A 144,179-nucleotide genomic window follows, 5' to 3' on the forward strand; every position below is an offset into this window, starting at 1 on the left:
CCCACATAGAGCACATTGCAGTAGTCCAAGCGGGAGATAACTAGAGCATGCACCACTCTGGTGAGACAGTCTGTGGGCAGGTAGAGTCTCAGCCTGCGTACCAGATGGAGCTGATAGATAGCCACCCTGGACACAGAATTAACCTGCAGCTCCATGGACAGCTGTGAGTCCACAATGACTCCCAGGCTGTGCACCTGGTCCTTCAGGGGCACAGTTACCCCATTCAGGACCAGGGAGTCCCCCACACCCACCCACACCCTGTCCCCCTAAAAGAGTACTTCTCTCTTATCAGGATTCAACCTCAATCCATTAGCTGCTCAATCCATCCTTCAGCCGCCTCCAGGCAGTCACACAGGACATTTACCGCCTTCATTGGTTCTGAATTAAAAGAGAGGTAGAGCTGGGTGTCATCTGCATACTGATGAACACCCAGCCCAAACCCCCTGATGATTTCTCACAGCGGCTTCATATAGATATTAAAAAGCATGGGGGAGAGGACGGAACCCTGAGGCACCCCACCAGGGGTCTGAACACCACCTTCTGGGCACGGCCCAGGAGAAAGGAGCGGAACCACTGTATAACAGTGCCTCCAGCTCCCAGCCCCTCTAGACAGTCCAGAAGGATGTTATGGTCAATGGTGTCAAAGGCCACTGAGAGATCCAGCAGAACTAGGAAACAGCTCTCACCTTTGTCCCTAGCTTGCCAGAGATCATCAACCAGCATGACTAAGGCAGTTTTAGTCCTATGGTGAGGCCTGAATCGCAACTAGAAGGGATCCAAATGGTCCGCATCCTCCAGGCATGCTTGGAGTTGTTCAGCAACCACCCACTCGATCACCTTGCCCAAGAATGGTAGGTTTGAGACTGGGCAATAGTTGGTCATATTGGCTGGGTCTAAAGATGTTTTTTTAAGAAGCGGTTTAATGACCGCCTCTTTGAGCGGGTCTGGGAAGGCTCCCTCACAGAGGGAAGCATTCACCACCCTGCAGAACCCATTGTCCAGCCCTTCCCGGCTCACTTTTATTAGCCAGGATGGGCAAGGATCAAGGAGACAGGTGGTCGGTTACACTCATCCAAGCAGCCTGTCCACATCCTCGGAGGTAACAGATTGGAACTGAATCCATGTAACATGAGTAGACAGGACTCTAGCACTCTCCCGCCCCGGCCCTGCTCCCGCAGTAGAGTCTACCTCCTTCTGAATTTGAGCGACTTTATCTGGAAAATTTTTTTGCAAAAGCATTACAGGAGATCTTGGGGTCCCTACCAGGCCCCAGTGACGAAGGTGGTTCTGAAAGATTGCAAACTACATGAAAGAGTCTCCTGCTGCTGTTTTCTGCAGATGCAATAGAGGTGGTGAAGAAGGTCGTCTTCGCCGTCGCCATTGCCACTTGGTAGGCTCGACGTTGAGCTCTAGCCCGTGTCCGGTCTGATTCAGAATGAATTTTCCACCACCTGCTCTCTAGCTGTCTCAACAATTGTTTCATTGCTCTCAGCTCCGGGGAAAACCATGGGGCTGTCCGGGCTCCATGCAGTTGGAAAGGGCGCTTCGGAGCCAGTCAATAGCCCTGGTTAACTCCGCATTCCAGCGGGCCACCATGGAATCAGCTGAAAGGCCATCAACATGGGATAAAACATCCCATACCAATCTCTGGAAGCCAATTGGATCCATTAAGTGGTGGGGGCGGACCATCTGAATCGGTCCCACCTCCCTGCACAGGTGAAAGGTCATGGAGAAGTCCAGTTGCATCAGGAGGTGATCTGACCATGGCACTTCTTTTGTTTTGCTTTTACTTAATGTCAGATCACCAACATCTTTAGAGGAAAACACCAGGTCTAAGGCAAGTCCACAGCTATGAGTTGGCCCAAAATTATTCAGGGACAGCCCATGAAGGCCATGCTTTCCACGAAGTCCCGAGCAGCTCCTAGTAAGTTCATGTCGGCATGGATGTTAAAATCCCCTAGGACAACCAAACTAGGTGTCTCCAGGAGAACATCCGCCATGACCTGAAGCAGCTCGGTCAGGGAATCCTTGGTGCAGTGGGGAGGTCGATACACCAAAAGGAATCCTGTACTGCCCCTATTGCCCAACTTCCAGAACTACTGGAAGACTGTGTTTAATATTTGTGCATCTACCTGTGTACACTTCTAGTCACTTCACCACCAAAAGGATATTGTAGAGTTGGGGAAAGTTCAGAAAAGGGCTAAAATTAAAATGATCAAGGAGATGGAGCAACTCCCCATGTGAGGAAATTTTGCAGCATTTCGGACTTTGTGAGCAAATTCTGCTGGTGAATTTCCCACAGGCACCTGGTCAGCTACTCTGAGAACAGGATGCTGGACCAGATTTGTCCATTGGCCTGATCCAGTAGGCTCTTCTTATGCTCCTATGCTCCGTACTGAATTACCATAGCAAACATCTAGGCACAGTTTTAAAATGAGTGTCTTGGAGAAACATGATGGGCAATGTGTGTTAATGGTTAAACACACATTGCCCATCATGTTTCTCCAAGACTCTCATTTTAAAACTGTAGCCTTGTAGAAATCCATTAATATCTCAACAATGAAAAATGCTCCTATGTGTATATTGGGAATCAATGGGGGAAGATGTGGATTTACAATTAACGTTATTGGTTTTTCAATAACACTGAAAATTACATCAAAAAGAACCTTGAAGATGAACCCCTGACTTTGTTATTGTTTCTGATTAACATCTTCCAGTGTTAATTCAAATTTATTTATCTGCTGTATTCCAGAGACAGGGGACAGGCAGAGCTGAGAGCCTTTAGCTGTAGCTAGGCCAACTGGGAACAGTCTGGGAAGCTGTAAGAGAGACCATAGTATCATTGTTTGGGATTCTAATGCAGGATAAGCCCTTTGGCTGTTTTTAGGCTATGCTTGCTTCCAATAGGTTCTACTTTTGTCCTTGTAAATAAAACATTTAACAAAGACATCACAAGTCTCTGGCTGGCTCTCTTGTTCTCACCCAAAGGAAGGTCCATTCTTTCGTGCTTCTCCTGACTTAGCATGCTATCCTTGGGTGTCTCAATGCTTGGGGAAGTGTGGAGTACTTAACAGTACATTTTGACGAGTGAGAATTTAAAATGTTGCACTTGATAGTACAGTAGTACATTTTTCAAAGATACTGCCACAGCTCACAATGAACTCCTAGTCCAGTAGCTCTGGCAATCTATGGTTGGGGAGAGAAATTCAGTTCAGTTCACACGTAATGTGAATGTACCTAATCTGCATTTTCTGAAACAATGCATGAACCAAAATCCTCTACACCAAATGTTGTAATGAAGTTCTCTAGCCAAATAATGTAAACAAAACAAAAAACATGTAAAGTTTCCATAAAATTGCATATCTTCATGATAATAACGTTAATAAATGCATTACACTGGGGAAAGGCTCTGCAGAAATGTGTATATAGGACAAAATTGCATACAACCATGTGTTTCTTATGTAAATATTTGCTGATGAAATACAGAGAACTGAATTTAGGATTGGAAAAATGAGAAACCAAGAGAACCCAATGTGCAGATGGTGCTCCAGAGCAGTCATTCATTCTCTTCAGTGTTATGCAATATTCTGCAGACATGGTAGAGATTCACATACCGTATATTCCTTCCACATATAATTTTTGTCTTGCCTTTGTCAGAGCTTTCAATCATGGCAAAAATATTTTCTGCCATTTGTCCATATGATTAAAGCCCCTTCTAACAGACATGGCAGCAACATAAGGACAAATTGTGAATTGGGTTTGAGGAAACAATTACGTCAATTGACCAACATGGGAGTCCCGGTAACATATTCATATAAAGCATGCATTAACTAAGGATCATTTGCATGCACCTTGCATTGTCTGTCACATCTTGAATACATGGTTCAGACTTCACATAGGTACTGGCAGAAAACAGGTTCCCTTAACAGGGTTATATGCAGCTCCTTTGTATGGTTCTAAGCACAAGCCTGCAACCGGGTTTTTGGTGAGCTAAGGGAAGACAAAAAGAAGGGATGAAGAAGGACAATGCACAGTTAACTGCACCTTAATGTAACATAGGCACACATTGAAAGCATGTTTGTCTGAATGTTTTCAGCTGCACACTAATTTCCACATTTCCCCTTCTGTTTTGACCAATTCATGCATGCCAACAGACACATGTGATGATGACAACCCCCATTTGAAGCAAAGTGGGAAGGCCATTGATATTATTTACTAGCTAAGGGCCTCTTAAGAGAAAGAAAGAAAGAAAGAAAGAAAGAAAGAAAGAAAGAAAGAAAGAAAGAAAGAAAGAAAGAAAGATTAAATTGTTTGGGAGCATTTCATATTATTGGGTTTTTTAAAGTATTTATTTATTATGCTGTTACCATTCATTCATTCATTCATTTGCAACACGTGTGAGATTCACAACATGATTTCAAATATAATTTTTTTAAGAAATGATTTGTCAGCTGGGAGGAGAGCCAAGCACACTGAACTGCGCAGGCTAGTGTCTCATATTCTCCTTAGACATTGCACTGACAAAGACTGCACATTTCCCAGAAGGTAGGGGGAAAGAGATATCTGTCTCAGGCAGCCAGCTAAGCAGAACCTGCCAAGCTTTCTCCCCCCCCCCAATAAAATCAGCTGACTGTGGTAGCAGCTGATGCTATCACTACAGAAGCAGGTACAGAATGACTCACAAATGTATCCTGTTAGAGCATATTAAAATGAGCAATAATGCACATAGGCAACTTGGTGGTGTTGAGAATCCATATCCTGTCCCAGCACCCTCCCCATAACATGTTCTTGCAGTGCCTCATTTTGTCCACCACCAGCAGTAAATGGTAGCAGAACTGAACGCCACTGCACTGCAAGGACTTTTGGCGGCCAACTTGCCACCCTCTGCTCTGGCAGACCAGGACTTCCACTGATTCCTAAGGCTCCTCAGCCTCCTTAAAGAATTGCTCCATAATTGCTTTTGCTCCTATACTACAATTTAATGTGATTATTGTGATTTTATTGTAGGGATTTTTAAAGCCTCCAGGAGCCACCAAGAAATATGTCCACGTCAAAATTAATGAATTAAAGGCAAAGACATTGCTTGCAGAGTGAATGAAACAATGACTGCTCGTGTCTGCCATCAATGCTGACAACTCTTCTTTTGCACTGTGTGTTCTAAAACCCGCTAATGCCTAGAAGGCTAGAATGAGAAATTAACCGATTTGTATTTATATTAATGTTAGAGACTAGCTGAATATTTGCAATGATTTCATCTCCAGGATGTGGAACATACTACCCAGAGCTGCCGGCTTTCTCTGTCTCTCTCTCTTTCCTCCTCCAATCTTACTCAATATAATTGGAAATGTAAATGAATACTTAATAAGTTACATAGCCTTCCGCATATCTTCATAATCAGGATGGGTATGCCTTGCCCTTGTTATTAGAATCATGCTGTGCAGGTGAATTTTACATTAGAGCCATCATATTAACTGGGGGGATGGGGCAAAGGAACATTTCGGTACCATATCCATCACAAAGTCATTACATCAGTGAAATAGAAGTTCAAATGTTAGTCTATAAATCAATAGGAACAACAGTCAAAATAATATATAATTTTAAATGACAAAAATGTTCATTTTCATTGCTATACTATACCAAAACCACCCAGTTCCAAGTAATCATAGTAGTGATCACAATAAAAATAATGTTTTATATACACATGCATACATGAGTACACATGCATGTCTATGTGTTTGTGTGTAATATATATATGAATGACAAATAATATGACATATATACAAGTAATCTTACGAATGTATTCATCTGTAATAAATTCCTAATAAGTGGTCAGACTACCAGTTAGCTTAGAGACCATTTTCCATCACATGCAGGTTCCCTGACGGTTGTCCCTTAATCACGTTAAAGTCTTCAAAGTTGCTTTCCCTGAGCCACAAGCTGTGATATGAGATTATTAACGGAACTTCACTTGATCCTAGTTTCTGGTCTTTGGGGAGAAGGAAGAAGCAGTGGATCAAAGAGAGATGTTAAGTCTTAATAGATTCTGGCAGAAAGATCTATACCAAAGTGCAAGGGAGCTCTACCAGGTGCATTGGTATTGATACTGCATCCAATTATTTCAATAATATATTTAGGATGGATTCCATTAAAATAATGTATTGCTGTGCCCTGCAAAATTAAATTAGCTTCCCAAATCATAGCTATGCTGTAAAGGTGTGCGTTATATAATGGAAAGAAAACACTGCTTGATTTCAACACCTCAGGATATGTAATACAGTGAGCCCGCAAATTACATGCACCTTCACCTTTGTGCTTGGCAATTTAAATAATAATAATAATAAGGGATCAGAAAGAGGGTGAGTGTCCAGGAAAAATGACTTTGGCAATTCTACCCACCATTGAATCCAATGTGTTTTGACTATATGTGATTTTGGTTTTAGGCGAAATGAATAATAATAATAAATTAAATAACATTGTCCAGTAGCACCTTAGAGACCAATTAAGTTTGTTCTGGGTATAAACTTTTGTGTGCATGCACACTTCTTCAAGTACACTGAAACAGAAGTCACCAGACCCTTATATATAGTGGGAAGGTGGGGTGGGGTTTTTCTCAGAAGAGTAGTAGGAAATGGGTTATTGACTCAATGGGTATGGTAAACCTGTTGACGACTCTTAACGACTGCAATTAGTCCTACAGGGAAAAGCAAGGGATAGTATTGTTGTTATTTGGTCATTTAGTCGTGTCTGACACTTTGTGACCCCATGGACCAGAGCACTCCAGGCACTCCTGTCTTCCACTGCCTCCCACAATTTGGTCAAACTCATGTTTGTAGCTTCAAGAACACTGTCCAACCATCTCGTCCTCTGTTGTCCCCTTCTCCTTGTGCCCTCCATCTTTCCCAGCATCAGGGTCTTTTCCAGGGAGTCTTCTCTTCTCATGAGGTGGCCAAAATATTGGAACCTCAGCTTCAGGATCTGTCCCTCCAGTGAGCACTCAGGGCTGATTTCCTTCAGAATAGATAGGTTTGATCTTCTTGCAGTCCATTCGGTGATCAGCCTTCTTTATGGTCCAGCTCTCACTTCCATACATCACTACTGGGAAAACCATAGCTTTAACAATGCGGACCTTTGTCGGCAAGGTGATATCTCTGCTTTTTAAGATACTGTCTAGGTTTGTCATTGCTTTTCTCCCAAGAAGCAGGCATATTTTAATTTCGTGACTGCTGTCACCATCTGCAGTGATCATGGAACCCAAGAAAGTAAAATCTCTCACTGCAAATCTCATTCATTAAAATATATACAAATGTTTTGAGATCCTGTATTGAATGTCCTGGGACTCTGTTCTGAAACTGTATGCCATCAGTGCATATTATTATTATTATTATTATTATTATTATTATTATTATTATTATTATTATTTATTAAGAAGGCCTCAGGTTAGCTGCCCCTTCAATTTGATCCTTGGCTTTATATCTACACAACAAAATGGGGCAACACTACAATGACAGGTGCATAATTGCAGCAGCCCAAAGATTAGCTATTTTTATTTATTTCAACTGCATCAGACCAACAGTTACCTCCGTGAATTTTGCACAAGTTTTTCTGACTATCTGAATAAGAACAATAAAGATGAAATAGAATTTTGAATGCATTTAACAGTAGGACAGTAATTTTGTTCCAACTGCCTTCTCAGGGAAGATGTAGGCACTTGGTTTCATTACAGCCACTCAGAGAGAAAGTGCCTTAACACAGTCCTATTCATTCTTGTATGCACTGAGATTTTCTAACATGCTCAAAGCAAGACCTACTTAAAAGCCTGCGTCTTTTTGATTAAGGTTGCAAAGATTAGAAAATATGCATCCCAGCTAGTTACAGGTTATGAACAGGCAGTCCTGCCTAGAGCCTTATTAGGTTTAGCCTCAGTTTGTGCACAATCTATATATTACTCACTGTGCGCTACAGCCAGGACTAATGAACTGGTGACACTTTTCCGAGACTCTGGGGAGATCACTTTGCATGATCATTTGCAGCAGAAGTCAAAGTGGCATCATTTCCCCTTTTCAATTGAAGAAGAAGGAAAAGCAGCAACTGGATGAAGCAGATGAGCCCATGTGCATTTGCTGGGTTTGATTCCCTCACCACAAACAATAGTGTGCTTTGTTTCACCTTTATCCAGTCTCCATTCTTTATTGTTGGTATCTATTTTCTCCACTGGACACAGAGCTGCCCCCAAAGCCAAGGAACTGATGTCTGACTTATCTATGAACATAAGATAATGACAGCCTTATATTGAGTCAAACATCTGGTCCAGCTATCTCAGTATTGTCTACACTGATAGCAGCTGCTCTCTAGTGTCTCAGATAGGGTTCTCAGCCCTGCCCAGCTGTCCTTGGTGATTCCCCAGTGACTGTCTTTCCCCCTTTGCTCCTGATTTGAGGAAGCAGCAAGGCAGCTTCTGCAGCAGGACACTCCCCACAATCGAAGGGGTCAGTCCAACCTCTGTCACTAAGGTGGCAACTTACGCATCACCAAGAAAAACAGGACAAAGGGGGACACATCTGTGTAAAATCTCACATGCATATTTATGGGGGATATTCAACTAAGTTTGACTCAGAGCACACTCACTGAAATTGACGGAACTAATGTAGTCAATGTTCATTAATTTCTATAGGTTAGGTCTGAGTCAAACTTCATTAATTACTGCCCTATATGTACAGATGCAAATTTAGAAATCATTACTATAAGGTCAGTAGCAATGAACTCTTCTCACCCTAGCAGGAAAGATTATGACCAATTGACTTGTGTGCCTGCTCACTCTGCTATCCAGATGGGCAACAGCACAGCTCCTGCTCTTCCTTCTTTTGGTCCTTTTCTTTAAACCAGACTAGGATCAGACAGCCCTACCAATGGAGGACAACCATTCAGCTTCTGTAAAATAGGATACACGTCCAATCTGTCTACCATTGGCACATACACTAAGTAGTATTAAGAAATTGGCTCTTATGTTCACTTGATCTCAGCATGGTAGACAAGCATGTGGAATGCCAAGCTGACTTAGACACAATATCTTCCAAAGGTTGTTGAGCAGCAATCAGTAGACCCCATGAAATGGAATCGGATGGGTTCACAGTTACTATGTTTCATGTATCTCCTTGGTGATCTGTTAAAAATAACTATCTTTCTCATTATAATTACTACTATTACTTTGCTTTTTATTCCTATTACCAGTATGTACTTTATTTTTAATATGAATAAAATATTATTATAATAAAGAAAAAAATTGCTTGAATCTCAAGCCTCTGAGTTTGATTAGGAATCCATATTTTGTTATTGTTCCTTATTTTTTGTGCTTCAGTAAGGGCTCTCAACCAATTAAAGAAGACTTTTAATCAATTAACTGTCTGGTTTTTAAGTGGTTTTAAACCATTTAAAAGGTTAATTGCTCAACTTAATCAGGTTCAAACAAATGTACACACCACAATGCCTTAAAGGAAATGTGCTGTTTTCTTTTAAGATATTCTGCAGAAAAACTAAAGGAAAAGGACAGCTTTCCTTTAGTATAAAATTATTTACAATTTGAAAAATTATGATTGCTTTCTTACATGAACTAGAATGAAGCAATAAATATAAGTTTATTTTTTAAAATATGCACTATACACATGTTGCATAGTTTGAGGCTGCAATTTTATTCATACTTACATAGAGTAAGTCCCAGTAAAATGAATGGGACTCACAGATGAATAAACATGCATAGGATGGCATTGTATGTATGTTCTTTAAAGTGACATAAAATGATTTCCACATGCCTAGCAATGGAATTCCACTTGGGCAACAAGATCTCCTGCTTCTCCTTTTCTCCCTTCAGCTACCCCAAAATCACATTTTTGGGGCAGCAAGGCTCCAGGAGGAATCCCATTGTGGCTGCACACACTGCTCATGCTATGTTGCATCTCACCCTACAAATTTTAAATTATACACATAATGTAAATTACCAAAATAATATAGATGGGTTTCACTGTGGGTCTTTCTCGGATTAAGACTCACTGTTTTTACTCTCTAAAATTTACACTCAATAATTTGTTTCTGTGAAATGCATAAGATTGCCTTCCTTGTGGTTTCTGCCCTTTCCCCCCATAAAATATCGCATAGTGGGGGGAAGATCTGACAAAAAATGTTGGCTTCCATAATAACAAGCTATCTATAAATGTCCAAGTCCTACAGGTTAACGGTGGGAAATAAATTTTAACTAAAACTTTCATTGATTAAATACACATCGAAAAACTTGCAGACCTAGCCAGTTTTTGAAAGAAAATCTGCCAAACTTCCAGAAAGTGATCTGAAATAATGTTGTGTCATCAGATTTAACAGAATCTAGGAAATTCTGCTGCCTGTGGGGTGATTCAAAGACACCTCAGGTCACAGGTAGCAATGTGGTGTTGGCTGTAGATACTGTTGGACTACAGCACACATCAGCCCAAGCTAGCATGGCCACCTTTTGCATACGGCACTGGTTTTATGCAATGTGGAGGTCATGCAATGTTTTCAAGCCTTTTCTTCTATAAGTGCACATAAATTGACACAATCAATTCAGCGAAGTGTTTCAGAATTAAAAGCTCCACCGCCAGGATACACATTAAATATGCAATCAAGATTTGGATTCTGGACAAATTGTAATGTAAAGAACACTTTTCCTTTCCACCATGAAAAAATGTCTTATATGGAAATTCAACATACGAGTAACATTATGCATCGGGGGGGGTGGAGCTAACTTTATTTAAAGTACAACAAGAAATTATTGTGCATGCCACAAACGTTTGGTGAGACCCAAAGGTATAGTGTAAATCAGTTTGGCTTGGTCAAAGGTCCTAGAACAGGGTGATCCACCAATATTTTTTTGATGCTGCTTTCCCCTCTTCTCTTTTTCTTCCTGGGCCAAGAGGAAGATAAGCCCAGCATTTTAGAATTACTTCACTTGGAACTGAGAAAAGAGCTATCTCATGTTTAGTACTTTTTCCATTCCTTTAATCTTCTTTTTAAAATGATGACTAGAACCTCAATGTACTTTCTGCCTAGTACCAAATGGATATCGTAAAAGCTACCGTTAGGCAATCATACTATTTTAGTTTCATGTGGTAAATATGTGGCACACATGAGATCCTCACATGGCAAGAGGTAAGCTCTTAGAATTTAGAGCTTGGATTAAATCTGTGCTTGATGTCTATGAAGAATCCTATTTTTAGGATGAGTTACCAAAATCCTTGAATAGTTTAATATGAATAAGCTCCTGTCTTACAAAGACAAATGAGTGGCCTTGTGTGGTTTTCCCCCCCTGCCCCAAATTACATTGTATTGAACCACATTTGTCATCCGGTCCCTTGCCAAACAGTGCTCCATTAGCTTAAACTAATCAGTCTGAGGCAGATGGCAATTTGACAGAAAGAGAGATGGCGAGCTGACAGCTTTCCCTCAAAACATGGGGCACACACTGTGTTTCAAGTGCCAAGCTACCTTGACATTTAATTTTAAAAGTAACTTAGCATAGCTCTTGCACACACACACACAAATAAATAAAATAAAAAACCCAGATGTCTCTGCAAAATCAATTTAGCTTTATTTAAACCAGAAATCTTGATGCCTGGAAGGCAAATCTCTTTGCTTTTTTTTTAAGAATCTGTTTTGTTGCCATAGGGAATATTGATGGTATTAAAAATGCATAGTGAATGGTCTAGGCCATTGGATTTGTCTCTAGAGAGGTACAGAAAATAATAGTGTTTAATAAGCAACATGAAGTGCTATGAATGCACAAGTATATTGCTGCTATAATTAGCAAGCAATAGGGCTAGCATTTTTTCCAGCAAGTTTACATGCAATAACTGTATGAGCACAGAGTATTATACATAGCTGTGTCACCAATGATTATCCCCAAGGCAGCAAAATCCCCAATGAGGACACATTGTTAGCCTTCATGGGATTGATTCCTTTCTTTGCAGCTCATAATGTGGCAGAGATTCAGCTCCCAAGATCAGCTATTCTATAAACATTGCAATAATCTTGGACAGAAATTAGAGTTCATATTCACTTGGCATTGCATTATAGCTGAACTCTTATCCTTTGTGGCTTATTAAATCTATGAGCAGATATCCAGCTGGGTCCAAGAGGCTGTAAATGTCTTGAAAGAGGGAGCAATTCCAGCTTCTGAAACCACAATCTAGCTTCTTGAGAAGAAACCTAGTCTGATCCCAGAAGATGCCAACTATTGCAGGCCAGCGGAAGTCATTCTCTTTCTGGGCAAGGTGCTTGAGAGAGTTGTGATTGACCAACTTCACTCTTGAATGAAACTGATTTACTAGAACCATTTCAGCTGGGCTTCTGGCATTGTTTGGTGACAGAAACCTCCTTGATGCCTTTGGGACATTGTGCTGCCTTTGGGGTGACCTCTGCCAAGAGAAACAGGGGGTGTACAACCCTGCTGGTTTACTTGGAGCTCTCAGTAGTTTTCAGCACCATCAGCCAAGGTATACCTGTGCAAGTTGGGTGTGGGAGAGACCACTTGGTGATTGTCTTTTTGCTACCTAGATGGCCAGAAGGTGAGGCAGTGGCACCAATGCTTGACACCTTGGGGTCAAATAATACCTACAGCACTGAATGCCTGGAAATCCAGCCCTCCTCTCATTTACTGTAGCAGATGATCTATCATGATGTCCTGAGTATATAGGCAAGGAACAGCTGGACACTTAACACAAGTTTGGGTTATACATGTCACACAGTGTTGGGCCACTGATATGTGTCTTAGTCTACTGCTGCTGCTATGTTTTTTCTGATCATGCATGCACTGCTAGCTCCTTGTTTTTGTTTCTAGGTTTTCGTTATTTTGATTTTATTTATTTCTCAAAAGCTTTGCTAGCCTGCTCTTCATCCCCTGCGGATGCCAACAGGTGTGTATAAATAGAATCATGCCACAAAAATCTCCCAAAGTATGATGAACAGAACAAGCCTTCTTTATAAAAAACAGAGTCAACTAGAAACAATCAAAGCCAAGGAAAATGGATCAGGACTGGAATACTTCAAGGACTGTCTGTCTTCTCATATGAACTGGCCTGGAACCTGCAGTCATCATCTGAGGCCTTTCTTCGTGAGCCTTCTACGCAGGAGATCCGGAGGGCTCCAACACTAGAAAAAACATGTTCTGCAGTGGCTCCCCATGTTGGGAAAGCTTTCCCCAGCACCATCATTATATATCTTTAGGCACCAGGCAAAAACTTTCCTGTATAACCAGGACTTTGACCTTTAACTATCTGTTTGGCTGCTTGAGAACAGCATACTGGACTCGATGGACCACTGGCTTCAATTTATATTTGGAATAAATAAATTGTTTTTGAGAAACCTGCCTGCAAGATTGGTACAATGGCATGACTTCCTTTAGGATACCTCACAGAGACAAAACTGTGGTCAGCCAAGCAAAACAGCATGTCCTTTCTGCCTCAAAGAAGGTATAATCACAGCTTTTTTTTCAACTGGAACTCAGTTCCAGCACCTCTCAGTTGGGTGCCATTGCCATTCTAAGAGAACAAGGGAGACATTCGTGGTGAGTTCCTGCAACTCTTTTTCAAGAAAAATAGCACTCTATAGAGACTGAATTGCTGGGGGGGGAGGGGTTGGAATCCGGATGCCGAATTTAAAATTATTTTAAATTACTGTTAGGTACTGCAGTCCCAGCTCTCTCCAAGACAGCAGGGAAACTCCTGCTATTTCATTTACTGTTATATATTGCCACTGTGGTGGGTCTTAGTTGGATTTTCTCCCTTGGGCACCAACATATTTTGCACTTCCTTTGCTTGCAGCAGCAGAAGCACCACACACACAAACAATCAAGTAATGCAGTGGCCTAGCTGCACCAAAAGCAAAAGAGATATCAACACACACACACACACACACTTCCAGAGAAAACAGGGGGCAGCACAAGGACATGTTTCAGCTCTTCCCACAGGCGATAGTCATGATGTCTGATTTATGCACTTTCATTTCCCACTCATTCTTGACTGTGTACAGCAAACAGAAGCTTCGCTTTTCATCGAGCTATGAAAAATGTCCCAGGCAGTAGTAACACTGCGCCACCACCAGTTCTCATATGTTCTCATTTGCAGACAAGTACAGACGTTCTCAGATAAGCACTAACAGAGGAGGAACACATTCTATGGGCAAAAGGGGGAAAAGGAAGAGTTGTGTGCAAATAGCCTCTCAAAATTATCTACCCTTTTTGAGACCAGATCATTTACGGAAGGTCATTTTCTCCTCCAGGGAGAGAGAAGTTCTCAACAGGTTCTTGAGGTGGTAGCAGTGTCAGTAGCATAGTGCCTGTCACTCGCCCTCATTTAAAAATAAAATAAAAAATGCACCAGGGTGCCATATGTGCACTTGTTGAATGACCTAGCTATACCTAAGACATAGGTAGAACAAGTTTACTCAGAAGTAAATCCCATCATGTTCAATGGAACTAGGTGTGCTTTGGATTACAACAATAGATACTGTTGTGGATCTGCAATCCACAATCCTGTGTGCACTTATCTCAAAGTAAGCCCCATTGAACGCAATGGGACTTACTTCTGAGTAGGCATGTATATGCGCAGTCAGTGGATTTTATATGTGCCAGAAGCAATGTGGCTATATCTGTAACAGGAGAATTACAATTACTGAAAGATTACTATCCTTGCTTATTTTGATGTTGTCAAAGCTGCAATGTATGGAATTATACAGAATCAAATGATATTTGATGTGCTTGAAAAATTCATCCTTAACCTACCAGAATAAGGTGAAAGCAGAGAGATTAGTTTTAGTTAGTGCTCTATTAGTTCTTCATGACCCAATAAGCATCTCATGAGCATGCTTTATACTTAGCCTTCTTCATTAGCTGTAATAATCCATTGCATATATTTGTGATGCACAATGTAAAGTGTGAGCGCTCATTCTATGAAAAACTGAGCAGGGGATGGGGCAAACCTATGTTCCCCTTGATACAGGGGTGGATTTCGGTTTTCTTTTCCTTCCTCCAGAGAGGTCTGACAGATTGCACAATATTGTGTTCTGGGTGATCTCAATCAATATGCAAAGAGGTTAATTGTCTTCGTTTGCTCACCAACGTCCACCCTTTCTTTGGTTTCATCTGACGTTGTGCTCCATCTTCTTTTTGGAGTCACAGAAGCTAACAGCAAAGCAGTGCAAAGGAAGTCCCTATGAGCTTATGAGTAATACCAAAGCAACTGTATTGCCTGTAACTGCCACAAAAAGACTTGCTTTTGTTTTGGTTCTTTATGAGTACTGTGTTTCACTAGATGGCAGCACCGAGTAGCAGCTTCATCGGTGCTGAAACTGAAGAAAGAGGCACAGAAGAGGGCAAATGATCTTTTGGTGCTTAAAATGTTGCATTGTTTCAAAACTTGCATGTTCTTAATTGTATGTAGGATTTCACAGTAAACACAGAAGTGGAGCAGACATAAGTGAACCAACTCTCTTAGCTGTCATATGGTTCATAAGAGGAATAAAAACGATCCTTCAAATGCCCCCCTTGCTAAATTACTCCATGAAGTCCTGTCACAAGTAATGCCCATTGCATCAAGTACCCATAATGAGTCCATTCTGGCAGGCAGCACCCCACCAGGGTGCTGGGTACCAGCTCTAACCATCCTTGTAGCTGGAAATTCCAGAGATCAAACCTGGAATATTGCACATGGTCAGCCACTTAGCAACAGGCACTTCCTATGACATAGAGAGGGATGCAGGTGGCGCTGTGGGTTAAACCACAGAGCCTAGGACTTGCCGATCAGAAGATCAATGGTTCAAATCCCCACGATGGGGTGAGCTCCCGTTGCACGGTCCCAGTTCCTGCCAACCTAGATGTTCGAAAGCACATCAAAGTGCAAGTAGATGAATAGGTACCGCTCCGGTGGGAAGGTAAATGGTGTTTCCGTGCACTGCTCTGGTTCGCCAGAAGCGGATTAGTCATGCTGGCCACATGACCCAGAAGCTGTACGCCGGCTCCCTTGGCCAATAAAGCGAGATGAGCATCGCAACCCCAGAGTCGGTCACGACTGGACCTAATGGTCAGGGGTCCCTTTACCTTTACCTATGACATGGAGAAACTTGACAAAAGCAGCTTTCCACACCACGAAAAGTCAGTGAAGGGAAAAGCTACGCCAAGTTCAATTTTTTTTACCTTCCATTTAGCTCTTAAAAGTGGGGTCCTGCCAGGAAAGAAAAGATGGATTTGATTATACTAAGTCGAAATTCGAAATGGAAATATTAAATACCAAATTTAAAACATTGTCAAAAATGTATAAATTGCTGTTGGAATGGCATTTAAAAGATTAAGAGGTTAAGTCAGTTATGATACATTGGGCCAAAGACTTTGGTTATAATATACAACTAAAAGACTGGGAGAAATTATGGAAAGAAGGAACAAAATTTACTGCATGTAATGCTTTGAAAGAAAATGTAATGAAAATGATGTATAGGTGGTATATTACATCAGTGAAATTAGCTAAAATGTATAAAATAAGTTATAAATGTTGGAAATGTAAGGAAAAGGAAGGCATTTTTTATCATCTGTGGTGGGAATGTAAGAAAGTGAAATGTTTCTGGGAAATGGTTTATAATGAGATGAAAACGATGTTGAAATATACATTTATTAAAAAACCAGAAGCATTTTTACTTGGTATTGTAGGCACTGACATTAAAAGACAAGATAAAAAAACTGTTTTTATATGCAACAACTGCAGCAAGAGTATTATTGGCACAGAAATGGAAGCAGGAATAACTACTGATGAAAGAGGAATGGCAGATGAAATTGATGAACTACGCAGAATAGAATAAGATGACAGGGAGAATTTGAAACCAGCAGGGCCAGAAATTCTTGAAAGATTGGAGAAAATATACGAGTTATCTGAAAGACAATTGTAACCAACTGACTACGCTTGTAGGACTACAAGAAGTTTTGTTAGGAGAACTATTCGCAGAAAAGATTTATGGGGATGGATTTTAAGTTATGGATTATTAAAAGTAATTGTTAGGATAACAAATGTAAGAATAAGAGATGAGGTCTGAAAATCATTAGACGAGGTTGATGGAAGTCTCAGGCTAAAATAGCCAAAATGTTGTATAAGATGTTTGGAAAATATATCTAAAAACTAATGAAAATGTATATTTAAAAGGGGAAAAAAGAAAAAAAAGATGGTGGCTCTGTGTTATATGTTATCTGCCTTGTATGGTAAAAATACTAAAAGATCAGATCAAACATCAAAAAGTTGGCACTTGGTGAAGGAAAATGTTTTATTTACACCAGGGTTCAAACAATTAAAGGACTCAAAGGGCTGCATATTCTAACCCCCTGCAATATAGATGCTGTAGCAAAGGAAAATATGCAGCAATGTTCCAATGATTTTTCAAGGTGGTTTTATTAGTGAGGTGGCTGCCTCAGACATCAGAAGCTGGAAGGGGAGTGCGCAGTGGCACTGAAGTGCTGGAGGGGGACAAGATTGTGCATGCACCAGAACCTGCCCTGCATCCCATAAGCTAGTTTGCTGCCCTCAGGTGCAGTGGATAATTCTACCCTGACACAAATGCTGAAATGAGATTTAATACTCGGCCCAGTCAACTTGTGGAAGGTGAAGAGTACCATCTTGTCCTTTGCTTCAGACATGTCTTGGGATAACCCTGTTTGAGCTTAATCATTGCGTTTTATTGGTTCAATAGCAAATAATAATAATTGGGTGGATCCTAAAAATACATATCTGAAATCTCAAAAGTTAGGGTAAAGAAGTGCATATCAAATCTGTGCTGGGATGTTGTCCCTTCTGCTTGTGGCTAAGGCACTTTCCATTATTAGCTGGGGGCCTTTTCAAAATATTGAACATACTATAGGAGTTTTAAGAAAACTTACAAATTTAATCCAAAATTACTACTCATTGCTAAAAAGAAAGGCAAACTACATATGCACACACCTTCCCAATTCCTGTTAGAGTAACACAGCAGCACCAAAATAGGCTAAAAATATATAAATGTGTGCCTCACTGATTAAAATTGCCCACCACCTATTGTTGAACCAAATAAATCAACCAATTATTTACTCAGTTCTAAGATTTTCCAGTCCAGAAAAAAACCCCTCCTATTTTCAAAATGCAATTTGGCTGCAAGGCTTGAATTTAGTTTGTGGTGTATTTTTCCTTTAAGAGACACGTAGGAAATGCTTGCTACCACAGGTGGCAGTTTTTAATTAGCCATGCCTGGCGGTCCTGCTATAGGAGTATATGGTTTGCTCTTCTGTGTCTGGATTCAAATAAAGAAATCTCAAGGCTTACAGAAGACTTGGTTGTCTTGATGTCTATCTAACTGCATGTCTAGGCAGCAGATATTATAGGTTTTCTACCAACAGGACAGCAAAGATAAAACTAATAAACTGTAAGGTCAAGATTGTCACCTCTACCAGTTGGCATATTGCTCTGATGTACATGATGGACCTTTTTGCACATAAACTAAAAAGACACAATGATTCTTTAAAACAAAAGAAAAAGACTCACAAGGTTTGCTGCAAGAAGATGGAATAGTCTCCCTTGCTGTTTTGTGACATGATCGTGTCACCTTGTTTGTTTCATTTTAAGGGGGGGAAATGCCTATCATATCCCGCTTGCAGACTGCTTGAAAATTAGATATCCCCTGTCAAGTCCCATCTTTCCATTCACTAGATCCCAGTGGCCTTCATAATCATATTATTACTACAATGAACATGTCATAGAATTCAAAGTCCTGCTTTGTGCAGATGGAGTTTTGCACATGAGCAGATCAGAGAGAAAAAAATGTCCCTTGTAATGTACTACTGCAATTTTACAATTTAAAAAAATGAAAAGTTAAATGTAAAACCAGGCAGGCAACAGAAATTAGTTAAGCAAAAAAGAAACAAGTAACTCATTTTATTCAAGAAATACGGTGTTTAGCTCAACTGGAATATAATTATACCGCACAAAGTTTCTCATCCATAACATTTTTCAAAACATGTTAACAGCAGGGTTTTTTTATTCAATTTAAGAATGAAAAAGCAATGTGTCCTGTTAATGTGGCAGAAAATAAGTACTTCTGCAGTGTTCCTATGGTTTAAATGCAACATGCCCTGAGGGTTTCAACGCTTTGCTTTGTTGGGGTGGGGTGGGGGGTGTAGGAAAAGGCCATTCTAGTACACATTTCATATTCATGGATGTTAAAAAATAGATCAGCTGCTCTAACAATAAAGGAAAAATATGTCTTTTTCAGCTTCGTATCTCTGCGAGAGTTTATTGCAAAATCTCTAAGGCATTTAGCATTGAATGTTGTGCGTCCAAAGAAGGGTTCTTTTCATTTCTAGGTCTGCAAAACTTAAAAAGATATTTCCAATTCGTTGGCTATGGGGATGGTGCAGCACACTGTTTTGTATAAAACGATCTCGAAGACTAACATACGGCTCTCCTGGCAGTTTCTGGCTTGTAATGTTCTCAGATTTTGGCAGTGTGTCATGGTGCATCACTGATGAATATCTATCTTGCCTTGGAAGGTTGCTTACTGGAGCATCCTTGACTCAAAATAGACTTTCATCGCACTAGGGTGTTAGATATGATTTGATCAAACTGTTAATGGAAGGATGCTATAGCAAAGGAAGTGTGGGGATTGTAAACTTGATTAAGCCTTCATCTCCTCCATACATTGAGCAAGCGAGGTGGGCATGGAGAATTTTCTGTGTAATTTAATGTGCAATGATTAAATGTTCATAAAGGCTGCAGGTTGCTGGGCTGTGTGCATTATCACAGAGGAAAATCAAATTGCTTTCCTTTGGACTTGCTTTATGAAGAAATGCACGCCAAGCTGTGGCCATGCATTCCAATTCAGCCCTTTATACGTGTGTGGAGCAACTACCCTGCACACACAAAGTGATATATATTTGGTGGAAACAGCATACTGAGAATCAGCCTATGGCAAGTATAGGTCAGCAATGCTATAGGCAGGAGTACAAGTGAGCCATGCTGATGCAAAGATTTACTGGTAAGATTGTATATATGTGCCCATGGCCCTCTGTATTTGCATGCAAACCTCAAAAATGCAAACCGAGGACAACCCAGGAAGGACAAACAAAGCTTCCTTTTCAACATTATTTTAGAGAGCAATTTAAAAAGCACCTTGTATAATTGCATTTTAAGAGTAAAGAACAGGCTGGAATCCTATACATACAGGTGTAAGCCTCATTCAACTCAATGAGGATTATTAATATTTGTACTGTTGCAGCAAGACGTTAGATGACAAGATGCTGAGCTAGAAATCTGTTGGCCTCACCCACACTGGCAATTCTTCTGTTTGTTGTGTATCAGCTACATGTGACACTAAGCTATTGCACCATAATGCTGATTTATCCTTCTGTATGTTTTCAATTATGGCTGTAAAAAAAATTGTGATTTTTTTTTTATTGTTAGCTTTCTCACAAACCTGCTTTGAGCTTTTTTCTACAATCAAGTGGCATATAAATTTTATGAAATAAGCAAATAAATAATCTTGATCAGCTTCCTGACTGTTTCTCAGAGGCAATTTCCGGACAAGTTTAATATATTAATTTAGTTTGGGATCTTGGTTTCCCTAGAAATTAGTTCACCACCTGTGCCATTTCATAGAATGCGCAGTGCAATCATATACATGTTTACTGAGAAATACATCCCACAGTGTTCAGTGGGGCTTATTCTGTAGTAATTGTGCGTAGGACTGTAGACTTAAGAACATTCTGACTAGTGTCTATTTCTAGGGGAGTATTGCTCACTATTAGTTCAGCATTGGGATAGTACAGTGAATGGGGAGGTTTTGTCATACTGTCAAAGAAAATATGATGGCATCACCAAAAATTAAACTGCTTGAAAGGAAGGGGGAAAGTACCTTTTGGGGTATGTGGAAGAGGCAAGTTTTGTCTTTCAAGTTAGAGATCTGAAAGAGAAAGAACAATGTATTTCACAAAAATGCCCCCATTCTAAACCTATTTTATCTGAAGTCCTATTGATTTTGGCATACAGAGATAACTTTCAAGGAAGGATTACAGCACAGTTTTATTTTATTTTTTTTAATAATTTTTTTATTGCTTTTTTTCCAAGGTCATAATACATCGTCAATAAGACAACAAAAGCGATTTTACAGAAAAAAGAAGAAATTATTAAAAAAGAAAAAGAAAGAAAAATTCACTTTTTCAAGTCTATTTTCATAATCGACTGGACTTCCCCACGTCTTCCATCCCCTGCTTTCTTTACAATGAAAATAAACAGCAAATTGATACCTTATTTTATGTGTTTTTGTACTTTCATTTAGTTATATAGTCTATAATTTATACTTTTCAAAGTCATAACTTAATTTCCATCATTTACAAATCTCAATACCGAAGCATATTTTTCCCGAAGGCTTAGCAAATTCTCAACATTCATATAACTTATAGTGTTTTTGTAGATAGTCCTTAAATTTTTTCCAATCCTCTTCCACTGCCTCTTCTCCCAGATCTCGGATTCTGCCAGTCATTTCGGCTAATTCCATGTAGTCCATCAGCTGCGAATGCCATTCTTCCAGTGTGGGTAACTCCTGTGCCTTCCAGTATTTAGCTATAAGGATTCTTGCTGCTGTACAGCACAGTTTTAAATCTCCAGTTTATGATTCAGTTGTAATTTCCAAGTCCCGGCAGAGGTGTGTGTGTGTGTGTGCTTCTGACTAGTGAATGATAACAGAAAACTTACTTTACTACATACATAAGGTCAGTAAGTGGGGGTGTGCTACTTTTCAGAGGATGCACCTAAACTTCTCACACTCCAGCCCCATCACTGCCTCTGCCTGGACCAATTCAAACAGCAACTGTATCTTCAGGATTTCTTTGGCTCCTGCTTTAGTCACCTAACACTGCACTATTCTGGGTTAGATGCTGGAGATGTGTCATTGTGCGCTTCTTATGTCATGATGGCTATATCACCTCCAGTATCAGAGGCAATAAGCTTCTCAGTACCTGTTGCTTGAGATAATATGTGAGAAAATGCTATTGAGTTCATGTCCTGTTTGCAGGTATAGAGGGGGAAAGAAATTTGTTCAGTTCACATTTTAATGTAAATCTACCTAATCTGCACCTCCTGAACCAATATGCAAACTTCACTTCTCTAAATTTTGCAATGTAATTTTTAGAGAGAAAATCATGTATAAAAATGCATCCTGTTATGGAAAGTTGCATGCAAAGATGCACATATTAGGGGAATTGTGTCCAAAAATGTGTATACATTTTCATGGGGACACAACGTTCAGGTAGATATGGGCAGAACTGAAGGTTCGAAAGATGAGAGATTTGCCGATCACCACTTGCTGGCTTCCCATCTGGCTGGCCAATGTGAGAACAGAAAGATAGACTAGAAAGGTTATTCCACTTGTTGTATTATCTCCGCCTTCCATTCCTATATTTTCTCATCCTGAGCTCCAGCTCCATACCACATACTGTCTTACTGAAACCATCCCCAGCTTCTTAGCAACAATAATTCCTTCTTTCTTAAAAAGACACAACGGACCTTTCAGATTCTTGATTCCACAGCTGGGTATACTTCTGCCACCTTTCAAGGCTTGTGACACATGATTTATATTTTATTTTCAAGACTGTCCTTGTTAAAAGAAACAAATGGTGAGTGTTGTATCAGTTTGTTGTGTTTCTAAGGGCAGAAATGTAGAGGTAGATGGAATGCATGAATGAACTGATCTGAGGGAATCGCATTAACAGCAATTAAAATGTGTTTTCTCCAGCATTTTATCACGATATGAACAATAGCCCTAATTACAAAATTTCGCTTTCATCAGGACTTTGTGGAGTTGATTGTGGAGCACATGTATCTGCGGCATTTACAAGACGAGGAAAGATATAAGCAGAAACCGCCACACAGATTAGTCCACCAGCCATCGGCAGAACTGTTTGTATTTTGTTTTTGTGAGCTCTGGCACTTTCCTCAAGCATAACTCAAACACGTAATTCTGTTTCAGATAAGGTCACTGTTATACATTTCAGCTATGAATACAAAAGTAAAGAAATCCACATTGTGAGGGTGGGGAGAGACTGGTAAACTATATCCAACCTGAAATTATGGCTCTGCAGAACAACTGAGTGCTGATCTACACGCTGCATTTTTCCTGTGCAGAAAACAATTCCATGGGAGGGAGGGAGTTACACAAGTCATTGGTAAACCACTTACAACAAAGCAAACACTTTATTTTTTCCCCAAAAGATATTTATTAAAGTTTTTTAACATATAACAATGAAAAAAAACAAAAACGAAATACGAAATACAACATAAAAACAGTTAAAAAAACAAATAATTTTCCACAATATATCTTCCTTACACTTATTTCCCCAGACCTCCTCATACCTCCTTTCTTTGTATTCCACTTCAATTTGTTAGTTCAGCAAATCCTTACCATTAAGCTTTTACCCATTTATAAACCTTTTTATTTTCGTATCTCCTAAAGCATTACAGCTGGAAACCCCTTAGTTTCTATCCAACAGCCTTCTAACATTCATTAATTTTACAATATTTCTGTAAATAGTCTTTAAATTTCTTCCAGTCTTCTTTCACCAACTCTTCTCCCTGGTCTCGGATTCTGCCAGTCATTTCTGCCAATTCCATGTAGTCGATCACCTTCATCTGCCATTCCAAAGCAAACACTTTAGCTTAGTCTTCACACAAGATGGGCTGTGCATCTATTTCAGGCTGGTATCTGAAGAAGTGTGCATGCACACGAAAGCTCATACCAATAACAAACTTAGCTGGTCTCTAAGGTGCTACTGGAAGGAATTATTATTATTTTGTTTCGACTACAGCAGACCAACACGGCTACCTACCTGTAACTATTTCAGGCTGTTTGCTATGTGGGAAAACATTGAGGCCCTTGTTCCTTAGTTCTGAAAGCATCTGCAGGGTCTCTCTAAGGCTGCGATCCTATACACATGGAATTGGGAGAAAGGCAGCCGCACCAAAATCAATGGGTTTTTCCTAAGTAGACATCCTAGAACTGAACTGCATGGGAGTGCTGGGTTGCTAAGTGATTTGTCTCCCAACATTATTTGTGTTTGTACTTTTAGTGCAGATGATGTAACATTTTGGGTGCAACACACGAGGTTTTCATTGCTCTGGAGGGTTGACCTCAGGATTGTGTGTATTCTGTCTTTCTGAAGAGTGCTATTCCCTGATGATAGTGCAGATACCTTTGTAAGTAAAGAGAGAAAAGTGGAATCAAGTAACATTAAAGGAGGAAGAAGCAGCCAGAAAATTGAAGGCAATTGTAGCAAGCAACACAGACGAATCGGTAATGAAAGAAGAAATGAAACAAGAGAATTCTGAGGAGAAGCGGGTTTATCAGACTGTTGCCATCTTTGTTAGTTCACTGATTCCACTTGTCAAATTTACCAAAATGTGCTAGAACAATAACAGAAGGCATCAGACCATTCTGTGCCTATTCAAAAGGATTTGTTAGGCTCAGCAGACAGTAGCAAGTTTAAAAAAGGGAGAAGTTAACAAGAATTAGACTGTATGCCAGATCACTGCAATAGCACTCTCACTTGTTGCTGTCTATGGGCAAGATCCAGTGCTCAGGAAGGTTGGGACTGGGATTGTTGTTGTTCATTTGATTGATTTCTTACCTACTCACCCTTCACCATAGGTTTCCAGGGCAAATTTAAAAATACAGCATTAAAACCAATATAAAACAAATTACAGTCAAGAAAATAGGATAAGGCCTAACAATATTTGTCTAGGGTGTCAAAGGCCAGCATACCACAGAAACAACATAATGAGGGTATCAGATGCACTTTTATCTGGAGGGAATTCCACAATTTAGGAGCAGTCACAAATAATGCCCTCTCTGGGGCTGCCACTCTCCAAATTTCTGAGGGTGGGGGAAACAACCAAGATGCTGCCCCCCCCCAGCAGCCAATCAGCACCAGAGCAGTCCTGTAGGAAAGGAGGCAGTATTTCAAGTATCTGGGGTATATGTTGTTTAGGACTTTAAACACTGGTCCCTTTGAGATGGGACCAGGAACAAACTTGAAGTAGGATGCTAAAGCCAACTAAAAATCTTTAATAAAAACAAGGGGATCAAACAATGTATTTATTATTTATTTCATAAAAAATATGCACTGCTTTGATTGTTAAAAGAAAGAAAGAAACCTTCAAAGTGGTGTGCCCCCTCTTCAGTGGAGCTATAGTAACTTCATGAGATGCACCAGGAAAATCAAATTGGGAAAGGGTTCAACTCTCTCTGTGTGTGTACACACATAGCAGTAGAATTTATCCAAACAAAATGGTAGCATATCCTACCCTTTTAAAAAGTGCTTAAAAAAAAGAGAGTACTTACCCCCTGAATCCCTCTCTGTCTCTGTCTCACTTTTGCAACTGGTCACACCTATCTAGAAGGCTGACTATGGTGGAATTTGGCCCCCAGGCTGAAAAAAATGTCCTGTTTCTGTTTTAAACAAGGTACAAATAGATAAATAGGGACCCACTGGTCTTGTTTCCTTACATGTTGTCAGTAGTTTTCTTGTGGGTTATTATCTTCTCCCATCTCTATTGCAGATTTATCATCATGTAATTAACCTGTTGATTGACATTTCTGACTGACGCAGGGAAAGAATCTTCTATGCCAAAAGGTCTGAATGAAATATTGTAACATCTCTGCCTCTCGGTGGTGTTTGTAACCTTTGAACAGTTTAATTTGCACAAACAACACCTGCTGATTCCATCAAAAACAGTGCCAAAACAATTTTGAAAGGAAGCTCAGAAAAACACATTTGATTGTGCCATCTTTCAGCATGTTTGGAACAAGGGACTGGCTGGTGAGAGGTCAATCTATTTTCTGGAAACACAGCAGACCTGAGGCCTGTTCTAGCCTCATAACATTGGAACTGACTGTACCTATTTGACCAGTTAACATAAATCTTCTTCACAAGTCCTGAAAATCAATCTGTGTAGATGCTGCAAGTTTGCAATTGCTGACTTCACCCCCTTCACTCCTGAACTTCCTGCATTAGGAAGGAAGGTCTGAAAGGGAGTTCACACCAAAAGTCATGCAAAGCTGTTGCTGACTTCACCATGTAGGGGTACATTCAAAATTGATTGCATCAAAATTTGGGGAAAGTCACAAATCCATGCTTTCCCCCATCCCACTACACACAATGATTTTCAGGTGTTGATGACTTCCAAATTTTCCTCCAGAGATGGAGAATATTTGACCTTCCAATGTTGTTGGACCGAAACATCCATCATCCCTGACCTTTAGCCTTGCTGGTTAAAGCTCATAGGAATTGGAGTCCAACAGAAGAACATAAGAAGAGCCTTCGGGATCAGGCCAGCGAACCTTCTAGTCCAACATCCTGTTCTCGCAGTTGCCAACCAGATGCCTATGAGAAGCCTGCAAGCAGCACTTGAACACAACAACACTCTTCCCTCCTGCAGTTATCAGCCGCTAGTACTCAGAACTCAGTACTCAGTACTCAGAGAGCCAGTGTGGTGTACTGGTTAAGAGTGGTAGACTTGTAATCTGGGGAACCAGGTTCGCGTCTCCGCTCCTCCACATGCAGCTGCTGGGTGACCTTGGGCTAGTCACACTTCTCTGAAGTCTCTCAGCCACACTCACCTCACAGAGTGTTTGTTGTGGGGGAGGAAGGGAAAGGAGAATGTTAGCTGCTTTGAGACTCCTTCGGGTAGTGATAAAGCGGGATATCAAATCCAAACTCTTCTTCTTCTTCTTCCTCTTCTTCAGCATACTGCCTCCAATATATGCATCAGGGTTGATAGCCATTAGCATCCTTCATGAATTTGTCTTATGCTCTTTTAAAGCCATCCAAGTTGGCCATCGTTGCCTCTGTAGGACCGAAGGTTTCCCATCCCTGATGTAAAGGAATGAAATTGACACAACAAGTACAGGCTGGAAAATGCTGTGTTTTGATATCAATGAAATTGAAAAATATCAATCTCATTTCACTTTAAGCCTCCTCAGTTATTTACTCCACACATTAAAAGAACATGTAGAAGGGGAAACACACAATATCACCATTCCCATTGTTACCATTCCTACTGCCCCCTATTGGCCTTGCCCCCATGACCCAAACATGCAGAGGTCCTGATCATGTGGTGGAGTCTCTCCATTCAGATCTTTCACCTTCAGATCTTCCATGGATATCTGTAAGAGTAGAGCCAAAGAAGACAATGGCATTGGGGTCAGAACTAGTTCACATGGACACAATGTTTGAAGGTGGTGTATATTGTTCTTTGTTAGATTTATATTGTCACCCATCAATGAGGATTCCATGTGCAGCTTACAATAGCATATCTAAACACAATATGCAATTGTAATAGAGAAGGCTTCATACAGATGACATCTCCAATGTTCAGAAAGAATGGAGACTAAGAAATCATGCCACAGAGAATTTCCTGTGTCAAAAATATTGTATAAAGCAATATACAGACTTCTTTATAAGTTATAGTGTATGAAGGACAGAGATCCTTTCTTCTCAACTAGGCAAGAGAAGAGATGTCCTATTTCCACACAAACACACCCAAGTATTGAAAACAGTAAAAGGAAATGGTAGACAAGCAAAAAAGTTGTTTCTTCAAAGCTGGTTAAGTGCTGCAAGAATAGCTGATAGTAACACAAAAAGCAAAACCTGACTGCTTGCTTCACAGAGCAGCTTTCTTCACAGAGATCACCAAGCACTTTCAAGAAGAGAAACTGGCCTTGATGGATGAGCCCCTCAATTTATTTCTTTAAAAAAAGCTGCTTGCCTTGCAGCTAGAGCCACATTAATTGCTCAAACATAGATGAAACGATAAATCCCCTACTGAACAGATAATGTGAGTAATTATATTGCTAAGCCCCTCAAATGGTGACAAAATTATTTTAAAAACATTCTTCTCTTTGAAGCTACAGTCATGCTGATTGCAAGGAAAATCTGGAAGGGAAAAAATGGGGATCTGTGAGAAAACAGTTCTTGAAAAAAACAGAAATCCTAATCATATATACCCAGAAGTCCTACTGAATTCAGTAAATACTCCCAGGTAAATGGAGTTAGGATTGCATCTTAACTCTGCAATTCTAGCTATATTTACCTGGGAGTTAGTATCTTTAACTCAATGGGTTTTCCTGCTGAGAGGACATGCATAGACTGCACTGTACAGTACAATCCTCTGAATATTCATTGCTTTCAATGGAGCTTACTCCCAGGTAAATTTTCACTTTAAATTTGTAACATAGTTGCCTATACATACATATAATGGAGATGTATTTATGTCATTTATTTATTTGTTTCAGAATTTGTATTTGTCACCTTTCAGAGTAGATCCTCTCACCATAGCTGACATCAAAATAGAGCATAAAAACTATGCTGCATCATATACCAATAAGCTAGTCCTAGCTTGCAGGCCAATGATTCATGAACCCTGCCATAAAACAATTAAAAACAAGCAGAGCAGACTAAAATAGCCAACTTCAAAATGCTTGGGCAAATAAATAAGTTTTTACCTGGTCCCACTATGTGGTATTCAGCTAACTTTTACTCACTGAAATTAATGGACCTAACATAGTCATGCTAATTAATTTCAATCAGTCTACTTAGCTTTCAATTGCCTTTTGTTGACCTTTCTCTGTAAAAACTCATTTTCTGGATAACCCCTGATTCCATCTCTATTTCTCCACCTAGAATACCTTACAAGGGCACCCTATTATCTAAACTAAAGTGCATAAAGCTACACATCTTGTGCTCATGTATAATTTGGTAAGCATGCTAATTTCTATGCTACCTCTATGAGACTGACAGGCCTGTCCTCTAGCAGAATAGGGCTGCATTAGAGCTAAATTCCTCCAGTCATGCATGTTCTGGAAGAGCCTGTTCCCTGGTCACAAAAAAGTAGTTTTCCAATGTGTAAAGAGATATGTAGCCCAAGCAAGCATGGCAGCAATACTGAAAAGGAAACAATAAGGTTTTGTGGAAATGCTGCTTAGAGTAGAAGAGGCAGTGTTTAGACCAGCTTGAAAAAGAGCGGAACAGTTTTTCATTATAAGATAGATCATGGAGACGTACCAAGAAAGCAACAATATTGTTTTGACTGTCAGAGTTTTGGAACACAGGAGCATTTATTAGTAAGTGTCCTCTCTAGGAAATAGATGAAAAGATTTTGAAGAAGACGACACAAGTGGATTAATCTGGAGAGGTGCTCAAGCTGAGCTGGATCTGAGTATGATTGCAGAATGAAGAGGAAATGCTAATTTTTTTATTTCTGTATTGGATCAAACATATGACTGGGAGCCATGATGGCCATTGAAACAACTGCAAAACTGAGGGCATTCTTTATGGAAGAATTGCATATAATCGCAGGGTATGAGAGGATACGGAGATCATAGCAGTGGTCATGAAAGAGGTACTGAGAATAGGCAGTAAGAGGAAGCAGCAAATTCAGAGCAAAGGTCACTGCAGAGAGTGGGAGATGATTAGAGGAAGAAATAAAGAGCAAAGCTGGAAGCAAAGGTCTAAAAGAGATAGAGAAAAACGTGTCTTTTGAAGGCCAGTTGTGAATATGATGCAGATGAAAGGTGATCAGGACAAAAGAAAACATGATCTGAAAGGTTAGAAGTATTTAGAAGAGGATTAAAGCTAAGCATCTTAGTGATGTCACTTTCCTTGTATGTGTCAGTACTGTGCCTTAGATGAATCGTTTTAATTAACACAGACTTCTGAGGCTTTTTGTTATCATTTCTTCAGAGAGCTAAAAAAAAAGAAAATGAAAAGTCAACTAGGACAGAAGATTATAATACTGTTGTGAAGTTTGTTGCAGTGTACTAAGAGGGCCTAGTCATTCAAGACTCAATCGTGAAGCAGTGCGTGGTCCATCTGCATATCCCAACGTGCTACGCAGACCCAGAAGGGGATGGCGAGGAGAACAGGATATCTTTCCCATATATTTCAAGGAGTGAGAAAGAAGATAAATCAGGCAAGAGATGAAAGCAGGTATGAGCCTGGTCCATTGCATTATTCTTCTGATGAACTCCTTTATAAGGAATGCTGGTATTTAAACACAATAAATGAATAGGTAAATAAATAAAATGACTGAAAGAAATCAGATTTCCTGGTTGCATTATTTCAGAAATACCTGAGGCCATCTTGAGCACCACTGATTTTTAATGGACTAACCCTTTGCATAGCTACCTCTGAGCACGTATCAGAGAACTTAATGGGACTTAATTCTGAGTAGATATATATGTAGTGGTACCTTGGTTTAAGAACAGCCCTGTTTACGAATGATTCGGTTTACGAACTCTGCAAAACTGGAAGTAGTGTCCTGGTTTGCGAACTTTACCTCGGTCTAAGGACGGGGCACTGGTGGCGGGAGGCCTCATTAGGGGAAGCGTGCCTTGGTTTAAGAACGGACGTCCGGAACGGATTAAGTTCATTAACCGAGGTACCGCTGTACGCACATAGGCTTCTGCTGCAACTGAATGAGTTCAATGCTGGTTCTTTCAGCTCCCATTACACATTACTCATGTGACTACTTTAGAGTTTGGTTAATCCAGCAGGACTTTTCCTTATGTTCTTCTAATTCACTTCAAGACTTTGGAGCCATCTGATGAGAAATATTCAACATACTGAAAGGTCCTCATGGCTATGCCTCACTCGCCACTCCGCAAAGGTGTCAGTGAGGAAGCAGTGTTTCTTTCCCCCTAAGAAACCTGACTTTATTTGCACACAGTTCTTCCTTCTAGGCCCAATCCCAGTTTGTATGCATTGAGCCTTCTTTAAAATGTATGAATAAATTTGGTCTATTGTTTAACAGCCTGCCTTAATACATTTTACACAGGCAAAATACAGGAAAAAAAGGAGAGACAAAATTGCATAAGAGAGCACTTTCTGTTACCCAGAGAACACATCAAACTCTGTCTAACGGTCACCATAACAACATAGTGCACTTCATTTAACAAAATCAAATATCATATTTGTTGCAATTGCTCCAAATTGGATAGCTTTATAGGTTACAAACTTGAATGTATCACTTTTAAAAATAATAAATGCACCAATCACCTGTTCAGAAGGAAGGAGAAGGAGGAAGAGATGAAGTGTTGCCCTGGCCAAATAGTTTATTGTACAGTTTATGGTTATTGATCAGGGATTACTGGAGCTGCCGAACAACATGAGGACACCAAGTTGGCTACCCTTGTCTTATAAGTTCAGTTACTCATTTGTTATTACTATTATTATTTATTTAAAGGAGGCCTCGCAAATGCAGACTCAGCAGCTTGACTAAAGAGAGGCATCCTGCTACATCACAGTGGGTTCAGTTCTTCAGCCAGCCAGGAATAGGCATGTGACAACCTGTATCTCTGCATCTACAATCCTTTGGCAGCTAAGGTAAGACTTAGCTGGACTGGAGCTCTGGGTGATCACTGTTCTTTTGAGGGGCCAGGGTTTAGGACCCTGTGGTGGCTCTCCAGATGTTGTTGGACTCAAACTGCTATCAACTCCAACCAGCATGATCACTGGGCAGGGATGGCGAGTGTGCATAACTAGCAATACCTGGAGATTAGTTCTAATGGTAAAAAATCAGAATCCAATTGTATGGAAAAAAGAAACCAGCAGGTTTTCAAAGGAGATAAACCAAGTGAAAAGGGCTAAATACTGATGGACTTGCTCCCTGAGTTTCAATAAAAAAGGAAAGAAAGAAAGAAAGAAAGAAAGAAAGAAAGAAAGAAAGAAAGAAAGAAAGAAAGAAAGAGAAAGAAAGAAAGGAACGAAGAAAGAGGAAGACGCTTCAGGTCTTATTAGAAACTGGAGTCTTAATTCTCTTCAAAATTGACTCCAAGCTTCAGTGAGTAAAGAGAAATCCTTAATTAATCACCTTCAGATTAAAAAGCTCCTGTTAAGGGTTTTATACCTAGTGAGGTATTTAAGGATAATATAGATTGGCTGGCTAATTCTTGCTAAATGATGTACATGTGTTAATGATGCAGTAAAGTTCCCCAACAGCCAGAGTATGGCTATTGCTGTCTGATTCTTTGATAAAGGTGAGATATGGAGGCTTGCTTTGGGACAAATACAGACCCATCAATATATGTGATGCCACTTTAAAAAATTTATATTGGATTTCTTCTAGGGCAATAAGACTGGAAAGAGAGGCTGTTGTTATGAACTGCATTCCACTGTAGATAAATAGCATTCCTTCTTTTGTTTTCTGCTCTGTCAAAATTTAGATCGTGGGCTCCTGTCTTTTTCTATTAAACTCTGTAAAGCACTATGCATGTAGCCTGCACTGTATAAATTAAAAAATAATAACCTCAGCTAACTGAGGGCAAACAAAGGGCTTGTTTGCATTGCAATTTATTTCGTCTCTGTCTCATGCAACTTTGGTTATAAATGTTCACAGTTAATTTGAATCTGCTTCTCTAATATTTTCCAGGTGTTTCCAGTTGCAACTGGCATGGAAGTGGGAAGTGCTGACAAAGAAGGGGGAAAGAGCTTGCACAATTGCAGCCCACTGCCACTAGAGGGAAAACAAGGTGGGTGTGGGTCACATGCTGCAGAAAGCATTTACTGACGACATCATCACTCAGTGCCTTTGGAATCTAACTAATTCTAAGCTATTCATTGATAGGGTTGCCATATTTCTAGAAGTAAAATTCAGGACACAAAAATTGTTGGGCTACATTTTCACCTGTTAAATCCCAGACATGTATGGCAACCCTATTAACAGAAGATTCTGGACAAACATTGAGCATAAATTGTCTTTGCACTGTATAGACTTGACTTGCTCCCTCTCATCAGCTACATAGGTTTATTCAGTGCTATTTTTCTAGAAAAAGAGGTGCCGAAACTCACCACGAACATCTCCCTTGTTCTCTTTTAATGGCAAAGGCAGCCACCTGGGAGGTGCTAGTTTCAACACTGATGCAATGTGTATTTAGCATAAAAATGCTAAATAAACATTTAATTTTCCAGATGGAAAACAGGAAAAGACTTCACTTGCTGGGGGTCAATGATTTCACCTACTGAAGTGGTTTGCTTTTAACAGCGGTAACACAATCATAGACTACCGAATCAATGGAAATGTGTCATTTCACATTTAATTTCTACGTTACTCTACACAAGATGAGGCATCATTGTCAAAGTGTGAAGATGAGCTATTCCTTGTGTTGCATTAGGTTTCTTACATCTGACCGCATATGTCATTGCCTTATCACATAATAGCAGAGAAGCTTGTAGTCTGGAGGGTATCAGGGAGTTTTAAGTGAGGTTTGGGATGATTATTATTTGGGATTGCTTTATCTTTGAAGCTCCAAGATTGTGATACCATTGTTTTAACTTAGTGCCTTCTCACCAAAATATATTTTCCCCTAAGCATGCATTTTCTCACTTTAATGTCATCACAAATATGTACCAAAAGCCTATCTATGCCTCAAAAGTAAATGATGGATGAATCTACTTTTCATGTATTATGTCCCTACATATCCACATTTATAGTGAGCCGCACATTGTAAACATAAGATGAAAAGATATTTATTTTCTGGAAATATTTGTGGGTCTTTTATGTTCTGGGGAAAGTAGCAAGACCTGTTGTTGTTGTTGTTGTTTTTAAAAAAGCAATAACTTCCTCCCTAGCACATTTTCTATTTTACAGTAAATTGTGCTCAGGTCTTCTACTTATGTGGAAATAATTCCAATATGCAAGAGGACTATCACTAATTTTCGGGCTGTTTTGTTTTTGTTTTTTTTACAGGGATCACCTCATAATTACCCTTGATTTTTAAAACATGCTTCTTATGGCAGTTTAAAAAATAACAGACGTATGAGATGGCATGTGACAATCAATCGTGAAAGGAACCCATCCATTCAACATAAAAATGAATGAATTTCAATCCTATATAAAGATCTGAGGACATGTCCAACATAGCACTAAATTCAAGCGTCGTTCTGCTAGTGGGTCATCTTGCACAAGTAGATCTTTTAGGGAAGGGTCATAGCTCAGTGACAGAGCACCTGCTTTTCATACAAAAAATTCCCTGGTTCAATCTTCATCATCTCCATGCCTAAATTCCTGAGGTGTCACTGCTAGTCAATGTAGACCAGGGTTTCCTAAACTAGGGTCTCCAGTTGCTGTTGGACTACAGCTACCTTCATCTCTAGCTAGCAGGGCCATGCGTGCAAATGGGTCAGAGGAATCTGATCCTTAATGAAAAGGGCCTCTGCTAATTCAACAGTACATATGTAGGGCTTTTCCATAATACCACTGGGAAACCTGAAAAAAGCAGGATTTCAAATTGTGTGGAGAGGTTCACACTCAAAGTCTCTCTTCAGATCTTAATATTGAATGCATGGAGGTTGAATGTACGCAATCCATCCATGCTTCATATTTCTCTCAATAACAATGGATACTCTGGAAAAGCATCATTCCTGACTGAGGAGAGGGATACCCAGTTGCATGAACAAACCTTGAAATTAATTGGCATAAGTCAAGGTGAGAACACACTACACATTCTATTGCCCTACCCAATCTGAAGGGGGCTTTGTGATGTTGAATGCATCAAGTGAGGAATTTGAATGTGTGATCTGGTCCTAATTTGGGTCCAATTCACATGTTGCTGCATCATTAATGCGCAAATCAAGCCTGAATATGCTTGCATTTTAGATACAGATTCTTGAGATTAAAAGTGAGACTTGCCAACTTCAAAGTGTGTGGGACCAAGTCTCATCTAATATGTAGGACATTCCCCTACCTTTCAACTGATATGTTAGCATTCAAGCTTTACTTTGTAACATTTAGAATCCCATATCTTTTTGTATCTTTAATGGGAATTTACATATTCAATTAGGCCCAAGGATAGACCATGTAAATCTGCAGCCTGCATGTGGCTATCTGAATACTGATTACATTTGTTTCTAAGGATGAGCCAAACCAGGCCTAATCAGTATGCAAGTGCCACTCAGGAGACAGATTGGAGAGTCAATGGAATCAAAAAGGCTTAATCCTCCAACACCGACCAACATTAGTGAGCACTACTGGGATTATGGGGAGGGTAGAGAAATGCATGCAGGAGAAGCAAAGCAATAGTGTTTAATTGCTTCGAGAAACTCTGCAGGGTATGTTCTTTCAAAGAGCAAAATCTTCTTGACAATCTAGTGACAGCAATTGGGCATTCCTGTGCTTAGTCACTTTCCAAGAAGACCTGGGTACTAACCTCAAGCAGATGTTACCCTTGCAACAGATGAGATCATTCTTCTGCAATAAATAAATAGCTGTCCAATTTCCCTTCCTCATGGCCATATTCAAGTTAAATAAGTTTAGGTTTATTCCCAGCTACTCCAGGGTTCAGGAAAATAGTATGTATGTATGTATGTATGTATGTATGTATGTATGTATGTATTTATATTTATACATACATACATACATACATACATACATACATACATACCCCACCCATCCAACTGGGTTTCCTCAGCCACTCTGGGCAGCTCCCAACAGATTAAAAACAGAATAAAACATCAAACATTAAAAACTTCCCTAAACAGGACTGTCTTCAGATGTCTTCAAAAAGTCAGATAGTTGTTTATTTCCTTGACATCTGATGGGAGGGCATTCCACAGGGTGGGCGCCACCACCAAGAAGGCCCTCTGCCTGCTTCCTCCATAAATGAAAAAAACAGACTGGTTATGGCAGGTGTGGGGATTCAGGTGTTGCTGAACTACAACTCCCACCATGCTTTGCTTGATAGGGCTAATAGGAGTTGCAGTTCAGCAGCATATGGAGACCAAAGGTTCTCCCAGCCTGGGTTCGGATATGTATTTCATAGTGAGAAATTCTGCTCTGCTACCAGCCCAGAAGTACAATTTTGCACATTCAAGAGGAGATCAGTAAGAGCAGTTAATCTTCAAGAATTAGGGTATAAAATTCTCATAAAATAAAATAAATCATCTGGAAATTTCCTACAGGACTGATGTTTTGGACTGGAATCCCATGACCCCAACCAGCACCACCTAACAGTTATGCCTAGAGAGCTGTAGAAAGCCAACAGAGACCACTGCAATAGTTTGTGACCCTCTGTTGGTTTGCAATGATCACTGCTTCTGTTCAGCTACAGTTTGGCTTCCACTGAAACCATCGCACTGTTTGCTATGGCCGAGACTTAACATCATTCATTATGTAATCAGTTATGTATTTAACTTAGATGCATTTCAGTGAAAGGGAAACATCAAAAGCAATGCAGAAAATAACATATTTAGTTATGTAAGATTAGTGGACTAAAAAGTAAATAAAACCATCAATACTGAATATCGTTCCTATTTGCTTGCATGATTTCCATTCCTGGCTTTCAGCAAACATGCAATTTGTGGCAATTCCCGCTCTCATTTCTGTTTCCGACACAATTCTCTGACATTGTTTCCAATGTTTTCTGTTATAGATAGAAACTAGAATTTGTGACTGTGTTGGAACATGGAAGTGTCAAGATGATAAATCAAATTAGTCAGCATTCTTTTAAAAAACAGGTTTATAAAGCTAAGCTCAATACACTTTTAAAATTTATTTTTAAAATTATTTATATGTTGTCCACTCACACAAAATATTAAGGTGGTGCACAATGTAAAACACCATAAAACAGAACAAAAGTATCACCAAAATGATGAGCTCATCAATATAAAAAAAGAAGTACAGGAAAGACAAAGACTTTGATTCCTGGAGGTTACAGATCTATTTAATGATGTATGTTCGCTAAGGAGCCACGCACTGCTTACATGCTGTGTGATCAGCTGCCCATGATAGCAAGCTCAAAACATTCAGTCAGTATGAACTGTAGATACAAAAAGAATAGCCAGAGATAATTTGACACAAGCTTCTGTATACTCAGTGGAAAGCAAATGCACATCTTTGAATAACAAAAGCAGCAACAGAAGCAGCATCTTTGACCATAGTCCAAATTACTTTTTTTTTTAAGAGAAAAGCAAAACAGATCACCAAAGTAATTACTTGGGCAAGAATGTAGGAAATAATCATAGAGCACACAGACAGGCAAGTGAATGTTCTTCCTGCAATTGGAATGCATTAGTTTTCTGTGTCCCAAGACGCACTACATAATAATTTATTATTGTATTTAATTGATTTCCATTGAATACCACCGCAATGTCACTTTTTCAGGCAACAAGAATGCCTGTTTGGAATCAATACCCAAAAAACTCCCAAAGCAATTATTTCAAGGAAATTGAGGCCTGGCTGAAAATGAATGGGAAGTGGGAGGAAAAGAGAAAGGAAGTATTAATTGAACAAGTTGTCTTTCTGCTTTATGTAAAAGTAGTCTATGCATTGTGAGAAAATGACTATGCCTAAAGTATCCATTTGCCTAAGTGAGATGCTTATTTTATTACCAATAAAACTAGCCTAACATTGCTGTGAATAGTTTAATTCTGTGCATAAGAGCATCAGGGCTGCCCTGCCCACTGGCGGAGGAACGGGGGGGGAGCACAACGCCCCCGGCACCATTGGTGAGGGGGGGTACCATTGCGGCCACCCACCAGACATGTGCCATGCATACCCCCCATCGCACTGGGTGCCACGCCCCCACAGGAGGCACGGCACGCCCCTAGGATGCATACCATGCCCCCGCGGGTGGTGCACCATGCCCCAGAACACACACCACGCCCCCGCGGGCAACATGACACACCCCCAGGACACGCACCAGCCACGCCCCTGCCTACTCTCCACCCCCAGTGCCGGAGCATGCACCTTTGCCACTGGCCCTGCCAGATCAGAACAAAATCCCATCTAGTTCCGCCTCCTGTTCCGCAGTGGCCAGCCAAACACTTGTAGGAAACCTCAAGTAGGATCCAAGTAAAATTTATTGAGGAAATGCACAGTGGTAAGTTCCACTCAGTAGTAACTTTCACTGTGTTCAATGGAGCTTTCTCCCTAGTAAGTGTATTTAGAGTTTTAGCCACAGTGTTTACGTTGCTTTTGTGAGCAGATCCTCCTCTGGTGAAACAAGAGGGAATTGGGTCACTCGCAGGCATCCCTCTTGACAATCCTGAAATTCTGGGACAAATCCCAAATATCTTGATACTGTTCATAGAATCATAGAATCATAGAGTTGGAAGAGACCACAAGGGCCATCGAGTCCAACCCCCTGCCAAGCAGGAAACACCATCAGAGCACTCCTGACATATGGTTGTCAAGCCTCTGCTTAAAGACCTCCAAAGTAGGAGACTCCACCACACTCCTTGGCAGCAAATTCGAACAGCTCTTACTGTCAGGAAGTTCTTCCTAATGTTTAGGTGGAATCTTTTTTCTTGTAGTTTGGATCCATTGCTCCGTGTCCGCTTCTCTGGAGCAGCAGAAAACAACCTTTCTCCCTCCTCTATGTGACATCCTTTTATATATTTGAACATGGCTATCATATCACCCCTTAACCTCCTCTTCTCCAGGCTAAACATGCCCAGCTCCCTTAGCCGTTCCTCATAAGGCATCGTTTCCAGGCCTTTGACCATTAAGGCATCGTTTCCAGGCCTTTGACCAGTTTGTCAGTGTCCTTCTTGAACTGTGGTGCCCAGAACTGGACACAGTACTCCAGGTGAGGTCTGACCAGAGCAGAATACAGTGGCACTATTTACATGCCACCCCAATGTCCGTGAGTGGTACAAGATTCCAGGGGTTCCAGGCAGGGTTGAGTTTCCGTTGTGAGGATCGAGGCACAGCAGGTTAGCATCTTTAAGCAATATGGTTTATTAACACATATTACACTTGGAAGTTTGCAATGGAGGAGGCACATAACATTATACCCAAAGAGTGCTTCTCATTGTCCATCTCTTAGCTTAGTCCAGTGGTTTTCAATCAGTGTGCCGTGGCACCCTGGGGTGCCTTGAATGATGGTCAGGGGTGCCACGGTCAACAGTGGCCTCTGTCTCTCTTTCCTTCTCTGATGCCCTCTCGCGTGTCTGCTTCCCAGAGGCCTGTGCAGCTGTTTGTTGCAGCAGCCCTGGCTCCAAGCTCCCCAGGCGAATGGTGCCTGGGGGTGCTGGTTGCCAGGAGCCAAGACGGCCTCAGAGCCTTAGTCAGTCATGGCTCCTGGTCTCTTAGTTCAGCTTCGTCCAGCCAGTGGCGCATGGAGTTCTGGCCTGCCCAGCAGCTCATGGTGCCTTGCCTTCGTTTTCCTACTTTTTCACAGCACACCCATAGATTTTCAAAAAGAGCAAAGTTTCCTCTGACATCACCCCCCTCCCCCTTCACCATGGCCACTTGCCAGTTCTCCTGTCTCTGTCCACTCCTCAGGGCGGGGGCAAGACAGTTCTTTTGCATTGTCAATGGCCCTTAATGACACCCCATTGTTTCTTAGTGGCTCTGCACTTAGCCAGTTGGTTTGCATAGACCAGGCACCCCCCAACTCAGCCCTCCAGATGTTTTGGGACTACAATTCCCATCATCCCTGACCACTGGTCCTGTTAGCTAGGGATGATGGGAGCTGTAGTCCCAAAACATCTGGAGGGCTGAGTTTGGGGGTGCCTGGCATAGACCAACCCCAGGAATTCCTCTGCATAGTGCCACCTGTAGAATCATAGAATCACAATTGTAGATTTGGAAGGGACCATGAGTATCATCTAGTCCAACTCCCTACAATGCAGAATTATGCAGCTGCTCAATACGGGGATCAAACCTGCAACCTTGGAGTTATCAGCACCACATTCTAACCAACTGAGCTATCGAGGCTAGCTCAGTGTTACCCACACTGACTGGCAGTGGTTTTCTAGGATTTCCGACAGGGGGTCATTTCCCCGCTGTACCTGGAGATGCCATTGAGGATTGAACCTGGGACCTTCTGCAGTCCATGGGTTAAGGGGCACAACAGTTGCTTTGCCCTGGGTGCTGGCAACCCATGCTATGCCACTGCTTCTCTGCACTGGAGATTATCTGAAATTAGCAGGGTGGGTAGTCCTGATCCCCATTAAGCCACTGGTGGTAGGAGAGCTTTGTTCCTCATTGTGGTTTCAGTCTGGATCAGAGGGCCTGCTTACAGAAAAGCTAGGACAATACAGTATTTCAAAAGTCTTTGAGATGTGTATCCAACCGACTGGTACCTTTGTACCTGGACGCACAAGATCCATATAGGATACAAGTGGACATCCAGGGTGCAAAACTGCATCTTCTGAGAGTGTATAATTCTATTGAGGGCCATGAAGATTCTTGGATTGCGAAGATAATTCTTATTATTTTGGACCTCTACAATAGCAGGCTTTCACACAGGCATTAAGAACAGCTCATTCATACATTCTGATCACTTACGGTGATTGCACTATTAGGTTATCAGCCAATCATGGCCATTAGCTGGTCCACTGCTCTATAATCACCCTAATGATGTTTGCTTGCCTTGTAATAAAGATTAAGTGACAAAGAAATTAATGATGAGATGCTAAGTCAGCAGGGTAACATTTTAAAACAAGGTAAAAATTATTTGGTTAATGCAAATGCCGATGATTACATTAGGTAGCACTTGTTCCAACAAGGAAAGTGGTGATTGTTTTGTTTCTTTAAAAAGGAAAGGTGAGCAGCATGTTCTATTTCCCACCCAAGAAGCATGAACAGTATAGTTGTACATTGGAAGTTGAACGGAATCCGTTCTGGAAGTCCATTCGACTTCCAAAATGTTCAGAAACCAAAGCGCGGCTTCTGATTGGCTGCAGGAAGCTCCTGCAGCCAATTGGAAGCTGCAGAAGCCCCGTTGGACACTCGGCTTTCAAAAATAGTTCACAAACCAGAATGTCACTCAGTTTGCAGCATTCAGGAGCAAAAACTTTCGAGAACTAAGCTGTTCGAAAAGCAAGGTATGACTGTACTGACAATATAAAAAGGTAAAGGTAAAGGGACCCCTGACCATTAGGTCCAGTCGTGGCCGACTCTGGGGTTGCAGCGCTCATCTTGCTTTACTGGCCGAGGGAGCCGGCGTACAGCTTCCGGGTCATGTGGCCAACATGACTAAGCCGCTTCTGGCGAACCAGAGCAGCGCATGGAAATGCTATTTACCTTCCCGCCGGAGCGGTACCTATTTATCTACTTGCACTTTGGTGTGCTTTCGAACAGCTAGGTTGGCAGGAGCAGGAACCGAGCAACGGGAGTTCAACCCGTCACGGGGATTCAAACCGCTGACCTTTTGATCAGCAAATCCTGGGCTCTGTGGTTTAACCCACAGCGCCACCCGTGTCCCTGTACGACTGTATAATGGGTGATATATCTTTCACTGAGCTTTGGATGGTTTGGAGAATGATGATGGCCTAGACATACCCTGGAGTCCCTGCCTCCTAGACCTAGTTCTCACTGAGATGTACAGCCAGCCTCATCAGTTGGAAGAGAGACCTGCCTGACGCAGCTGGCAGATGCCTAGTCCAGTTGTTTCTCCTGAAGCCTTCAGCTGTGGAGGACATCATCTTCACTTCAGGCAGCATAACATTCTAGGGCAGCCCTGTCAAGATGATGAACCTTTACCACTTCAAACTGGTAGCAGAGAGAATCAGGCACTTCAAAACAGACACTTCAGATGCTCAAACAAAACAAAACAAACATTTCAAGGGTTTTTGAGGGTTCAGAGCACCCAATTGATTTTCCAGGCAAGCAGCACGCTGCTCACTCATCTCTATTTCCAGGGTCGTGGGTCACAGCCTTCACCACACTACACTGAACCATCTCTCAATCAAATGTTGTATGATACACATAAATATAACTTGAAAATAAATGTAGGAGTATCTTATAGGAAATAAATCCCTATTTAAGGTACAGCTAGGAAAGGGGGCTCTGGAGTAGGCTCAACAAAATATTGCACCAAAGAAAAACCGATGATGCTCAGAAATGCCTCCCAAACCAGGCAGAATATCAAAACCACTACCCCCCCCAAAAAAAATTGAACACAGAAAAAATAAATCAGGCAAAGCCCTCCCAAAAATAAGCAACTCCCTACAAATAAATTCATTATTATTTTTTAAATGGAAAGGCCCCTTGGTGAGCACCAACAGTGGTGTCTGAGGGTGCTGTGGTGCCCACAGACTCCATGTTTGGGACTCCAGGAATGGTCACTTGGACTGGGGAAGACCTGAGTTCAAATCCATGCTAACTGGTTTGATCTTGCACCAGGCACATATTGTGAGTCATGCCTGCCCCATAGAGATATTGTATGGGTAAGCAGGGGCAGACCTTGTTAATATGGCACTCTGAATGAGGACAAAATTTGGCACTTGCCTTTGGGTACCATTTACCTGCATATTTACCAATATAAATATAGGTTTATCAGCATCATTTATCTTGTTCCCTCCTCTGCTTGGCACCCTGTGCTGGAGGGAATGCCCACACTGCCCTAAATCCAGCACTGGGATAATGAGTAATCCCAGTCCCTATGCTTCTGGAAGGAAAAGTGATAATGGTTAGAAAGAAACAGACAGATAGGTAGCTTTCTATGGAATGAGGAATACTGTTTTTCTGCCTACTTGAAAACTTTGTAGCAGGAATGGGGATTATCCCTGACTATAGTCCATGCTGGTTGGGGCTAATGGAAGTTGCAGTCCCAACCCTGACTTTACAGAGCTACAGAGTGAAAATCCATCGTGACAAATGAGAAATAACGAGACCACCCTGTCTCCTGATGTATTGAGTTAACAAATATGCTTCCTGTCTCCCCAAAGGAAGCAAGCCAAACGTGTCAATTGCAAACTGGATCAGAACTAAATTGTATCCAAATGTGAGGGGGGGGGAGGACTGAGAATGAAAGCTGAAAGGAACAGCAGAGCCCATATGTACAGCAGCTTGCTTTAATGAGACAATTAACCATTAAAATGGAAAAGATCTACCTCCAAGGAGCAATGTGAAGTTTAATTATTAATGTTTGTAAAGCATTTTGATATCCAGAAGATGAAAGCCACTATGTGCTATAAATACTAAGTATTATTATCCTCATATTCATATTATAGTTAATCTGGCTGGAAAGTGCAAAATCTGTGCTTGCAGTACTAGCATTATTAAAATGACTCCAAGGGATTCATTGCCATCGACATCAAATCTGCTTTCTTTAAAAGGAGGAACATTAAGAAGCCTTGATGAAATTATTTAAAAGGAGAAATAATATGTTTCATAAAATACAACCCTTGATAAGGCTGTGGGTCCTGTTCCAGCCAAAGAGAGTTGTGACTGATAGTCCAATCCTATACATGTTTTCTTATCTGTCCTGAGTTCAGTGAAGCCTATTCCCACATACCGGATTTCAGCCTCTGATGTCTTAACACCATTGAAGCAAGTTAAAGTTTGTCTCTTTGTGGGAATCTGATTTTTCAAAATTCAACTACACCAACCTTCCCCAACTGTTTGCTCTCCCTATGTTTTGGGCTACAACCTTCAAGTGTTGCAGCCAACACAGCACAGTGGTAGCCCAATGCACAGGGTGCAACAGGTAGCAGAAGGCTGCACTGCATGTTGAACACAAACGCTGAATTAACCACAAGATTATGTGCCACTTACCGGTAATCAAAAATATCTCAAAGCAGATGCTTTGAGATACTACTCAGTACCAGTGGAGAGGTTGCTGGTTATGGTGGAGCCCAGGTACGCAAAATCATCTGCCACATCAAGTGTGTGGTTGCCAATGCAGATAAGAACCCACCACACTTTTGTCTTGGTGTGGAGACATGGAGACCCCCATCGCTTCTTGGGTGGAATCACACACTGTCTTCAGTTGAGCTGAAGGTATAGGAGAGCCACAGGTAGAAGAATACGACAGAGAGGGTTAGAGCGAGAATGCGTTCCTGTTTCACACTGTTCTTGCTAGAAAACAGGGGTTAATTTTCCTAATCTAAAATGTTCCACATCATTTCCCCTGATCTAAATTGCTCCCCACACCTGCCCACACCGGGGAGTTGGAATACACAGGTATTGCAGGAAATGTGATCATGGTTCTCATGGAGTCTTATCTATTTTAACAGCATCCTGCTGGCGCTAAGCAGCAAAAGCCTTTTGAAATAGAGGGACGCTTTGATATACCACGAGAATCCGCTGTTCAAAGTGGGGAAACAGTCAAAAGCCCCACTGGGTGAGAGCAAGCCTCCGATCCCAGCCAATTATTTTTAGAGCACATAAGTGCTCTTGTCTTCTCCTTGCAGCCAATGGTACGCTGGTGACTTCTTTATGTTTCTTGCACTTTGGTTATGCTGAACCCTGCTTTTAGGTTTTTGTAGTGCCTCAAGTCAAAATCTCTCATCACCTCCTCAGTCGCACAACCAGTGCTACTGAAGAAGGAGAATGTTCTTCTATGAATGACCTTGGCAGCAATTTGATAATGCCTATGACATAACTAGTGCTATATAACACTCTTTTTTTCAGCTTACGTATGCCCCATTTACTCTTGAATCCATGACACATCTAGGCAGCAGCTGCAGCTGCTCTTGTCTCAGAGGGCAGAGCCCTCCGGTCCTGTCCCCAAAACCTGATGGTTCATGGGAGAAAATGAAAAGTACCATGAAGAAGCCATGCAGAGGATGCATAAACTAGACCAACTTTAATACAAATGGTTTACAGAGGGAGGAAATCATGCATCAGGCCTCTGTTTGGGAGGCAGAACAGAAACTAAGACTGTGTGCACATTAGTGACTTAAAACACAGCAAGGTCATTTCAACTCGTGTTTGTACTTTGTTGTATACATCAGTAGGGTTAGGTGTGCTTCTAAGATGCCCACTATCTGTCCACACCAGAGGGCAGAAAGACAACATGAATGCCTCCTCTATATGGCTTATGTTTTCAAATCGGAGCGAAGCTGGTTTGAAGAGAAACAACTCAAAATGCAGAATTTCTCCAGAAGCTACAGGGCAGGTGTGGATTGTGGCTAAAGTTGTGTGTACACAGCTTCACAAACCAGCAGCAGAAACACAATGTGAGTGCAGATTAAACAGTTGTGTGTGTAAAGTCTTAAAGTATAGTGCCCAAGAAAAGACTCAGGTGATTCTGTGTATGGCAAGCAAGAAGGGCCAATGCCCCACAGAAAGACTGACTTTCTCATGTTGCTACATTTGCAACATCAGGAGCATCCCAGACGCTGAGACTTCAGGGCCCAAACCTGAGGCCCAAGGAGTGGCCCCTGATGCTGTCATGGGATGGGCCCTGGAGACAGATTGAGAAAGTTTTTTTAATCTACTTTTCTCTGAAACAATAGGATCCCCATTTCTAGCACCAAAAAGCACAGTGGAAAGGGAAAAGCTATGCTGTTTGGAAAGCAAAGTATGCAGTGCTGCTAGCATAAATCTCCTGGTTGCATTGCAGCAGCCAAGGCAGTCTCATAAGATCAAGTGCTCAAACGTGAACCATAGTTCTTTTTATCTCTAGAACATCATAATTGGCTTTAATTGTACTTCTCTGGAGTAAATGGCTGGGGAAACCCCAGGGTATAAATAATAAAAGTATTATTATTAAATAGTGTAATACAGCCTTGACGATGAGGGCCAGGATCCAAAGAGCTATTTTAGGGCAACCCCCATTCCAATAGTTTTACATGTTTTGCATGTTCTTATTTGAACATTTGAATCCAAGGCCTCATAAGAAGCAATTTTTTAATGTCTCCTCAGTTACAAAAAAATCTTCTATATGCCATATTGGACTGCTAATAGAGAAACTCAAGCCCAAAGTTCTGCATTTTGTTTAATTCCACTCCAGACATTTTATACAAAAACAGTCACACCTGGAGTACCAACCCAACCCCTGGTGGAGAAACTCAACCCCCAAATTCTGCAGTTCTTCTGGTTCCAGACATGGTATGCAAAAGCCTTCATCTCTATATGCTCAGCATCATGTGTTGACTTTTCTTACTCAGAAGAACCATGGTTGGCATGCACTCCCCCCAAAGCAGCCTACAAGGAATGGCCCTAGCTAAAAACATAATGTACAATTCAAATAATGTGAATTATTGTCCATGTTGCCTATAAAAAATGAATATTTTTCCATGGACGGTTAACTTATGATGGCATGACTGAATGAATTTCAGAAAAAAGCATTAAGTACGCTTGGATCATTCAAGTAAGCACTGCTTTGCAATGAGAAGACATCCCCATTTGTCCATTCTCAGTGTTTCCTTGCCCTTCCTTGTTCTACAGACTGTAACCTATATTGCTGACTCTGGGATATTACATGCTTAGCCAACTTTATGGGTCTCTTTATCCATAAGCGACATAAGCTTTCTATAAAAAGTCTATAAAAACAGTTCGGTATTCAGAGATACAAGGGATTGGTTTTGACTGCATGTAGCAACTGATTACAATAAAAGTCTCAAACTGTGCCCGAAAAAGAGAGGCAGGAAAGTTAAAATGTATTTCAGGCAGAAGGATGTGCTGTACTTTACAATAAAGAACTCTTTGGCTGGTTGATTGCCATCCTGTAATGTCATGACACATTACTTTTTACAAGCATTAACTGTACTAGCCTGTGCCTAGAGATTATCACAGCGTCTCACTGTTCTAGCTGAATGGAAGGTAAAGAACATATCACCATCAGAGTCACAGAAAAGCAATGTCATGGGTGTTCAAGGGAGATGATGGCCCAAGGCATCCATTACTAGCACCACGTTCAATAACTTCATTTTTTAATTGAATCCAGAGAAGTTTCCCATTCTTCTTCTTCCTCTTCCTCTTCCTCTTCCTCTTCCTCTTCCTCTTCCTCTTCCTCTTCTTCCTCTTCCTCTTCTTCTTCTTCTTCTTCTTCTTCTTCTTCTTCTTCCTCTTCCTCTTCCTCTTCTTCTTCTTCTTCTTCTTCTTCCTCTTCCTCTTCCTCTTCCTCTTCCTCTTCTTCTTCTTCTTCTTCTTCTTCTTCTTCCTCTTCCTCTTCCTCTTCCTCTTCTTCCTCTTCTTCTTCTTCTTCTTCTTCTTCCTCTTCCTCTTCCTCTTCCTCTTTCTCTTCCTCTTCCTCTTCCTCTTCCTCCTCTTCCTCTTCCTCCTCTTCTTCTTCAAATCTCATCAGCCTATTTTAGCTATCCAAGATTCATACTTTAACAGTCTGAAGATTAGGGTAACATCCCCTCCTCCCAAAACCCAAACCAATATGTGCTCATCTGAGCTGTCCCCAGGCATGATTGGTAGTGATCTATCCACTGAAAGTCCAAAAGAGACCAATGTGACCAGCTAATTGGACCTCTTCCTCCTCATTTTCTGCAGTGGCTCCTTTTTTGTGGAATACTCTCCCCAGGTGGGCTTGCCTGACACCTTCGTTATACAGGTTATATTTTAGGTGCTAGGCAAAAAATGTTCCTCTTCAACCAAGCCTTTGGCTCATTAACATCCTCCATCCTTTTAATTGTGCTGAGGTGGGTGGGGATTATTGGTTTTAGTATTGCTCTTATTCTTGTTATGTATTTTGTGTTTTCATCCTGTATTTTTATGCTGTGAACCACCCTGAGATCTTTGGATGAAGGGCGGTATACGAATTTAATAACTAAAATAAAAATATATAAAATAAATTTTTGGAAAAAATGTGACAAGTGGGATGTAGTAGGGTTCTTTTCCTGGCCCCATTGTTGTTTAATATCTTGGGTCAACTGCTTGGATTGAGGGGATGTTCATCAAATTTGCAGATGACACCAAACTAGGAGAGGTAGGCAATGCCACTGTGTATAAAATCAGGATTCTAGATGACCTTAATAGATTGGAGAACAGGGCCCAAACTAACAAAATGAATTTCAATAGGATGAAGGATGTAAGAAATCACTTGCCTCTGGTACATATAATTTTTACACTAGTTCTGTGTCAACGTAAAAGAGGAAAGGGAATGGGATGTCACATGCTTCTAATTTCCAGCACAGGAAATTAAATCAGCTTTAAGAAGATGGTTTGCACTGCCCAGTTATCTTATAGAGGCTCAAATTAAACACTCCAAGTAATTCTTGGCTGCTTTTAAAACCATTTCAATTTTCCAGCAGCCTTTGGATACCATAAACAGTTATTATTTTAATATCTTTCCCCTGGCAGCTTCATGCTGCTCATAGAGGTTTCATAGATATAATCACCTTTCTGCTCCGAGTTGATATTCAGCAACAGCAGCCTGTCATTATTTCCAGTATCTCTGTGAAGGGTGCTGTTTGCACATACCTTAGAGATGCTAAGACAGCTTTTCCCTCTTGCTACACTGTGGAGTACCAATAGCAAATCTTGTCACTTTTGCATAAATGTTTACATCACCTTTTCATTTTTTCTTTCTTTCTTCCTCTCTCTCTCTCACATATACACAAGTGTTCATTTTGAAGAGCAGGTTCACGCACCACAGTGCCTGGCTCAGTGCCTCACAACATTTCATTTGTTTGAATCGCCAACCCAAAGGGCTTGTCAAAGCCTCCTGTAGGTTTGGACCACTTGTGTCTGTTTTTAAAATGCAAGGGTTAGCAGTAGCTAACACCATGGGGCTGTGTAACAAAAGCCAGGTGATGATGATGATGATGATGATGATGATGATGATGATGATGATAATAATAATAATAATAATAATAATAATAATAATAATAATAATAATAATTTATTTGTACCCTGCCCATCCGGCTGGGTCTCCCCATCCACTCTGGGCAGCTTGCAACAAAGATTAAAAATACATTAAAATGTCACACATTAAAAACTTCCCTGAACAGGGCTGCCTTCAGATGTCTTCTAAATGTCAGGTAGTTGTTTATCTCTTTGACATCTGATGTGAGGGCATTCCACAAGGCGGGCGCCACTACCAAGAAGGCCCTCTGGCTGGTTCCCTGCAGCTTTGCTTCTCGCAGTGAGGGAACCGCCAGAAGGCCCTCGGTGCTGGACCTTAGGGTCCAGGCAGAATGATGAGGGTGGAGATTCTCCTTCAGGTATACTGGACCAAGGCCATTTAGGGCTTTAAAGGTCAGCACTAGCACTTTGAATTGTGCTTGGAAACGTACTGGGAGCCAATGTACGGTAGGTCTTTCAAGACCAGTGTTATGTGGTCTCGGCGGCCACCCCAAGTCACCATTCCAGCTGCCGCATTCTGGATTAGTTGTAGTTTCCGGGTCACCTTCAAAGGTAGCCCCACATAGAGCACATTGCAATAGTCCAAGCAGGAGATAACTAGAGCATGCACAACTCTGTGCGACAGTCCGCGGGCAGATAGGGTCTCAGCCTGCATACCAGATGGAGCTTACATTCTCTTTAACGATATTCCGCCCACTACAAACTCTCCTTCCAGGAGCCCATGATAAACATCTAGCCCAGCATCCTGGTCTCATATTGACCAGCAAGATGCCAACGGAAAACCAGCAAGCAGGACATGAGCACAACAGTTCTCTCTCCCTTGAAATCTTGTGATTCCCAGGCAGCAACTCCAGATTCCCAACCCAGCCTCCAGTAAAGGTACATAAAGGGTAAAGGACCCCAGGACGGTTAAGTCCAGTCAAAGGCGACTATGGGGTTGCAGTGCTCATCTTGCTTTCAGGCTGAGGGAGCCGATATTTGACCACAGACATCTTTCTGGGTCATGTGGCCTGCACGACTAAACTGCTTCTGGCACAACAGGTCACTGTGATGGAAACCAGAGCGCATGGAAACGTCATTTGCCTTCCCGCTGCAGCGGTACCTATTTATCTACTTGCATTGGCATGCTTTCAAACTGTTAGGTTGGCAGAAGCTGGGACAGCAACAGGAGCTCACCCCGCCATGGGGATTCGAACCGCCAACCTTCCGATCAGCAAGCCCAAGAGGGTCTGTGGTTTAGACCACAGCGCCACCTGCGTCCAGTGCATTGACATCATGGTTAGCAGTCATCATTAGCCACTGGACATGACACAGAACCATGTTTTTAACATAGCCTTGTGTTTTTTCCCCACCTTCCTGTAAGGCTCTTTGACAATTCTAAGAGTCACACCACAGCTCCTCTGGAAGGTCATGCCAGTAGTCTCAGGAAGCAGTGGCGGCAGAGAAAGCAGAAAAGGTGCGGGCTGTGTGTGCAAGAATGTTGATGGGAAAGCGGCAGTGGCAGGAGGGATGGTGGGAGCATGGTGTGTACCAGTACCTATATTTCGGGGGGGGGACCCTGCTTATACTGGTGGTGGTGTAATGGTTAAGAGCGGTAGTCTCATAATCTAGGGAACCGGGTTCGCGTCTCCGCTCCTTCACATGCAGCTGCTGGGTGACCTTGGGCTAGTCACACTTCTTGAAGACTCGCAGCCCCACTCACCTCACAGAGTGTTTGTTGTGGGGGAGGAAGGGAAAGGAGAATGTTAGCCGCTTTGAGACTCCTTCGGGTAGTGATAAAGCGGGATATCAAATCCAAACTCCTCTTGTTCTTCATCAAGGATAAGGCTGCAACAATTGTTTACAGGATTTGGTTCTTATACTAGAACAGATGAGGTCAGTGGGCCAGCAGGAAATATCTCCATCCATATCTGCCATCCCAGGCCTTACATTACGTCTTCTTGTCACATCAATTGATATGGATCATTTTACAGTGACTTCTCTGTGGTGGCACCCTGGATGCAAAACCCCCTACCTTTGGAGACTGAGATGTCCCTTCACTGATGATTTTCCAATGATCATTTGGGGTAGGAATGTCAGTCTAGGTATCGTTAATTGTTTGCCTGCTACTGAATAGGTTTTATGATTGTTGCTGTTGTGTGTTTATTTTTAAATTTATTGGATACGTTGGTTTGAATCCTTCCATCTGTATGCTGGCTTGGGATCCTATGAGATGAGGGGTGGTTTAGAAATCATCATCATGATAAGTAGGAGAGAACTAGTGGATCATTCAGTGCCCTTAGTTAGTATCCCTATATGCTTACAGGTGTAGGCCAACATGGAGATTATTTTATTCCAGTCACAGTCTGCTTGCTCAAAGAATCCCACTATTTGTTAAAGTGTCATGTTCAAGGAAAAGGTGGAGCCACTGTCTGCATTGCACAGCAGAATGACTGCTCTCTCCCCGTGCATGTGCAGATTTATGAACTGCATACGATGTTCTGGAGGAGATCCTTGACCTCTTATAAGCTGCAAATTTATTTCCCTTGGCAGTGAAAAACAGTGAAGGATTACTAAGGAGAATTGGTTGTATTCATGTATTATAAATTAGCTCAAATCGTTTCCACCAGTGGGCTTTGGCAGTGTTTGTACACTGATGTGCAGCAATGTTTGCTTATTGTATTTTTATTTTCTGCTGAGTAAGACCAGCTCAGGTTGCGAATAATGTAAAAGTGGGGAAAGAGAGCCCATCGCAAACTCGGTGTATATGTGTTTGTGTGTGCACACACATGCACATACTATACATTTATTTTTTTCTAAATCCAAAGTCTCTGTGTAATGCTACTGCACATTAGATCAACATCTTTCTCTGATCAACCATCTGATTTGATTATGAATTTCTAAAGCAAATTTGCTTCAAAACTGCTTGAAAACACACAGAGAGAAAATAACGCTAAGAGGGTGTGTGTGTGTGTGTGTGTAAAACACAGCTATCGACTCAATAAGCTTTCATTATGCCTGAAATTATGTGCCTCCTTTCTCTATACACACACACACACACACACACACACACACCAGCCTACATGCAAAGAATGGTACTGAGTCACTTCAACTCTGGAAATCCAGCCAGCAAGGAAAGCAAAATGAACAGGTAACATCTAAACCCGCTGGGCCTTGTCATCTACAGCTCAGTGGAGATCTGGATTTCTTAGGGCTTCAAAGGGAAAGAGAAGAAAGCAAGCAGGTGGGAAGTGCAATTTTGCTGTGGCTGCTGAACAGAAAACACTTCATCCATTCATGGAGTCACAGTGATTTTTTGTACAATAATCTTTGCAGGCCCTGAGAGCACCCTGGGAGAGCCTTTAAATACTTCATTCTAGTGTGTTTCAGTGCACAGAAATAGTCCTCTAAATCCAGTTTGCTAGTATTTTCTGCTCATTTTGCTCATATTTCTTCCAGTTCCTTCATTAGATCTGTGATTTGTGAGTAGGGAGAGAATATATATTTTGTAAAAAAATATCTTCTTTTTTGACAAAAATCTGTATGAAAAACACACCTTTCTCATACACAGGCAAGCATCCAACAGTCTCTCTTAACAAGGCACAATGCTGATTCCCTGGCACTTGCCCCCAGTAAATTATTTGTGGCATGGTATGATAAATTGGGGTAACAGTTCCACGGAACACAGAGGTGTGCTTTAGGATGAGGGATGTATCTTAATAAAGAACTATAGAAACTTTGGTCAAACCTTCTAGTGTAAGAGTCTTGTGGCTTCAGCACCCCGACAGATGATGGCTCACCCATTGCTTAACTATCTCTAAAGGAGGAAAGTCAACCACTTTCCAAGGCCGTCTGCTCCATCATTTATCAACACATACTGCTGGAAAGTTTCTCCGAATGTTGAGGCAAAATAGGCTCCTTTGCCATTTCCACTTATAAGTTCTAGTCTTGTCTTCTGAAGGACAAGGGTGCAATCAGACATGGGGATTCATGCATTAGTTTTCCTGGTTGTAATGCTAGCACTTCTGTCCCAGTTTCTAATGCTCCCTTTACACTGCATTATCCATTACATTGGGGAACTGTGGATTTTTTAATTGCTATAACGCCATGTCATGCTACATTTAATTCACGCTACAACAGACGTCATTGACATGTCACCACCACCTTTTATGAGCATGTGCACATCTGTTCTCCCATGAGTCACCCATGAAATCAGCTGGAAAGAACTATATTTTGGGATACTAGACAAATTTCATCCCAGAAAATTCTGGGTTAACACGGTTGCAAACAGGTTTTTACTGGTAGCTACTAACATGGAAAGGGATGCTAAACTTCACTTCATATCCAGAAGTGGCCTTTAATTGAAGAGAATTTACCTACAAGTCAGTATTTGAACACTGCCCTGGTAGTGATGGGCAGATCTGTAATTTTTGTTTTTGCAGTTTCTCATTTTTCCAGTCTGAAATTCAGTTCTCCACAGTTTACATAAAGTTATCGTGAAAATTCATAAACATTTTAGTGCAAATTTCTCTAAATATGAACATTTTTGTATGCTGTTTTGCACATTTTTGCAAGGCAATTTCAGCAATTATAATGCATTTTATAGGTTATTTTACTAATATATGAATTTTTATATGCAAAATTTACCCTAGTGTGTGTATTTTGGTGCACAATATGTGGCTGAAGAACTGCCCTGCAACATTCGGGGATATGCAAATTTAAAGGATGGATCTTCTTCACTGATTTATTGTAAGAATGTGTGACTTAAGTATTTAAGTATGTAAGTTATACAATTTTGCCACAATGAACACATAGATGAACCCATGTTGTGGAAGATGAACTACAGCTGATCTTTAGATGGAAGTTGAATTGCAGTGGAACAGAAGCAGTGCTGCATGCAACAAATTACAGGGCAGAATAGAAAACAATACCATCTTACAACCTTAAGTGCCATTCCATCCACGTTTTGTACATGGAAAGGAGGGTCATCATCTTTTTATATACTGATGAGCTTTTAAACTTCTTAACTTTATTTTCAAGTTTCAGAAAATAGATTTATTTCTACCTTTTGAATGATATCATTATTATATTATAAATGATTTAACAGTTATTAGCCTATGTGTTGTGTTTATATTTCTGTGATTTGCAACACAGGGGTTTGTTTTTAGCAAAATGTCTTGGGCTAAATCTGAGACCATGTTAGTTGTTGAACAAGCTACTCTGTTCTTGTTTTTGGCATGGTTACTGTGCCCATTCTGATCCCTAAATATTGTCACCAAAATGACAGTTTTTGCTCAGATGCCCTACATCATAAGAGCATTTTAATAAGCTGAAAATAACCAGTTATTCCATCCATTGCTCAAATGTTCTTTTGAACACAGTTTTAGTATGCTCCAAAAGAAAGAAAAAATAATTGATTATTTGTTGCTTCACCTGACAAGGTGTTACTTTTCAGGGGGGGGGGTAATATATTTATTTCTCCATCTTTATGTTTTGTCTTGTGAAAAACAAAAGGTCATGTCCAGGGTTCAGCCACTGAGGTTGCAAGAAAAAGAAGCAAATGTCAGGAAGAAAAATGATGAAACTTTGCTCTTTCTAAAGTAAGATGCCAGCTTCCTAAAAATCAATCACTAAGCCATACCTTATATATCTTCTTTGTCAGATGTCTCCTCAGAGCATGAAAAGTGAATGTCAGGAGCAGCAAGAGGGGAGTTTAAACAGGTTCACAAGGCATGCCTACGCATGTCTCCTCTGAAGCAAGTCCTAGTCAGCACATAGGGGCATCCTTCCCGGTATGTGGATATAGGACTGCAATCTTAGGCAGATATTAGGGAACAAATGTAATAGGATGTGACATATAGGGACCTCCTTATTAGATTCATAACTTGCAAAATAGATTATCAAGGAAAGCAGAGAATATTGACAATACGATTGCCAATATAATTATTCCCAGGTGCTAGTATATGTAGACAAGTGACATGGTTGCCGGTTAAGACACTTCTGTAAGCTGTTCATCATATCCTAGCAAAAGGATATCAAACCCCTATTATTATTCAGAAGAACCATAATTATTGGTAAACCAAAGGCAAATGGTTTAATATTGTAGAAAGTGGCACTTGCTTTCCCAAAGGGCCCAAAGAGCCCTTTACAAAAGTCCTGAAAGGTCGGCTAGTGTTAATGTCCTTATTGTTTGACATAGGAGACATCTTGCCACTTGCTGAGTCTACAGCCAAACTCAGATTTCTGTCAGAATCATCCCATCTCATAGCTCTCATTCAAGTCCATCTCCAGCTTTGTGGGGAGACTATCCGGGGCAAGCTGCTTTTGCCCAGGTAGCATAATGCCTTTATCCCATGCTACTTACTTATCAGGTCGTGGGTCTCCCAGCCACCACTGGTTTTACTGGAAGTCTTTTGTGCAAAGCAACTTCACAGCCTGTTCATCATTCCCGCTTCTCCAGCACAATCCCTCTTTTCCACAGTTCATAAATCAGAACATACACAGGGAGAAATGGATGGCAGTATTTTATATTCTAAATATACTCTTGGCTATGCTCACAGAAAATCTCCCGCTTGTTGTATTTGTGTTCCTGTTTTGTGCTGAGGTACTTACATGCACAAATATAACACAGTCATTTTGAGACGTTAACCTCCCTTCCTCTTCCCTACACTTTCAATTATTAAAATAACTGCCACACATTCATCTCACTAAATAATGCATTGCTTGTCATTCAAAGTTCATGAAAGGTGTTATTTTAACGCAGTTTGTGCATTAAACATGAAGATAATCCATTAAAGGATCCGTGTATTACTTGCTGCTCATGTGTGGGTACCATTAATTCTATTAGGGATTTCATTCCTGTCTTCTCCCCCACCCCCACAGATTTGGGCAAATTGTTTAACCTCAGTTCACCTACATTTTCTCATCTTTGAAAAAAATGATTCCATCATTTGCCCAGTCTGGTAGGCATGTGAAAAAAAGTCTCCGGGTTATATTGCACAATGCTTGGCTTATTAAAATTAGGTCTAGTGCAGTACCTGGGTTTTGGGGGGGGGTTTGGGTTGTGGTTTTTTTTTTTGGAGGGGGGATTGGATATTTACAATGTAACCATTGCAGAAATACATTATATATTACCATGTAGTTTGTTACTCTATGGCTTAAGGAGAAATTTGGACCAATTTACATGAAGCTTATATGCATGTCAAAGCCCATGTTTGCCATTCAGTTCCCAAAGTGCTCACCATTGTATTAAAAGTCATCGCAAAAAAACAGTAAAGATTCCTTAGCTTACCTTCACAGCATTGCTGTTCCTCTGATGTGCCAAAGGCTCATTCTGCAAGGAACATTTGAAGCAGGAAATCCAATGGCCGACGTAGCTACTTCTCAAGCCATTGCAGCATCTCCTTGTATGTAGCTTTTCCATCCATGATATCTCTTCTTGAAACACATAGAATGTCCCTGATGGCCACACTGCAAAGATCACCTAGGATTTGACCCCAGATGCCTTCCTAAAGTGGCAAGAGTGGTAGCTTGTAAATTAGAGATATCATCACAGTTTTTAAAAGGCAGGATAAAAAAAAATATATGAACTGAAGCAGCTTGTAATGCTCACCCTCCAGTGTGTGTTATAGTCCTGAGTTATTTTGCAACCCTGATCAGCTCCATGGCTCCCATCTGGGGGGACCCAATCTGGCTGACCCACCCTGGGTCAACCCAGAGACCATATGCCCTGCCTCAGATCCAGTCCCAAATTAGTTCATGGGGCAGGGCTAATGTTTAACAACCCTAATTAAACATACAACCAAGAGGAGGGGAGATGTTGCATCATCTTTCCACACCCTTGGAAAGTAGGGAGTTACATATTGCAGCATGTTCCTTCTGCAAGTGGGGAAACGCACTTGTGTATGAGGTCCCTCATTGATGCCTCCACTCAACTGCAGGAAAGCTGCTTGTGAAGCAGAACCCACGCCCTGGAGAGTCAGGCAGTATCCTACAACATCCTGGTCTCCTACCTTCCAAGAAGAGGCAGCCAGTGGTCATATAGGTCTCTGCCTTTTGTAGGATTTCCTGCCTGAGGCCCTACACCTGAAAGCTCTGGATTGTTCTGGGCCATTTGACCTGATCTGTAGCACTCCATGACTGTCTAAACTCTATTCAACCAATGCCTGAATCCCTCAGAATAGATCCAATTTGGTTTGGTCCTCGGGTCTTGGCTGAATTGGGTGCACAATGGTGATGAGTTTTCGCTTAAGAGCAAATTTCATAAACAGTTCCTCCCCACAAGGTTTCTCTGCTTTTTCTCATAATTGCTGGAAGCAATCAAAATTGAGTCTGGGGCTTCTCCCTCATGCCATTACCACAACTAACTTATGATGGACCGCTAGCATGAGTGTTCACCACAAGTGGCTGTCGCATCCTGCCTGAAAACAAGCTTTATCCTGAAAAGCACCACTTTGTGAACCGTTCCTTATGTGAATATCTGCCAGAATATTTTGAATTGCCTTCCAATGCTTAACATAATTTGAGGGGTCAAAATACATTTCTTCTCCACAGACATTCATATTAACAAAACAAAAATATTCATTGATTGTCTCTTTGTTTTTCAGTTCTCTAATGTTCTGATATCCATAACATGTACATACTGAAACTGCTGCAGACAATACATAGTGGTATGTATAATCCTTCCAGATTACTGATACCTCGGAATGAAGGGTAAATCATTCTGCAGGGCTTTCTACATCTTTGAGATCATATTTCGAGAGGAGGAAAAAAATCAATGCATATTTGACAAAGAAAGAAATTATGCTTTGCAGCAAAGTGGCAGGCTGCTTTCCTTAACAAGAAAATAGCATCAGGATCGTGAATATTAAATCACTGTAAATGTATTTTAGTTTTGTTGATTGGGCCCCACAAAATGATACACTAGATTGGTAAAATGATATCATCTAGTGGACTAACTAGCTGTTTTAATATTGGAAGCTGTCAATCCATGTACTGTTAGATGTGCAGCCCCAAATAAAGCAAACAAGAGGGAATTATTATCTACAATGGCTATTGATATGAGGTTACAAGCAAAACAGAGATTGGCCAGTTAGGCTATATCAGGGGTAACGAATGTGGTTTTTTCCAAATGATGTTGGACTACAACTCACATGAGCCTAGCCAGTATGACAGGTGGTCAGGGATGATGGAAGTTGTAGTCCACCAGCATCTGAAAGGCATGTTGGCTAGCTCAGGGCTATAATGTATGTTGAAAGGGATTTTTGGTTCAGGCCTGTTCTCCAACTTTACCTTTTCAGGTCTTCAGAAAAAGCCAAGCTCTGGGAATTATTTACATAAGATTAGGTTGACGAGAGAACAAAGGGGGCTTTGTCTTTTATCACAGGCCAGTTGTGGGTTTCCCTCATTAATGGAGGTCCACCAGAAGCAGAGCTTTTGATCATTTAAGAGGCAGCTAAATGCTTTGTTGTTAATAAAGGTAAAGGGACCCCTGACCATTAGGTCCAGTCGTGGCCGACTGTGGGGTTGCGGAGCTCATCTCACTCTATAGGCCGAGGGAGCCAGCGTTTGTCCACAGACAGCTTCCGGGTCATGTGGCCAGCATGACTAAGCTGCTTCTGGCGAACAAGAGCAGCACACGGAAATGCCATTTACCTTCCCGCCAGAGCGGTACCTATTTATCTACTTGCACTTTGACGTGCTTTCGAACTGCTAGGTGGGCAGGAGCTGGGACCGAGCAACGGGAGCTCACCCCATCACGGGGAGTCAAACCACGACCTTCTGATCAGCAAGTCCTAGGCTCTGTGGTTTAACCCACAGCGCCACCCATGTCAAGAGTAATGATCTGGGTAACACTAAGTGATTTGTTGCAGACCCAACACACCCGCATAAACACAAAACAAAAAGTATTTTAAAAAAAAAAAAATATGTGATGTGGTGATAGCCACCAACTTGGATGGTTTTAAAAGAGGGTTAGACAATTTTATGGAGTAGCTACTAGCCATGACAGCTATGTTTTAACTCCACTGCTAGAAGCAGAATACCTGTTGCTGCGAATCACAAGTGGAGAGAATGAGGTTGCCCTCAGGTGCTGCTTCCAGGCTTCCCATAGGCATCTGGCTGGCCACTGTGAGAACAGGAGGCTGAGCTAGATGGGCCTTTGGCCTCATCCAGCAGAGTTCTTAAATGCTAGAAACGTTAAACAGTTCACATGGTGTCTTGACAGGATTCATTTCTGCGGCACTGTATTTAGACATTTTCTCTTCAATTTTCAAAGCCATTTTCTTGGACAAGTCTTTGGCATATACATTTTTCAACAGCAAAATATTTTCACTTTACTGTCTTTTACATCTTGAAAGGACTGCTAATTGCTGTCTAAAACAGAGTTGCTAATTGGTGATTGTATTTAAAATAGCTTTTTAAGTCACTCTTCCCTGCGAAACCTGCATGTGGGTGGGGAGTATTATTCACATTTTTTCCTGTAAAATGCAATACAGCCTGTACTACGGTAATGAGTTCCAAATATAGATTGGAGGTAGGGGGAATTCATGAGTTGCAGGCCCAAGGCACCATGAGCTCTCCACCCCCAGCCAGGCATATGACTGAATAACCACTCATGACAATGATCTTTGGTTCAAATTAAGCCACACCTTTATTGATTGCCCATGTAAGGGGCTTTGGCTTAGATACTGGGCATACCCAGGTTCATCCAGCCTGCTTGTTGGAAGATTTCTGTGAGGTTGAGCCAGTGAAGAGGTTCTATGACATACATCAAATCAGTATGACTCCAGCTGGCTCACCTAGATGGGTGCTATGGCCCTAGCCCCTGGCTGGGCATGCAGTGTTGGAAAACTGCCTGGGTCCGGCACGCTTCATCTGTGCCAGAACCCCTCAGGCAGCAGCAGAGCGGCAGTGTGTGCTTGACGTGTGGAAGAAAGGAAAAAGTCCATACGCTGTTTTCTTGCTAACTAAACAGCCTTTATTTACATCAGACAGATAAAAGAAATAGTTCCATCGGAGACCAGTGCAATAGCATCCATCACCCTCGCTTCCCGGTCAGAAGTGAAACTAACAGACAGACAAAGAACTCAGCTTCCGGATGTTGGAAGCTCCTCCCCAGATGCAGGACATACAAAAGGTTAACCCTATAACCACCAAACTCTGCATGCAGACAGGAGCAACCCCTCCAGGATCCCTTTAATGGGATACTCCATTCCTTTGAAGGAGCAAGCAGAGGCTTACAACCTCCCCTGCAGCTGAGACTAATGCTCCACCCAATGCCAAAGTTGTGACACTTACTATGAGGAAGGCAAAGACCCCAGGTCGGCCGATAGACCTGAAGGACAAATTCCTCCCCAGCCCTGAATACAGCAACTGATTGTCATCCAATCAATTGGATACACCTGAGAAACATAAACATACACCTGAGATGGGAAAGTGTAAACCTCAAGAAAAGGGAGGGTGGGTCCAAAAGGACAGAGGTGCCAAGGAGCGGACCTGAGAGAAGTCCCTGTGAGGGAATGAAACTGACAGAAAAGGAGATATTAAATTGTAAGCATAGAATGAGAAATGTTCATCATAAATGAAGGACCCTGTTGGAACGTGAGGGTTGTTTGGTTAGCACAGTCACTACCGCACATTAATCAGACCCAAAATGTATACAGTGGTTCCGGAGTTCATCAGCCCAAAGGTGTACAACTACAAAGATGGGGGGGGGGATTTGAGGAAGATGACATCACATGTGATACCTAGATCCTTCCAATGGATGGAGCCAGGTAAGGGGCAGGTACTCCTTTTTAAACTCAAAGAATGAACCTGAATGAAATCCTCATGAGGACTCAGTCAGCTCCGCCCCCTGACTGGGCCTGCCCACTGGCCCATCTGTCATTGGTAAATTTGCAGGAGGGCAATTTAAAATTTCCTAGCCACTGGGAGAGGCTTCCCAGCTAGAAACCCAGCTGAGGGCAACAGTTGGGTGAGGCAAGGCACCGCTGTGTCACAATGCTGTGTAAGTGAAATTAGTGGATATAATGTAGACTCACTGAGATCAGTGGACTTAAAGATGCTTAAATCCATTAATTTCAATGGGTCTTTTCTGATTTTGTTGGATATAACCCAGTGACTTATATGTTATGGGATATGTAGCTGCCTTAGAGCCACTGTTTTTCTTATTAAATTTATATTAACCAGTGGACTCAAGGAGCCATTTCATGTATATTGTCTGCAGCCAGATTATTCTATGCCAGTATGTCGAGAACAATACCAACAACAAATTAATGACTTGATAGACATTGGGGTTTGCTTTAATGGAAAACTTGACTCACTTTATAAGAAAAAAGATGGAGAAAAGACAGCTTTGAAAAGTCAGAAAACAGTGGATTATTGTAGAGTAAATGTGTTACTTCCACAATGAAAGGGATCTTTTATATTCTTTTGAATTAGTCTGTTCTATGAATAATTATGAAGGACTGAGCAAATATTTAAAAATTTACAATCAAGGATTAAACCTGTTGATTTTGAGCAGTGGGTCATACTCAGGAGTATGTAGATGTATAGAGAGCAAATGGTTGACCTATGTGGTAGAGTTGATCAGAAGAATATATGTGAGCAGGAACATAAAAGAGATGTCAAAGTATATGGTTAGCATATAGAGTGACAAATTTCTAAGGCCCTTTATAAATGACTGATGATAAAAGCAACCATAATAAATTCAACCCACCATTAGACAAATTGCACCACAAACTCAAAAAATGTTAAGTGGGATCCCATAGTCCTATATGCGTTTCTTTTGTTATTATCAATGTCATTTTTCTGAGTGTGAGCATTGAGAGGTCTGTTTCAGAGATAGGCAGATGCTAAGGACCGTTACCCATGATCACCACATCTAAGGTACTTGGAATAAATTAATTACAGTGGCTTAGGGGTGCCATATTTCCAAAAGTTGAGCTTTTTTTAGGATGAGTGGTATTAAGAATAGTTTGTTACTTTTTCCATCATATTGCCATACATCTGGCGTTTCCCTGACATGTTGCCAATTTGGCAAAAATCCCCCCTGACACCATTTTTACACGAGGAAACCAGGACATGGCAGGAATTTTCCTGCTGTATGGCAAGCCTACAGTGGCTGCTCCCCATAAGAGCTATAATGTGTGGAACAGACTATACCACTTCTAACATAAGGTGTGGGGTGGCTTTTTAAAAATTTCTACACTCCCTCCCCCCCAACCCCACCCTAAGATACACAGAATACTAGCAAATCACAAAAAGGTAGGGTAGAACTCTTATTCCTCAGATTATTCTTTTAAATAAATATTAGGGCTATGTTGAAATGCACAGTTCCCCACTTCCAGTCCAAAGTGGTACAATCCAGTACATAAACCTGTATGTGTAGGCCAGTTTTGGATCATTGCAGTGGGGGGGGGGTTTAGAATGGAGTGCAGTATATTAGATTATAATTACCCATTTCAACTTACTGAAAACATTTTCATTCTCTTCAAGGGTACGGCTTGCAGAATCATGAGCAAAATTTTAATGAAAGGCATGTGTCACCCATCTGTTCAGGCTGGCAAGAATACCACTGAAATATCACTTCACAGTGGCTGCTGCAGAAATGATTAAAATCACTCTGCAAACTTGCAGTAGCTGCTCCAATGGAAAAAAGTGAAAGCCATCTGAGCAAGCTAAAGTATATCCCATTTCTCCTAAATGTGTGCCCTGAAAATATGAGTGAAGCTCAACACAAGTTCAACACAAACTTGCAGAGCTCACAAGCTTCTCAGTACAGTTGTAAAATGAGAAATATTTGGGGGTTGATGTTTTAAATGCATTCTTGCCAAGGGAGTGAGTAGAAAGTGACCCCTTTTCCACATCTTTCACCTACACGTAGGTGGCACTAAGAATAGAAATGGTCCACAGCAGAAATGAATTTACAGCTAATTCCATATCATGTGGGCAAGACATCCCCACCTTGAAATTTTGGGTAGATCTTGGCTCAAATGAAAGATGCAATGGTTATACCCTTCACTTCTCCCTATCAGATCTATAGACATGAAAGCAGTACTACAAAACATTCCTTCATAGGTAAAGATGCAGAGATTGAAATATGGCAGAGTGAAGTGGTTGAAGTGTTAGATTTGGATGGGGAGCACAATTTCAAATTCTGGCTTTGCCAAGGGATTTGCTTTGGGCCCTATCAAAGCACTGATGCCAAGGAATGGCAGTATGTGGCAATTTCTGCAAATCTGGTCACATGCCTTTAGACATCTGAACAAAGCACTTACCTTTCCAGGTTTTCTGATTTCATTTAGAGAGCCCTTCACAAGCATGGAACGCCCAGTTTAGTTATGGGTTGATCAGACTATTTCCAGTTCATGTCAGTTTTGCATGTATTCATTCATAAGTCTATTCTGTCCCATCTCTGTGGGGGTTTTTCATATTTAAGTGCATATTTCTAAATATTTTAGTTTATCCTAATTTATACCTTTTGGTACTTCCATTTTTTAAACTGAGAACAGCATCACAAAATTGAGGGAGATGTGAAATCTGAAGGTTAACTGTATTCTGTATTCACACAATATTTTGTGGCATGTGAATCGGAGTAGGTCACATTGGGACTTGAAGGAACCAATTTCTCAAGCATCCCTTTTTCAAAGGAACACACATAGATAGGGGTCAAGTTTGCCACCCCAGTTTATAGCCATTAAGACAGATGCTGAACACCTGAATAGCACCACCACCAAATTGTACTTGCAAACTATAAAAATACTGATAGATTGGCATGATGTGAGTACAAGACTATCTTTGCAAGGAAAGACAAGGAAGGTGTAGAGAAGAGGAACATGTCCTAAAGCCCAGACTTCATCAGCTTGGGGCTTTCCAGATGTTTTTGGATGACAACTCTCACCATCTGCTGTCTGGGAGTTATAGTTTAAAACATCTGGAGGGCACTAGGTTAGCAGAGCCTGACTTATAGGATAAGAATTCCTCTCCACATTCCTCTTTATTTGCTCATTGGCCATCCCTGCTGAAGTGGTTCTGGAAGATTACTTTTCCTATGCAAAGTGTTGCAGTGGCTCAGACTAGCTGCTGTCTATCTGAAGACACTCTATAAAGATGTTGATAGCAAATAACACTTGTTGCCTGCATAATAAACAAACTGCATCTAAAAACAGTGCATGGTGTTTTTTCACCGAATGCCTCACATATCCTTCTGACATGTTATATTCACAGAATCTTGAAACTGCCTTGCTTTCAGTAATGCTTCTTTGCAGGATTGAAGATTTCTCGCTCTTTCGTAGGCGAATCCCAAAATAAAACATGACAAATATACGGGCAGAAGGACATTAGAACATCAGGTGGAGCAGAGTGGAATATGCAGCTGTCAAAAGCAAAAACTTGTGGGCAGAGAGAATGTGGAATAAATGTCTAAGGCCAGCAGTACCTTCAATAAAAGAATAATTTGTTCCCTGCCGAATGTAGAGTGAACTGAAAATCAAATTAGACTCAATAACATCAGTATCCTTAGAACGTATAGAAGGACGTAATCAGTTTTTCAGACTGCTAGATCTGAGGAATACTTCATCTTAGTGTCATAAAGTACCTTTATGCAATGAAAAAGTCCTTCAGTCTCTGGAAAAGCTAGAGAGGCATAAAAGAATAGCTGGAACACTCCTTTGCAGACATATTAAAAATAAGACAGGATGCTTATTTAGCTGTACAAATGCAATACATAGACTACACTGCCAAAATCATTTATGTTCATAGACTTCAGCAGGATAGATAACCCACTGGGACTCTGATATGTACAGGGTGAAGCAAAGTCAATGATGTTCTTTTTTAAAACAACAATCCTAAATTTAAGTTGTTGTTTCGTAAACTTCTCACTTAGAACAAGTTACTCCTTTTTTAATGCATTGATTTAAATTAAATCTGACTTTAAGAGGCCAGAAATACAGGTGGAGGGAAAAACCACAAGATGCGAGTGGAATACTTTTCATGCATTAATTTGGTGATATGGGTACAAGTCATAGGGAAGTGGTTTCACAGCTGCAACCATGCCACCTAGGTCAAGTGTGAATTGGGCAAAATAAATCCAAAGGCCTGTGCATGCATTACAAAAAACACATGGACCAGGGGAGAAAGTTTGCCTCCATTGTCCTTAATCTTAACCACCATGTGATGAGCTGAATATAGGCTCATAAATTTGTGTGTGTCTAAGGCTCTTTCTGGGAACTTAGAAACCCTGTAAAAGCAGAATTCCTAACTGTAGGGAGAGAGCCTTACATGTACTTAGCTGAAGCCAGTTGCAGATTCAGCCATGGGTGTAGCCAGGAATTTTTTGGGGGGTGGGGCAGAACTGATGTGATTGGTCAGTTAGTTAAGTATATCTATTGTTTTACTTGTTCTAGGGGGACAGCTGCCCCCCTTGGCCATGCCCATGGGTCCAGCACAGGTGATCCTGCCACTCACCCCCTTATCTGAATACCTGCACAGGACATTAAGGTATACCCTGCATTCAACATGTGACAAAGGTGCAGACAATCAGCTACAAATTCACTCTTAAAAATGTGTCAGATCATATAGCCAGTATACTGCTATAAATGGTAAGTGAGGAAAGGCCCTTAGTCAACACTTTGGGAGTGTAAAACTACAATTTGAATCCAGAAATAGGATGCCTGAGCAGATAAGGAGGAGGAAGAGGAGAACTGAGGGGATGGCAGGTGTCATTATGAGAGTTATCAAAGGCGTTGACCCAATGTCAACACTCCTAGGGTATGCAAGGGCTTGGGGCCATTGAAACTTTTTCCTGACTGAAATATTTATACTGCAGCACAATTCTTATATGGTTGTGCCAGCAGGGCTTACACAGTAGCCTTGCTAGTTGGATTTTGCCCTTTGCTTCTTATGCGAAGGCTGTCAGCATTTTGTTCTTCACCTATAAGCACCAGAGACCCTGTTATTCTGAACTGTCTCTCACATTGGGGTATTTTATGGGAAACTTGATGTGAAATCTGAGGCTGTGAATAAGAAACAATTGGCAAACTGCAGAAGTCGGTAGTTGCATTATGAATGTTATGTTTCAAGACCAAAGTAAAACATTTTATTTTTGGTCTCGATGCACTTCAAGGTTTATTCCCTTAACATTTATGCCCTGTGGTTTCTCTGTTATCCCATTCTTATTAATCTTCATTCATTTCATCATCTTCCCTGGAAAAGGAAATAAATATTTAATTTTGAATCTTTCCCCACATTCTTAAAAAAACAATGTTACTAAACATTGTTCCTGCTTTTTTAATATCAGGTATCCTGCCAAACTGAGTGTGCTAATATGATCACCATATTTTTGCCTGAAACGTATTTTATCTAATCAATAAGACCCACCTGAAGCTTGCTTCCACTGCAAGAAGCTAAATAGTATCAAATATGTAACACCACCTGAAATCTGCTGTTGCCACACAACATCAAGCAAACATCAACCAAGGCTGCAATCAGACAGTTGTCCCTTTCTGTCCCTTTTTCTGTTTGATTGTTTTCTTGGGGAGCTTTCAGACAATACAAGAGTGCTTCCTGTAAAGATTTAGCTTGTTTCTCAGGTTTTTGCCGCCCTGAAAAAAAACCCATTCTGGTTATTTATCAAATAGCACCATACAGTTGGATCTAGTAGCCATAATTATTATTCTTTGTTGCATTGTCCTAGAGCAAAGATTTGTGGGAATTTTAAATAGCAGCTACACCCAGGCCTGTGGAGAACACTGAGGTCCTGGTAGCTGCCCAGGGAGACCCGATGCTGACGTTAGTCTCATTGATCTCTGTCAAGATGGACACTTCTTATTGGCTGGTTTATATACTGACAATCTCCACTTACCTTTGGAGCAGAGCTGTTTATATACAGCTCCTACTGGTATCTTACCCACACTTCTTTCACTTCTATATTGCTTCAGCCCTATTTCATTTTCTGTGTCGTTAGTTTATCATTATTGGTGGAGAAAGCTTCACTGCAGAAGACTTTTGTTACATACAGATGACCTAATTCCAAGGTAATAATTCATGTAAATATACACAATAGCTGTCTGCTGTCACCTCACAGAACTATGTCAAAACATAGCACTCTATAACCTTTCTTTCTATTAGTTGCTGATGTTTAAGGTGACCTCTGCAATGGTGGGTATATTTTCACAGGGCCTATACAATATGCCAAGGGCAACTACATCTAAATGATAATCATAACGTCATTGGTTCCCAGTTGAATATGTAATGTAAATTCTTGCAGCATAAAAATAGAATGGAAAACCTTTCCAAACTCTGTATGCACTGGTATTTTTTTCTAACCTTTAGTCTGAATACCATACTACTACTTCCCAAATAAAGGTTGGTTCTTTTACTAAGGGGCAATGTAAGGTTCAAAGATGGAGATGGGAGCTACTTAACCTTCAAACGGTACAAAAATACCACAATTGAATGTGACATTCCCTTTGTGTCTCATCAAATTCCATGCAGTGATAATTTTCAAAATTGCCCATAGGGAAATTCTTGTTAGACTTGATCTGGACCAATAGAGAAGAAAATCTGGTTAGCCCTGTCTGGTGAGAGACATGTTGTGTTCCAGATGTTATGGGAGGCACAGCACAAGGAATGCTCATAAAAATGCCCAAACATGTTTTAATAGTAGAAAATTGTCTTTGAAAATGCCTTTCTGCACTGTGCTTACCTTGTGCAATAGACATTTGTCAATTCTATGCAACTGAACTATGAATGAGAAAGTTTACATCACCCATGACCTTAACCTTCCATCTGCAATATGGGGACAAACCTCACAAGCTTTTTCTAAGGATTATAGCCAGCAGTGATGGATTTACATATGGATTGGGTGTAATCATAATCTAGGGGGACCTCGGCATATTTCCATTTTTTAAAAGGGGGCAGATTTTACTATCTAGCCCCAGTTGCTTAGTAACATTAAACATATGATGAGTCTATGATGGTATAAGAGTACGTACTTACTGCTTAGAAAAGTTCACAGAGCCTTTAAAGCTACTCAGAATCCAATGATGAAGTCAACTATGAAGCAATACATGTGTTCAGATCAATTATTATAGCATGTGTTCTGAGAACAACTGAGGATTCTTTTACACCATTTTGGATCACAATAGCATTAAATTTTGACTTTTTGTGAAAATAATAAAAAATAAGCAATGTGGAAGTGGTGATAGTAAACAAAAGCAACAAAAATAACAGAAGGGAATACTCAGATGTTTAAAGCCGACCACGTGTTATGACTTTGTACAGCAAGCATATGCAACCCTAAAATAATCCCCCAGATACAGAACATTCGTGTTCACAAACAAAAGAAAAGCAAGTAGATTACACTGAGCATTCTGAGAAACAACCAGTTTACATACAGAATACAAGAACTTCAAGGAGAACTGTTGTCAGTAACTACCGCTACAAGTATAGATACTTCTGGAGAAAGTGACAGTACCTACAGCCAAATAATTAACACAAGACACTGAAGGAGCATGCCATGAGTTAGCTACAGCAAAATAACCAGTTCAAGCTCATTGTCATCTTAAAGAATTGGAAAACAAATGATCTGAGCGAAAACCCTAGCATTGCAAACACAAACATACCAACTACTAGTGATTTCAGATGATGTAAGTTTGTGGACCACATTGAATAATGAGGAAGTATTATTCTGGATTGAGAAAGGTCCATCAGAATGTCAGCACTTTAAAGTGAACAAAAAAAAAACCCCAAGCTCAGTTCTGCTCAAAGAATTTGTTCTATTCTATTCCACCAAAGTAAATACAGTGGTACCTCGGGTTACAAACGCTTCAGGTTACAAACGCTTTGGGTTACAGACTCCACTAACCTGGAAGTAGTACCTCAGGTTAAGAACTTTACTTCTGCCTTGGTCTGACAACACCTGGAATATTGTGTCCAATTCTGGGCACCACAATTTAGGAAAGATGTTGACAAGCTGGAACGTGTGCAGAGGAGGGCAACCTGGTATGAAGAAGAAAACCCAAGACAGGAGTCTCCAAGCTAGTTAAGTAAAATGCTTAGAAATAATCAGACTAAATCCAAATATTTCAAGTGCTTTGAAGGTTTGGCTGTGAGCAAAATGTTTGATGGGATTTAATCATTTCTTTGGACAGGCAGTGTTTGAATACAAATTTGTATGCCAGTTTTCTGAAAAACAGTTGATGACACACTGGGACATGAGGCTGTTTTTTTGAAACACGGAATTAGTAATGTTATTGCTTCCAAAATCATAATTCTATTTGCCATGGTGTGAATTTATTTTAAAAGTAGAAGACTTCACCCTCTTATCCTCTACTTCTTTAAACATTGCAGATCACATTTCATATATATTAAAGAGCAGAAGCTCACTGGAAGAGAATTTTATTTTTATGCTCTTCCCATCTCTAATAAGTGATTTGACCCATTCCTTAACCTAGTTTAATGCATGTTTTCCTGCAGACAGTTGAAATGAGTTTTCCAAATTTCCATACCTAGGCACTTTCTGTTCCGTAGTGCGAATGTCCCACAGTAACCTTTTCTCCATTTCCTGCCACTGGATTTTGACACATTTCTGTTACGTTTTGATGTATGTTTTGGTCTAACTATGGTATTCGTTAAGAGGTGACCTTTCACTTGGATTGTTTGGCTGACTTTGGTACTAATAAGCTGAAGGATGAAGTAGCTAATGAATCCTGTATATAGAAATAATGATAGATTACTTATTTGAAATTCTACAAACACAGCACTGTAGAGCTACCTGGAAGAGTCACTGGAACCAAACCAATCTTATAGCAGGAAGTTTTATTGATTACACTGAGAGAGCACATTTTAATCATTTTTACAGCACTGTACAGCCTGAAGTAGTAAAATCCATTAAACAAGGATTATAAACTTTGTTTTAAACTGGATCCTAAATTGTTTCTTGATGTACAGTCAACAGCACTCTGTATGATCAATCTCCGTTACCAAGGAATATTAAAATCAACATGTTTTATTTTAATTGCTCATACATCTGACCCTCTAGAGAGGCAGCTGTTCTTAAACCTAAATTGCTTTCTCTAAGATACAAGTTACATTTCAGTTTATGTTGGACATTTCTCCCCTCCTGTAATCTAACCAGCCTTTGTCTTACTTTCCTTTTCTCCTATTTCCTGGCTGTTGGGTAGAGTTCATATTCCTCTGCAAGCACGTCTCTCCCTATGCCTTCAATCCTCATTAGCAGAAAGTTACTTTGCCAATAAATCAAATATAATAAATAAGGAGGAGTATTTCCATTAAAGTTACAGACCTGATGACTTGTTTTGGATAGTATTAAATACATTTATGGCATTAAACAAAATTAACTACATGGGGAGGGCTTTTTAATGAAGTATTTCTATAGCTTAGCACCAATATTTTGATACTGAAGATCAACAAAAGGTTTGTGATTATACGTTCTTTCTACAACATATAATTCAGAAAATTACTATCTGTTCATGTACTTAGCAGTAAATATAGATGTTTTGGAAGAAGAGAAGTTTTTATGTGTGGACAGTATTTATATACCACTTTTCAGTGAAATCATCCAAAGTGGTTTACACAAGTTTAATACAGCAATAAACACTGATTTTAAAAAATACAACAGAATGGATAAGACAACTTGTTTGTGCTTCAGGACAAGGTGGTCTGCTATGGAAGCTGGATTGTGACAGTTCCTCACGGTCCTTTCTTCTCCCCTCTCCCCAGGGCAGGATGGTCCTTGGGGAAGGGAACCAGAAAAAAGCTACAGAAGCTTCCAGCACGAATACGTTAGCCATAGGTACATATTCCAATAAATATTAGATGGGCGATGGAACATAACAATCACATGATTTATGTAACGTGATGTTGGCTACATGCACAACTGCCTGATTCTTAGAAGAATCATAGAGATAGATTCTAGGTGATTGTGTATGTGTATGTGAACTTAAGATGGTTATGCATACACATATCACATTATGCACGTGGTAGGCAATGATGTGCATACTCCTGCTGTCCAGAAACATTCAACATATTGGTGGAATTGAACACATGTGACGTAGCCTTAAAAAACCCTTCTAATTCAGGTATTTCAGAGGTCCTCAGTATCCTATGGAGGTAGATGCTTGCTCACTAGCACCAACTTCTCAAGAGGTCCTTCCATTTGCCCACAGTCTGTGTCAGACATCAACAGAGCTGATTAGGCCCTTTGACCAGTTTCCCTTTCTGGCCCTGCATATGAGTACCATAAACACTTAAACGATAGCTACTGAGCAGATTGGAAGAGATTTTAAAGCCTGAAAAGAACAGATAAAAGGAGCTAAAGGCTCAGGGAAAAATATATGGACAACACTAGAACCATCAGGATTTTAAACCTTGTGACAATATATACCCATAAAATGTCCACATAAACTCTCCTTATGGTGGGTTTTTGATTTTTTTTTAAGGTTGTATTGGACGTATTAAGGGCAGGGTGATTTCTGGTGGCATGAAAACTGGGGCAAGATTATGATAAGTGAGAATAAACAGCTAGTTGTCCTGGGCATGGATGGAGCTTCTCAAAATCTACAGTAGCGATAAAGGAACTGAAGAGCTACTCTGTTTTGTGCCTCATTCAGATGTTTAGCTTCAGATAAATATGAAATAGTGTCCTCAGAGAAGATTGGCTGAAAAAGAAGCTTGGGCCAAGAGGAGCCATGAAACTTAACAAAAGTTAATGAATAGAGCAATTCAGTGGCTAAGTACCACTCCTCCAGTACAATATGCTTCCGCATTTACAAAAGTACACCTGAGAAATAAGCAAAAGTGAGTAACAGAAACAGATTCAAAGAGAATTACTGTATCTTAAATTCTATATCTGTAGGAAATTCATATGGGATGCCTTATTTGATGGCATGGAGCCATATCAAGAATATCCTACCTGTCTAATCAAATAAATATGGATGGTTTTCTGCCTGAGACTGAGATCTTTGCAAGATATCCAAGGTGGTAACTACAGCCTTCCATAACAGGACTTGATGGAGCCACATACAGTACCCCAGTGCATGTGTTATCCATGGCAGTGGAGGGGATGCCCTTTCACTGTGCCAGCTACCAGGCTGCTGCAGCAAAGAGGCCTGGATTGGCCCCATTGCCATCACGTGACAGGAGCAGGATACGCTCAGGATGCAGCTGAACCTGTGCCAGCCCCACCTTGCCCTCAAAATGTCCCATTTCAGAAGATTCTACTGGCTACCACCAACTGGGATGCTGACGGTGGTAACATCTGGCTGCCCCCCAATTATGCAGATACATTGGGATGATTCTCGCCTGTGGGGCTTCCCCACTGAAGGTGCAGAGCTTTTCTGATGTGGCAGCAGTTAACACCTTTGTTCTGAACTGCAATGGTACAAGGTGACTTTGTTAAACAGACTGCTTGTAAGTCTTTTTCACTTTCCATAATGTTGCCGTCAGCCAACCTATTTCTGTGTTTTGTGGCTGTTTTCCTAAAACATGTTGGAAGACTTCAGCCTGTAAGGAAAGAGGTGTGAGCCATTGTGAGCCCACAACAGGTGTGACGGAACTGAACTCTTCCGTCTTCCTTCTTCTCTAGCACTGCATTTATTTGACTGAGGAAACAGAAAGAAATAAACAGAAATGTCATGTTAATTTCATGCTCCATTAGAATCATGGAGAAAAGTCAGTGTTTACTAAATGAAAAAGGCGGCATGGGTAAGAAAAACCATTTTTTAAGAACTCTGGTTTCTAAAGAAAAATTACAAATGGTGGAGTTAACAGCCTGGATTATTCTTTCCAATGCATCACTGTATTTCTGGAGTGTCTACAGTAAATTCATAGTTGCTCTAGATCTGCAGCCTCATTTATACAGTTTAGAATAAATAGAAGTTCTCTGATCTGTATCCCCTTTCCTAACATCACAGAACCTGATATGAATAGCAATACAGTTAGCAAAATATCTATATCTGTTTTTCCTTGATTTTTGCTTTGCTTTTGAATTGTCTGATCAGAACTGATTGGTATTTAAAAAATAATAATACATTATTTAGCATTTGAGAAATGAAGTTTGATTGATTCTTAACATGAAGTCCAAGGCTTCCCAACTAAGTAAGCTTAGTTTGACTTTTCTGTTTCTCAGCTCACCACATACCCAAAATGTTTAGAAGAGTTGCTTGAGCAGAAGGGAAAGGTTACTTGATTCACATCAATTGGTATTTTCAAAACTTTAACCTTTGGGGCAAGGCAGTTGGAGACATAGCTATGCCCCAGCCCTTTGGTGTTTAGTTTGAGATGAACTAAGATTCTCAACCACATTACTGTTTGCGGGTACGGCACCAAGATGGAGGAATGTACAGAGGCAATATTTGAAACATGATTAGCTCACAACACAACTGATTCATGGCATGGCAGGATCAGTTCAAGTCTCTCTCCCTTAATTTCTGTTCTCCTCCCTTCTGCCATTTATGTTGTTTTTCACCTCAATCACTGCATTATCTTCATTTCCTTTGCATTGCTTTGTTCAACTCAGATTAAAAAGTGACTTATAAAATCCATTGCAATTATTAGTGGAAAAATGACTTACTTCAACGGTCATATTCAAAGTGACTTTGAGCTACAGAACCCATTTATGAAATGCCTTCCCAATGTCACCTGACCAGTTTCAACCATGTTGACTTTTTAATGTTAGGCAAATGCTTCTTTATTGGCTTAGGCCTTCCAGCATCAGATATGAAATAGCTTGATTGAATAGGCTTTAGCCACTCAGCAGAATATTTTTCACTGAATTCCGTGTTTCATTAATTGTGTTTTTAAATATTATTATACAATTTAGTTGTATACTACTCTTATAGATTTACTGAAGAGTGGCCTAAATAAAATTGAATCATTGTTGGCTGGAATTCTCCAGGGGTCACTTTCTGCCAAATCCCATGCCATAGGCTGGCTTCCCCCTAAACTGGAACACTTCCGACTGCAGGTAAAGACACACATGAGGAAATGCTAACCCGGCCCTACACATAGAAAATTAGTGTTTCAAGGAGAAGGTTACACTTGAAGCCTTCACCATAACATACTGGTTTTCTGCAGACAGGGATATTTTGTATGGAGAAGCACTCAGCCATTTGAGCTTCCTCCTGTAGTTTGAAGTGGTACAACCCACTGGTTTTCCAACTCTTCTGCAGTTTGAGCAAATAGGAAGTAGCCCTTTGGCTAATGCAAAGGCAGGCAATTCTGGACCAAGCATTTTCTAAGGCCAGGTTCTGATGTTCTTTCACTCTGGGATTTCAACAATGGAGGGAGGTTGGGATATAGGAGGAGGAGGAGGAGGAGGAAGGAAGGAAGGAAGGAAGGAAGGAAGGAAGGAAGGAAGGAAAGGCACAGCAGGTGGAAAGCTAGTTGAAGGCAATTGGGAAATGTTCTTAAGCCAGAAGACATGGTTTCTGGGAATTAGTCTGAGGATCACGACTACTATCATCTTCCAGAAAGGATGCTGTGGCTGCTGGAAGCCTGTTCCCAGCTGTGGTGTTTTTCTTGTGTTACCCATGCACAGAGGGCATATACGCATTCACTCACTTACAGATTTGTAAATCATGGACTCATTGGGAGCCTCCAACCACTTGTTTTGATGTCAAAAAAACAACTGTGAAGTAAGAAGTATTATTATGAAATACACAGGACTGATTATAAAAAAATTGGCTTCCAGCCAATAGTTTTGCACCAATTATTGGTGTTTTTTCAGCCTTCAAGGAAATCAGAATGTAAAGGTTTGCTAGAAACTGAGCTAGTTAGCTCATAGAAATAGTAAAGCTATTTTTTTTTTAGTGAAACCTGGACAGAGGCCAGTCTTTTTCCTACATGTTCTATAACAGTCACAGTGGTCTCTCTCTCTCTCTCTCTCTCTCTCTCTCTCTCTCTCTCTCTCTCTCTCTTTCTCTCTTTCTCTCTCTCTCTCTCTCTCTCTCTCTCTGTGTGTGTGTGTGGTTTGTTTTTTTTTAATTAAAAAATACATTACATTTTTTCCTCAAGTGTGATTCAAATGGGGGGGAAAGGATATGGGTAAGTTTTCAGAATATAATGCCTATCCGCAGCCAAGTACTAAGCCTCCTAAAATGGGGGCTTGTAAATGAAATGTTGAATCCTACTTCAATTATAATGTCACAAGCTGTACTTCTTGAAAAAACAGATTGTCAGCTACTAAGGATCAGATTCAACGCCCCCAAACAAGCCAAAGAACTTTGTTTCTGCTTATTTAAAGTCTCACTTATTTTCAAGGGGACTGAATCACCTTCAGATTATGTCCTTCTGCTTTTGTGATTGCGAATCAGGCTGCAAGATGGCTATTCCAATATGCCAAAGTCTTCCATTACGGATCAAAACTTACAAAATGCTCTTTTGTAGGGTGGGGAAGTGCGAGAATTTCTTGTACATTCGACAAAGAGAACATGGCAAATGTAGTAGAACAGTGTAGGCGGCTGATGGGTGGTGTAGGGAGAAAAAGCAATTCCTGCTGTTTATTTCAGACAAATTTCAAGTGTATCTGTTTCTCTAGGACAATCTAAATAACACTTAAGAAACATACACTTGCTCAGACAGCTTTAACTTCTCTTCCGTTCCTCATGAGCTCTATTAATAGAGTGACTTCCCCCTCTCTATGTCTCTTCTAGGCTTTGACTTTGCCAGCAAGTATTGATCTGTAGAATACCCTGTCCAAGGACAACAGTATCATTAACAGCTAAGTGGTCTGCAAAACAATTAAAAATCTCCTGGTTGTTGGACAAACAGATGAATGGAGCTTTCTACCTGATCAGGGACAGCGGTTGTTGGTGAACCCAACAGTGTTGCTCATCTCTCTGTTTCCCTCTTTTCAACAGCATGCACATTACTCTATAGGATTATTTCCAGGAAATCTTTGAACTCTATGTGTGTTAATAAAAAGAAAAAGGCTCACGCATTGAGGGTTACGAATCGGAGCTTCAAAACAAAGGCCATATCTCTTTCATAAGCATACCCAAAGTGCTCACATCTACATCAATTTAAAAAGGCATGGGAGAGCACAAATGTGGGCTTGGGTGATACCCTAAATCTTCCTGATGCAGCACAAGTGGAAGGTGTTGAGGTGCCACTCTTGTTGTAAGTTGCCCCCAACTCACTTTCATAAAGCAGCGTTCTCAACATGCAAGCCTGGTAGACCTTCATCTTGGTGTTGGTCATTAGCACCACATTTCCCATGCCCTTTCGGAGAAGCAAGCCATTGCCACAGCTGCCTTGCCAATAAACTTTTTCAGCTCAGCATCAATGGAAAGGTTGCTGGTTATTGTGGAACCCCAGATAGACAAAATTGTCTACCACCTCAAGTATGTGATCAACACAGCTGGTGGTAAGGCTGAACTCCCTGAAGGCTTTGGCAAAATGGTTGATGAGGCTCTGTAGAGCTTTCTCGGAGTGTGCTCTCAAGGCTGCATCATCTGCAAACAACATCTCTTGGATGAGGACCTGCCACTTTTGTCTTAGTGTGAAGTACCAGGTTGTCACTTCTTGAATGAAAGTACACAGTGTCTTTAATTGAAGGCATATGCGAGCATCCGAGAGAATAACATGCCAAACAGAGTACCCTGGATCTAAATTGTACCTCTACCTATCGTCAACATGTATAAGAGGTAAAGGACCCCGGACGGTTAAGTCCAGTCAAAGATGACTATGGGGTTGCAGTGCTCTCATCTTGCGTTTCAGGCCGAGGGAGCCGGTGTTTTTCCATAGACTGCTTTTCCAGGTCATGTGACCAGCATGACTAAACTGCTACTGGTGCATGGAGGACCGTGATGAGTGCCAGAGCACACAGAAACGCTGTTTACCTTCCTGCCGCAGTGGTACCTATTTATCTACTTGCACTGGTATGCTTTAGAACTGCTAGGTTGGCAGAAGCTGGGACAGAACAACAGGAACTCACCCCGTTGCATGGATTCAAACTGCCAGCCTTTCCGATTAGCAAGCCCAAGAAGCTCAGTGGTTTAGACCACAGTGCCACCCACATCTCTTTTGTGTATTTGTAAATAAAGGCACTGATTACAAAGCACCATTAAACCACCACTGAGGGAAGCAAACCTGGGTATGTGCTGCACCTCTGGAACTTCTCACCATTCAGAGAAGTGGGCTGAGTGGAAGAATATGAATAGATTTTGCATTAGGGAGCCCTGATCTGCAAAGGCACATGTGACTATTGTGAAGGAATAATGAATTACCGGTTAAGCAAGGGGATTTGTTAGCATGCGGTGCCGATGGTTTCTTTTATAAAGCTGCTTGTTTCCCTGTCGTACAGCTCTCATTCCTCTTCTCCTTTCCAAAAACACTTTCTAATAATAGCATTTCCCCAACACAAATCCTTCTTTCAACCTAATAGTGCCATTGACACTGCCACAACGGTCAGGTGACGTGATAGGTTAATAAACTAGCCACCCACATCTGAAAAAAACCTGAGTTCAAAAGCACTTTGCAGCCCATCTTGAAATGAGTTCAGTGCTCTTGCCCTAATCCTCCATTGTATAGGAGAACAAAATATAATTTTAAAAACCTTGAAAAACAACTAACACTTGGCGACTTCCCAATTTAATTTTCCTGCACATATTCCATTGCCTGCCTTTCAGCAAAAACAAGCAGCGAGTTTAATGCAGGTCATAAAAGAAGGCAACAGTTTGCAGAGGTGGCATAAGCTTTAAGGGTCAAGGCTTCTGTTGCTGTACTGAAGTCCCTGGATCTCTACCAGTTGAGACTGCGGTCCTTAGAAGAGGGGAGACTGGCAGTGCTCCTCACATTCTTCCATTTCCCATATGATGGATGGATTTAGTGGTATTTGATCACCACTTGTGTCATGTATAGCTGTTTTTTTTTTTCCAGTGGGCATTGAGCTAGATAATCTGGCGTTCCCCACTCTGCTCCCAATCTTGTATTGGGCAGAGGATTGGTGCCTCTGCCACCATCTTCCTAAAGTGTAATCAGGCATCCCCACCCCCCACGCACAGTATGCTGGATGTGGCAATGTGAAGGATGGGGCAGCTGAACACATATATGCAACAGCCACTCCCATCTTCCCCCCCCCCTTTTGGTCCTTGTGACAGGTAAGTGTGGGAAGGGAGGGAAGTTGGTGACCCCCTTAGGCACCTTTGGGGACCATGGACAGCTCCTGAGGCATGCACCTCAAGAGTTTTAGAAGTTTGGACCCAATGACTTCAAGTTACAACAAAGGAGATTCCGACTAAACATCAGGAAGAACTTTCTGACAGTGAGAGCTATTTGACAGTGGAACAGTCTCCCTCAGCAAGTTGTGGACTCTCCTTCACCAGAGGTGTTTATGGTTGCAGGCCATCTGTCATGGAGGCTTTAACTGAAATGACCCTTGGGGTCACAGTCAACTCTACAGTTCTATGATTCTATGATTTCATCCTCACAGTAGCCAACCAGAGACCTGTAGGAAGCCTTCAAGCAGGACATACGTGCAAGAGCCACTTCCCCTTCTGTGCTTTTCAGCAACTGGTATTCAGAAGCACTGTGGTAGAGCAGGGATAGGCAAACTCTGGCCATCCAGATGTTTGGGACTACAATTTCCATCATCCCTGACCACTGGTCCTGTTAGCTAGGGAAGATGGGAATTGTAGTCCCAAACATCTGGAGGGCCAGAGTTTGCCTATGCCTGCAGTAGAGTATAGTCACCATGACCATTGATAGGCTTATCCTCCATGTATAATACTGAGCTAGATGGACCAAGCCGTGTTCCTGTGTTTGCCAACATGATGACTCTTGGTGAACTAGCAGTTTTGGCTTCATGTCCCCAGGTGCTCTAGGTTTAGTTATTTTAACGCTGACATAGCTGCTTTATGTTCCAACCGTCACAAATGCTTAAAGCCTCTTTCATCAAGGCACCTTAACACCCCTCCAGTTACATAGCTGTTTTGAGCTTCACTCCTCTTTGTGGGCCAGCTATTGCCCAGGAAGCATAAAAGCCTGCTGAGATGACCCCCTGGTTACGTTAATGAGGTACTGTGGAAATTCTCCAGCAGTTCACAAATTGAGGTTCTGTTGAATTAAGAATGAAAATGAATAATGCCATTTGTGCTTTCATCACTGGGAGATGCATTTTCATACAGAAAACCAATTTTAGACTCTTGCCACAATTTTCTTGAACTGAAGATTGTTATACTGAGTGCTGTTATCAGAAGAAAGCCAGAGGCTTTGACAGTTGGACTGCAAAATATTGAGCATTTTTGGCTCCAAGGTATCGCTCTCTGCAGCTATATGATATACCACATAAGGAGTGGGAAACAGTTGACTAATACTGGCAAAAAGACTGCAATGATTTGTGCTAATGGCCTTTAATATGAATACGTTTAATGCATAAATATTGGGTATGAAGCTAATCAACATGAAAACTATTTAAATGAATTCTTAAGTGAATTCAGAGGCTTGCTAGGAGAACATGCTGGCCCTTCATACGGCATTTTGAGGCTGCATTGTTAAACACATTGCAGTAAGTGCAAGTGATAATAAGAGTCAACATTCTTGTGATTCTACTGCACATCTTCAAAAATGATACCTTGTTTTGCGGAGTGACCCAAGCTCCCCACAGCTTCACACATGAAACTTCATGTGAACAGGAATAGTTTTGCTCTTGTTGATTTGAAATGCACAAGGAGGGGTGGAATACCTGTGATGTACATTCCCCAGTTCATTGAAAATAATTTTCAAGGGGACATGCACAATTTGTGAGTACCTGCAAGCCTCATAACCGAGTGTCCCACAAGTGCACTACAGTGATTCTGATATCAAGTGACTTTTGATCCTATTGTAAGGCATGAGGACATATTCCTGTGTTTTAAGATGGATGAAAATGTAATGGAAAAGGTGCTTTGCTCATTTATTTTCCACCCAAATTGAAATTCACGAACTGGGCAAGAAAATGGTCATAATAGAAATACACTCAGCCTTCCTTGCATGACACATGCTAGAATCTTAAGACTATTATAAGTGTATGCAAATTGACCAATTGTCTCTCACCATATGATCTCTCGTGACCAACCTTGGATAAGGGATGACATAGATAAATGGGTGGACTGCTAATAAAATGATGTTGAATGTATGATCTGCTGCAATCCTGCTCTTAAGATGACTCCTCCTTTATGGATGAACCACATGATTATAGGAGTGGGGCTCCACTGCTGGCCCCATGCCCATGCCACTGTACGTTGGCATGGACAAACCTGAAGAATCTCCAACCTAGAGTGCATTGTGTCAGGAATCCCCTGCTATAAATGATGACCTGGCTGTTTTAAATTGCAAGTGTGTCACAACATCACACTTGTAGAAAAGTTTTTGCTCAGCTGTAACAACTGGCAGTGGGAATGAATGGGATTGCTGTTTCTTTGTGACACCTCCATTTAAGGTGCTTGGATTTAAGGTGAAGAGAGATCTTCCCAAACATTTTTTGAGCAAAAGGGAAACAGTGAGTAGAAGGTGTATTTTTCTTCACAGTAGGAGAGCTTCTACTTCCAGCCCAACATAACAGTAAGAGATACGGCCAATGTCCTTGCAGAGCAAACAGCTTAAATTGCAGTTTGCTTGGTGCGTATATAAAATTCCTTTATTAAATAAAATTGGAATTGATTTCAAGGAAGTGCTTCACTTATCTCCATCAAATATATGTTCTGTCCCATGGTTAAGTTCCACAACCATGTTGGACTAAGCCAGGAATGGGGAACCTGAGGACCTCCAAATGTTATTGGCCTCCAGTGACCCGTGACAATGGGAGTTGTAGACCTAGTCCCATTACGGGCCTAAGCATAGAGCTAACCTCTAATAGCTAACACCCAAGTAGTTAGCTTGGGATGCGGGTAGCGCTGTGGGTTAAACCACAGAGCCTAGGACTTGCTGATCAGAAGGTCACGGTTCGAATCCCGTGATGGGGTGAGCTCCCATTGCTCGGTCCCTGCTCCTGCCAACCTAGCAGTTCGAAAGCACATCAAAGTACTAGTAGATAAATAGGTACCGCTCTGGCGGGAAGGTAAACGGCATTTCCGTGCGCTGCTCTGGTTTGCCAGAAGCAGCTTAGTCATGCTGGCCACATGACCCAGAAGCTGTACGCCAGCTCCCTCGGCCAATAAAGCAAGATGAGCACCGCAACCCCAGAGTCGGCCACGACTGGACCTAATGGTCAGGGGTCCCTTTACCTTTAAGTAGTTAGAAACTGCCCATCACAAGATACAGAAAGTAGATAGCAGTATTAATGGGGGAAATGGTGTAATGCATTCTACAATTGCAATTAATAATGTATAATCATTTGCTTAGAGCTCCAAAACAGTCAAATTAAACTAAACTCCATGTGAATAATTACATCCATTTCATAATTTAGATGAATTAATTATGTTTCTACAGTTATTACTTCAATATAACGGAGTCTTTTGTGCATATATTGGAGTGCAACCATTACATTATAAGGAGGAATGGGGGGGCAGGTATCAAATAACAATAACATGGACCAGACAGAAGTGGCACAAAGTATGTTACTAAGCATGTTGGATTTTCACTCCCCCCAAAAAACCCTTTTTTAACACATAGGAAATTGCCTTATATGTAGTCGTGGAAATAATGTGTGTGTGTGTGCGCGCACACACACACACACACATTCTTTATTATTGTCCAAAAACCCGCAAAGTCAATTTCAAAAGCAAGGTACAGCAGAAATACAGGGAAAACATTACTAAGCGGTCACTATATTTTATCCAGGGCATGTTGATTTCTAATTCTTATTACCTTCAAGAGAAATTTTGCCATGGCCACATTGCTCCATGGAGATCAGCATTGTCTTCACTGCAGTGGCTCTCCAAGGTTTCAGACAGAGATTTTTCCTAGTCCAACCTGGAAATGCTGGAAAGAGAACTTGGGATTTCATGTATAAGCTGCACCATGGGACAGGCTATGTGGATAAATACTGTATTTCTGAGCAACAAGGAAGAGTTATAATTTAAAAACTGAAAATTCACAAAATAGATGTTTTTAAAAATTGAGCAACAAGAAAGTATATACAGATATGACCTAGCTTCTTACTTAAGATTGCAAATTTATGCACTCTTCCCTGGGTGTAAGTTACATTGAAGTCAATGGTGCTTACTTCTGAGTAAGCATGTTTAGATTAGTGTAGCACATCCAGTATTTTCCTAACGAGTTGCTATAATCTGTGACTGAAAATAAATAGCTAGATAGAATCAAATCCATTGGCTGGATAATAAAAAGGTCCTTCTTATTTACAACACTCCAGAGCAGCATGAATGATTGCAGCTGAGGCCATCTGTCACTTTTCCGAACTATATTTACTGGTGGAAAGTCTCCAGGACCACCATTGGCTTCTATTGCATCTAACACAGAACATGCAAAATATAAGGGGAACACTGCAGATTTTTGAAAGATTCACAAGTACCCAAGTGTAACAAAAATACTGCAAACCGAACAATAACATCTTTATTTCCTAGTGCCTGGCCCGTCCTGATCTTTATTTATTGCCTTTGCCACTCTCCGGTAAAAAGTGTCATGACTATAAAAAAAACCATCAAGACCACTCAGGAGGTATGAGTGACTGATCCTCAAATCGTGCATTGTGTTTTAATTATTTTTATTGAGTAAGAGTCCACACATCCCTCTCATCAACAACATTACTGATAAGGTTAAACAGATGCTCTCAAAGGAAAATAAAATGAGGATATTTACTATTTAATCATAACAGGATGTTGGACAAACAGGTCCACTACAGCAAAGTGAAATTCCATGGGATGCAAACCAATCTTGTGTTTCCATGGGACTTGAGCTGGAAGATTTCCCACTGGGTTCTCCTTATGTCAGTGTTTTCTCATTCACATAATCAGCCTTATAAATCATACTGTATTGATCCAGTAATGAAATGAAAATGAAACAAACTATGGTTTCATTCCTCAAGCTAATAAGGCAATAAGAGCAAAGAGCAAAAATCTACATAAGCATCATGTTGATGGGTTGCTGTTGTTGTTTAATCTGTTTATTATATCTGTTGTGTTAATATGCAACATTTTTGTATCTGCGACCATTTTTCCAACCCTGATTTCTTTTTAGCCTTCATTGGAGGTGGGAGGAGGATCCCACTGTGTTGCGTGCCAAAGCTGTGCTGGAAGAGTGTTCCATAACATGAGGCTGGTGACTCCAAATGCCCAAATTTTGGTTGAGGCCAGTCAGGACTCTGTAACACAGGTGACTAACTGTGCTCCTCTGGATAATCTTGGTGTATGAGCTGGGATATAAAGTCTCAGGCAGTCCTTAAAGGTACCCTTGACCCCAGTTGTTCCAAACTTTGTATATCAGCATGAGAAGCCTTGAAGCCTTGAAGTCTTGGTAGGGTAGGGCAGCCAATGTAGACGTTCTAGCCGATGTGTAATTTGTTGGCCCATCAGCAGACTAGCCGCTGCATTCTGCACCAGCTGGACCTTCCAGACTAGGCCCAAGGGCAACCCTGGAGTCAACCTTGCCAAATGGATATATCTTGGAGATACTATTTTGTGGACTGCAGGAAAAAATTGTTTTCCAGAACATGTGAAACAGCTAGATTTGTTATTTCCAAAAACATTTTAAAATGCTAACTATATATAGTATGCAATGTCTGACTTAATACAAAAGCATCTGTTTATATAATTTGTGAAATGTAACACTATGTATCTATTTAAAAAAAAAATATCCCCCCAATTAAGCAGATGCATTACTAATCCTTGTTTTAATTCTGGTGGCATTATATAGGCAGATTCAGGACAGGGAAGATGTATTCTCATTTCTATATAATCTTATGCATAAATGATATTAGACTCACATAATTAAGACAGATTATTTTTGTTTCCCAGTCCTTATATATGCCTGCTATTATTTATTTTTTAAATGGAAGGTTTCTTTTTTAAAAAACTCGAATCCCTAGATCTTACAAACCAATTTTCAACAAAGGCATACACACACCCTTAAAAAATGACAGCCAAATAATCACACCTTCAAAACGAATGTTTAGAGTGGAAATGCTTATGCAGCCTTTATTATAGAGATTATGAATAGCCATAATGAAGGCTTCAATTGATGTCCTGGTGATTCTTCTGCTGCAACACGTTTTCTGAATTTGTCTGGCATTCAGAAAGATTGCTTAAAGTGGCCAAAATGTTTATTCCACCATTATCATATTGACAATGTTTCTTTTATCCCAGAGGAAGTCAAATGATGAACAAATTCAAGCAAATGTGTGAAACATGTGCATATTTAGCATCTGTTATGCTCTTTCTTGGCAGAATTGTTTCAGGCGGGGAAATCATGGCCAAGAGCTCGGCCACCAGCTAAGAAGCAGTTGCTGTGAATCAGACATTATTGGCCATTGTGCATTTGAAACAACCCCGTTAATGCCAAGTGCTAAAAAGTTTTTTTTCTTTTTCTTTTTCTTTTTTTTTTTTTTTGCTTGTTATGATCCTCATTTGGCAGGACAGCAAAGCTTTGATTACAAACCTTCATATTCTTGAGTTTATGCATAAATCCTTTATGCAGTTCAGTTTCTCAGGCACTTGAAGATGTTCATGCTTTCTCCCAACCCCTTCTTGCATCTCTCATGTGGGTTTAGAATGGATTCCTGTTCAAAGTTTTAATGCAAGACAAATGAGATATAAAATCAAGATATAAAACCACAAAATGCATAATAAAAATGAAAACAATAACCCACCAGCTGCCCCGCCCCCCAAAAAACATTTTAAAAGGGCATAGGATGTAAATCAGATCAACCAAAGGCCTGGTTAAAAAGGAATGTTTTTGCCTGGCACCTAAAAAATGAAGGCACCAGGCGAACTTCCCTGGGGAGAGCTTTCTACAGATGGGGAGCCACTGCAGAGAAGGCCCGTTCTCGTGTTGCCACCTTCCGGACCTCTCAAGGAGGAGGCACACGAAGAAGGCCTCAGATACTAGGCCAACATCCTAACCACTACGCCACACTGGTTTTCCTTACAAATATACAAGTTGAGCATATTTGGAGGCAAGCAGGGTATACACTTTTGCCACACAGCTGATCCACTAACCCATATTAACTCCCCAGAGAAAGGCACACTGCACTTCTTCAAGTCTTTAGCTCAAAGCTCTCTCTGACTGTTCCCAAGGCTGTCTTAAAACAAACAAAAAAACCCTTATAAAAACACCTTGGTTTTCCCATTTCAAGTGCATCTCTAGCTCAAGAAACCATCTCCTACCAGCTAGCTTCCATGAAGAGGCCTTGTGATCCCTGGCAATACTGGAACATTAGGAAATATGTATCTTCTTTTGACAAATTGCAGAAAACATGCCCAAAGATAAACCAATACAATAGCTACAGTTCCGCTCATAATAATAAGGCAACATTCTCATGGTGATAGGTTCTATATCAGTTCTTATACTTCTGCTTGTACAAGATATTGCACAACACTCTGGTGTAAAGTAATAAAAACAAATGCTTCTACGCTTCTTCTTCTCATGAGGTGCCTTGACATAGACTCCTTCTGTGGATAGAAGTGTAACAATAAATCCATCCCTATGATCTTGTGAAGGCTCATTTGGGCTGTCAGAGGGATTTACAGGTGCCATATTCCCATACTCAGGATGTGCCTTCTACTCTTTTTTCATTAGCACATGGAAATTATTCGTGACTTTTGTAAAATTACATTTGCGGCTACCTTTATCAGCCAGATTCCTGTTCATTTTCTGCAATGGGCTTGTTACATATATTATCACTGGAAATCCTGCTTATCTCCTGTGGCTAAATGCAGTATTACTCAGGTTAAAGTTACAATTCCTAAGTAGGGCTTTAATTGGAGAGCTGTTGGTGAGCAAATGGCTCCATTTAAAAGGGTGCGAGAACTATTACTATCTTCAAAATGTAATATTGACTGTGTGTGTGTCCGATGCTTGCTTGTGTTTCTGCAAGTGCAGTGTGTGTGTGTGTGTGTGTGTGTGTGTGTGTGTGTGTAAGTAACAAAGGGAGATGAAGACCAACAAACATAAATCAGCAGCTGCCCTGCATAAATCCTTATGTTTGGACGATTTTGTCTCCAGAGAAGGAATCTTGGTGACAGATACAGGGCAACACTAAAACTAAAAAAAAAAGTCCTAATGACAATGCCTGGCCCTGTTACAGCTGATGGCAAGCTTAACTGATAGTGCCTCCTTTCTCAGATAGCTAGATGTGCCTGGTGTCAGTACATATAAAGTCACTTGTCAGCACTTGGCTGCACAGAGTGATAGGGAAGCACTGAAGTATCCCACGGGAGAGCAGAAAAAACAAGCCATTTTGCAGCAGACCGTCCATAGGGCTCTGTCATCCTGCCAGCAATTGATGTGGCTAGCGTTGTCACTTATTTGCAGGTGCAAATGGTAACACTTCTGCCCTCCCTCAATAAGATTTGGGTCAACCCAAATTATAGGATGATGCCACAAGGAGATTGTCTCCTATGATCACTAGGAGAAAGCTGACAGGAGCTGAGGAGCACCCAGTACGGGATAAATCACACTTAAGGGATGAAAACGGAAATGTTTATGGTGATCCAAATGAGACAGGTGTAGAACCAGGCAATGAAAGAGCAGAGGGAGATCAGAGCAGTTTAAAGAGGTCCGAGTGCCATAGTATATAATGCATGAGCGAAACCATTTAGAATCACCGTGTATAGGTGCTTATGTGCTAACACTAGAAGTCTCCAAGCCTAGATGGTGAAGTTGGAGTGCTGGGTTTTGAAGCAGAGCATAAAGTGGACTTTACATCAACCAGGTTGAACGGAGAGAACCTGGGGAACGTGGTTATCTCAGGATACAAACATTTTATGAAGGACAAGAAATGATGCCCTGAATATGGTGCTGCTCAGTGCTATTTTTCTAGAAAAAGAGGTGCCAGAACTCACTATGAATGCCTCCCTTCTCTTATGGTGCCCACCTGATAAGTGCCAGAACTGAGTTCTGGAAAGTTCTGGCTTAAAAAAAAAAAGCTCTGGTGCTGCTCTGAACATTTAAGAAGACATAGAATCCAATAAGCTGGAAATCCCAAAAGGTATCATATACTCATCCACAAAATGGCTGCGGGTGGTCAATAATAGACACCAACAGTAATTTAGTACTGGAGAAGCACTTTTGTCTTCCTGAATAAAATGTTGAGGATGATCTTGAGATAGAGGATGAAATCAAGGAAGTAATGTTGTCCTGATGGGTGCCATCAATTACCATGAGCCAGACTAAAATATGTCTAAATTAGACTAGAAATGGGGCGTAATTGTTGAAGCAAGAGAGGTGTTTTTCAACTCCTCTCTCTTGACAAATATTTTTTCCATCCGTATGTGGGACTCATATACACATATTTCTATCTTATATGTAGGTAGGACCTGTGTTATCTCAACAGAGCTCACCACATCATGAGATTTTTTAAAAGAAAAAGAAAAAAGAGGCCCTATATAAAAGCAATGTATAAAAAAGAGGCCCTGTATAAAAGCAACTCTTAAAATATAGAACTCTCTCCTTACTTAAAAGTACTTCCCTTTTTTTAAAAAAAAGGGGGAGGGGAAGGTAGGGGGATATATATGAGCAAAGAAAAACAAAGCCAGAGTTAAATAATTAATTTTCATCTCTGATATGAAACAGCCATTTCCCTCTGCCAGTAATGAGTGAGCCTCAAATGAGATGGAAAAAATATATAATTTGAGGCAGTTCATACTGTTCCAAGCCTTTAATGTAGCACAAACAGTGTAAACATTATACAATAAGAATTGCTGTACTGTTCTTTAAAACACCGAGCCTAAAAACTGTTTTTCAATATCCCATACACACCCCAGTGCATCTTTGTTCACAGTCTAGAATGTACATTATTTTGCCTACCTTTTAAAAATTATTAGTAATTTTTTATTTTTAAAAAAACCATTCAAGGCAAATATTATTTATTAGATTTATTTACCGCCTTTCATCAAAAGATCTTAGGGCAGTTCACAGGATAAAAATACAAGATAGAAACACAAATAAGTAATTAAAACAAAAACAACAAAACAATAGCCCCCCACCCCACCCCCCAAAATGCTGTAGAACAGGCATAGGCAAACTCGGCCCTCCTGCAGCTAACAAGCCTGGAAAATATATTTGTTTCAAACCTTGAAGAGCCACCCCCAACACAATACTACATTAGATGGGCAAGTGATTTAACCCAGTACAATGGTAGTACTGCATAGTGTGCTAGGAAGTGCATTCCCCCCCCCCCCAAGACACATTTCCTGATCAGCAGCAATATAAAGGCAGGGGCATTTGTAGGAGCAAATCTCCCCTGAAACCTTTCCTGCATGCCTAATCCATCACCCCTCCAAATAGGAGTAGGCAGTGATGCAAGAACTGAATCTAACCCATTATGTTTCCAATGGGCCTATTCATCTATAGCTATACCAGTTTAAACATGGAGGTTGGCCAATATCCATAACTGTCCACACACTATGTTTTTATTCATGAGCATAATGGTCAGAACTGCTCATGTGGGTATGTGATACAATACTTAAACCAACTGGCCAACTAAATCATGTGAAAGTAGCCAATGGGTCTCAAAGCCTCAGTGAGTTAGGGGCTTCCACTGCTTGTGAAGACAGGCTCTGGTGGATTGAGTAGACGAGACCAATAGTGAATCTGTTATGTAATAGGCAGGTAGGACCCTAGAATGCAACAACTGATTAGCTTGCAGGAGAAGACCAATCAGGCTCCAGGAGGGAAGCAGAATCAGCCAATCAGATGGGACTCATTGTGTAAATAATGTATATAAAGGCCTGAGGTTAAGGGGACAATTCAGTCACTGTTCTACAAGCTGCAATAAAGAGCATGAAATCACTGCAGGACTCCGAATATATTTCAGAATCCAATGATCAAGAAGGTAGTTTCTGCACGTGCTGCAGAGGAAAGTTTGCTGTATAGAGAAAATGCATACATATCTTGAAGTTTGGGGCCCAATCCAAGCCTCTTATTGCACAGAAGAATTTCTGAGTCAGAATTCATTTCTGGTTCAAGTAAAATAGTGATTGTTTATCATATATTTCTCCAATCTATTTGTATCAGATTTGTATTTTGTTTCCATCGAGTGTAACAAATATTATTTTTTCCCTAATGGAACCAATATTAAACTAGCATGGCAACTCTTCAAGAGAAAATGCAAAATGTTAATGCAATGAAAATCAATGTTATTTAGTTGAGGTGAGCAAAATGTAAGAATTTCACCGGTACCAGGGTAACTTGAACGATTAAGGATAATTTAACATTTTCCTCACAACTAGGAAATGGCAGAAGATTGATCTCTAGATAGAATCTATGAGTTATGCATAAATGCCTCTTTCAAATTCATTAGCTGGCATAGATAATGCCGTAATAGCACAAGTGGTTAAAACAATTGTTTTGATCGAGGTAGAATAACAGCATGAAACACCACAATATTCATTTTCAAAGAAACAAAATTATACATAATATGTGCATTACCAAGATTTCAAAGGCAGAAATGACGTCCGGGGGTGATTTCTGAAAGGCAGCGCTTTTTCCTGGTTCTTAAGCAAGTCAATCAAAAAATCACATTTGTTTTTACTTTTTTAATATGGCAACCTATCCAGTGAATCATAACCAATATTTGACATGTTTATGGCAATGTGTCTTAATGAATACATTTCAGTGTGCCAGAAATTAGGGATCTTCCATTCCATTTTGAGATCTTGTTGATTATTTTCAGCCCATGGATGTGCGACCATCACTGTATTTGTTGCATTTTTTAAGGTTGACATATTTTGAAAAGCAAAAAAGAGGACACATTTGCTGACTTCTGCTTTAAAAAAAATAATATCTTTTAACTATAGATCGCAATGACAATTCTACCCATGAAAAAGAGGGCATGTCCTGGAAAAAGATGACCTATGGCAACTCTAATTTTCAGTGACCAGCACAGTGGTATCTTTAAATCTCCATGGCAAGAGTCACTTGGAGATCTTAAATGCCATGGTTCCAGTGTGCTTGCCCTTCTTTCATATAATTCCAAGTAGGAATTGAGTCTTTTGCTTTGATTGCATTTAGTAAAGAGGAGAAAAAAGGCAAGATGCAAGACTTTGACTCATGTAAATGTATTTTTGTAACATTAGCAATATCCATCAAATGATTAGAACTGAAGCTGTCAGTGAGTCAGCTGCTATTATTATACAATGGTTATGATCTCATTATTAAACATCTTTATTAATGTTAATCCGAAGTGTATTGCTCTCTCAGAAGCAACATTAATAAAATCTTAACTGCTGAAGGGGTTGCAGTATCAGTTTTCAAAACTATTAGAAAAATGTGAAGGCTGCTGTATTATCTAGGCCTTGATGAAATCATCCTTGAACCATGATGTTCTTGCCATGGAGTTGGTCTTGTCTCCAATCACATTGGACATTGGCATATGTTAATGCTGGCAGCTAAGCACATATACACACATCAGAATTAACCAAACTGGAACCAGGCTTCGCATAGCAGACTTGCAGCTGTACAAAAAGGAAGAATTCTATAGCAAAATTGCCCCAGACTCTGAAAAAGAAACACTCATAACTTATGCAAACCATGCACTTCGAGGAATAAAGAATGTCAAGAGGAAAGAGCAGCAACCTCCTTTTTTAACATCTTTGCAAAATTGGGGAAGTTATGGCACTCTTATTATATTATAGTAGGGATGGTGAATATTCTTATAGCCCAAAAGTGAATCCTCTTGTGGGCAACCTTCATAGGTGGGCAGTGATGGGCAGAGCCAGAAGCAAAAGCAGACAGAATAGAACTGATTTTTATTTTTATACAGTAGGGAACATTGCAGCCAGTGTAAAAGTCAGTGGTTTCTGCATGTATACACAATCACACTCACACACTACTCCATCCAGTCAAGCAAGGTGCAATATCACAGTTCAAGGACACATTCTAGCCTGGAAAAAGCACTCAGAGAGGGTGCATAGCAGGACAATTGCAGGAGGTGAGACATGAAAACAGCCCTTAAGCTTGAGCCCTTGAGCCTCATATTTGGCTCTTAAGCTTGAGGTTGCTTGCCCAAGTTGCCCCTGTAGTGTAGGAATGAGAAATTATCAAGCTGGTTATCCAGTAGTGAATTAATATCCTGTGACATATGCCAGCCTTTTCCATCCCACTAACTCCAATAAAACACTAACAGACAATACATCCATCTTCTCTGCAAACCCTCTGTAACGAGATCTAGCAACCTCCACATTTATTTATTTCAAGGTCACAAGGCACATACAAGGTGCACTAGCCTTCTTTTAGTAACGTGATGGACTCCATCAGAAATGGTCTCTTAGGCTTGGTTCAAACCCTTTGATCCTAATAAGTTCTATTGGGGAACTGATCCTCACGAAGACTTCATAAGTTTAGGAATTAATATATGAATGCAGGTTTAACATGTCTCAGATCAGGCTCACAGGGCTGATGTTGTCCTGTAGTCCTATGCTTTTGACACTTGCTAGGGATATAATTGTGTTTCTTTTAAAGCTGAAATCCTAATCCCATTTAACTGAGAATGAGCATCATTGAATTTAACAGGACTTACTTCCATGTAGGCATAGTTAAAGATAAAGGGACCCCTGACCATTAGGTCCAGTCGTGGCCGACTCTGGGGTTGCGGCGCTCATCTCGTTTTATTGGCCGAGGGAGCCAGCATACAGCTTCCGGGTCATGTGGCCAGCCTGACTAAGCCTCTTCTGGCAAACCAGAGCAGTGCACGGAAACACCATTTACCTTCCCGCTGAAGCGGTACCTATTTATCTACTTGCACTTGACGTGCTTTCGAACTGCTAGGTTGGCAGGAGCAAGGACCGAGCAACGGGCGCTCACCCAGTCGCAGGGATTCGAACCGCCGACCTTCTGATCGGCAAGTCCTAGGCTCTGTGGTTTAATCCACAGCGCGACCCGCGTCCCTCGTAGGCATAGTTACAGTTGTGCTATTTGTGTACATCTCCCATAAACAGAAAAAACAAAGAGTTAATGTGACTCAGTTTAGTACATTTGAACCCCACATAATAGTAATAAAAGGCTCTCCTTGGTTTACAGTCATAAAACAATTTTGCAGAACAGCAATTCCAGCACAACAAATATATATCACAGTCATCGATATTAAAATACAAATAACAGTCGATTACAAAGATTAAATTATCTTTTAGAGGAGAGGATAATTGGATGCTACTAAAATACAATGCTTTCTCATAAAAAGATAAGTAAAGCTGACACAAAACTTTAAAAGCTTTTTATCGCTGACTGAAAATGTGCAGAACTGGAGCATAGGCAGCTCTCCCTCAGAATTGGTTCCAGAAAGCAAAACCCATAGTGCAGAAGAAGCCACTTTCCCCTCTTTCATGGGGAGCTCACGTCCTGAAAGAGGGAACCACTTCACAGATATTAATAAAGATCAATAATGTGTATTGGGACTCTCTGTGTGTGTGTGTGTGTGTGTGTGTGTGTGAGAGAGAGAGAGAGAGAGAGAGAGAGAGAGAGATAAAAGATAAAAAGCAAATTATACATAAGAATACATAGGTGCTTTTTCTCATGGAAAAGTGGATATGAATGAGAATGGACTACTGAAACAACGATCTCTTCAAAAATGATTAATTTTAGCCATTTGTCACATGGATGACTAACCTATCAGAACTTGTCAAGAGTCTTATTTCATGAATTTCTCACTGTAGAATCTGTTTAAACACCACCTCTAAAACAACTCAAGGTGCACATGTGAAGAAAGCAAGAAAGAGCTTACTAGCATTTTAAGCAAAGATCCCCAAAATAAAGCAAAACAAACCAGAAAGCCACAATACTGCCACACTGAGATGCTGCACTCAAAATGAATTTTACCCCTCCATGAGGCAAGGAGCTCCATTTTCATATTCTCTGGTGCTGAAGAAATTGATGTTAAATATCTGTCCCTTATCGAAAAAGTGATACAATGCAGTCAGCCTTTTAACTAGCATCAGAGATAAGCTAAAGAAGCTTTCCCCTCTAAATTCCAGCTGATAAGATAAAATATTCTGGGGGGACTGTCCAAACTTCAATAGAAAGCAGTTGTCATTTCACTTTTGTTTAATTTTATTATCTGCAAAATTATGGATGCCCATTGGCACCAAAACCCTATCTGTTTATTCAAGTATTCCAGGTAACAAAGAAATTAGGGTAGCAACAAGCTATCCTGCAAGTAGGCCCACCGAGACCGTGACTCAAGCCAATATTGATTTTGAGCTGACTTCAATTATGCTGTATTGTGCTCCTGGGTACAACATGTAAGTTAGTAAGGGACAATGATTACAAGGCTTTAATGTAGTGCATTTCCCTGCTGGAATTGAATTTGGGGTATTGGTCTCTTAAAATATCTATTTCAACTTCACTATCTGCATGAAGAGGATGAAGACACAAAACTGGGTGACTTCTGCAGGGTAAGAGACTGTCTCCATCAGTAGCAGAGATTTCCAACTCATGGAAGTAAGGGGGACCGGAATGATCTCCACCTCCTGATACCACCATGGTCAAGGCTTGTGTATATACACACATACATCAGTTCTTCTGGGCAATATCTCTGGTAGCAGAGGCAGTACAGGTTTCTAACCCTCAGCCTGTTCAACAGAGGAATGAAAGAATTGGTCTCAGAAAAAGTGTATGCTTTGGCCCAGTTCCCTTGTCCCAGTAATTATTTCAGGGATGGGGAGATCTTGACTGGGCTTAGCCCAGTCACATAGAGACCACAGGATTTATCCCTTAATGTTATTTTATTAAAAACAATGCTCATCCATTATTACTCAGTGGCAGGTCTATTCACAGTAATCTAGATAACAAAAATATACACTTATTAATTTGGCTCTTGCCCATCAATCTGTTCTATTCTTGCTCCTCTTCCCACAGATGCATCTTGAACAAGCACAAAGCACCATATAACTTTCTTTCACACGTGCCTAGGCTATAAAAATAAATTGGCACAATCCATTAGGGAGGGGTGGCGGGAATCCAAACACAACAATAAGGTAATGAAATCCATTACTAAAAAGTTGCATGATGTATGAAACTGTGTTTTTAACTAGCCTCTTATTCAATATGGAGATTGTGCAGACATTCCATTGACAAATGAACACCATTTCTCAGAGTAAGGGCAGACAAGGGATGCTAAATAAGGTGGAAATAACAAAAGCCTGGGAAGTCTCACGTGCAGCTAGAAAGGCTTTTCCTCCCTTTCTGTAGCTGTAAATAACAAACGGCATTAATCATGCTAATATAGTACAATATTTGCTACTGCCTTGACATAGTCCATTTAAATATTCAAGCAGCTGTTATGTACTCCTGGACTCACAATGTATCAAGCTGTATTAGTTCTATTCAATTAAACAGTTGGTTGTCAGATGCACTTGGAACAAAAGCGGCTACTTCATCACTGAGGGACCTATCCTGATGATGCAAGAATTAGTACTGGTGTTTGCAAACATTATTATTATTATTAAGCTGACTTTGATGTAACCCTTTGTGCCATACACCAGACGGTGTGTTGTGTTTTGCAGCTACCAGACGAATGTTTTGTTTGTTCTGCTGAATCTTGTTATTATATGAATAAATATAACTTGAGCCAGGCTGCTTGGAACACTCATTTTGCTTTGCAACCAGCAGCCTAGCAGAAGTGATGTCACTTGTTTATCTGCCAAACATCTAATCAATAAACTTCTGGGAAAGGCAGAAGCCAGACAGCATTGCACTTTCGACGGAAGATTAGCTGAGCTGAATTGTCTGACAGCTCCGTGTCAGCTTTTCCTGTTACAAAATGAAACATTATTCCACTCCCTTCACATCCTCCGAAGGAAATGAAAGAGATGTTCAACTGCCAGACACTTAAGTCATAGCTATTCATTAGGCAAGAATTGGTATATTAAAAAAAAAAAACCTGCAATTTTGCTTTCTTGGAACAATCTGCAATGTTAGCTATTACCTAAAATCCATGTCATCCATATGCTTTTTCACTAGAAGGTCAAGTTCAATCATTATAGTTTCGCTATTATCTCTACACTGCTCTGTGTCAGTTCTGTGATCTTATTACCCCTGTCAAAGGATTCACATTCTAGTTTTACTCAATAAGTGCAGTGAGTGCAAAAGAATGGTGCCACCATGTGACGTCAGGTGTGGGGCATGAAGAGATGCAACTGTTGGGGATAAGGTACAATTGAAAGCCTGATTATGCACAGGCAAAGGAAAGGAAGCATCAGTTTTGCCACCCATCATCTGATGGGCAGTAGACTCAAAGCCTACTAGATCAGGTGTGCTAAGGAGCTCACCGCAGGTAGTAGCAAAAAAAGAAAGTCTATAAGCCATCTGAGATTGGTCAACCTTGTTTCCATAGTTGCTTGATATACAATTACTTCTGCTCCTTACTTTGACCATTCCTGACTTAGCTATAAACTCAAACACATATGCATACCACCCGTCGATCAAGGCAGTCTACAATTTTAAAATACTAAAATAAACAAGCAGTATAAAATGCAGAGCAATAGAGTCCTCTAATGGCAACTGATGGTCTCCTGAGGAGCTCTGGGCATAGGTCCCTTACCTAGACTTTCCTGCTTCTGCCTATGCTCAGTGCTCAAGGTCTTAAGTAGCCCCAGGGAAGGTGGAGGAGAAGTTCTTAGGCTCCTCCTCCATTTAGACAATGGACATTTTGTATACTGCTTTAGACCATTTGTATACTGCTTAATCACAGTAATCTTTTACTGGTGGCAGGGGATTCAGCACAATGAAACTCAACATGAGTTACAGCTATACAGTCAAAATTAAATTTAAAAGCCTGCTGGAATGATAATAAAAAGTCTTCAGTAACTTCGAGATGTTCAACAGCAAGAGAGACTGTCCATCCTCAACTGAAAGGGAGCTCAATAAAACTAGGCCCACAATATTGAACTCACAGCTCCTGGTAGATCTTCTTCTCCTTCTTTGGTGATCACTCATAGCTGAGTAAGATTATTTTCCATGAACGCAGTCTTAACAGTGAGACGGTAAGTGACTGTGGAGGCCAATTCTGGATCTATACGTCCTTCCACAGTGAGGACATAGATTTCTGGGCAAGAGTTGATCACAGAGAGGGTTTGCCAATTGTGACTTCCTCTTAACACGTTTCTCAGTTTTGCCCTGCGTTTGACTTCTTCAAAGTCCACAATACCTTTGGTAAAGGCTGTTCTCCAATTGGAGTGCTCGCAGGCCAGCGTTTCCCAGTTATCAGTGCTTAAACTGCATTTTTAAAGATTTGCCTTGAGAGCATCTTTAAACCTCTTTTGTTGTTCACTGGTATTTCGCTTTCCATTCTCGAGTTGGGAATAGGGTTGCCATACTCCAGTATTCGGCCCTCGTAAACAGCGTCTGGGTGAAAATCACTGTAATGTCCGTAAAAATCTGGATGTATGGCAGCCATGTTGGAAGTGTAGATTTTGGCAAATTTCATTAAAAATAGCTCAAAAACTCATGGGTTGGGGTTTTTTTTTAGATTTTGTAAAAAAAAGAGCCGCCAAAAAGCTCTGAAATATGGCAACCCTATGGTAGATACGAGCTATGCAGAGATGATCCCTAAGGTATCCTGGACAGAAGTTGCTAAGGCCCGTGTAAATTAATGTGAGAACCTTGAACTAGCCCAGTAGTAGCCAGTGCATGCTTTTGAGCACAGGAGTTGTGTGCTGGTGGTAGCCTGTCTCCATCAACTTTCTAGCTGCAGCATTTTCTACCAGCTGGAGTCTCCAGACCAGGCTGAAGAGTAGCCCTACATTGCGTGCATTGCAATAATGGTTATAAACACAGGACTAGAACTCAGGGAGATCTTGTTGTTCAAACAAGGGTCAGCTGGAAAATTAAGCCCTTTATACTGCTTTCTCTCTGGAAAGGTACAGTGGTAAGCCTGCATGGGTTAGGTGAGCCTCTCCAGTAGATGCTGAATCTCTCTAGATGCCAGCTCTTTGAATGGGATGCAAGGCAGGATGCGTGTCAGTGCCTGTGCAGAATACTGCATAACACTTCCTGTACAAATACCTTTATAACTATCTATCCAGGGAGTAAATATTGCTGAATATTTGCTGCTGTTTTAGTAAGTACAATCTAATAAGTTTGCAAATTTTAACATTTCACTGCGTATGTTTAAGTTACAGGTTGGGGGAAACACTTATCTCATAACACACAACTATATACATAGGGATGTATCTTAAAAATAAAGCTTCATTGTTTTAGGAGAGGATATCTTTTTATGTACAATAAAAAAGACACAAATTGAAGAATTCTGTTTTTGAAAGCTTCTCTGCAAAATGCTTTGCAGAATAATGGGACAGAACAGTGGCGTAGTGTGGGTTGTCAGCACCCGGGGCAAGGCAAGTAATTTGCGCCCCCTAACCCGTGGATTTGCGCCCCCTAACCCGTGGACTTGCGCCCCCTAACCCTAACCCCCAGGTGTTGTGCCCGGTGTGGCCGGCACCCCCTGCACCCCCCATGCTACGCCACTGGGACAGAAGTGTTTTATTTTTCAGATTTCCGCCATTATTCACATTTTATCATATATTCTTTTCCAGGTGCCTTTGTTTTGTGGAGAGAAGCATCAAGCTGCCAATCACACAAAACATGTAGCCTAAAGTAATGTTGAGCATTAACTCTTTCAGGCCCTGATCCAACAGTGAATTGAAACCATCAGAAAATGTGCTGCGAACCCCACCTGAATAATTCCTCTTTTGAAATCAATCTGGTGCTTCATGGTATTCTTTTTGGCACCTGCTTAAAACATTTTTGTTTAGACAAGCCTACCCAGATGCTTAGAAAGTTGAGGTAATTTTTACTAAAAATTAGTATTTTCACTTTTGTATGTTTTAAGGTTTGATTTTATTGTTTTTATCTTTTTGGAAACTGCTTTGAGGTCTTTATACCATCAAGCAGTGTATAAATTTTACAAAATAAATAAATAGTTCTATCTGTGATATAAGGAGCTGTTATCATATAAGATGTTGCATAAACATTCCACTTTGTTTTTAAAAAGCTTTCACGGAAAATGGCAAGCCTCTCCACCAACAGGATCAAGTGCAGTCTCGTGGGCAAAAGTCCCTTTCCTTAGTATAGGGCTTCTAAACTGGGGGTATCATTTTATGCAGTATTGATGCAACTTCAACTCGATTCAGATTTGTGGTTCCCTACCTTTCTGTGTTGAGCAATCTCAGTCATGATGCTCTTGGAATACAACTTTGTTGCCATCTTGGTTTTCTTAGGTGTTATGACTTTGACAGACGTCTCAAGAAGTCTTATTGAAATAAGCCAAGATCTTGAGGTGTGAGCAGTCTGAGCCAAACTATTTGAAAAGCTACTAGTTTATTTGAGCTCTACCCAATTTGGGGAAGAGGAAGAAAACATGTAACTCTTTTTGCTTCACTCATTGTTGTTTCATCTGGCCCAACCCAAGTAATACCTTGCCGCATAAATTTGCAATACATTTATGTAAAGCTGTAGAGAAAAGAACATATGCCACCCAGCGGAGTAGGCAGAAAGTGTAGCAAAAACTTACCATCCATACTCATCATGCTACTCTCATTTGCATGTTGGGTAGAGTTGTCCGCCCAGCCACACTTCGGGCAAGATGAGGAGAGGGCCTTTTTGATAGAGCAGACTGGACTGTCCTGGAACAGCAATGCAGGTGGGGTGCCCTTAGGAAGGAGGAAGGTCACTCATGCAGGAGATAATCCCCTGGAGATCACACAGAAGAAAGACTACCAGGAGTCATGCTGTGTCACCGAAGCTACAAAATTGACTCCATGCCTTACTTCAGACACTGATTATGGGCCAGAGGAGCTATGACAACAATTGCAGACCTCAGAACACACTGAGGTGGCTGTGCAAGGTACAGTACAGAACAATTTCTGCCTCTCCCCAGAGGAGGAAGAGATGTGTGGTGGTGGTAGGAGACCCCATACTAAGGGGGAATGAGGCAGCAGTGTGTGAAGGTAACAGGACGTGTGCTGTCTTCCAGGTGCAATGATTCACAATATGACTCAGACATCCAAGCTGGGTGATATTTCCTGAGTGGGAGGCCTGAACCAGAACCTAATGTAAGAAACATATCTCATAGACTCTGAAACGAAGTCTGGGTGCAAACTCAAAGGTTACTTATACATTGGATATAAATCTTAAGTTGAGATGCCTTTGCATTATCAATTGTTGAAAGGAAAATATGCAGCTTGGTCTTATATTTCTGTTGTCTGCTTGGTTTCTTCACACAGTTACTACCAAACTAAGTAAATTTTACTAAGTAGGGCTTCAAAGAGAGACATTTTGTTGTCTTTCATCAGAAAGGTGGTGGCATGAACTTTGCAAGTATGCTCACCAGGTGCCTACTCTGATGTCATTTTGACACTAGGCAAAGCCTTTTTTTTATTTGTTCATGCTTTTTAATTCAATTTTATCATGGTTGAGTTTGTTCTTTTTATGCTGCTCATATTGATTTTACTGTTTTTAGTATATTTTATATGTTCCTAATTTGCAGGCTTTGAATTTGTTATACTGCATTTTGAAATTTTGCAAAGCGTGCTTGGAATGCCATTACGTTGTAAACCTTTAAAATTGTGTGTGTGTGTGTGTGTGTGTGTGTGTGTGTGTACTCATGAGAGGAAGAGGAAGAAATTTTTATACTGCCACATTCCAATGGTGAGGCTTTTCTGTAAATGCATCCTAACATGATCAATTTTTATATAATCAGGCATAAAGAATGATCCCAAACTGTTTCAGAATCTATCTACAAGTGGAAAGGGAACATTAACATGAAACCTTCACCACAGGAAAATGATAAGAAAAAGACATTGGACAGCATCCAAAGAAAAGAGATGCCTGTGTGACTGAGAACCATATGTGCAGCTAAAACCATAAGTTCCCAGTGATAGAACAGCTCAAAGATGTGCCAAGTAATCAGGAAACAGTAAGATAATGGACAAGAACCATGTGAGGCTCCCAGGATCCCTTGCAAAGGCAAGTCCTCAGGTGGTCATTAAGATCAGCCCATCAGATACTCTACTGAGTACAGAATTCCCTTTAATTGCCCGCTGCCACCACCTATTGACTTTATATTGTTAACTCAAGTACATCTATTTCAAAATTGTAGTGTGATATATGTTTTCCACCCAGAATCTACACAGACCACCATGCACACAGCAGGCTCAGCCCTTCTGTGAGGCAAAGTGAGGTATCTTCCTCAGACGGCAAATTCAGGGGGGGCAGGAAGTAGCTAAGATGTTGTGCTGTGTGGTTTGTCCTGCAGCCCCGCAGGTAGCTTGCTGCCCTAGGGTGCAGTGGGGGACTTTGCTTCAACACCAGGACTGAAGTAATATTCAACTACCAGCCTAGTCAGATTTTGTGCACGGAACAGTGAATGCAACATCATGTCCTTTGTCTTAGGCAGGAAAATGGCTTGGGCTGCTCCTGACACACAGTTAAACCATAAGCATCTATTGAGCTAAGGAATATGGGTGTCCGCGTGATTTTTTTTCAGGAGAAAAAATAAATATGTATATTTTCCAGAAGTAGATAAATAAACACATGTATCTAGCATCAGAGAACAAGTTTACTGGCTCTGGAAGACTGGGTGACTGGGGAATTTTCCAAATTAAGAAATGGTCTATGAAGCATTTCTTTTGAAAATATTATTGTCGCTAAGGCAGTGAAACAGCTAAGAGACCCCTCTCAATGAGGAGCATAAATATTAGTAGTTAGACTCATAGAATGTTAGATCTGAATCTTTAAAAAATATAAATAAATAAAATTGTAGAATACAGACTATATCTAGAAAAAACCTAAACCTACCTGGCAAGGAAGACTTCTAGAAGATTTGTCAGCTGTGATGCCACTCTCTATTTCAATGAATAGTCTAGCAGTACAAACTATATTTCATTTGGTAATCTATTTCAGTATTATGCCCCTCCCCCAGTTAAATCTACCCCAATACCTGATTGCTCTTTTATCATTGCCTGTACAGATATATGCAGATGTGCCAAAGATTCAGGAGTGACTTAAATCAAAGATGGCCAATAGGAAGTACTGCTGTATCAAAGAGTAACTGCATTCTAACAATGGTGGTGATCTTAACAGCTTGATTTGCCATCCTAATGCAGAGTGCAATTATTCATCTGGCAATTGGACTGTTCTACAGCATCACATTCTGTAGCTGTAACTTTTCATCTTCCAGAATTTTAAATGCAAAGCTTATTTTTACCTTTCTGCATTGCTGTATAATTAAAAGAGAAATTATTCTTCTTGGTTAAAAAGAAACAAAACTATTTTAGAAAAGCAATTCATCAGAACTTATAATAACCAGAATGAAAAGCTGCAATCATTCATATTGTTCTGCTCTTTCCATAAATAGGGGTAGGGAGAATGGTTACTTTTAAGTTGACTGTAATGAAGGTGCATCCAAGATGGAATCCATAAATCTGAAAAGATGAGAGCAATCCAGTTTCTATACAGAAATATGGAGAAATATTGATACAGTTTTGTGGTTTCTACACTAACATCGCAGGTCCAGTTATACCAATAATGGGGAACTTATGACCCTCTAGTCGTTGGTGGTCTCCAGGTCATGCCACTTCTGGCCAGCAAGCCCAATGATGAGGATTGATGGAAGTATTTAGAAGCATGGCATTTGCTGCTGCTGAGCCAGGTATTGTCCCTATAGGTTGAGACCATGTGGTGGCAAGTCTATAGACTATTTCCTGTGTTCTTGAATCACATAGCATCTCAGAATAGTTAACAAATTAGAGAGGCTGTGATGTGACATGCTTGTAACTGGTTGCTCCTATGTTCTTGTAAAGATTATGGATTTATAGCTCCTAAAATGTTTGCCCAGGTCTGTGTTAGTTTTATTTATGTACTGAATATCCTGGGCATTTACCTCCAATGATGTTTGATGCTTTAAAAAGCATACTCAACTTGCACAGCACTTAATGTTCTGCCATGGGAAGTAAAAATCTATTTATATCCTCTTCTTGCCAAGAGGTATTAAAAAAAAGTGGGGCATTACTTAAGTAGGGCTACTCAATCAGTCCTTATCTATTTTATGGTGTTTATCTCACTAAGGAATAATTGAACACATCAGAAGATGACAAAATGAGCTAATTTTATCAAATGGTTAGTTGCAAATTATTTTTTTAGACTTTCAGCCATGCTTAATTTCTGTTTCATCCTAGAAAAAAATCCGGGAAATGTCTTTTTTATGACTTAACTATTGTAGCATTTGTACTGCAAATTACTTCGCAAGGTACAAGTGCTAGAGCATGATGAAAAATAGGTAGTATGAAGTTTTATCCTTTTTTTCTTTTTAGAACATTAATATTGGAGCCATCAAGTTCACCTTACAAATTTATAGGAGTTAAAAGAAGCAATAGAGAAAAACGTAATCATGGCCCAATCTACAACCAGCTAAGTAATTCAATTGCATGAGAACTAGTTTCAGGGCAAATAAATGGGCTTAAATACAAGTATATCAGCTTTAAAGACGTGTAGGCTGAGTTGTTGATCATTAAATTTGATCAAGCAGGGGTTATAGGTCATGGGTAGAGCACATGTTTTGAATGCAAAAGGTCCCTGGCATGTCCAGGTAGATCTGCAAATACTGTATACCTTTCTGAAAACTTAAAGAGTCAGTGCTAGTCGGTTTAGGCAGACAATGTTGAGCTTGGTGAGCCAATGATCTGACTCAATATATTGTACCTTCCTATGTTCCATAATTCAGCAGTCATTATTTTAAGCTAGAGGCAGATCTACCAGAACTGACAGGTGGAAAGGACAGAGGGCTATGCAGGGGTACACACACTCCCAGTACCTTTTCTCTCTCCCTCCTTCCAGCTTCCTATCCATCATTGTGTTTTTATGTGGAATGTATCTCAAATTCTGGCAGTGAAACAGCAACTGGATCTTCAGTGACATGTATCAAAAATGGACTTGTGTAAGGGAGAAACAGAGGTCCCCCACCTCCACAGCATAAACTATTGATGAAGGATAAAGGATTACTTTGGCAAGCAAAACAAATGGATATATCAGCAATTCACAAAACAAGAAAATAAACACTGTGTTAGAAGCAATGGGCACAGTGGTTTGCTATTGTTTCTCTTTTAATATGCATTGTCTTTTAACTTGTGATATGTTTGACCCTGTCCTGGGTGCAGATAAAAGCCTGCAAAGTAAAGCACTCAGGCTTGGAACATAATTATGATTTCCTTCCAATTTTGAGGGCAAGAATGCCATAAAAAGTGAGCATACCACTGAGATTATAAATCATTTCTGAAACATAAAAATCAGTGAAGCTCTACAGGGAATGTTTACAAAAGTGTTTTATAAAGCAGGAATAGGGAGGTGGAACAAACAGATGAAGATTAAGTAGTTGCTATCAACCAACTACACATGCAGGAAAATTGCAAAGTAATGGTGTCTGTCTTTTCTGCTGACAGGAGCAAGAAAACAGAGGCCTTTCCGCGTTAATTTGTTAAGAAAAGAGGATACACACAGTTTTAAATTTTCCGGGGGCATTTGCACCTAGCAGCTTCTTCTGCCTCCAGTTGTTTGCTGTAGCCCACATTCATGCCTATCAAAGTGTCCTCAGGAAAGACAGGTATATGCTTTTCATGGGACATACCCCACCTGCATTGTGGGAAGCCTACTATCAACCGAGGGAGATCCCATTATGGGCTGAATGAAGCAGTCTCCATCTCTGAGCTGCACAGATCAAAATCACTGTATCTGAACTTCTGAATGAGTCATCATCATTTTGTGCTGTGATTGTGTGTCTCATCCCCTAATAAATATGCTTGCCAGAACTATAGAGCAAAATGGGGAGTTATGCTGGTGATTTTGCTGAATTGTTCCTCCCAATGAGTTCATTCAAGATCTGAACTACATTATGACATCTGCAGTGCCAATTGTGAGGGTAACATAATCACAGCAGAAGATGAGATGCCTTCAGCATATAGTGGCAATCAGTGCAGCATACAAATACGCCAGATAGCAATCTGTCATTTTTTACTAAACTACTGTATCATCTTGTTGTGGCTGTGGTAGTTCTTCCTATAGTAGGGGGGAAACCTACCCGCATATATAACTTATTTAAATATAGGCAACACACATATAGAAAAGAACTAGTGTGTGAATCTGAATTCAACATGTCAGGGCTGGAGTCAGACGCACATCACCATGAAAGATGCACAACTAACATCAATTTTTTTTGCTGCTGCAACACAGTATTGAGTCCTGTTAAGCTTGTGGTCCATTAAGACTTTTCATTACCATTAATGCATTACTCCATTACTCCATTAAGATCCTTTTCACATGTACTACTGGCAATCCAGGTGTCCCCCATCATATATTGGTGTAGTTTGTGCCCCGTTCTCCAATTTGTTAAGGTCATCTTGAATGTCTTGTGGCATTAGCTACCCCTCCCAGTTTGGTGTCATCTGCAAATTTGATAAGCATCCCCTCAATTCCTTCATCCAAGTTGTTTATAAAGACATTGAACAACAACGGGCTCAGGACAGAACCCTGCAACACCCCACTTGTCACTGTTTTCCAGGATGATGAGGAACTGTTAATGAACACTCTTTTATTTCAGTTTAGTCAACCAACTACAAATCCACCTAACAAACACCTCATCCAGCCCACATTTTAGCAGTTTTTCTACAAGAATATCATGGGGGACTTTTCCAAAAGAATTACTGAACTCCAGATACGCTATGCCCACAGCATTCCACAGATCCACCAAGCTTGCAAGTCTATCAAAAAAGAAAATGAGATTTGTCTGTCATGACTTGTTTTTGAGAAACCCATGCTGGGTCTTAGTAATCACAGCATCCTTTTCTAAGTGCTCACAGACTGTTTAATTATCTTTTCTAGGACCTTTCCTGATATCGTCATCAAGTCAAGCAGTCAGTAGTTACCTGGCTCTTCTTTTTTTCCTCCTTCTTGAAGATGGGGACATTTGCCCACCCCCAGTCTGCAAAAATTCTATAATAATTCTTAAAGATTATAGACAGAGGCTTCGGAATTACACCCGCAAGCTCCTTTAGTCCCCTTGGGTGAAGCTCATCAGATCCTGGAGATGCCTTCATTTAAAGTAGCTATGTGTTCACTTACCACCTCTTTTCCTGTCTTGGGCTGCAGCTCCCTCCTTGCATCAGTTATTCTGTTTCATAAGGTTGGGCACTGCTTTCCTTTTGAGTAAAGACAGAGGCAAAGTAGATGTTGAACAGGTAAGGGACACGGGTGGCGCTGTGGTCTAAACCACTGAGCCTCTTGGGCTTGCTGATCGGATGGTCACGGTTCGAATCCCCACAATGGGGTGAGTTTCCATTGCTCTGTCCCAGCTCCTGCCAACCTAGCAGTTCAAAAGCATGCCAGTGCAAGTAGATAAATAGGTACCACTGTGGTGGGAAGGTAAACGGCGTTTCCATGTGCTCTGGCACTCGTCACGGTCCTCCGTGTACCAGTAGCAGTTTAGTCATGCTGGCCACATGACCCAGAAAACTGTCTGTGGACAAATGCCTGCTCCCTCAGCCTGAAAGCGAGATGAGTGCCGCAACCCTATAGTCGCCTTTGACTGGACTTAACCGTCCAGGGGTCCTTTACCTTTACCCTTTACTGATTTTGAACAGTTCCATCATCTCTCTGTCATCCAGTAGTATTTTTCCATCTTCTCTGCACAGAGGACCTACTACTTGCTTGTTCTTATTTTGAATGTAGCCAAAGAAACATCATCATCATCATCATCATCATTACAGTGGTACCTTGAGTTACGAATGCCTCAGGTTACAAACGCTTTAGGTTAATTCCGCTAACCTGGAAGAGTTACCTCAGGTTGAGAACTTTGCCCCAGAATGAGAACGGAAATCATGTGCCAGTGGCACAGCGGCAGCAAGAGGTACCATTAGCGAAGCATGCCTCTAGTTAAGAACAGTTTCAGGTTAAGAACGGACCTCCGGAATGAATTAAGTTTGTAACTGGAGGTACCACTGTATTATTAACCTCTCTTACAAGCCTTCATTCATTCTGAGCTTGAGCCTGTGTGAGACACATAAGGCTCTATAGGTCAAAAACAGCACTTTGAATTGAGCCTGGAAACTAATTGGTAGTCAATGCTGTGATGCCATGATTGGTTTCATAGACTTCAACGATCTTGCCCTGGTCAGCAATCTGGCTGCTGAATTCTGCCCCAGATGCAGTTTTCAAACCACCTTGAACTGCTGCCCCACATACAGTGCATTGTAGTAATCTAGAACAGAGGTAATATCTGTGGTCAGGGGATAGCTGATGGAGGGAGGAGCCTGACGTATCATGAATCTCTTTCTTACCGCCTCTATTACAGGCTGACATAATGATTGCTCTCAGGTGATGGTGAAAGGGTTCTCTGAAGGTAGAAAGCTTGGCAACTGTTGACCTTGACCATCTAGAATAGTTGGGAGAGAACTAGTATATATCTTATGTGGTGCGTTATAATGTGTGTAAACCAAAGCAAATTAAAGGAGCTGGGTAGCTGGGTAGAGTGTGTTACCAAAACCTTGAAGAATGGCTAAGTTGCAGTTGAGCAGGAGGAAAATAGAGTGTAGCAGAAAGTCCCATTTCAACATGGCTGACAGTTGGAACCTCTCACAAATATGTGTGGCAACCCTGAGAAATATTAGAGAGCTAGACACCATGAAAGAACTGAGGTCACACTGGTTAACTTGCTTCCATTGCGTGATTCAAGGCCTTGCTGAGTTGGCAATTGTAGGGAATTAGTCAGCTGTGATGCTCTGATGATTTGAAGCTGGGTAGAAAAGATAAGATTCCTGGGAGGCTGCCATGTGTCCATTGAGACTGCTCACTGCACCCTGAGTCTGAATAGCCCTTCTTTATTTTTTTAACAGGCAAGAGGAATAGTCAGCACCCTATTGTCCTCCTGGGTGGAAATAGGCTTTGAATACCACCATACATGCCACTCGGTTGCCTCAGAGAGCAGAGTTTTTAAGCCTTCCCTTCCTATTCCACTGTGTTATTTTATCTTTTGGGGTCCCCCTTCATGCAGAGCCTTTGGAACGGCTTTGCTTACTCGTCAGTCGCATTGTGTGTTCAGTTCCAGCGGGAGATACTGAAGGCCACTTCACAGCTTTTGTATGGATTGTTGGGGCATTTGCAGCCTGAAAATGCACTGTGGCCGCATTCACGTTGTACATTTAAAGCACTATGATACCTGTTCCCCTCACACAGCGACAATTTCCAGAGTAGTTTAACTGTCAATCGCTCTTTCCGAGGGAATTCTGGGAATTTTAGCTCTGGTAGAGAAATAGGGGTTGCCTAACAGCTCTCAGTATCCTTAACAAACTCTCAGAATTATTTAGGGGAAACCATGACTGCTTAAAGTGGTATCATAGTACTTTAAATGTATGGTGTGGATGTGACCTAAATCTACCAACTACAATCAAGTCAGATTTATATATTGATTCAGGCACAAGTAAAGAGACTAAGTTGGATCCAAGCGCCCAAGATCAGTGTGGTGTTCAGAGATAGAGTACTACCAGAACTATCACAGGATGGCAGAGAGCTTTTTTCAGTACAAGAAAGACATTCACTCTTGGGCCATTTTCTGGGGACTCCATGCTAGTGTTTGGTGTGGCCATAGACAAGAGCAACAGATGTGACTCTTAGCTTTGTGGGTTACAATCCAGCCACGCAAAGTCAGAGTTTGTTTTCCACATACATATCTCTGCATCCTGGCAATTAGAGGTGCTACCACCTTTCAAGAACATTGTCGTGGACCTGCTGGGTACAGGGGTGAGGGAGGGCTCAGCAGGTGACATATGAGGTTCTGTTGTGTTTACAGATGTCCTCTCGTCACTTAGCTCCTGCAGAGCTGGCATTCCATAAAAACATCAGCAGAATGATCAACTTCATGAAAAACAAATCGTGTGTTTTATAAAGAAGGAATGGGAAAGTGTTGGAGAAAGCTGGAATAAATAGCCTGGAGAAAGCAGATGGTGTGGTGGCTGCGATGGCCCATCAGAAATGTATCATTTCAGCTGGAATACAAACAAAGATGTCTCAGTGTTCCTAATACTAATAAAAGGCAACTCTCGTTTGAAAAAAAACCCACATCCATGCTTTATTGTTGTTTTCTCAGGCTCCTTTGGTTTTATTTAACAATTACAAATGACCAAATTGTGTTAAATGAGCTTAGTCATATTACTAATATTTTGTTTAGTAACTGTAGCATTTAGCAGCTGGTGGGACAAAAGTCTAACGAAACAGTATTTTGCTCACAATTGGAATAATTAGCACAAAAATATGTAACCAAAACCTAAATATTTTTATGAGTTTGTGGGTACTAAAAGGTAAAGATAAAGGGACCCCTGACAGTTAAGTCCAGTCATGAACAACTCTGGGGTTGTGGCGCCCATCTCGCTTTACTGGCTGAGGAAGCCGACGTTTGTCCGCAGACAGTTTTTCTGGGTCATGTGGCCAGCATGACTAAGCTGCTTCTGGCACAATGGAACACTGACACCAGAGCAGCGCACAGAAACACCATTTACCTTCCCGATGGAGCAGTACCTATTTATCTACTTGCACTTTTGGCGTGCTTTTAAACTGCTAGGTTGGAGGGAGCTGGGACCGAACAAGGGAGCTCACCTCATCGCAGGGATTCAAATCGCCAACCTTCCGATCGGCAAGCCCTAGGCTCAGTGGTTTAGACCACAGCACCACCCCTTCTAAATTCCTGGAACCAGTAAGTGTTAGAATTTAATAAATGTAATTAAAGGCTTCTAATTCCAAGAAATCGCCAGACCACTATAGCAAAAGTGTTAGAATCTAATTAAGGCTGTGTGCTAGACCGCTCTAATCCTTGGATCAATAAGTGTTGAGAGCTAATTAAGACAGACTAGTTTTCTGATGAGATTATCATGTGAAGTGATGGATCATTAAGAAGACAAAGAACCAAAGAGTCAAGGTGTGAGATGGCAAATAGATGGGGTCCCTCCCGCAACAGATAAAGTTGGGGTTTAGAGAGCTGGAAGCAATGTGAGTTAAAAGCTTAGGACAGAGGCAGGAGAGTCAGAGCAACATTAGAGAGCAATGGTTGAGGTCTGTGGAATCCAAGGCTGGGCCTATCCATGGGAGAAGCGAACCTCCTTTGGATTTTGATGTTGTGAACTCCTCCATCATAGGCTCAGGTTGTATAAGTGTGTAAATAAACCATATATCATAAAAATAAAGTCTCTTCTTCATTTCCAAAAGGAAACACAGACCCTGGATAAGCACCTTGAACCCCAAGAATCTAGCACCACTCAGAGATTGAGGTAGTGTACAACAATACATTTACCTTGTTGAAATCAAAGGCTTTCTGTTGTGAACAGGTTCCTTTTGGATCTGATATTTGTTGTTTTACACTAGTCATTTCTGAAATGTTAAAGCAGGATATCCCATTGCAAACAAATTAATCAGGGGTTGGGAAGCCTTCTTCATTATTTAGATTTATTATTATTATTATTATTATTATTATTATTATTATTATTATTATTATTAAATTGATACCCTTGGGAAAAGGAGGAGAGAACCCAGAGGGCCACATATAAAAAACCTGAGGCTCCCAGCTCTGTTGTAAAACAAAAATAACAATGCCTCTTGGTCAGACAGAGGGTCCAAGATCCTCACAGAAGACCACTAGGAACTTTCCATGGTGTTTCAAGCCAAAGAAATTAACCACAGTGTTCACACATGAATGTTGTTCCCACTGCCTCTCATATTTGCTGTTGACCGCATACTCCTTAACCATGTACCAGTGGGATGAAATCTCCCAACTGGAGAGAAGATACAGATACTGTAGGCTGTAATGGTGGCAAAGAGGCGACTTCTTCAGTGCTTGAAGATGGGGGAATGGCTCAGCAGTCCATCACTGGACAGAAGAATACTCACGCTTGCACAGATTAACAGAGACGATAGCAGCTTGATGCCCACTTAGCCACACTGTGGAGAGCCAGTGGGGAGAGGCAGCTCCCCCTTCCTCTGGTGTGACATAGCATCTGAACAGCTGGATTCGACCCAAGCAGAAATGTTCATTTTGCTCATTTGTGCAAATGATTTACTTGCGATAGCTCCACATTCTTTTAGAAATGATTAAATATTAAATCAAGGGGATCAATACCCATCATGGGACTACACTAGCCCTGTCTGAACTTTAATCTATTGCCTCAGAAAATGCTTAGGAAAGCAAGTAAACAAGCACACAGAAATCCACATCTCCTGAATGTCAGGAGGTTAATGCCACAGCTTTTATCCTCGAAGCAATTCACTATTATAAATGAACCATCTCAGTCCAGCCTGCATTTGGACCACTGCATTATATTTTGATTTTGAAGTTGCAATACCTGTCATTTGGGGAATCTGGTCTGCATCTGTGCTAGTTTCTAGGGTTTGGCCAACTTGACACTGCTAGCTCCCATTTTTAAAAGTGCAAAACAGCATTTTGGAGGGCGAGTGAAATATACTGGGAGTTGAGTGTGAATTTCATGCTCTTTAATCAGCTCATAGTAGCAATGAATGAAACTTTCCCCAAAACATCTAGCTATATATACATTATTTACACAATGGGCCCCGTGTGAATGACTAATTCCGGGCTGCGCCTGGAGGCCAATCAGGTTGCAGATTCACCTCCTCCAGAAGCCTGATTGGCTGCTCCTGCAGGCCAATCGGGTCGCTGATTCACTTCCACCTGGAGCTGGATTGGGTGGCTTCTGCGGACCAATCAGACTGCTGCATTCTGGATTCTATTGTTCTAGGATTCGGCTCAGTACATAACAGCGAGCGATGCAGGCAGGTTCAGCTGCCCATTCCCTAGTCAACAACTAGAGCGAAGACCAAGTGTGGTGCAGTGGTTTGAGTCTTGAACTCAAATGGTTCAAATTCTTACTGGTTCAAATGCCTACTGCATCTTCCCAGTGCCTGAGTGTACCAAGTTCTAATTTCAACCTGCAGAAGCAAATATTCACAGATCTGCATAAAATGTTTTGTGCTAATGTATATGTACAGATGCAAATTTAGTAGTATTAACTAAAATTTAAATAGAAACGCAATACCTGAAGGAATGTCTCCATCCCCATCGTTCATCCTGAGGTCCAGCTCAGAGGGCCTTCTGGCGGTTCCCTCACTGCGAGAAGTGAGGTTACAGGGAACCAGGCAGAGGGCCTTCTCGGTAGTGGCACCCACCCTGTGGAACGCCCTCCCATCAGATGTCAAGGAGATAAACAACTATCTGACTTTTAGAAGCCATCTGAAGGCAGCACTATTTAGGGAAGTGTTTAATGTTTGATGTTTTATTGTGCTTTTAATTATGTTGGGGAAACCCAGCCAGATGGGTGAGGTATAAATAATAATAATAATAATAATAATAATAATAATAATAATAATTAGTGTTTTTTTCTTTAAAAATGTTTAGGGATGCTCTCATTTTCCTGCTCATATTGAAATACTGCCCCTCAATGAGGCCAAACTTAGATTCACAAAATGTTTAGGGGTATGTGTACCCCTGCGTCTCCCCAGAAAAAAGCACTGATGATGGACCAGGCAACCATTCAAATAGAGGGTGCTTTCGAATAGAGTATTAACAGAGGAATGTTCTTTGTAAAGTAGAACATAAGGGGACCCTGCCCTGACTACATGTATTGCCTGTCTGCATAACACCACACATATAAATGACATCCCTCCCTCCCCCCCAAAAAAAATCCTGGGAACTATAGTTTTTTAAGGGTGCTGAGAAATATAGGTCTGTGTGAAGTAAACTGCTGTTCTCAGGATTCTTGGGGAGGCGGGCACAGATTTGCTTCAAATGTACGGTGTGTAGGCAGCCAATGTGAGTCGTATCCTGGCTATTCAGGCAACAAGAATTTCAGAGTTCAGTGGTAGCATTTCTATTCTCTAGATAGAAGATGGGAGAAAGGTGCGTGTAACAGATGTTTTGTAGCTCCTCCACACTCAACAGGGCAACATATTTCATTGTTTGTGTTTGGCACAAAATTACAGTACGTCTAGTAAAGCAGAGGCATATAGCTGTGCATCCAATATACTGCTTGTTCTCTGCTTCTGATACCCTGAGCTTGTCGCATGATAGGACAGATGGGAACCTTATTTAAATTTAGAAAGCGTGAATGCCACATGCTGAGCTAGACAGAACAATTGAGGCTGGTTTCCTTCACATGAATTTTATTTAATGCCGGATTCAATTTAGAAAACTTTCAGGATGGCACAAGCGCTTGATGGGAAATGCTCGGAAATACCTACATTTCTCAACAGAAGGAATGCCCGTTGCCTGGCTTGTACTATTAAGACTGTGTGAAAATGTGGCCAGAGGAAATCACATTTCCCAAGGAGTTGTCCGAAAAGACATTAGCATTCTGTTATTTATTGGTGTCATTATGAAAGTCCTGCACCATCCCCAATGCGGGGAGGGGGGTGAATCTGTCATGGTTGCCAAGAAAAAAAAGGGGGCGGGAGGATTATCCTTGAAAGCTATCAAAGGATAGAATAGTTTTTACCAACTCGTCACTGAAGTTGCCATGGGCACAGCTAAGAGGCTGGGTTTAAATGTCAGATTTCCCCTGCTTTGCTGTCCCATTTTGCCATTCACCACTGTGGTATCATTTGATTATTTTTCTCTCCTTTGTTTTGGTCATTGTTTAGAACGTACCCAAATTCTGCTTTCTTTTCATGTCTGCACCATTTCAGTTTCCTTTAATGTTTATTTCTGGAGGAAAGAATTCTGTTTCTTAGCAAATACGCATCATTCATCACATGTCCCTTTCATTTTAAAAAAATATAAAATAAAATGGGGAGAGCCTTTGGAAACCATGGGCATATTAATATTTAGCCAGACCAACACCACCCCTATGCACACACTTTTAAAAAAGGCCCTCTCTTTCCATTTAAAAGAATTGCGAAGATATGAGCTAAACATGCTAAGTGCTAAACAAGTGGAGGCGTTCCAGTGATCATTGCTCTGCCTCCATGTTTCAGAGCATATGGTAGATTTCACTACTGACTTGCTAAAATGCATTTTCTGCAGAGGAGGGAATAGAAAAAAGGAAATGGCCTGTGCGTCTGCGGCAATATCTTGGCAGGGCGTGGGAAGCCAAATCCTCAACATTTCTGTCGGGTAGCTAAACGGCACATCAATTGAATTAATGTATCTGTTAAATCAGGATAAAAAGGTTAGACGAAACAGTTTGCAGAGAATACTTCCCCCTCTTTGCTATCCCTCTCTCCTGCCTACCCACCCCCAATCCATTAGCTCTACTAAGCTGGCATGAGACGACTGGGACCCATTTCAGTTTTGATTTGGGTGGGGAGGGAAGTCTAGTGTGCCTGTGTAGAAAAAACAAAAACAAAATCAAAAGAGAGCTCAGCTTGCTTAAAAGAAAGAAAAGAGATGGGGGAGGGAGAAATCTTGCATTTGTGTTTTCGGTTTTCTTGTTAATACCGTTACCATGTAAATGAACACTAATGGCCTATAAAGTGAACAGCCTATGAATGGGTGAGAAGTTCACACCTCCTTTGACACAATTGCTCCAGACTGTCTGGCTTCAGGCTGAGTAGGGCCACTGCACATTCATTTATGCCACTAAACGCAATCTTCGCATGCGAACAAGTAAACTTCCTGGAGGAGCAAAACAACAGCTTGACATTGCAGAGTTCGGCACTCGGATGCACACACAAAACGGCCGTATGGTCTTCACGGCTTTTCTTTCCTTCTTTCTTTTGGAGAACATAGGTGAAATCCAAAGAATCAAGTAAACAAATGCAAGTGAATCCCATTCCAGCTCTGTTGGAACTACCTCATTTTGATATCATGTATTGGGATAAAAACTCCAGACTTTAGGGGCCCTCAGATTCAGTGCTGTTGGAATCCAAGGCTGTGACTATGGAAGAAGCAATGTGATGCTGGGAGCCCCTCCATCCTAAGCTCAGGTTGTATATATGTGTAAATAAGCCATATATCCTAAATACACTGTCTTCACTGTGCCATGGCATCCATGGGCATCAAATTAGAGTGAAACAAGCAGCCATTTCTTCCAACTATTTTCAAACTCTTGTTATCATTAATCCATAGTCCACAAACCATTAGTCCATTAATCCATAATCTATATCATGAATCCATAATACATAGATTTCTGATCCTGTTCCCTGCAACAGTATTGTTTACTATTTGTCATCTGATTTGCTGTTTATTCTAAAACCTTTACCACAGTATAGCCGTCCCATTTTGCTGATCTCGTTTGAACATTAGCTCTGCAAGGTAGGTCACTTCATCAGCCTATTATAAAAATTGCTGAGACTCAGGGAGGAGATGTACAGCAGTGGGGAAAGGAAAGAAGGAGCTGAACCCAGCTCCAAGTGAAGTTTCTATCCCCCAAACCATAGATCTGCATTTTGGCAGACATGGTGTGAAATGAGCACTTTAGACCACAAAAGTAAGAGGCTGCCACTTCCTATGCTGATCATATTATACTTATATAACAGGCAGAGAGGTACAAGAACAAGGACAAAGGAAAGGTAACCTAAACCAAAGGGAATAAACATGCCGAAAGATTTGTCTGTTCCATTCAGAGCTGCTTGATTGCATTTCACATCCGTATTTTTTCCTGTTGACAAGCAAAGCTTGAAAGTAATAAGTGCTGCATGAATTAAATACATCACACTTGACTGCCTGGATACTGGTGGAGCTTCAAGCCAATCTGGGTTCTATCAATGTGCCGCTATTGATTTCTGTACCTTGACAGAAAATGGCTGAAAAACAAATTATGGAGGGCGACTAATAAAAGTTAATTTTCCTGTTACATCTCTTTCTCATCCAGCTAAAATAATGCTGAACTTGTAAACAAGGTTTTGTACTTGTATCCTATCAGTAAAGTCAAAATACTTATCCTCATTTTCACAAAGAAAGCTGCTCAGGGTTCCGCCCTGCCCCCATCAAAAGGACTTCACTGCCATCAAACTAGCATGCTGCTTTTGAATACTGGCCCCTAATTTATCTGTTTTGTTCCTTACAAATGATGCTGCAAAGATACCTTGGGGCATAGCCTTGTCATATTTTCTTGCTAGGTCATTTCACCCCAAGCTGAATCTCTCTGGTCAATGGGGGTGGGGTGGGGCAGGGGGAGAGGTTGTCTTAGCTCTGTAGTTTTGAAGCTGTGTTTCCAGAAAGCCTGGAGTTCTTTAACATCTGATCTGTTGCTCCTCAATAAGAAAAGCACTGAGCACTAACATGCTCCCCAACAGCTAGTCTGCCATGACTGACCTTCCCCCTGCTTCACTATGAGGCACACCTGTTATTAGCATTCACATTCATAAGTCCCATTCATTTCAATGGGGCTTACTCCCGAGTTTGTGCAGGAATGCAGCCATTGGTCTCTTTTAAATTCATCCACTTTATAGTCCTCTGAAGCAATTATTGTCCTTATTTTAGCACATTATGTGGTTAGCACAGAATTATGCTGCTTAAATATTGCACACACTGGGTTCTTAGCTGTAAAGCGCTCTTCCAGTCTTAACTGGCTAAATCTTCCCCATGAGATCAATTATGGCATTGTTAAAAATTGAAGCTGCTTTGTTCTGAACGGCTTGCAAGGTGGAAAGGTATGAAAGGTGAAGGGAAACCTTTGTTTATATACGCCTTATGTGCCAGTGCTTTAAGGTGTATAAATCAATGCCATTCACAACTTGTCATTGGAGAACTAAAAGAGAGGAGCTGAAGTGGTGGATTGCCAGTTTGTGTTGACTGGGACAAGAAGTTTCCTAACAAATGAAGTAGCCCTCGATTCAGCCCTGTTTCAGCTTCTACCTCTAGCAGTAGCTTGATGCTCATTGACCTTCCTATGGATGTTGTGGGGGCATCTGTGGTGGACATGGCCTCCCCATGGGCAGAGAGCCACCTCCACCCAGTCCTAAGTCCCTTCAGCCAGCAGATCTGGAGGCTAGGATTGCTCTGTTGTACAAAGTTGTGCAATATTTTTGTGGCACACAGAAGTCCTCTTCAGCTTGCAATATTTTCATAATGGGGAACTGAAAGCTGAAACATAAATATTCTAAAATATGCACACACTTCTGGATAGGGATGCCATTCCTTTAGAGAGTGCAAGAAGAAGCTGCCTCTCACTGTTTCAGACTACACTGGAAAAAGGGTCAAGAATGTATGTTGTTTTCAGTGGCTCTAGTTAGGGCTTTAGATATACATAGTGGTGGGAGACCTGGCTTGAAATGAAATTGTTATACTGCTCCGATTTATTATTTTAATTGTGAATCTTGAAGTTTATGTTAAGCACACACACACAAACACATTGTATACCAGTTTGGAAAGAGGTTTGGATTTCGAAAGGCAACTTGGAAATGTTAAAAATAAAGTAGGAACACAGATAGATTCTATGTGTGCCACCGTTGTGCAACCTAGGACTTAATTAGAAAATAGGTTCTACACATAGTTTGACTGAAGTTATAAATTGAATAGGCCTATTTGTTGGGTATTTAGACCAAAAGCACAGTTTCTGTCATTTGAATACATTCAATTTGTGCGAACATTGTAAGAGCACTGTCACCACAGGCGTCTGGTCAGCCTGGTAAAAATAGGATGCTGGACTAGATGGGCCATTGGCCTGAACCATAACGACTCTTCTTACATTCTTATGTCAATTAACAGTGCAATTATATTATGCAGCCTACTCAAAGGTAAGTCCAGCTGAATTTAATTGCACTTATAGATAAAGATCTGTAGGACTGCATTCTAAAACTTATCATGAGGCATAAATAATTTGTTGTTGTTTAGTCATTTAGTTGTGTCTGACTCTGCGTTACACCATGGACCAGAGCATGCCAGGCACTCTTGTCTTCCACTGACTCCCGCAGTGGATCCTTCATGGATCACTGGCTTGCCATGGTGAAGGGGCTTGAATAACTCAGAGAAGCTATGAGCTATGCCGTGCAGGGCCACCCAAGATGGACAGGTCATAGTGGAGAGTTTTGACTAAACGTGATCCACCTGGAGCAGGAACCGGCAAGCCACTCCAGTATCCCTGCCAATAAAACTCCAAGGACAAACACAACAGGCATAAATAATAAATAATAACAAATGGTGTTTCCACAATTTAATTGAATGCAGGAATTAAAGAATGCTTCCTTAGACTTTCTCCAGGCTAAATATACCCAGCTCTTTTAACTGTTCCTCATAAGACCTATTGAAATCAATGGTCATGAGTCACCTAGGGCTATTAATTTCAGTGGGTCTACTCTGAATAAAAGTTAGTTATCTACAACTCTTTGTGTCCAGACCTCTCAGCATCCTAGTCACTCTCAACTGGATAATTCCACCTTGTCAATGTCACAGCTTAATTGTGGTACTGAGCATTTAGCTCTTCAGCCTTGTCCTAGGAAAGAAATAACTATGTAGATAGCGCTAAGAAAATGTATTCAGTTCTCCAAAGTGCTTACTGCAAAAACAGGAGGGTTACAACACATTTTTGGTTCTGCCCGGACACTGAGGTCCAGCACCGAGGGCCTTCCGGCGATTTGCTTGCTGCAAGAAGCCAAGTTACAGGGAACCAGGCAGAGGGCCTTCTTGGTAGTGGCACCCGCCCTGTGGAACACCATCCCACCAGATGTCAAAGAGAAAAACAACTACCAGACTTTTAGAAGACATCTGAAGGCAGCCTTGTTTAGGGAAGTTTTTAATGTTTAATAGATTATTGTATTTTAATATTCTGTTGAAAGCCGCCCAGAGTGGCTGGGGAAACCCAGCCAGATGGGCGGGGTATAAATAAATAAATTATTATTATTATTATTATTATTATTATTATTATTATTATTATTATTATTACGACCCTGATGTTAGGAAAGATGGAGGGCACAAGGAGAAGGGGACGACAGAGGACGAGATGGTTGGATAGTGTCTTTGAAGCTACAAACATGAGTCTGACCAAACTGCGGGAGGCAGTGGAAGACAGAAGTGCCTGGCGTGCTCTGGTCCATGGGGTCATGAAGAGTTGGACACGACTAAACGACTAAACAACAACAACAACAATAATTATTATTATTACCACCCATCTCTGAGGGGGCCTTTAGTAAGAACAATGCTAAGCATTTTCTCCAACACAGCTGCAGAAGTCCAATCTATACAGCAGAGAAGGCTTGTAATGAGACATAATGCAGTTGTGAGACAAGACATCACAGGACAATTTCCTGACAGGAAGAGTGAGATTTAATCACTCCGAGCTGCCTCTACAACTACTGCTAAGGCACGTTAGCTTCACCATGAGGGAGGGAGATGCCTGTCAAGATCGTAAGGAAACTGAATAGCTGCCAAGCTGTTGCCTATAGACAACAGATGATTCTCATACGCCATTTATTTTATTCCTGCACATTCTAATTTGGTGTGGTGTTGTCTTTGTGAACTTACGGGGCATTTCCACTCCAACAAAGGGACATCTAAAAATTGTTTTAATTAAAATGCCATGCGTATGTGTGAGCCCACACCCACACACAAAGGCTTTTGCTCCTGCAAAAAGAATCCTCCTCTTCCAAATTTATTATAGCTGATGTTTGGTTTAACGCCCTACCAACAAAAAAAGGGGGGGCAGCCATTATTTTCTGAAGTGATAAAAGCTATGCAGTTTCTCAACGAGAAAACAGAATGTGTTTATACAGGAAAAACAGAATAAAGTATCTAATGATTTGCAATCAAGAAGAATCGTATCTCCTAGGTAACAATCATTGGCTCTTCTATAGAACCCACCCTGAGCAGAAAATTGAGGCAAGCCATTCATCATAAGAAATTGCCCCTTGCCCACCACTTATCTGTTTTCCAGTCACTGCTTTTCCTTAAATGTTAGTATTCTTGTCTGCCTGGTCATAAGAATTATTGCATTGCATTGCATTACACGAGACCTGTGAGGATCATGAAGCTTGTCTGTGGGTGTTGTCTTGTATTTGTGTACCATTATAAAACTACACTGATGTTTCTGGGTTGTGTTAATGTTCTGCTGGTTTGGTGTGCCTTGGGCTACTGAGAAAACAAATACAAAATATCTATATTGTTATGTGTATCTGCCAACCAGAGGAGGGAAGAGCCCTGTTCCTTTAATCAGAGGTTGGATGGCCATCTGTCATGGATGCTTTAGTTGAGATTCCTGCATTGCAGGGGGTTGCCTTCTAACTCCACGATTCTAGGATTCTATGATTCACTCTTCTCCCCAAATTACATATAGTTAGCCTTCTTCTCTCTTTGTCCTGTACCCCTTGCTGAAAATCAGCCCATATAAATCAGTCCTCCCCCAAGCTTAACTGTGGGAGCATGGGGTGGGTGGGAGAAATTAAGAATGGAGTGTGCATTGGTGTGGGAAACGTGGGTAGTGGACAGTTTTTTCTCGGTCTCTCATTACACTAGAAGAAGAGGAGGAGGAGGAGGAGGAGGAGGAGGAGGAGGAGGAGGAGGAGTAGTAGTTTGGACTTGATATCCCACCTTTCACTTCCCTTAAGGAGTCTCAAAGCGGCTAACAATCTCCTTTCCCTTCCTCCCCTACAACAAACACTCTGTGAGGTGAGAGGCTGAGAGACTTCAGAGAAGTGTGACTGGCCCAAGGTGGAAGCTGCATGTGGAAGAGCAGGGACGCGAACCCGGTTCACCAGATTATGAGACTACCGCTCTTAACCACTCGCCACACTGGCTGTAGAACTCAGTGACATCCAGTGAAAGTGAATGTTCGGAATATTCAGGACAGAAAAAAGAAATTATACCTCACACAGTTGAATTCCAGAATTTGCTCCCACAAGAAGTAATGAAGGGCACCAAGTTGGATGGCTTTAAAAGAGGATTAGACAAATTCATGGAGGAGAGGGGGAATCAATAGCTACTAGCCCCAAATGGCTATGTTCTTCATCTGCTATCAGAGGCAATAGACCCCCAAATACCAGTTGATGGGAGTTGCAGGTGAGGAGGGTGTGGTTGTGCTCTAGTCCTGCTTGAAGGCTTCCCACAGGAATCTGGTCTGCCCCCCATGACAACAGGTTCCTGGGCTAGAAGAGCCATTGGCCTGATCCAGCAGCCTCTTCTTGTACTCTTGAAAGAAGTGAGCAGAAGAGGAAAGGTTTGAATGAATGGGAAGGTGTATGTTTGCGTGCGATGGGGTGGAATGGCTAGATGAGAGTGAATGAGCCTTAGATATGTGGATGAATTTGTGTGAATGGGATGTTTGCGGATAAATATAAATGGCTAGGCGGAATAATGTGGATGAATGTTGAGTGTGTGGATGGGATATGTACAGTGGTACCTCAGGTTACAGATGCTTCAGGTTACAGACGCTTCAGGTTACAGACTCCGCTAACCCAGAAATAGTACCTCGGGTTAAGAACTTTGCTTCAGGATCAAAAACAGAAGTCGTGCGGCGGTAGCACGGCAGCAGCGGGCGGCCCCATTAGCTAAAGTGGTACCTCAGGTTAAGAACAGTTTCAGGTTAAGAACAGACCTCCAGAACGAATTGCATTCTTAACCCAAGGTACCACTGTATGTATATATGTGACCTTGGCTTCATCCACTACTATTATTTTATTATTATTTATTGAATTTGTATACTAGCCTTCATCCGTAGATCTTGGAGCAGCTCACAGCATAAAATATAAAATACATAAAATACATAATAAAATTCCCCCTGCCCGCCCGCAACACATTTAAAAGGGCATCGGATGTTAATTTGAGAGCCATTGTGGTGTAGTGGTTAAGAGTGGTGGACTCATAATCTGGTGAACCGTGTTCGCATCCCTGCTCCTCCACATGCAGCTGCTGGGTGACCTTGGGCTAGTCACACTTCTTTGAAGTCTCTCAGCCCCACTCACCTCACAGAGTGTTTGTTGTGGGGGAGGAAGGGAAAGGAGATTGTTAGCTGCTTTGAGACTCCTTCGGGTAGTGATAAAGCGGGATATCAAATCCAAACTCTTCTTTTTCTAATCAACCAAAGGCCTGGTTAAAGAGAAATGTTTTCGCCTGATGCTTAAATATATGTAATGAAGGTGCCGGGTGAGCGCCTCCAGGGAGTGCATTCTACAAATGGGAAGCCACTGCCGAAAAGGCCCATTCTCATGTTGCTACCCTCTGGATGGTTCATGGAGGAGGTACATGAAGAAGGGTCTCAGAGAATGATCTCAGGGTCTGGGTAGGTTCATATGAAAAGAGGCAGTCCTTGAGGTATTGTGGTCCTGAGCCAACTACTGTCATGCGGTTCCTGAAAAGTTACCCATGAGGAAATGCATCTGGACCCAATGCAGCTCTCTTACTTTCAAAAGGTTTGCCTCCCATACCCCGTACAATCACTCCGGTTTTGTGACCAGCTGTTTCCCTGAGTTTCCACCATATGGCCATCTGTTCCTCAGATTCTCATGCTGGTAATAAAGATTGTGCCCCAGTAACATTGTGTATGACAATGTATGGAAGGAAAAACAAAGCAAAGTGCCCCTGGTGGCATATAAGGATAAAAATTCACATCCACATTAACAGACAGATGGAAATGATAATCTTCATCACACTATACAAGGTCAATGGGGACCACAGCAGGATACTATGCATCCACATATCCATCAGTGTATCTTCACACAGATGTACATTTGAGCTCCTTGAACTGCTAGCACATCTGCAAAGCTAAGCAGGGTCCAATATGGTTTCAAATTGGATGGGGGACCACATGTTGAGATTCCTGCATTGCATGGGGTTGGACTAGATGACTCTCAGGATCCCATCAAATTCTACAATTCTATGAGTCTATGTATGTAAGTCAACTACACCCAGAATAGCATCCGGCATCAGCCTAAATGCATAGACTTCGGGGCTGCACCTTTTATTCGCATTAAAACAAAACCTACTGGATAATCAATTGTTTCTCGGTAAGTCAGCATATTCTAACACATTCAATCAGCACAGGGTAAGTTTCAGTGATATACACTTTTTATGGCTGTTGACAGGTTAGAAATATTAACGGACTAACAAGAGAGTCAGCGCACTACTGAATAACCAGGTGATTTGGGGGATGGTGTGGAATCAATGGAGAAATTGACCTTTTTTAATGGAAAAAGAGGATTACATCATTTCAGTGATTGCACCTTTAAGACATATCTACAAGCCGGTTCACAGCCTTTCCTGAATGAGGATCATTTCCACATTGTGTGGAATAAGTGGTGCATGCCCCCCGGACTCCACATATAACCTGTTCTACATTTACGCCTGCATGCACAAATGCCTAATGTGTTGATCCTCCCTCTCAAAAGAGGAAGAAAGCAAGCCTTTGTAGATATGAACACAGTGTCTGCAGTTTACACACAACCACTACCACCACAGGGAGACAATTCTCACCAGGGTGAGTGTGTGAACCAGTCCTCTCTGGAAAATGGGATTTATAAATAATATAACGAAGTGTCTTCTTCAGCATCTTAATCATGTTTTATTATGACAGTAGCTTTTGAGGAGGACTGCCCAGTCTATTAGGTGCATTGTTCCTTTGTTATTTGTGGTGCAACAGATAACATGACTACCTTTCTGGAAACAAATATAATAGTTTGTGAATATTTGCTTTTGATATTAAAATGTGAGACATAAGGATGAACAAGGTGGTTTGGTTTGGTTTGGTTTGGTTTGGTTTGGTTTGGTTTGGTTTGGTTTGGTTTGGTTTGGTTTCGGTGCTGATGTGAAGGGTCAGTTTCATTTTAAAAATCAGCTTCTACCTGATAGTAACCCAGTGTTTTCTGGAAATAAAGACTAACCTAAAGAGGTATTACGTTTTGAGACGGAGGGCATATGCCCTATGGCAGGATGGCATTGCTCTTACTTGGCTTCTCCATTTGGAAATGGGAACACTATTTCCCCAGTTCTTAGCAGAGGATTATAGAGGGCTGGTTGTTTTTTTCAGTGCTTTGAACTTGGCAGATGTTCTGAAAAGTGCTAAACGTTATCAGAAGGTTTTACACAATCTGCAGAGTCTCCATTGTGCAGTGTGTGAGAGAAGTAATGGGTAATTGGGTCCCTTCTTAGCATCATTAGATAAGAAATTTTTCACTTCAGTTCATCAGATGAAAGATTAAGGGTTCTTGTTACACCAAGGGAATAAAAAATGTATAGGGTAGAGGAAGTGAATAATAGACAACGTAAAGCTGTCATTGTCAACTAAAACCTGTTACCATACACAAAGATGTTCCTAACTGTGCAACACATTCCCCTCTTTTTATAGTTAAACTTCCAGTTCAACAGACAGTGAAACATTGTTTTATGTCACACAATAGAGTATAAACTTGGCCCATTAATTGCCGCACCAATTTACAGCAGACTGTGTTGTGAGTCTCCACATCTATTGTCTCTGCCCTAACGCTTCCATAACTCACTGCAAAGACTGTGGAAAGTCATCTGTGTGTCCGGGCTGATTCTCTTAATGCGTCTCTCTCTCAGTACCATCCTCTGGATTACACAGGCTTGAGTGCACCTGATGGGTATGGGGATTCCACCCCCCCCAACTGTTTTCTGTCTGTGACCAGCATAGCATATATTGATGCTGAATTTGGCAAACAACTCTCCTTGACTATGTCAGTCCCCCTCAGTGTTTATTTTGGGGAAATCCTTGATATTTTCAGATGTTCGCGTACTTCTAAATCATATTCCTGTGGTGTGGGGATTAACAAATGGATAACGAAAGTGGATCCTACAAAGCCTTATGATTGCGAAGAGACTTATACTTCACGGCTGGAAGGATAAACACCCACTTTTCAGCAATCTGAAGAGCTCCTTGCTCTTTCTATATTTGAACAATTCTATGTATATCTTAGAATTGTCAGCCCCATTTGGATAGCATTTGGACATATAGACTGCATGAACATATATATCTTTAATTCTGGATTGATCTTTAATTCTGGGTTATCTTTACTGCAAAGTGAGCTGACAGTGTTTCTTTTTTTCTTTTGTTGCAATTATAAAAATAGATTTGTTTGAAAGGAAGACTTCCACAGGGAGATGTAATCATGGATCTTCCATATTATATATGGTTTGGCCCTGCTGAAATGAAAGCCATGGATCTTTTTGAAACCCCTTTTGGCCATGAAAAACCATCGTCTGAAATCCCTGTATTTACATTATAAATCCTAAGATAATGGGTTTTCCCCCGAATCCTATAGAAAAAAATGCCTACCAAGCCAGTAATTTCTGTTTTCTCCTTTTGCTGATTGGTGAGCAAGGACAAAATGGTATGCTAAGACACTCTGGTACTATTCCTACCACACACACACAAACAAAATTAATGGGTAAGCATTTAATGCCCACACCATAAAAATTGTCCATTCTATTTATGTTGATCAACTTTCACCAGACAAGAACAATGCCTGAGTTCCAGACAGCAAGCATTTAATTACTGCACGTAAGGAAATGAGTGAAAAGGATATTGACATACTTTCTCAATGGAATGGGCAGCCATGGTCAATTACCACTGTCTCACAAGACCTCCATGTAGAGCTATAAACTGAATTTTAAGTTGTGCAGTTTGTTTCTGGAACATGCAATATATTCAAGAATGCCTTAGTCCACTGTGGTATCAGAAAATCACTTTTCTCCCCTTCACGGTGGTGACAGACACTCTTTAAATATATATTTTTTAATCGCATTCATATCTCTCCTTTTCTCCAAGTTCAAGATGGTGTACATAGTTCTCCTCACACAACAACCCTGTGAGGTAGGTTTGGCTGAGATTCAATGGCTGGCCCAAGTCAGTGGCTGGCCCAAGGTCACCCAGTGATCTTCCAGGCTGTGTAGAGATCTGAACCCTGGTCTCCCATGCTCTTGTCTGACATTCTAACTACTATACCACACCAGCTGTAAAGCTCTCTCAATGTTAAGAAGAAGGAAATATCCAACTCTCAGTTTTTCTTTGAGTTAATTTAATGTGCTGTTCTCTCAGGCAACATGTTCTTGACAGAATAATGGTGTATTAGCGGCGGATTTATTCTGCACTCTAAGATTTTCCTCAATACTTTCCCCATGCTACCACAGAATGACTGTCCAGAGAGGCTCTCACACAACAAAGCAGGACAAAATAAAACAAGTTGGTGGTGAAAAAAGTGACAGGATTTCAGCAGGAAGTTACAGCATATGCACTAATTAGGAATGAAGCAGAGTGACTGGGCCCCAAAACATCTGCAGGTGCATCCGTTCTATCACACATTCATTATGATTTGTATCTGGGTGGTCACACATGATATCAATTTTGATATCATTAAATCATAATGAAAGAGCACAAACCATAATGAATGTGTGATAGAACGGATGTCTGGAGGGGCCATCGGTGTACTGGACTGCCAACAAAGATGTGAAAGGGAAGATGATGTTAAAGATGATTTAGGGGAAGAAAGTAGCATGTTTCTGTGGTGGAAAGAAGAAGAAGAAGAAGAAGAAGAAGAAGAAGAAGAAGAAGAAGAAGAAGAAGAAGAAGAAGAAGAAGAAGAAGAAGAAGAATTTATTATTTGTACGCCGCCCATCTGGCTGGGCCTCCCCAGGCACTCTGGACAGCTTCCAACAAAGATTAAAAATACATTAAAATGTCACACATTAAAAGGTTCCCTAAACAGGGCTGCCTTCAGATGTCTTCTAAAAGTCTGGTAGTTGTTTTACTCTTCGACATCTGGTGGGAGGGCGTTCCACAGGGAGGGTGCCACTACTGAAAAGGCCCTCTGCCTGGTTCCCTGTAGCTTTGCTTCTCACAGTGAGGGAACCGCCAGAAGGCCCTCTGAGCTAGACCTCAGTGTCCGGGCAGAACGATGGGGCCCTGTGTGATCTTCAAGAGGAGAGTATTTTGAATGGGAATATTATTCAGCCAAATATATGTTTCCTGAATCAGTGCTATCGACAAGCACTGCAAGAGTCCTTGCACAGTGCAAAACCAAGATGGTTCTGGGCTTCCACTGCTGCAAAAGGGGTGCAGACCAATCCTAAAGCACCTGCTGGGAAGCAGACTCATAGAATTGTAGAGTTGGAAGGGACCCCAAGGATCACCTAGTCTAATCCCCTGTAGGCATGAATCTCAACTAGATGACAGGTGGCTATCCAACCTTTGCTTAAAAACATCCAAGGAAGAAGAATCTGCCACTTTTGATGGGAGCCTGTTCCACTGTCCAACTGTTTTTACTGTCAGAAAGTTCTGAAGCCTTTGGGGTTAAAGACATGCTTTCAATAAAGTAAAATATATATAGGGCTTACTCCCAAGTAAGTGGGATTGACGCCTTGGTTTCACTCTTCTCACACAGTGTGGCTGAACAAGGTGTAAAATAGCTGATCCATGAGGGGGAGACACCTCCCACAAGCAGAAGCCAGCTCAATGGAATAAAAGTCTATTCAAACTAATAAGCATATAAAAATAACAGGAAGCCACAGATATGCTTGCACTGGCTTCAGCAGAGGACTGCAATTTTACCCCGAATGACTGATGGAAAGAGAGATTAATTTCTTATGTTCAGGCATGCAGGAGTGAGTTTCCTAATTATTGCTTTGAGTTCACCCATTGTGATTTTTTTTATATGAATAGAGAAATAATTGAGAATAATAGTGGCCTCAAGCTCAGCCCTGCTTATAAATGTATTCATTTCATACTCCCAGCTTAGAGATGAGCAATCATTTCTTTTTGTACTCTGACAAAGCTTTTCTCCCACCCCATTTTCCATCTATAGAACATTTTTTTTTTTACTATGATAATCTAGAAGTCATCTCTGCATTAATGTAATTCATTTGCAGATGTTATCACATAGCACACTCCACACAGGGGCAGGCGTACATTAAAAGGAAGCAAAATTGAGTAGTTGTGTCAGGAATACAGGCTCTGTTCTTTTCTACCAGCTTCATTTCCCAAGCAAAACAAAACAGAATTTTTAAAAAGTGAATTAAAGGTACACAAAAAATGCCACCTTTCTTTTTTAATGTTTGAAAGAAATTCATGAGGATTCTGTGAAATATTCATATTATTATTAGTGATCAGCCAAGGGCTGTCCCTTATTTCTGAAGAACTACAGAAGGAGTGGTAAGGGTGTTGATGCTGTTGTTGTTGCGATCTTCTGGTATTATCACTTAGAAGAATTACCCAATGGGAAAATTACTCAATGAATCAAATAAGAGTGTAACGTAAACACAACAAAACACACTAATATACGATAGTTCAGAGATGAAAAACCTGTATTCCATGAAGCTTATATTGGCAATGAAGAAAATATCCTTCTGAACCTAGTTTGCTCAGTGGTTAGAGTGTGGTGCTGATAACACCAAGGTTGCAGGTTCAATCCCTGTATGGGACAGCTACATATTCCTGCATTGCAGGGGCTTGGCCTAGATGATTCTCAGGATCCCTTCCAACTCTACAGTTCTAAAATTTGTGAGCTGAGATAGCTCAGTTGGTAGTGCATGAGACTCTCAATTCAAGTTCGTGGGTTTGAGCTCCACGTTGGGCAAAAGATTCCTGCATTGCAGAGATCTGGACCAGACAGTCCTCATGCTTTCTTCAAAATCTACAATTTCAGTAATTCTATGAAATAGTCAACCTCTGGTTTTTATATGGTTTTTGCTGAATGGTTTTATGTATGATTGTTGCAAATCACTCCATTTTCTTAAATGAATAATGATATCTATATATAATAAACTTTTAGCCCACAGGACATTTCTTAATTACAGCTCTTACCATTCCTGACCTTTGGCCATGCTAGTTGATGAAAACTACCCGTGAGAGACAATTCTGAGCAATTTCCAACAACAACAACAACAACAACAACAACAACAACAACAACAACAACAACATCAACGCAAATATTAGAACAAAAATGCACTCAAAATCTAATCAATACAATAAACCAGTTGGGCAGACAAATTATATCCCTGGGAGATCTGAGGCCTGGGAGAAATTGTGGGTTTCAACTAAGCAACAGAAGTACCATCAATTATGCCGCAATCTGCACTTCTATGGGGAGGGAGTTCCAGAGCTGGAGTGCAGTCACCAAAAAGCTCTGTATCACATCTCAACACAGCAAACAACTGTCTCTGGTGAAACTCTAAGCAAAGTCCCCTCTCAGAGTCTGGATATGGAATATCCTCCATCAAATTATTTCATACTACGGAATAATAAACAGCTTCAGAGCCTCTCTGCTTAAGCATAAAGCATCAAGTACAGGACAAAATGTTGCAGTGTATCCTCTTCCTAAAATGTTGGCTCTTGGTCAGGATACCAGCCAGCCATTCCTTCTAAGCAGGGCATTCCACACACCCCTCTAGTTCTATGCTTCTTCTCCAGCTGTCAATTTTGTGGCTACTGAGCATATCCTGTCCTAATTGGGTTGTTTTAGGAAAGTTGCATATGTGTGTGTGTGCTTCTGCAAATCTCAGCATGCTGATTCCTCTCTTCCTCTTCCTCCCCCCTTCCTCCTGGTGATGCTTACCAGCAGAGTTTGGTATTAGCAGGAGAGATGCCTACTATTTTCACTGCAACAGCAAAAAACCCCCCAAAAACCCAAAATGATAAGATCAAGCTGCCTCATCAAATGGTCACTGCAGATTTCTCTGCTTGAGTGACCTGCTAGAGTTGCATCTCTGTTATAAATCAATATCATTTTATTTTATCTCAGAAAATCTTTCCAGGTACAGTGATGCTTGCACCTCGTACCAAATCATTTTCATTCTCTCATCCCTTCAGTCAAGAAAGCTAAATACCCCTCTCAAAGCAGCTGTCTTGGTGAGTTTTCCAAGCAGGTGGAACAAGGAGGCTGGAGATATAAGACAATTTAAAATAATTCTTCATCACTAGGCTACACCAGGTATACCTATCATTGCCTTTGATCTGGTTAATCTTGTATTCTGAATGATAGATGGTGAGAATCATTAGGTTATCCAACTAATTTTCCCTTCATGTGTCCCAAAAGAGACAAGAATCAGATTTTGATCCCAGGTTGCACAATATAAATCTAGAGTAAAGCCACTGAAATCAATGAAGTTTATTACTTTGCTTTATTTTACCACCCCTTACACTTTCTCTCTCTTTCTTATTCTCTCTCTCTCTCTTTCCCTGATACACACACCACATTTCTTTTTATAGCTATTGCTTTAGGAATAAAAATACTAGCTTTGCACACCTGATGGAGAGACATTCCCCTTAAACCTAGTTGAAATGAAGCAATTCATTGTTTGGGTGAGAGTGGGCAAAAACTACAAAAACATCTGCTCTGGAGCATAAGAAAAAGCAAAATTAAGCTTTTCACTCTTTAAATCAGTTTTTCTTTCTTTGCATGAGAATGAAGCCTTGGCTTGGTGTGTTGTAAATGCACATTCATTATACAAGAACAGAATTCAGCGCTGGTTTCCTTTTGTGGCTGGCATTTCTCATATAAGCATGTCAGTTCTATAGAAGCCCTGATGGGGGGAAAAACATTTTGGATCAAGATCAAGCTAAACTCATTTTTCTGGTTCTTTAAATCATGAGGTTAAGATTCTTATTACTCTGCTCATGTGCACAAGAGACATCACTGAGAGAGAAGCAAGAATCTTAAAGATAGGGAAAATAGGAGTGTGTTTTAAATGATTGGATCCAAAGCCATTGTCATGAGGGTGGTAAACGCGCTCCCTGCCCACAGTGATAGGGAAAATCATCTTGTGTGTTTAGACCTTTTAACCTCCCCCTTAAATAAATTCAGACAAGACTCAAATTTTGGTTTGGTTTTTGGCAGAATTTAGGCCACAGCTTTATTGATTACATCAAGTGAGCGGTTGCATGGGCTCTGGTTCGACTAGTTCCCTGCACAGGGAGCACTGACCCAGGGCACCAGCATAGGTCAGCCTAGGATGAACACCTGGAACAGCGGAAAGCCGGGGTCAAGCTAGTCCACCATCCAGATGTCCTCCTGGACTCGCACAGGTACAACCCCTCTCAGGGTTGACCAAACCATTTTGAGTCCCTGGATTCCTTTAATGGAATACCCTTCACATAGGGATGGCGAGAGCGTTCTCACATCCCTATCACCTGAACCAGAGCCTATCCGCAACCTTACAAGTTGTGATGATTTGCTGTGCGGCAGGTGAAACCCAAATGGCAACAGCCAATCAGCCAAGTGGGGGAAATTCCTGCTGTGCCCTTGTCCCAACGACAGATGACACACGACGGCATAGCAAGGTCAAGCAGAAGAGGTGGGCGGGTGTTCCGATGCACTGGCCCAAAGAGGAAGCTCAGGGACATGTCCCTCGATCCGTTTGGCTAGCATCCCATTGGCCTGATTAAACCCAGCATTGAGGGACCTACCAATAGGGTGTTGTGGCTATCCAATCGTACGCACCCACAACACAGGGCTTGGTTGCCAGGTCGCACCACAACACGTGCCCTCTTTGATGGAGGACATAATTTCCCATACACTTCAGCAATTCAGACTGGTAGGGTTGCTTATGGGTATATGGTTCAGTTTTCATTCAGCCTTGGCTCTCACCCATTGGGTTCACCATCTCCATCTGAAGAGACCAAGGAGAGCTGCAGTGTTTCTTCATAGATCAATACCGAATGTGATCTCACCTGGATGGGATCTCTCTCACACACCCACACACCCACACACACACACACACACACCTGTGTGGGATGTAATCCACTGGGAGCAGTCAGATACAGCATTCCTTGTTTTGTTAAAGTGGGCATGCAAGGGAATGTTTGGTCCAGCCAGTCAAAACTTCCTGTTCCTCCTGCCCTGGAGCATCCCTCCTTGCATGTGACTAGTGGGTAGGTGTGACCTCTCCAGACCTGGTAAAAGGACAAGGGGTGCTGCCACTCTCTCCTTTCCATCTTCTTTTCATCCTGTGAACTGCTGGACTGCTAGCCTGCAGTCACTAGGTACATCTCCCTTATGGTGTAAACCTGTTTGTATATGTTTGAAACTTCAAGCCTAAAGCCTGCCTTCAGGGATCACACTGTGCTCTGCCTGATCATGAGTAAACTTTCTTTTTATTGCTTATGAATAAGACTGTGGTGTCTTTATTCTTTTAGGAGGGGTTTAAAGGGGCATCTTACCAGGAAAACATGGACAAGCCAGATTGAATTGTGTATTGTCTTAAGAAACTCACATGAGTTTGCAACCAGTTTTCTGCTGTGTAAAGGGGTATGCACTCTGCTATGTAAAGGAACTTGCTAGTGCAAGTTAGGATGGATATTAATAAACAATATATCCTCTCCTACCACCCTGAACATTCCCACATTCTGGGAAGGGAAAACCATGACAGACTGCAATCACCACCCACCCCAGAGACCATTCAAGATCCATCACCATTCCATGTTTTCCTTCCTCTCACACATCTTTGGATCCAATCCATTACAGCTGCAATCCTATAGGAGTAAAACCCATTGAACTCACTGACCAACTTCTGAGCAGACATGTAGAGCATGGGGCAGCAAATCTCTTCTCCCCACCCCTAAATCAAAATGTTCAGTGTTTTACTCTTTACTTTTTGTAGCACTTCATGTGTATCTATTAAAACCATACAAAACTCTATAATTATTCTTAACACTTTTGTGTAGGTAAATTTAACAGCTTTGTTCAAAGGCCAGCACATAATTACGAAAATAATCCCTCAGATTAAACCATTTCACCTCTAACAATAAACCTCATTAGCTTTACCTATTAATCCATACTGTTAATACCTCCGTGGATCGACTTGTTATATGGGATTTACTCTGCTAATAACCTTTGTTAAGCCTCTTAACTTACTTGTTGTGAACTGTGGTCTTGAACTATGGTCAAATAGAACAGTCTCCTTAAATTTCACGAAGCCTGGCCATAACGAGGCCACCAATCAATGCACATTTATCAATCTTTAGATTTGCTCACATATGCAAAATGGCTACAGTCTGTGAGGTGGATTATGTGCAATGCTTGCATAAATGTTTGCAGGATAATGTCCTCAAGTTGAGTGTAAAAATTGTTTGCAATTTCTGCATAGCTTGGCTGCAAAAAGAAGTAGGCATAGATATAGGAAGAGGCCTTGTGCCAGCCAGTTCAACCATTGGTCCATATAATTTAGCATTGTCTACACTGATTAATGGAAGCTCCCAGCAGTTAGATAGAGACTTTTTTGCAGCCCCATGTGGAGAGGTCAAGGATTGAATTTGGGACCTTTTATGGGATGCGGGTGGCGCTGTGAGTTAAACCACCAAGCCTAGGACTCGCCGATCAGACGATCGGCGGTTCGAATCCCTGCAACGGTGTGAGCTCCCATTGCTCGGTCCCTGCTCCTGCCAACCTAGCAGTTCAAAAGCACATCAAAGTGCAAGTAGATAAATAGGTACCGCTCCGGCGGGAAGTTAAACAGCGTTTCCGTGCGCTGCTCTGGTTTTGCCAGAAGCGGCTTAGTCATGCTGGCCACATGACCCGGAAGCTGTACGCCAGCTCCCTCGGCCAATAAAGCAAGATGAGCGCCGTAACCCCAAAGTCGGTCACGACTGGACCTAATAGTCAGGGGTCCCTTTACCTTTACCTTTACCTTTATGGGACTATCTCCTTAGAGCATATGAAAATGGTTCTTGAATCCACATGGAATTAAAGCTGTTGGCACAGGTCAGAAATCCAGCGCAGCCACGGAAGCTCTTGAAAAGGTTTCTTCAGTGTTGCTCTCTCCCATTCACTTTAATAAGGTGCTATTGACTTATGAAAATTCTCTTTCCAGACTCTCCTACGGTGGCTGCGTTATTGCACAGCAGCTTTAATAAGATTTTATTGTCTTGTAAGAACATTTTTTCCTCACCTCTTTTCCCAATAATGTGCATACCCAGATATAATTTAACATTATTGTTTCACGCCTCTCACAATTAAAGTCAAAAATCACAGAAGGGGGCTGCGCAAAGGATGGCAATGGAAAATATATTTGAAGGGTTGGTGGTTTTGATATTGTACGGTAAATAGTCACAGCACATTGTGTTCCTTTAAAGTGGGGTTCTCGAGAACGCATCAAAGGGAAAGGGAAAAGTAGAAGGTCAAAACAAACACGCCTTGTACTAATATATTTTTAGTATTTTGAGAGAGGTGTGTTTTACATACAACCTGCCTCGAGTGTTAGGATAGCAGTCGGAAGGAGGAGGAGGATAAAGGAAAAGAAAGGCCAGCAATGTGTCATCGCTGCTTTACAGGAAACATTATATTGAAAAACCAGTGGGCCAGATTATCAAAAGTTTAATCATCACTATGATAACCTTAAGGGATGTGGGTGGCACTGTGGTCTAAACCGCTGAGCCTCTTGGGCTTGCCGATCAGAAGGTTGGTGGTTCGAATCCCCATGACAGGGTGAGCTCCCGTTGCTCAGTCCCAGCTCCTGCCAACCTAGCAGTTGGAAAGCACACCAAAAAGTGAAAGTAGATAAATAGGTACTCTTCCAGTGGGAAGGTAATCAGCGTTTCCGTGCGCTGCTCTGGTTTCGGTGTTCCATTGCTGGCCATATGACCCAGAAAAACTGTCTGTGGACAAATGCCGGCTCCCTCAGCCTGTAAAGCAAGATGAGCGCCACAACCGCAGTGTCGTCTGCAACTGAACTTAACTGTCAGGGGTCCTTTAGCTTTAGCTTTATGATAACCTTAATTTTAAAAGAGTCTGTTTAGAAGTGTGATTGCGTTGTTACAAAAGGGGGATCAACTTACTTCCTCAAGCATTAGAAAATTTCCAAGGAGGCCTCTTTTAGAATTGGTGTCCTTATGACACTTAAGATAAATGAGGTCCTTGAAATATTTGTTTGGTTATTAATGTGCATAGTTGGAGCAATTAGGTTCCTAACGCAGACAGCACAACCACTAATCTTGCATCTGATCCCTGAAGACTAATAGCGCAAACTACAGTAGCTCTCAAAAGACTGCATCCCATTTAATTAATTCCAGCTAAATTCCCAGAAAGTTGCCTGAGAATCAAGGGCAGGTTCAGATTTAGGTTGGTCAATGTGCCTCCCCACTCTTGTGCCCAGACCCAGCTCCTCTCCTTCATCCTCCTGTTCTTCTGCCTTATTAAAGTCCCCTGTTGGCGGATGTGTATGTGACCAGAACCCCCCTACAAAGCATGTTCTCATTAAAAGAGACCACGTGTTGCAGTGGAGGCCAGCCAAGACACTCCTCTGTTGCCGGGCAGTTTGGGATGGTATGGCTCTGGCAGGGATTGGTAGCCTGAGTTGCTGGGGTAATTTTGATGTTGCCAATTTGGGGGTGGGAACAGAGGTTTTTTAAACAGCGATCTGCTTTCTCTTTCGCTGCGTGCACCGGATCACCCACCCGCCCTCCCTTAATTTGGGTCTTGTGTGTTGACTGTCATGCTATGCCTGTCATGGGTCATCTGCCATTGGGGCAGGGGCCTGGTAGGAATTTTGTCCATTTGGCTGATTGGCTGGTGCCATTTGGTTTTTGCCTAATGCGCAGCAAATCGTCACAACTTGTAAGGTTGTGGTTAGGCATTGGTTAAAATTGGTTGGAGGAGGGGTAAGGATTGGCTGGGCCTGCCCCTCCAATGCTGCTGCTGCAAGGGAATTCTGTTAAAGGAATTCAGGGGCTTGCCATCCTTTTGTCCGAACCCCTGGAATCGGGTTCAGGCCGCGTAAGCCCCTGGGAGCATGCGGGGAGAAGCTGAGGGCCTGTGGCGCAGCTGCAGTTCTTCCCAACATTGTTTCCCCTCACTGACTTTTGCTGGAATCTGGAAGTCAGTTCTGTCCCCAGGGAGGGGGACAGATAGTCCTAACCAATGCCTAAGCAACCACCCACATCCATGTATGTTAATAAAGTTGTGGCCAAAATTATGCCAAAAACCTTAAACAAAAATTCTGTGTGAAGTGCGTGTTATTGGGGTGGAGGTGTCTTGGGGACCTTGACACGCAAACAGTAGGAAGTGAAAGGGTTAGATCATGACTCAGATATTCAGCTCAGATGTTTGTGATCTAAGTGATTCACAATTTGTACCCAGAATGAATGATAGGGCTCTTATATATGAGGCAACTACAAATTCTTGTGCACATATTGTGGAAATTGCAGCCTGCTGTTTTAAATAGCCTGTTCATTTGCCTTAGGACTTTATAAATATCCTGAATAATAGAAATGGCTTTATAAATTGTTTTCCCTCCTTGATTTGATCTGACCAGCAGCAGTTCTGCAATCCAGTGGGGAGTAATGTCTCATTGTCCTTTGCTCCCTCCTAGACAGAGAAGTATGGTGCTTTAATTCAATATGATCCTGCTGTGGATAGTTCAGTGGAAAAAGCTAATTTCCAATTCCAAATTAACTGCTCCTATAAATATTACGCAGCTTTCATTTTAACACAGCAAGTGAACCAGTCCAATGAGAATAAAAGCAATAAATAAATGTCACTCCATGTCAGCGTTAAGATTCCTATGACAAACTCATTTCTCATAGCTGATTTGTATATTTTTGTCTATATAATTAGTTATTTGAATACGTGTATAATAATTCAAATAAGATGTATAGCCTTCATAGAAATGAAATCTCTAATGAAACTAATAGTTACATGCTCAGGACACAAGTCAGGAATACTAATGGAAATTTAGTTCTATCTCAACACCATGAAAAGGGGTTTTTTTCAATATGTTCCTAGTTTGGGGATGTAAAATGTGTGTACTTGAAAATCAGCCTCCAGGAAAGAAAGTTAGGTGCTTGATTTTCAAAATAGTTTCAATTTTTTAAAATTTCATTTAAAACATTTATACACTTTATACACTTTCAAGGTGGCTTCCAACATTCAATGAATAAAATATCAACAAATGAGTACTGGATGATATTCAGATAGGTGCCCTGCAGTTCTGCTAGCGACCGCCACCAGTCCTAAATATGGTAGTTTCTCAAATGTGAGGAAACAGCACTATAAACATGCTCAGAGTCGTTTTTCTATTATTACTTCTCTTGTTCCTGGAAACGTTATTGGTAGGGGTGGAATTTTCTGAAAATCTCAATGTCAAGCTAAACTGCCTGGATTTTTTTCTAATTCCTATCTCGCTCCTTGACCTTGATGGGAAGAGAGCCAGTTCTAGAAATATGACAATTTGTGCGTATCACACGCATTATGATATGCATTATTATACGTATCCTCTACGCTTATACATGTGATTAAACATATGCTTATGATACACCTATGCACTCCAGGTTTCATAAAGTAGTGAGCACATTGAGAGCTGCATGCAGCAGTGTATGTCACTGTATAAAATACTTATGTACTAATGCTTATAAAATGATGCTGCGGAAATATAGGGCCAGGTGGGGCTTGACTCTTTTATAGGTGCCCCCCATCCCCACCCCACCCCACCACCAATGCTCTAGTGACTCAGACATAAGGCAAAAGGTGGTCTGGTCAACACAGGTATATATCACAATACTTTTTTTTCCAAAACATAGGTCACATATGAAACAAGTAGATTGGGAGTGATCTATTATGAGATGCAATTCAGACTTACAATGGAACATTAGTTAGCCTATTTTCATAGAACAGCAACAACCGGCCCAGACTGGTGGCGGGGAACAGCTGAAAGGGAGCATGAGTCCCACACAGCAGGTTAGGGCAGTGGCGTAGCGTGGGTTGTCAGCACCCGGGGCAAGGCAAGTAATTTGCGCCCCCTAACCTGTAGATTTGCGCCCCCTAACCGTGGATTTGCGCCCCCTAACCCTAACCCCCAGATGTTGCGCCCGGTGCGGCCGGCCCCCCCTGCACCCCCCGCGCTACACCACTGGGTTAGGGGGTAGTAAAACAGGCAATTGAAAGGCCCACCGCCTTGCTCCCCCCCCCCAAGAAGCTGTGGCAGGGCACAAAACTTCAAGCTTCCTTGTCTTTGTAGCAGTAGTGGGGGTGATGAGGGGGGCAGCAGCGGAGCATATACCCGTGCTGCCGAGGGCGGGCATGCTCCCGAGGGGGCCTGGTGCAGAGGGTGCCCTCCCAGGCACGGGATGGCCGCTTGGGTTGCCTGGAGTGGCGTGCGTGCCCTACAGCTGGGGGTGGAGCGAGCTGCTCATGGGGGCGGAGCGAGCCGCCCATGGTGAACATTCTGCGCACCGCCCACCCACGACTCCCAGCCTCCCCCAAGCTGTCAAAACGAAGGGGGAAGGGGGGGATGCCACCAGCAAAGTAGCGCAGCTTCCCCTTACTCCGACAGCTCAGGGTAGGTTTGGAAGTTGTGGGCGGGCGGCGGGCTGAATGTCACCCCCCTCAGTGAGGGCACCTGGGGTGGTCTGCCCCCACTGCCCCCCTTCCTACGCCCCTGAAGGGGGGACAATGGTGAGAAAGTGTTTCCCATGTTCATCATTGTCCACCTTGCTACCAAGAGAAGTCTTTCTCCCCTTTGTGCCTCCTCCTCCGCTATCAGCACAAAGCAGGCTTCCTTCTCTCAGTGGTGATGGCATTGGGGGCACCAGTGCAGACTTTTTCATCTTAAAGTAGAATTTGTAGAGCCAAGAAACCAGCAAAAGTGAACACAGGTAGGTAGACAATATTCTGTCCCTCTTAAAATCAAACCTGCCATCTTCTTTCCCTAAAGATTTGCCATGACTTGTTTGGTAGTTTAGAACTAAGAAAAGTTTCAGTGGCATCACTTCGCCTCCTTGTATTGAAGTTTCCTGACTTTTTCTAATTTTGATAGAAGCTTATGGCGTGCTTTTTTGGTCACAAAAAGGGAAGTTAATTGAGTTTTCTGGTGGGGAGGTGGTAGAAGGTACTGTGAGCTTTGAAGATTAACTTTTTTCTAACTTCTAAATTCTTCCCATTCCAATGTAGTCTAAAAGTTACATGCCAAGAAAGCTGAACCAAGCAGAGCAGAACATTCCTATAAGGGTATCTACCGCGCCTCAGAGAATTTGTTTGTGTATCAGATTGTGAATCGTTTCATACTTATTCAAGGCTCACCACCACAGACTTCTCCGAAAGCAAATCAAATTGTAAAACTCAGAAAATGCCAAGGTTGGCTAGCATCGTGGCTCAACACAAATAGCAACAAATCCAGACACACCTGGGAAATGGTGTGGCTGGTAGCTCACGGCACAGCTCAAAATGAAAAGTGCTGGGCAGAAATAATGGCTTTCCCTTTTTAAATAGTCAGAACCTCTAGCAGTTTCATTCAAAAAAAAAACCCAGAGGCTTGTAACATTGGAGATTTCAAAAATCTAAAGTGTCAATAATGAGAAGCAGATGTGGTGGGTGCTTGATGTGGTTGTTTATATGTAAATTGCCTTGAGATAATGTTTAGAATGTGAATAATAATAATAATAATAATAATAATAATAATAATAATAATAATAATAGGCTCTTGACATTTTCTATAGCTTTTAACTGGATCTTTGTGCAGTTTACCCAAGTGGTGAACCGCTGAATTGCTGGTGACAGATTCTCAGCGAAAAACCTTCCTGACCAACTCCACCCACCTAGGCTAGCCATAGGGCAGAAAGGAGTATAAAGAGCTTCAAGTTCCAGCTGAGCCTTACATGAACAACAGGATCTTGAGCTCTGGCATGTTACTGCATCCTAAATTATCCTTCATTCCCAGTTTCTGGTTTGTTCCTTCACATTCCCTCCCTTCAATCATGACTACTGGCTTGTCTGGTAGCTTCTGGTTTCTAGCTGCTGGTTAACTTCAGGCTCCTGACCTTGGCTTAGCCCTGGAAATTTGTTATTGCACTTGTCAGCTATCAAAAGTTGCCATAATTGTGCATCCCCCTGATAGTGTTTACAGTTCTTAGAGTTTTCTAGCAAGAGGGATTGGCTATTAAACCCCTCTGGGAATAATAGCTCTGTGGGCTCTCCTAGCAATTCTCAGTACCCTTAACATATGACAGTTCCCAAGATTCTTTGCGAAAAGCCATGACTATATAAAGTGGAATGTTGCTTTAAATGTATAGAGCAGTGTTGTCCTGTTGAACTCAGCAGGGAGGAGCATGGGACAATAGTCATTGGCTATAGTGCCACCTACTGAATCCCTGCCTCCCTTCCACCTAAATAGGTGCTACTGAAGGACCACACAGTTCAAACAATTGTACTGAATATAAGCTGGAAAAGAGGGCCCATTCTGGGTGAGGAAGGAAAAGCCAGGGTGACATTGAAAACATAAGAAGTCAGCCCTCGGGTGTCCTTGGTTTTTTGGCCTTCTGTTCTTTTCTATACCAAAGCAATAAATAGAGCTCTGTTGAGCTTGAGGGCTTGGTGTAGGGGGATAAATTGGTCTAATAAAGCATTGTTCTTTCTTTATTTTAAAAAAAATGGTGAGAAAAAGGAGACAGGAAAATCAACACTCTATATTTTATTTTTTTATTTGTGGGCAGGGATTTGCCCATCAACAAAGTCCTCTGGGCAGGTTGCAAGACGTGAAAAATCAGTAAAATGGTGAATAAAAATTAAACCTAATATAATAGCTGTGCCACACACACAAAATCAGCATAAAACTAACACAAGCAGCAAAAAATGAATAGAAAGCTAGCCTCAAAAACAGCAAGGGGGAAAATACTAAGTGCTAAATGCACTAATAATTAAAAAGCTTGGGAGAAAAAACATGATAAACACTAAAGTACTTGCTGCCTTCATCTACATGCTATACAAAAATTGACTTTGGCATCTCGGTTCAAAACAGGCTCGCAAAGTCAGGAGGGTGTAAATCGACTATGCTTGTCGCTATGCAAAGTTCTCTCTACTAAATGTCACCAGGGAGAGAGCAGTGATTAGACTTTTGTGCCATAATGAAAGAGTCCCTGCCTGTTGCAACACTGTGCCCTATTTTCTGTGCTGAAGCACATTGCACGCTCAATAGAGCACCGAGTTTTCAGAACCGCCAGGACTTGTGAAATATTATAAAATATTGATGCTTTAATTCCATTTTGTCAGCCCATATTATCTATTTGGGGCAGTGGGGAGTAAGAACGCAACACAATCATCCCCACTGCGTTTTGAGTACTTTGGAGTAAGTACTTTATCTTTAAAACAGGATGAGGCCAATTCATGATGGATATGCTCTGTGTCCATGGTTGGCTTCTGAATGCCAATGACAACTCCCACCAGGCTCAGACAGTCAAGGATGATGGGATTTGTAGTCTAACAACAACAATTTATGGAATATTCTCCCTAGGGAGGCTTGCCTGGCACCTTCATTACATACACTTAAGCACCAAGCAAAGACATTTCTCGTCAACCAGGCATTTGGCTGCTTAACATTCTATGCCTTTTAACATGTGTTTTTGGGAAGGGGGTTATTGGTTTGTTATTGTTTTATTATGTATTTTGTATTTTCCTTTTGTATTTTTCTGTTGTGAACTGCCTTCGGCTCTTCAGATGAAGGGCAGTATACAAATGTCATAAAGACTAATGATAATATGGAGGGTGCTTTTTGGATACCCATGTGCATCTGAACTGCTCTAATACTAAATTATTTTAGCAGTCTATGAACTCACTCACTACTGCTTGCACAAGTGTTTGTGAAACGGCTCTAGTGGCTATCCTCACCCCCACCCACCCCGCTCCCAGTATTTTGGACCAAGTCTTCTGTCTTCAGATCATGCTCTTCATGTAATAAAAACTGTCTGCAAAGGATTTGGGGTTATTATAGGTTCCCTGTTGGCAAGGCTGCCGTTAAGATTGTGTCAGCAACTCTATCACCACCATTATAAACCTCTTTCCTTTTACAGCTTCATATTGTGGCTGTAAATGTTTCTTGTGGGCTGAAAGAAATCTGGTGCAACAAAGCATCACTAAAAAACAAACTTATTTATTTTCTGCCGTGAAAACAAAGAGAGCTTTTAAATACGTTTTTCATTAATTTCAGGTCCTTTTGAAATCCTGCTAGAACTCAACAAATGGTTTTGATTTAGCAGACTGTTAGTGCACCTAAGAGTTCTTTATTTTCTTCCCTTAAGCATGCTTTTTAAAGTGTTTTTTTAAAAAAAAAACACCAACCCATAGCTCATTGATTTTTGTTTTTGGTGACAAAAACATGCTTTTCACAGCATACTTCCCTTGCAAATTGCCTACTCCCACACCAACCTTTCAAAAATTGCCTCAGGCTAGAAACACAGGGCCAGCAAGATGCCCTACAAGACAACAAACTGTGATGATGCCAAACTAAGGGAAGCCTTCTCCAACCTGATGCTCTCCAGATGCTGTTGGACTATAACTCCCATCAGCCCAAGACAACATGGTCAATGGTCAGGAATGATGGGAGTTGTAGTTCCACAACATCTTGAGAGCACCAGGTCAGGAAAGCTGCTTACAGGGGTAATTTTGAAGAAGCAGCCTTGGGGAAACAATAATAGTTCACAATGACCTTGTTTGCATCTAATGCAAAGTCAAGCCATGGTTTAGCATGGACAAGCAAGTGTGCAGGCTACCAGAGAGGAGATGGTGACTACTTTGCTTCTCGTCCAGCTCATAAAAGTTACTCAGTTGCCAAATGTATGCTTCAAAAGGAAACACTGATTAAAACCAATTTTCAATGAAAAGTGGTACCAAAAATCCACAGCCCATATTGACCAATACATTGATGATAACATTAAATATGAAATGTTAGCCTTGCACATCATTTTCATTTTCAATATGTTTTATTTTCCTTGTTGCTTAGGGCTGGAAAAGCTATTCGTTTCCAAATACTGATTACAGATCCTTTTCTTCTTTTTAAGAACTAGTCGCTGGGAAGATATTAACATACCTGTGCCATTTAAAGAGATTGCAAGCATCTGACTTATGACAGCTATAAACTGTTGAGCTGTTTCAAGGAAAAAATAGAAACCTAATGCATTTGGATTCATCAAAATGCAGTGTCACAGATAACATCTCAAAGTGGTGAGTTTGCTAGTTAGATGGCCAGATTCTTTAATAGAGTGTAGCAGGATCTGGATTTATGTTTTTACAAATTGGAATGTAAAGGTTGAAAGTGATTCTAACAAAGGCCTATTGCAGGCTTCATAAGATGTGAATGCTAAAAATAGAATATCAAGGATGCTCATCTATAGCAAACAACTTTACAAAACTTCCCAGGAAAATAGTCTTGCCTGTCTCATAGGAGGCCTCTGTGTGAGCACAAAAATAATTGTCCTCCACAAATTTCCATACAATAAAGGTCATCCAGCGTATAACACACACCTCATAACCTCAGCGAGCCCCAACTGTATGCCTTCTTATTCATAACCTGTCCATTGGATAGAGAAGGGTGAATCTGCCAATTTTTGTTTCTCTCAGTTTCTCATTTTCTCCACATTTTCACATTACTATGTGAATTATTATTTTTTAAAGCCCTAATGAAATTTCCTGAGCATTTTAGTGCAAGTTTCACCTAATATTCACATTCTTGCAAAGCATCTTTCCCCCAATATTTATATTTATGATGTACAAAAATGTAACAGTTTTTTGTACACTATCTTCACTAACAAATGCATGTTTATGCACACACCACCTTAGTATATGCATTTTTGTGCACATTAATTGGCTGGAAAACTGCATTGCAAAATTCAGAGAAGCACGAATTTCTAAGGACGGGTGTGTTTCAGTTCATATACGTAGCATTTCGGAAAGTGTGAATGAGATAGATTCACCTTCCGATTTGAACTGAATCAAATTTCTCCACCATCCCTAGCAGTGAGTGGCGCTGGCAGCTTCCTCCTCCTAAGCCTCAGTGTTGACTTTGTAGAACTCAACAGAGACGATGGGAACAAAACTAGAAGTAGTTGTCTCTGACTGTCATTGGCTCTTGGTTCGGCTTCACCTACTGTTGACTTCCCTGCCTCCCTGTTGATTGCCCAACCAGTCCTAGAGGGCACCAGATACCACTAGGTGCAGACTTTGGTATTTCAAATTTCAGTGCAGGGCCAAAATTTGTTCTGTTCTGCTCAAGTCTCTACATCATAGCAACCCCTAGGCTTGGCACCCAGTGTGGCGGAACCAGTCACACTGCCCTAAACCCACCTAAACCCACTGTATGATTATACGTGCCTTTAATGCTGTCAATGTAGCATTAAGCCTTTTGAGAGAGGAACAAATGCTTAGCTTGCATTCCTGCTACCAGCAAATAAGCAGGAGACAGCGCGAAGTTACCTTTAGCACAAAGGAAGCTTGGCTGAAACGAAGTGCATGTTACAAAGTCAATGATAAATAATTTCCCCCAGCAACACAACAGCACCAGCGAATTAGCATAGTCATACAACCTCCGTTCCATGTATATCACTTACCAACCACTGACAATACAGAACTGGTGTCACTCTGACCAAGTTCCTGCAGCCTGTGGTCAAGATGACAAAGGAGCCTTGAACAAATGGTTCCCTGGTAGCTGAACTACAATCTATGACCCTGGGAAGAAGGCAGCATATCAGGGCAAGAACTTTACAGCCACCTGGAGCATCCTGGTACATGGACCGGACCCTGTTCCTTCCTCCTTCATCTCCCTCCAGGTTCCAAGGTTGGCCCTCTATCAATCAGAGCACTAATTATTGTTAAGCAACATCCCTGTGGAGTAGGTGGGTGGGTGTGAATCTGTCTGTCAATCTGTGCATGGATTAGCTCTTTAATTTATGAAATTGTGTTCAACAAATACAGCCTGCTTACCTTTTCTCTCATGAAAGGTTGAGCTTTATGTACAACACTGATTGGACCATGATCCACCCTCACATGGAGAATCTCTACACATCTCTGTGAGTATGCAAAGGCTTTCCCTGACACATGCAATTAGATCCTGTTATTACTGAATTCCTGTTGTTACAATACGGTTTTACAGGGTTTTGTGATGTTCTATGGCTTTTATGTTGTGGTTTAGGCCTGTTAAAATATTAAGCAGTTTAGAAATGCTTTTAAGTAAATCAGTGCATGAACCCCCTTCACAAACTGGACTCTGTGGCATTTCTACCAGGCACAGTTTCTGTCCCTCCATCAATGTATGGGGGATTTTTGTATGAGCACCCACTATGTTAGTCTCACAAGATGGATTTTTATATTCCTTTGCATGCTGATGGGTGGTGAGGACTGTAATGTCCCTTAATGCCTGGAAATCCTTGCCAAGACTTTTGGAACGTCCCAGCTAGTGGGAATAAAAGAGAAACAGTGGTTACAATCTGAATTTGGGAACAATTCATAGAGAGGGGAGGTGTGAGATTAGATGGACTACAAACAGTGTGGAAGGGATCATGCGTGAGTCCATAACAGTTGTTTGTGACTCGAATGTAGTCCTAGCAGCTGTGCTACCCCTGTTGTTTGCTGAAACTTGACTGTTGAATCCAGGCTCCAGAGGTGGTGTTGTGGTGCTGTTCTGTTTACTGCTTGCTTGCAAGTCTCCTAACACAGGCCTACACAGGATTCCTCCTAGTCTAAGAGATTAATCTGAGGGGAAGGCTGGAGTTTAGGTTCTTTTAAGGGGTAAATAAATAATGAAAACAATAAATAAGTACATTCACTGCGCCTCAGTGCAACACATTTTAGGGGAACACTCACTTCCAGTGTGCTATGCTTGCATCTTTGCAAAGAAACAGATATTACAAGGACACAATAACACCC

The sequence above is a fragment of the Podarcis liolepis genome (assembly GCF_965112155.1).
Source record: "Podarcis liolepis genome assembly, chromosome: 9".
Classification (NCBI taxonomy): domain Eukaryota; kingdom Metazoa; phylum Chordata; class Lepidosauria; order Squamata; family Lacertidae; genus Podarcis; species Podarcis liolepis.